Source organism: Melozone crissalis, unplaced genomic scaffold (genome assembly GCF_028551555.1).
Source record: "Melozone crissalis strain CALT ecotype California unplaced genomic scaffold, PUWL_Pcris_2 ptg000013l_1, whole genome shotgun sequence".
In the NCBI taxonomy this organism is placed as follows: domain Eukaryota; kingdom Metazoa; phylum Chordata; class Aves; order Passeriformes; family Passerellidae; genus Melozone; species Melozone crissalis.
In genome coordinates, this window is record NW_026535791.1 from 50,877,485 (window position 1) to 51,012,227 (window position 134,743).

The window sequence follows — 134,743 nt, forward strand, 5'->3', positions numbered from 1 at the left end:
TGTGGGAAGCTGTGAAGTTGCCTGAGGCACAGCAAAACTAAACCACGAATAATTACATAAAAAATTACATAATCCAGGGATTCCCTTCTCCTTCATCCCAGTTACAGGAAAGGTTTAGAAAAGCTGGTGATGTATTTTCATCCATTTCTCTTTGAGAGAAACACTTTGCAGAGCTGTAAACTTGTGTCAGGACCATTTCAGCATGGGCTAATTGGTTACTCTGCTTATTTGCTTTTTTCTTTCTGGTGCTGATCCCCACGGATGACACAACAAACTTGTCTCCAGTGCTTCAATGGATTCTTATCTCTGAAACAGGAGTTAGTGGGTGTTTCCTGCAGACTTCTGGAGAGCTGCCTGAGTCCAGCTGTCCTTGTTGAACTGCACAGCTTCCCACCCCACGCCCACTCCAGCCTGTCCAGGTCCCTCTGCAGGGCAGCCTGGATGGTGCCACCACTCCAGCTCGGTGACACTGACAGCCTTGTCAGGGACAAGGGCTCTGCAGCCCTTCCTGCAGGGCAGTGGTGTCACACAGGACAGGTCACAGGACAGACCTGCGCTCAGGACCAGCTCCCAGGAAGAAGGTGTATGACCCAGTGATCCTCTGAGCCCAGCCATCCAAAGAGCTGCTTGCCCATTTAGATCCCCACCCATTCAGACTACAAATTCCAAATTTAGATGCACAAATATTATGGGAGACAACATTTAAAAGCCTTGCTAAAGTTTACACGAACTGCACCCACATCATTAAAGCTGAAGTAAATGAGATCCAGTGCTCTGCCTGCATTCACAGCTGTGGTCATTGTATCACAGCAGGCAAACAGGCTGGGCAGGTATGGTTTGCCTGTGTAAAGCTGTGTGAGGGCTCTCATTCTTCATGTGCCTAGAAATGGACTCCCTGATTTTCCCAGAGACTGAAACAAGGTTGATTTGCCAATCATTCCCTAAATTTTGCTTCTGATTCTTTTGAAGACAATCATATACAACAACCTTTCCCACATGCTGCTACATACAGAAAGTCATCACACCTGGCATAATTTATGTAAAGTCTCTTCACATCTCTCCTGTGGGTATCTTTTTGGTCATCGCAGTTTACCTAAAATTATTTGGGGGGAGTGGAAGGGTGGAATGAGAAATGCTCACGTCCCATTGAAGGGAAATTCTCCTTCAGACAGCTGAGAATCCAATCCTATAACAATCCTTTCTGCTCCTACTGCAGAAACCCAGCTCTGTTCCCTAAAGCAAGTTTAGCAGTGCTGGACAAGGAGAAGTGGCTCTGCTGTTACTGTCACCTCGTGCTGCAAGCAGGTACAGAAGTCACCAATCCAGTGTGCACCCACTACCACAGACTGACCACCAGAAGCAATGGACAGGTAAGGAGAAAGATAAGCTCTCAAAAGTTCATTCAAAATATTGCAGAAAATGAAACACATCCACTCATCTTGTCTACTACACCCTTCTGAAACACACACCCACACACAAACAGAGTGAAAAAGAGAGTGTGTGTGTCCTTGTCTACCTACCAGGAGGATGTGTCCTAAGTGGTTTCTGCTAAAATAGAGATCCTAGAAACAAAAAAATTTTGTTGACCAGGGTTTTCAAGGTGCTAATGCAACAGCCTCCAGCAGCTGCTTGCTACAGAGTAGAGATGCCTTTCCTGTATTTTCTATGGGAGAAATCTCTGCTTCCCAAAACGACACAGGTGAAGGTCCAGCATAGAAAGGAGCCACCTGCACTGATAGCATATCTAAGTCTGTGGCTCTAGTTCATACTTCAAGCAATAAATTGATCTAAAAGGCCCAATGTTTGAAAGGATGGGGCAATGAACCCTCCTAAAGTCAGATGAAACTGTTAAAAGAATATTTACATCAGTTCTACAAATAAAGATACACCTGTTCTTTCTGAGTTTTGGTATAAACCTACATGTCCTCCAGAAGTTCCTTTGTTTTCATCTTTCATCACTAATAGCACTAGATAACAGACCTCTTCACTTAATATTTCCAGGAATACAAATGTCTGACATTTGCCTCAGTCACCTATGGAAAATATGAACAGTTTATTCATGGAAGTTAATATTTGTGGTTTTCTGAGAACCTTGCTTAGCCATGGCTTGACAATGAGTTGTCAAATATAATTTTGTCTGTTTCTGCTCTGTCAGACACAATAAGACAACTCTTGGCCTCTGATTGAACAATGAAGGTTCTTTGTCTTCCCTTGAAACCTCCATGGACGTGAGTGCTACCTTCTGGTCAGTGGTGCCTTCCATAAAATAACACTGTGGATGGCAGACACCCTGGAAATCCACTTTCAACAGTTCTTCTGTATTCTCTTGTACAGCATGACACAATTTTGGCTTTGCAAAATGTCACCACTGCCCTGACACATAACAGCCTCCAGTCCTTTCATCAAAGCTAGTAGGAGTGTCACATAATTTGTGTTTATCTTTTTTTGGAAATTTGATGCTCTATTTCCCTTGAGTCCATTTAGATAGAATTCCTTTAAATCTATTACAGCCCAGGGAGGATTACTTTTGAAAATGAAGTCCCACTGTTTACCTCAGTATTGTAGCCTTACTTCCCCTCTTTGTAAGTATGTCCCTTTTGTAAAAGTTCCTTTGTGCTGAATCTAAGGGCTCGGCATAAAGGAGCTCTCACCACACCTTCTACATTCCCAGAAAAAAAAATAATGTGGATAACAAAGAGAGCAGTATCAGTAATTTTACTTTAAAAATACTACTTTTGTCTTCTTGAAGCTGTCTCCAATCCAAGCAGAATAGGGTCAGCAGACAAGAAACTGAGACAAAACATAAAACACATAAAATCCTCATAAAGCATGGAAATGAAAAATCAGGGCATCCCAAAAATCATACTACTCTTTTGCAGTGACACTATGCCAAAATGCTATGATCATGATCAAAGTTTTAAAGTACCTCTGACCATATATTAGACTTGATTAAAGTTTAAGCCATGTTACATTTACTTCCTTCCACTTCCAATGTCCTCCAGAGACACCTCCAAATGAAAGCATTCAAACTCAGGGGACTTTCCTGAAAGAATTGCCCTTAATCTTTTAGTTGTTGAATAAAATCACTGTGTGGAACATGAATCTAACAATTCATCTTTTACTGATAGGGCTCTGGCTAAATTGTCTGTTCCCAAAGTCACAAGACTGAAGAAGCTATTATGAGAACAGAGCATTTTATTTCAGATGCAACCACACAAATCTCAAGGAGAGAGGAGGCTGGCAGAAAGAAAAGTCCCCTGATATATATCTTTTAATTAACATTGCAAAACATTCCTTTCTGTATGCAGGTGAATAATTTACACACAATTCACTTGTATTTCTAATCCTTATCACTAAATACGTTTTTTTCTTCCAAGTTTGATTTATTTTGAAAAAAAAATCGAACTAGCAAAGTGTATTGTATGATGAGAGGATTCAGGATGTATACCACTGAGGGTATTTAAATTGCATTAATTCTTCCACAAAGCGAGAGCATAAAGGTGATTCTATCTCTCTTACCCGAGTTTTGCATTGTTCACTTAATGGATCCAAGTTTATTTTAAGGTTTTTGAGGTTTTTTGGTTTTGGGGTTTTTCCCATAAGGCTGAGCTATGAGCCTGGGATGTATTAACCTTTTGGGGCCCCATTTGTCAGCAAGGCAAATGCAAGAGACAACTCCATATTCTTTGCAGCAGGATCCTTTCCCCAGAGCAAGAAGCACAAGCAGAAGTTCGGGTCCAGTTCAGCCAGCATCAGTGCTGGACAACTGATGTGCCAGCACCATGCAGTCACCCACTGCCTGCATCCTCTGCAGGTCCCACAGAGTGTGCTCCAGCCCTCACTCTCACCTGGTGGCCACAGCTGACTTACCAAAGTAAACTACAGAAAATAAAACTAACAATTTAAAGCACCCTAAAAGTTAATGCTACTGTCCATAGGGCTACATGGAAGAATTGTTTTGAAACATTTTTTGAGTGAGACAGACTCAGTGCACAGGCACATGGCGCTTACATCGCACTCACATATTACACAAAATTACTGTACTGCAAGAAATTCTGCAGTACAGTAATTCTGCAGTAATTATGCAGGAATTTCAGACACATCTTTTGCTCCCTACGTCACTAGTTTCCTAGAATTTTGATGGAGGTTAGATTCTCACCCCAACAACTGGAAAGAATTTTGACTGCTGCGAAGTGTCCATCCACCTGGGTGGGATTAATTTTACACTCTTTGTTACTGCACTATCTGTAGTAGCCATCTACTGTGACTGCATGTATAGTATGCAAGGTCTTTAAAAAGGTTGCCCTGAACTGCCAAGGTATTGGAGAGGACAGCAGAGCTTCTCGAGGGTGTGTAAGGGGGTGACCCTGGCTGGGTGCCAGGTGCCCACCAAGCCACGCTATCACACCCCCTTCTCAGCTGAACAGGGGAGAGAAAACAAGATGGAAAACAACTCATAGGTTGAGACAAGGCAGTTTACTAAAACCAAATAAAAGGCTGTGTGCACACAGGCAAATGCTAAAACTCCAAAGATTTTACTTCCCATCAGCAAGTGATGTCCAGCCACTCTCCGGGAAGCAGGGCTGCAGGACACATTGCAGTTCCTCTGGAAGGCAAACATTGTAAATAACAAATGTTCCCCACTTCCTCCTCCTTTTCCCAGCTTTTATATCCAAGCAGACATCACATGGTATGGAATATCCCTTTGGTTAATTCAGTTCAGCTGTCCTAGCTGTGTTCCCTCCCAAGACCTTGCCCACTCCCAGCCTGCTGATGTGAGGGCAGAATGTTGGAGAGACAGAGCTGAGGCTGTGCCAGCTCTGCTCAGAGGAGCCAAAACTCTGCAGTGTTACAGCTCCTCTCCAGCTCCCAATGCAATGGGGAAAACAACTCCACCTTAGCCAGACCAAACACAATCTCCACCCCTTATTCCATACCATTTGTGTCATACCCAGATCTCACAAAATTTAATCTTCTAACTATTGCACTGTATTTACTTCTCATTACTGAAATCTCTTTTTACCAGCTCTTAGATCTTAAACTACACCCTTAAATCATCTTCATACCAAATGTACAGATCCATACATTTTCATTAACTATTATCCCCAGTCCTTTCACAGATAGATATCATTTTCCCATTCCATGGGCTTCCTCCACCCCTCCAGATGTTCAGAAACAGTCCATGACTTGGATTCCATTCCATCAGGATGGGTGCTCAGGACAGGAGGAGCAGCACACTTGACCAGCCTGGCTTGGGTTGTCATCACTCTTGCCTTGCTCCCCACAAAATTCACTCTTCACCAGTCCATGTCATTCCTTCTTCTTTACTTCCTGCAACATAAAACTCACACCACAGATTATTTCCCCCCCAAGGTCAAATCTCCTTGAGGCACACACCAGTCTCCCCATCCTTCCACATTACCCATCAAGTGCACCCAGGTCTTCGGGCAAAGACAATCCCACAAATGGGTTTGCCTTTTCCCATGGGAGGAGAAATCCCCAGTGACTCCCCCAGCTGCTTCCCCATGTGTAGCACAGGGACCTTGTGTCCTCCCCCAGCTTGGGCAGGCCCAGGGCGGTTAGCAGATCCCCAGTGTTAACCAGCCAAGTGGCTTCTGCTCAATTTGCATCCCAAAGCTTCCATGCCCCATTGCCCAACAACTCTCAACATAGTCCTCAGCAGTGCCTTATACTCCCAATCTTTCCAGAGGCTTGTGGGTGATAAGGGATGTGATACACCCATGGAAGACCACAGGGCTGTGTTTCCACCCCCTGGGGCCATCAATTCCAGGTTTATTGGACACTCTCCACACTGGATAACATGTCTGATGTCTGATTCAGCAGTACTCGGGGTGCTGTGACTTCATTTAGGCCACAATAGCCTATGCTAACCTCCATTCTTCATCAGACTTTTGCAATTGCCATATGGGACAGATACAAGGTGAGCGGGCCTTGCTGGTAACTCCTTGGCTCTCCAGCTGAGGAATCAGCTCATGGATGGGAGCCAGGGAATCCCGGTTGGTGCCACACTGCTGCTGATGTACTGTCTTGGTAGCAATTGCCATCTGCTGTTCTTCACCTTGCAGCTCTCCTGCAAGGAAGGGATGTTCTAAGAGGACAGGCAGGGTGCATGACTACTTGATCTTCTCTGTATTCACAGCAGCTACACCAAAAAGCCACTGGTACCCCTTTATGTCCTTGAAGTATCCTCTCCTGAGACACTCACTTCCAAGGATACAAGTGGGCCAGTCACAATGGGGCACTTTTCCCACTGGTCCCCTGTTAAGCTCCCTTCAGCCTCCAAACCAGACAATTTTTGGCATCCCCTTGTCAATCCAGAGATCGAGATGGGTTGTGAGCCCCCGTACCCTGATAGCACCAGCGTACACTATGCAGCAGCATCTACCAAAGCCTTGTGTACTTCTCTGGGTCTGATGTGCCAGGCTATCAAATCCAGTACATCCAGTCATCCCTCTCCTCCTCCTGGCAGAAGGGAGGGACCCTCTATTCTTTTTCCTGGTTGGAGCATTCACTGTCTGACCCTTACAGTGCCAGACCAGAAATCCCCTTGCCAGGATCAAGAGAGGTAATATCAGTTCTTCTGTGTCTGGGAGGTTGCTGGTTGCTGTCTTTTGTCTGCAGAGACTACTCTGACAGCTCTGTGGGATGGCCCCTTCTCTCTTCTCTCACAGCTCTCCTCTTTCTCAGCTTTCTTCTCTCTCAGTTCACGGACACGGGCTTCCAGCTTAAAGGTGGGTTCACCATCCCACTTCCTCATGTCTTCCCCCTGATCGCACAGAAGGAACCACAGTGCACCACGTGTCATGCGTCTGGGCATCTCTTTCCTTCTGATCAGGGCAGGAGAAGACTGATTTCTTGGACTACCCTTGACAGCTGAGGTGCTGGCCTGGGTACAAAGAGTTTCCTCTAAGTTTTGGAGCCAACAAGATGCTCTCTCTACTGTTGGTGTCTCCATTTCTGGGTAATACATTGCTGCCAAACTGGTAGAATATGATGCAGGGGCACTTTGAATTATCTTCCTCCACATGGCCATTGTGCAAGGGACATCCTTTGGATCTTTAGAGATGTTATCATTTTTTAGATCACTGTAAATGACTTCCAGCACTGCTAATTCTCTCAGGTACTGGATACCTTCATGTGCAGTGGTCCACCTTCCTGGGGAGTTCACAAGATCTTCCTTAAAGGGATATTTTGCCTTCACACTTGAGACAAGTCGTCTCCAGAGACTGCAAATTGCTGTCTCTTTTCCAATTCCTCTTCCAATTCCCCGATCTCTAGCAAGGGATCCCAGCTGCTGGGCTTCCCTGCCTTCCAGCAGGTGACCATCAGCCCCACAGTCCCAGCATCGCAGCAGCCAGGCAGAAATCTGCTCACCTGGCTGGCGGCTGTACTCCTTCTGCAGGTCTTCAAGTTCTGATGATGTCAAAGACTGGGTAATTTCTGTTTCCTGTTTGAATTCTTTCACTCCTTTCTTTGATTTATTTGTTGTAGGACTGATTTCTTGATCAAACCCTTCCTTTCCTGATGATTCTTCTTTTTCTTTTTCTTCTTTTTCTTTTCCTTCTTTTTCTTTTTCTTCTTTTTCTTCTTCTTCCTTTTCTTCTTCTTCTTTTTCTTCCTTTTCTTCTTTTTCTTCTTTTTCTTCCTTTTCTTCTTTTTCTTCTTTTTCTTCTTTTTCGTCTTTTTCTGCTTTTTCTTCCTTTTCTTTTTCTTTCTTTTCTTTTTCTTCCCCCTCTTTTTCTTCTTCCTCTTCTTTTTCTTCTTCTTCTTCCTCCCTTTCTAATTGACAACAAGGACTTGTTGCTCTCCTTGTCCACCTTTCCATTTCCATTACAGGGACAGTTTCAGTAGTGGTTGTGGTCTGGGTTCCTGTCTCAACCATCACGTCCTCACACACAGTTTGTGTCCCTGCCTCAGCCACAGTCCTGTGAGAGTGCAGCACTGTGGCTCTGTAGGCACAGGCCAGGCCCCAGCACAGGGCAAGGAGCTGCTGGCTTTCGTTGGGCTGGGCAAGGCACCCCTCTATCAGCTGCTGGGTCAGTTTGTCAGGCTTGGTTACCTGCTCATGGGTGAACTCCCAGGCAATGGGAGGTGATAACCGCCCTAGGAACCTGCCCAAATCCTTCCACACACCCTGCCACCCAGGGACTGACTTCCTCAGGGAGCATTTCGATGTCTCCTCACTCAAAATTTGTTTTCTCATACAGCACCATGACATCAGATTCCACAAACCCCATGATATGCTTACAGTACCAATTAAACAGATCGTGTAAGGATGAGCAAGGACTGCAGGAGCCTGCATAATAAAAGAATCCACATAAATTCTGGGTAGGAAGAGAGAGATGTATTCCCTCATTGTCTCCACAAGATAGCTCCCCCAGCACAGCAAGGCCATCAATGCCAGGGAAAAGCACAGAGCCATTGTTTGTATTAACATGTTCCCAAACTCAGCAAAATAAAGAGATAAGCAGTGCAGCTGGCAAACTGCACAGGAGCTTGCTACTGGACAATTAACACCACTACAGCAGGCAATATATATAAATAGGTGTCACTGTCCCACCCCACATCAGGCACCAAGTCAGGCTGGATGCCAGGTGACCACCAAGCCACTCTGTCCCACACCTGCTCTCAGCTGGACAGGCGAGAGAAGGATAAGATGGAAAACAACTCGTAGGTTGAGGTAAGGCAGGTCAGCAAAGCAAAAGCGAAAGGCTGCGTATGCACAAGCAAAGGAAAAAACCAAAGATTTTATTGTCTACTTCCCATCAGCAAGTGATGTCCGGCCACTTCCTGGGAAGCAGGGCTGCAGGAAACGGAGCAGTTCCTCTGAAGGCAAATGTTGCAAAAAACAAATGTTCCCCACTTCCTCCTCCTTTTCCCAGCTTTTATATCCGAGCAGACGTCATATGGTATGGAATATCCCTTTGGTCAGCTTGGGTCAGCTGGCCTAGCTGTGTCCCCTCCCAGGACCTTGCCCACTCCCAGCCTGCTGGTGTGGGGGTGAATGTTGGAGAGACGGAGCTGAGGCTGTGCCAGCTCTGCTCAGAGCAGCCAAAGCCCTGGAGTGCTATCAGCTCCTCTGCAGCTCCCAGTGCAAAGCACAGGGAGTGCACCGGGCTGAGCTCCATCTCACCCAGGCCCAACGTGGGGTCCTACGCCACAAAGGTAACCCACAATTCTCAAGTAAGAGCTGGAAGTTTACATACAGGTACCTCTTTTTAAAAGTTTGGTATCACCCACCTTTCTTCTCCTTCCACCACTGGCAAGCTGTTTATAAAGTGAACCAAAGGAATAAATTAACCTGGGAATCCTGGCTGCAGCTGGCAAAGGGGAATGCCACCAGCCCCTCCTCAAAACTGCCCTGGCCACTAATGCAGCTTTTCTGCTGTGAGACAGGACACAGATTCCTTTGATTTTTTTAACTACCATCAAAAATAAATGCTTACTGGGAAAAGTAATCTTGGAAATGTAAGCTTAAACTTGGGAGAAAACCTTAATACTGTTTACAGCACTTTCTATACATACTGCATTTTCTCTGCTGCTCTTCCTCACGGTATCATTCCTCCTGCTTGTTATATTGGGACTTCAGTAACAGCTGGGAAGGTAGGAAACTGCATGGATCATTATTAGCTTGATTATTTCTTTTCATACACTACTTTGACTCACAATACTTTTCATACTCAGAAATTACCTACCAGCTCTTTTGAGCAATTCCTGCACAAGGGTGAGGGGAGGTTCATGTACATATAGCAAATAGGCCATGAGAATGACGATAAATCTAAAACAACAGAATTCACTACAAAGATACATGGTTTTGAAGCATTTCCCTTACAGAATTTTTATTATATTCTTTGCAACTGTTTACAGTGCTTTTATCTCTTTCATTGTTATTACAATTTAAAAGATCAACTAAAAATACCCTATGAAAATTAAAACAGTGGAGCAGTCCAATTCGATTGTTTTTACTGGACTGTATTTATTCTGAAACAATAATTACAAGAATAATCTCCAAGAAATTAGGATACAGGTTATCAGCAACTGTGCTTAATTAGTAAGAAACCTATTTAAGCCTAATGATATACATGGTGAAGGTTGTTGCTGCTCAATGGAGACAGTGGTTCTGCTTGACTGGGATGCTTTCAGATGGTGCAATTGTTGAAACTGATGCTCTGCTCTGCTGGTTCAGGCTTGCAGTGGTTCTCTCGCTCTCTCCCCAGCTGGCTGGGAACATTCTGCAATTGGAGCTGACATAGCACCCAAAGGGCTCCCTCACTGATGCCTTTGACTGCCCAGCTCGTGCCTCCAGCAGCCCTTCTGCACTGCCAGCTGGCCCACTGCACAACAAATCTGCTGCCGAGGACAGGGACGACTCCGGGGCAAGGTCTGCTGTCAGCTGCCTGGAGTGTTGAACCGCCACTTTTCAGTGGTTGGAAGGACTTTACCATCAGTTCAAGGGCTCAGCAGCACAATACAGACATGCCTGCTACCCCTACCACACAGAAGAGCAGCAATTACAGCTGCCTGAATGATTTCAATGGGAAGTTTGTTTGTAACTCGTGCTGCTATGACTTCCCCCTCAGCAAACACACAACGATTTTTATACTTTGCATTGATGCTGCAACACCTGAGAGCTGTTTACTAACCCGTGAGAAATGGAGATGAAACCTCAGCTCAGCTCCTAGAGGAGCCTCCCTCTCACTCAAACCTTTTGTTGGCAGCCTCGTGGGAAAGGGTCACTAAGAGAGTCATATGTTTTCTCAAACCAGGCAGATGATCTCCCCGAATCACTCTGCTGGACAAATAAGAAAGTTTGCAAAATAGCTGATCTGTCACGCAGAGATTACAAAACTTGGCTCAAAAGATAGAAGTTTCTTGTGGCCATGTGAATAACTAAGACAGCGTTTTAGACAAAGTACCAAAGCCAGGACAGAGTTTGCAGAGTCAGCAGCGCTTGGCAGTGTGTCAGTATAACACAAGATGGCTCCACTTCCATCAACAAAGAGCTTAGTGCCACTGCAGAGCCCCTTGCATCCAACTAATCGTGCCCATCGACTGAAACCAGACCTTCCAGGCTGTCCCGTGCCAGTGCACTCAGCCCTCAGGGCCAAGGAGCAGAACAGTGCTGCAGCCTGCAACAGGGTGAGCTGGAAGGTAACACAAGCCTGGGAAAAATGTGGAAAGGGACGTAACTCCAAGCTGCTTTACAGATCAGCAGCTGTTTTCAGCAAAAGACTGAAAAATGGGAGACCACAGCCAGCCTTCAGTAGCTGGAAATATTTAAGGGCCGTATAAATATGTCTCTACTGATCCATCTACAGCTCAACATTCTTACCATCCTCTTTTGCATTTTTGTTGTTTGCTTCTGGCTTTTCACATTCAAAATATCCCTCAGAATCAATGCAGACATTTTGTGGAAAAGGCTTGGTTTGAAACCTTGTCTGCACTAGTTCCTATATAAAGTTTCACTGGGGTTTTGCTAGTACAGTCCTGCTGCTAAGTATTGATGTTCTCAGGATAGGCTGGTGGGAGAACACCAGAACAGCAGAGGCAGAAAAGACCAGAAGCATCAGCATCAGCCACAACAACAGCAGGTGGAGGCACAGAGGAGTGGGAAAGACCAGTAAGTGTGCAGGGAGAATGGAAAACCAGAAGGCTTTAGAGAAAAGATGAAAGGAGAAGGAAATGTAAGAGAGTAGAAAAATTACACACCAACCCTAAACCAGCTCGGGAGCAGCAGACTGATTTGGAGCAGGCACTTGCCCTGGGCACAGGTGCCTCAGTGTAACCTGACAGTCTGAAGGGGCTGGAAACATGACTGCTGGAACGTAGTGTACCTATTTAGAAGTAAAACAGGACTACTGGTCACTGTGAGTTATGTTTTTCCAGCAGCAAGGTGATGCAGTGTATTTTGGGGCCCCTCAGTACATTTTTAGAAAACACTGAACCCCTTCAGCTGTCTTGTGTTTGGCTAGATCAAAACCTTACTCCCTACAGAAGGATCTTCTGGAATACAAGGCTCATTTCAGTGGTATGGTTTCACTGTTCAGGAAACAAAACACCACCATTATACACAGAATGTTCTAAAAAAAAAAAACCACCAATCCCAGGCTCCCATCTTTTTATGTGAGTCTTTCACCTGATCCACTGGATTTCACAACTTTCACTTCCACGGCCTTCGTACAGCTGCTGGTCCTGCTCCCTTCTCACTGGATGAAGGCCTGCAGTGTGATGGAGATCTGCTCACTGTAATGTCGGCCCCTAAGGCCATGAAGGTGAAGGAAACAGCCTGACCAAGCTTCAGTGTCCATCCAAGGGACAGAGCACTGGGTACCTGGCACAGCACCTGGTCACAGCAAGTACATTTTGGTATGGGGTGACCATGAAGAACAAAAAGGCCTGCCCTGGAACAGCTGCAGGAATACTTGGGAAATGCTGAAACACAAAAGATCCCAATAACAAACATGGAATAATTTATATCCACAATGAAAAAAGCATTAAAAAAACTGAACAAGACCAGCTCTGTACTATTGATTTTCAGATAAATGTCTGGGTCTGGGAGTGACTGCAAGCACAAAATGAGAAGATTTGGATGGAAAGCTGAATGCTGTTTTGGCTCTCCTACGACCTTGCTGGCCATACGTTCTATGAAGATCCTTTATCAGAACTGTAATTTGGTTACCACTACAACAGGTTCAGGCTTCCAGCAGCAGCTTGCTGCAGCTGCTGAGGTCAAAGATGAATTTCTGGGTTTTTTGAGCTACATGAATGATCATTAAACAAGACTGCTAAAGAAGCAAACTGTCAAAGTCATTTCATTTATTTCTTAATATCACATCTGTACAATTTTCATACATACAGCAGGAAATGCACATTGGTTACACAATGGCATTTGGCTGCATTTCCAAGTATAATACAGTAAGTGCAACTCCACTTAAAATGTACATTTATACAACTTAAACAAATTAAGGATTGCTACACCACTATCTGTGACAGTATAAAGCTTCATTTATGTTATGTCTCATTACTAAACCACTTCCTGGTTAAATACAAAACATATTCAATCATTTAAAAATGGCCTTTGTGGTACCTGGCCAGCATATAAAATATTTGTTGTTTAAAATTTAACCATTAACTTTTTGTTTTAAAAAATAATCCTCTAAGCCTATTTAAACATTTGCTATTGAACTGTTATACTGACACTTTGTAGCAGGAACCAAATTTTACCCTCCTTTTGTTTGTTCTTGCTTATCACCAAAAGAAGTTACTTTTGCAATGTATTGCAGCTTTATTCAGATACAGCCAGGTGGTTAAACTATTTATCAATTTTACTCAAAAGGTAAATAACATTTTTCATTAAGGAAAACAAAATTACATTTCAAGAAATATTTGTCAAAATTTTAATGGGTAGAGTGCTACCAGCACTAAAAAAAAAAAAAAAAGAAAATAAAAAGAAAAAAAAAGAAGAAAAGAAATAAAGAAAATTATTAATTTATCTTTTAAGAAACACCCGAATATTCTTATAATTTTACTTTTGGAATACATTGGTCCACAGACCACATTCTTGTTACAGCTTACCAAATGAAACCCAAAATTTCTTATTGCCGTCCCTGTAACAGGAATGGTTCAGTTTTAAACCTCCTTTAAAAATATACATTTTACAATCCTTTCACCTCAACAAAGGTGACACTGACAATAAATACACTGGTTTGGTGGGTTTTTTCCTTCACTATGAAAAGTCCACAAACTACCTGTTGTATGCCCTTTCTTTTTTAGATTTCTCCAACGCCTTGTCCATAGTTTTCTCATTTTCTCCTCTACATTTGGGGCAGTACCATTTGCCCTTTGGTTTATGGTTGAGTCCCACACAAGAAAAGTGAAACCATTCAATGGGGCACTCATCATTATCACATCCTATCATTTCTCCATAGGAGACCTGGTTGCACAAGCAGTATGTTGGCTCATTAGGGTCAATAGGAAGGTCAGGAGGAGAAGCTTCCCGCTCTGCTTTAGCCTTGGATCGTTTCTTCTTCTTGGATGTTTTTGCTTTCTTCTCCTTTGGTGTTCCTGAGGTGATGTCATCGTGATCATGATTATTTGAGGCATTCTCTCGATTCTCATTATTCCGCTGCCTCCTCGATCTCTTGTTGTTGGGCTTTTCAGCCTGTGCGATTGTCTCATTCTTCGACTTATCCTGGCTGGCTTTCCCGCTGTTTCCAGTGGTGTCATTAGTCTCTTGGCAAGTCTCAAACAGCTCCACGTGGCTGTCCACTTGCCTTGTTCTGTTCTCAACCAGCTCCACCATCTGACTGACGATTTGGATCTTCTCGTCCCCCAGTTCCTGACTCCGAATCAAGGCTCTCTGTATGCAGTGCAACATTCTTCTCTTCTGCACAGCATCAGTCTCCCGCTTAAATTTCTCATAGTAATCATCCAGGTCCTTCAGAATCTCTGCAAAGAAGAAATAAAAACTATAAATATTTTTGACAGGGAAAATGGCAAAACAAAACCTCCTGTTTTTCCTTCCACACAGCAACAACTTCTTGTAACACGCAGCTCTGATCAAAGACAGGTGCCCTGAAGCTTGTACCTGACAGCAGCTCATGACTCCACTGGACTGCTTTTGTTCTAGGTGGTCACACAGGAATGGAATGCAAAGGCTGATTTAGGAGGAAAAAAGTGACTAAATATATATTTTTATGTATGCTGATAATGCTTCCCTTTAAACTTTTCAGTAATTAAAAAGAACTAACTAAACCAATACACATACTGTCAAAAGGTCCAAGGTTAACTGCAAAATTAGAGGGGAAATCATTGGACATTTTCTGTATAACAACATTAACATTTTCAGTGAATGACAGAGTGGGAGAAAGAGAGTGGGACAGAAAGAAAGCACAAACCACCCTAGAAGCACGCTGCTGGGTTACTTGACAGGAGATGCAGAAGCACCAAATACAAGGCCTAGACCCAAAGCTATTTCATCCAATACTGTCAAGCTATTTCTGCTGAAAATATGAGGCTGTGTAAATCCCTGGATTGCAAAACTAGGATTACAATGTCCAGGAGGTTTAGATTATTTCCCACCTACACTTTCTGTAAAATACATGTTGCTATTCTTTAAAACACAAAAATATTATCTTCATTAAATACTTACTGCAGAGCAGGAAGTTAAAAGATAACATTAAAGATGATAGGCAACAACGGGGAGCTGGAGCTTCTGCTTTAAAATATGTTACATCCTGAATTGCACCTCAAGGATTGTTCTAACAGTTTATAAAAAACAACAATGCACAAAGTATCTAAAGTTTCAAGAATGGCCATGGAAACCTCTTTTTAAGATGTTTTTGAGTTTCATTATGATACCCAAATAAACTACAGCGTACACGACACTCAGCACTCCATATTAAGTCCTCAAAAACACATTGAATGTTTTTCCTGCATCTCCTTTCTTCTCTGAATTTTCCCTTTCTCACAGGTTAGAACAGTCTGTCTTAGAGAAGCAAAATATATTAAATATATATATATATATAAAATCTGACCTCAATTCATCTAACAGAAACTAGGATCTCTCATATATGCCAATGGCATTACCAAAACTTTTTTTAACTTACATTTTTTTATTATTTATTTATTCATAGGAACATGTGACACATATGCAAACCAAGAGTTATCCTGTGCTTTAGGTTTTGGCTTTCCTCGGCAGAGTTTTTAAACATACACAATTTCCAGTGAAGACATGGAAATATTACACAAGCTTTATTCAGATTTTAGAGCTGCAGCTTGTGCTTCACACATCGGTTAAGCACGACCTGTCAGCTGGTTCTGCAATATAACCTATCTGACAAATCAGCATTCCGATTTGTTATTAACCATTTTAAGCAACTGGTGGGTTTTTTAACCTACAAAAAAAAAGCCCAAAACAAAACAACAATAAAAAAATACCAAAAATGGTACACCCAAGATGCCACCAAAAGATCCTTCAAACATACAGCGGATTCTACGTTCAAGAAGGCTGAAAAAGCAGAGTTAATGTTTTTCAGTGGCTGAAATACAGAGGTTTTATGCTTTAAGTTTTGGCACTTGACCGATGTCATCAGTTTAACCCATCTCAATCTGGTGGGTGGGCATCTCCTACGAAGAACGGTCTGTCTGAACAGCACAAAACCATTACCGACGGAAGTTCGGAGTCGGGAAAACTTCGGTTCCAGCACTGCCCGCTGCCATTCCCGCCCGGCTGCGGGCTGGGATCCCGGCCCAGGCGTGTTTGGCATGTGCGACACGGAGCGGGAGCTGCGCAAAGCCGGGGGCGCTCGGCCCGGGCGCCGGGAGCGCAGCGCCGCTCGCTCGGTGCTGAGGGAGCCACCGGGGCCGCGCTGCGGCTCGGGCTGGCTGCAGCTGCCGCCGCGGGAGCCTCGGCTCACGGCGATCCCAGGAACCCTCGCTGCCGCACCGTGCTGCAGCAGCGGGAGCGGAGAGCTGCGCTCTGAGGCACTGGCGAACGCGCGCTCCCGGCATCACAGACACCACTCAAGCGGAGGGAAGCCATGCCGCCGGAGCTTCACTCCCAGCGTAGCTCCGCGGCCTCACGGGGGCTCAGACGCCGCGGAACGACGGCGAGCGGGACACGGGCGAGAGCCCGGCCTCCTCCCGCCCCTCTGCGGCGCCCGGGGCCGCCCCGGAGGTGACGGAGCCGCCATTGTTCTCGGGCAGGAAACCGGGACGTCCCCGCGGAACCCACGGCGGTCCCGGGGGCGCGGGGGGGGGCGGGGCGGGGCGGCTCCGCCCCCGCCGTCCCGAGCGGGGCCGAACGGACTCTCCCGGGGCAACAAACGAGTGATTGACAGAGAGCAGCGGCCAATCACGGCGGGCGCGAGCGAGCTGGCGCCCGCCCCCTCCGGCCAGTCACGAGCGAGGTGCGGCTGGAGCAGAAGCGCCCCCCCCCCCCGACACGTCAGTCACTCTCCGGACGGCCAAGGTTGCCCCGCCCCCTGCTGTGAACCCGGCCAATCAGAGCGCGCCGGCCGAGGCCGGCCGAGATATTCAAATCAGCCCCACGGAAAAGTTGCTTCTCGAAACGTCACGACGAGGCAGGGCCGGGAGACGGGTCGGCCCGGCCCCGGAGCCAATCCGCGCGGGGAGGCGGGGCACGGCCGGCCCGTGGGGACGCCCCCGCCCTATCAGCACCCCCGACGGGCGTGGCCAACCGCGATATGCTAACGAGGTCTGTCTATAAAAACAGCGCGGACGCCCCTTCCTAGCACAGCGCGGAGGTGCCCGCTGGACGCGGTTTCATGGGGTGCAATGCCCGCCTTGTCCTTTTCTTCCCTTCCCACCCCCGAAAGCCCCCACGGGCTCCTGAAGAAGTTTCCCCCGGACCCTTCCCCCGGGAGCTGACGGGCTCCCATGGTGAGCTGCCCTAGGAGCGGCTGAGGCAACGGCAGGCAGGGCTCGCTGCCCGCCGCCCCTAAGGCCACATGCACGGGGGCGCGGGCAGGGAGAGGGGGTCCCCCCTCCCGGCACCCCGGCTGTCACCGCTACCTGCGGTACAGAATAAAGCGCCCTCCCCCCTCCCCCTGCTTCCGAGCGGACGCCAGCTACCAAGTGACAAAGCTGCCCCGAGTCCCGCAAACCGGCCTCCCCTTCCTTCCCTCCGCCCGTGGGGACGGGGACGGCGTGCCCCGAGCGCGGGGAGGGAGGGGGGCGCTTCAGCCCGGCCGTAAACGCGACCGTGTGTGCCGTCCCCCCCCACTCACACCGCACACGCCGGTCCTGCCCCCTCGGCCCCCCCGCCCAACGGAGCGGGGCTGTTTCACCGGGTGAAACGAAACCCACCGAGAAGGGAGCGAAGAAAGCACACCCTGCCCCCCACTCTCGCCTAACCCCCCTCTCCTCTCCTCCCTCCCTCCCTCCTTCCCTCCCTCCTTCACTAGCTGCCTCTCTCCCCTACTACAGCCATAATGAATACTGTACATTCCTAAATGTTGTGCTGTAATCTCTTCCCCCTCTATCCACCCAGCACTTTCTTCCGTACCCCCAAACCCTTCCACCTCAGCCCCACGGCCAGGGACGGCCCCCCTTTGTGCACCGCACACCCCACTTCCCTGCCCCCGCCTTCTTGGCCAGCAATTTACACAGAAAAGCAGAGTCCTTGCTTAATAAGAAAAGCCGGAGACCTTTTGTTCCGCCCCATGACAAGAGCTAACGCTGCAGATCAGTCCCCCTCTCTCCTCGGATCTTTCCTCCCGGCTTTCTTCCTCCTTTTACCTCTCAAAAATAAAGCTACCATCCCTGTGGGGTGCAGAGGGGCAAACGGAGCCGAGGCTCAGCTCTAAAGAAAAGAAAGGGAAAGACACCCTTCCCCCCTGAGCCCCAAACCACACACACGGACACACAGATATATAGAAAACACTTACCTTGATATTTGGCGTCAATTTCCCTCATCAAGGAGACATTTCTCTGCAGATCGAAGGGCATAGACTCGATGGAGTCCAGATAATCCTCCACATAGTTCACTAGGTGAAGCTGGTCTCCGTTTGCAGGACTCAACATTTTCATCCGGCAAAGAAACAAAAATCCTTCCCCACACCTCTCCGTATGAGAGCAAGTGCTGCTCCCTTCAAAGACGGTAACCCCGATGAAGGTCTCACTCCCTGCCCACCTCTCTCGGTAGCTCCCCCCAAAAAAACCGAGGGAAGCTACATCTGACTCCTCTTGTGTGAAAAAGAGGGAGAGAGAGAGACACACACACACCCTCCGCTAGTCCCCTACAGCCAGCAGCAGCTGATTGAATGGCTGTCGTTGTGGGTAATTCACGAAGGAGGTGGTAAGAACAATCAGAGGGATTTGTGTGTGTGTGTGCGTGTGTGTGTGTGTGTGTGGGGAGGGGAGGGGGAGAGGAGGAGGAGGAGAAAGGAGGGGGGCTTAAACCAGCTCCTCCGAAACAATCTGGAAACAAAATGTGCTCTGCAAAGTGTCTGTCAGAGGTAGCGGCAGCCCCTCTGCCTGCGCCAGCGCCGCTCTGCTCTGCTTCTCCTCCGCTCCCCCCTTCCCCGCTCTCCTCCTCACCGCCGCCGCCGCCGCCGCTCCCCGGCGATATCAACGCAGCCTCCTCGCTCCCATACGCCGCGCTAGATCCAACGTGGAAAACCCAAATACCAGTTTCAAACACTTGGGAAACATTCGGCCCCGCCAGCCAGGGCGCATGCGCTCTCTCCCAGCGCTGTGTACACACACACACACACACACTCTCTCTCTCTCTCTCACACACTCACCGCACACACTCAATCCCTTCCCCCGCCCGGAACCTCCGCATATCCATCGGCCCGCCTCCCTTACTCACGTTTGGGGAGGGAGGGAAGGCGGCGGGGATGCGGGCCGAGCCAGGGGGCGGGCGGCGCAGGGCCGGCGTGGGCGTGGGGTGAAGGAAGCCCCGGGGAAGGCGGAGGCTCCGGTGAAGTTGTGCGGAGGCTGCGAGGCGAGCGGCCCGCGGGGAGGCTGGGGGGGATCGCGGGAGCAAGTGAATGCTTTTGCGCTAGGGTACCGGGACTTTGGAGGAGTCTCGCCTCCTTCCAGCTCGCCCCGGGATGGAGCGGCTCCGAAGCCCTTCCTAGGAGAGGGGACCACTGAGAACCACGCGACTCCACCCCGCGCTGCGGGCAGGGCTGTGCCCGGCGCGCCGCCGGACGCCGAGGGGAACCGGGGAGCGTTCCGTCCCTCCCTCCTCAGCGGGCACCCGCATCCATCACCCCGCGGCGCCTGACAGCCGCCCCAGCCAATCAGCGCGCCCCTCGCGTCCCGCCCCGCGGCCCCCTCGGCCAATCCCCGCTGTGACACCGCTGCCCGGGATACCGCGCGCCGCGGCAGAGGGGGCGGTAACGCCCGAGGGGAGGGGGCGGGCCTGCGCACGCGCAATTCCTCTGGCGACGGGGAGAAAATGGAGCCGTTAGGGACGCAGCGCGACTACGTTTCCCAGCGGTCCCCCGGGCGGTTGCGCATGCGCGAGGCAGGGCTGGGTGGAAGGTGGGAGGGGAGGAAGAGGGGAGGAAAAGGGAAGGAGGGCGGTGTCCGAGCCAGCCAGCGAGCCAGCGAGCTCGCTGCGGCTGCCTTGTCCCGTGCAGTGGCGAGGGAAGCGTCACCGGGGGACGCCGCCGGGGCTGCGTTATACAAGATACCGGCGGCGGAACGCTCCCGCCCCGCATGGTTGCTGGTGGAGAGGGCTTACTGCCGGCAGAAGGGGAGGAGGAGAAGGGGAGCTCGAGTACAGCCCTGTGCTCCCCGCCAGTGTCCCGGCGGTCCAGCGGAGGAGCCCCGCTGTCGGTCAGCGTTGCCTTTGCGTCCTGGAGTCGCTGCCATGTCCCGGAGGCTTCAGGCACCCGGCTCTGCCGGGATCGGGGAACGAGGAGCGGGGAAGGCGGGGCTGGAAAGATCTACCCCAGCTCTGCTGAAGCAAAACAACGTGCGCTTTCTGCCTCTTGTTGTTTTAGCAGACGTCACCGGCAATCCCCTAATTTAGGGGAGACTGAGTCATCGCTTGTGAGCGCCCGGACTCGCTGGTGCAGTCGCTGCTCGGTGAGGCCCCGGCGCTGTGCTCGCTGCGGGAGCGGCGGCCTGGCGGGGCACCTCAGCCCAGTCCGAGCCCTGTTAAGTGGCTCTGCTGCTGCCCGCAGCTTGGTGTGTGAACCCAGAGCTGGGGGCTCGCAGGGAAGAACAGGCACCTGTTTAGCAATACCTCCAGTATTCTCCCTCCCACCCCCCAGTGGGAGGCATGCACCCAAATGCTTTCTGAGGAGTGGAGTCGGTACCACAGACCAAACTTTGTGAACTGATACCGACCCGCTGTTTCGGGCAGATGTCAGAGGGCACTTCCTTGTTTTCTGAAGATCCCTGTAAGTTCTCCCGTTATTTTCTCCCTCTCAATTTCTGTTTCCAGGAGTTGCTGTAAAAAAATGAGTTGCTGAAGTAAATAGAAGCCATATACACACAAGGTCTCAGGTTTTTAACTTAGAAGCACCATGGCATGCAGGCATTGCTCCAAGCCAGTGTTTCTGGACCTGTGTGCTTTGGTTTACGTGGCATAGAGAGCGAGTTGTCTAATGGCTGCACTAGCCTGGGAATAGGTTTTCTATTCCAATTCTAGATTGTTGGCATCTATCTGGTAGTTAAAGCCTTCTTGCCTTGAAGAAGGTGAGCCACTGTCAGCGATTAAAGGTAGTTAACAGTCCCCTGGGTAGTGTAAGAATCCAAGCCAATAATTATGACTCAGTAGAGGCAAGACATCTGAAAAGAATACAGATGAGTCCTAAAAAGAGTCATTCTTGCAAAAAAGGTAATCATCATTCTAGACGCACACAAGTAATTACACGTATGAATAAAAATTATTTTGTAAAAGTACCTGTTAATTTACTAAACAGGAACTTTTGTCCCTCCTCTTAATAGACAAAAAAATTAGGAAGGGAAACGCTGAGGTGTAATGGTAGCCTGCTAAGTTGCAGCAATACTATCTTTCAACAAAAGTATTGATAATTTGGATGTGCTGAGTTGAAAGAGCTTGGTGTCATCAGGCTCTTAAAAGTGCTGTCTACTAGATCCTCCTCTGTTAGTTTCTTGTATGTTACTAGAAGACTGACAGAGAAAAACCATCATGGGACTTTGCACAAGTCCTTGGGACAGGAAGGGACTGAGCTCCCCTGAGAATGCATTTGGTATCCCCTTTGAAGGTCCTCTTTTACAGCTCTTAAATATGATGCTCAGTGCTTTGTATAGTGCTGTAACCAAATATATACCTATACCCAGAAATCTCAATTCTCTGCACCCCCCTCTAAGCCCAGCAGCAGGTCAGCCATTTAGGAAGCTGGGTGAGGGGGAGGGAAGGATAAAATCAGGTGTATGAGTACATCTCTAGAGTGGGAAGTGTTAGAAGGTATGGAGCTGATGCCCACTGCCCATTGCTGCTTTTCCTTCTTCTCCTCTGTTTTTTTCTTACTTTGGCCTCTTGCCTCTGAACTACATTAGGTGAGAGATGGGAGATTTTGAGTAGAGTTTCAGACGTTCTTTTCATATTAGGGGCCCATTTCTTACCATGGAGAAGGATTTGCAAGTAGAAGTGAATGTCATGTATCAAAGAAGGAAGAGACTCCTGGGCTTAATTTTCTTCCTATTTCTTATATTTGTCTAGAGGATAAAAGTATGTATCTCTCCTCCTTTGGCTCCCAAGCCCCTTTGCTCTGTTTATAAGAAATCTTTCCTATTTAGAACCCAATCTGAGGTCTACAGAAGTTTCTTGAAGCTGTTGCCTTACTACAGATCTAAACTCACAGCAATTAGAATCAAGGGAACTTACTACCAGATCAACAACTTGCACAACTACTGTGTCATACACATACCATGTGTGTATATACAAAATATACTTCATATAATAAAAATTTTTTATAGTTGTTTAGTTGTTCCAGCCATGGTTATCCCAGCTAATCAGCACAAAGTTCAGAATACTTGATATGATAAACATAAAATCCCAAACCTCCAAATGTTCCACAAATGCACACACTGCAAAGCTGGTACAAGGAATTCTGGCTGCCTTCTTTCTCCTTCTCTGCCTTAGCTGAATACTGCTGTATGAAATACTGTGTAATCATTACAGCTGTGTCTCTGTTTATTAGAAAAGATAGTGTCTTCTGATCATTTGTCATTATACTTTATAGTACAGATGAATCAGATGGGTTTATTCCTGCTAATGAATTGCTGTTTCCGCACCATTTAATAGCTTAATCCCTCTTCTATAGTTACATATGCTTGGAGGATTTTTTCCTTGCTTGTTTGTCTGTTTATTCTTTATGAAGCTAAATTCATGCTTACGTGGATGATGGTAGTAGAATTTTACAAGCCTGTTAATTTTGCTTGTTGTTGTGAGTTTTGAAACAAAAGTACAAGCAATTAACATGCAAGATGAGCAGAGCTGAGGTTTGCAAGTACGAAGACCAGCAGAGTCACGGCTCACCCTCTCATGCAATCCACGTTGGCTGTGCCCTGGATAGTATATACTGTTTACAGATATTTAGGCCGGAAATATCTGTTCATGCCACCAAGTAATGTTGGATGAATACATTCTAAAATCTGAAAAACAAATCTAGTTGTTTGTCCTTCTGCTGCTTCCCAGTAAAGGCTCAAGAACTTAATGAACTTTCCAAATGCCCACCTAACATTGGCCTGCTGTTCTAAACTTCTCCCTTTTTAATCAGATATTTCACATCTCCTCCTCTGCTTGCCCCAAGGCAGTTGCACTCACTGCCTCTTCTCACACCTGTTTGCTGGCTACTGCCTCCCTTTTCTTGCACCTGCTGCACTTCTAAAGCATAGTGAGCTTAAACAGCATTACACTGACATTAAAGGTCAGCAAAAAATTTGACTGGAACAAGTAAATGTGCATTGCAGTAGAAGGCCAAAGCAAATACATCTGAGTTGTCTCAGATGTCAATGGAATGAACACAGATCAGGGGCAACATATTCCATGGGATTCACATTCCTTTAGTGAATTCAAGAGAGATATACCTCAGCAGTTGGAAACCACTGACAAAGAACCAATCTAAACCCTCACTGAATTCTTACCAACCCTCAGACTTGTGGTCAGCCGTGGTGCAGGACCCAAACACTTGCAATGAAAAACAGGCAATGTATGTCAGAGCAGTTGGTGGGTAGGTTTTCTGAGCAGCAGTAGGTTGTGCTAAGAGCTAATAGACTTCTGGTAAGAGCAAGAAAGTTTAATTGGTTATATATGTCCACCAGCAATGAATTTTCTTTTGCAGTGTTACTCCCTGTCCCCAGAACTACTCTTTTCAAATAAATTCTCAAGATGATTTCTCTTTTATAAAGCATACTCTTTACCTTGTGAATATTTGGTGGAATGGCCACTCAACATTTACAATATTTCTGAGCCAAGCATTTGTAGTAAGATTGAGGCAATTTTTAGTGTCCTTTAAAAAATCAAATAAGATTTTGAAACAAACCAATAAGCACCTAGATTTTCTAAAAATAAAAAGACTATAAAAGTTAAGTTAAAATGTGTCTGTAATTACAGATTACTGCAGAGCACCAGCAGAAGTTCAGTCCACTGCAGTGGATTTAGCTCGTCTTTGCTTTTGGTTTGTAATCTGTCCTTATAACCTTTGCCCCTGTATTTCCTCAGATTTGGCCTCCTTGCCAGCTTTCTGAACTAGAACTTGATGAGAAGGGCCACAGACACTGGAAACATGCTCTTGCTAACACAGCAAATGCAACCTTTTTCCTCTGTCAACAATTCTAAGATGATGTGGCTGAATTTTAGAAGATAAAATACAGCACCTTTAGCAATAGGGGGGAAACTGTAAAAAATTACAAAGCATGTGTCTCCTAATAATACATGGAAATGGATAATTGTTTATTCAACTTTATTCATGTATGATACAAAACATGCTCTGGGATCTTACCTCTGAGGGAAAATCTTATAGGTATTACTAGGACTGGAGGCTGGAAAATACAGAAGCCAGGTGAGCCAAAATCCCCAAAGATCCTCCCTGCTCACCACAGAAATGTTGCCAGCACTGCTGGTGGACAGCACACAGAGCTGTGCTTCTAACAGACTTCCTTCTTGATCAAGGATGGAGGGGGAACATTGCCTTCTTACATACTCAGATGAAGGAACAGAAAACACAGAGATCCCTTCTAAGGTGTTCAGGAGTCACCCCTTTACCTTTGAGTTTCAGCTTTTAATTTAAAGGAAGTTTTAGCCTTGATGACTCTTAAGAAAAACATGAGAACATGAGCCGACAACATTAAATACATGTGTGTCCCCTTGAAACAAGAGTTTACCTGAAGCTCAGGCAGACCTGCTGCAGTGGGAGTGTGACTAAGAGCTGCACTGCTCTGCAGATCACATTTCCTCCTGGCTATTCTGCAAGTGCTGAAGTAACAGGAGTACAGCAGGCCCAGGCCTGGCACTGATCATGTGTACCTTGGCTCCAACTGCCTGCAAACTCCAAAGGCATCTTCTATCCAGGTGGAAGCAATGGTCTCCTGATGGCATAAAACCTTTTGCTGCTGTTCTGCATTTCTGGTAGATGGCTTTTGTGTCCTTGCACATGTCCCAGAGCAGGAGTAAGGGTACAGGTACAGGTAGCATGAAGTGGAGGTATGCTTACAGCCACAGACCAATTGATTCTGAGAATGCTGGTATTTTTAACAGGAATAATTTATGTTTTTTTATCCACCAGGATTAGTTTTGCTTTCATTTGAAGTTAGGTTCTTTTTGTACTTAGGTGTTTGAAGAACACTTTCCACCATTCCCCTGGGTGTATTCTTTTGCATTAAATCTCAAGCAGGAATGATGTTAGCTGTTTATTTCAGGCATTTAATAACTGTGGCTTTTCCCACCATCAGAAAACAACATTTTACAGCAGGACATAGAGGTTTTGGGACTAAATGCTAAAAGCCACTCTGGCTAGCACAGACACTAAGCCTTCTGAAACCAATGGGAAAGAAAAGGCTCTTGCATTCTTCTGATCTGTTGGCAGTTTCATCCATGATAGCTAAACCTGGAATTAAGCCTAAAAAACATCCATTGTTACTTAGTATTGATTTGAACTCTGTCAAAGTGCTTAGAACCATACAGAACAAAGAAGACAACAGAGTTAATGACAAGTCTTAACTAGATGTGTGTTGAACAGCAAGACATCAAAACCACCTCATTATGGAAGCTGAAATAATTGGCTTGTGAAGCTTCCTGAGAAACATACAAAGCAAACATTTACAAAGGTTATTGGATGGTATCCTGAATTTCATCCTAGGTAGTCTTAAATTAACAAGCTCATAAAATAGGTATCTTATTTGATCAAAATGTTAAGATTGTTAAATGACAAATTCTGTGGAAAGTACCTATTAAAAGAAAAAGGAAACATTTGCCACTGGTAGGGCTTTATAGCTGATATGCTCTAAAATTGAGTAAACTGTAGACAAACATCAAGTATTATGTAAAAGCAGTAATTTCAAATTATCTTATTACTTATGAGAAAAACCTATTCAAGTCATCCTTGGCAGACAGAAGAGGAAACAATACAAACACTTTTGTGAGGCAGCTCACCACAGGCACACCTGCAGCATCCAGCTCAGAAAAGCTGTGAGTGTTCAGTAGTGCCTTCCTCCCAAAGACCAGCAAGGTGCCTTAGCAGCACCGAGGGACCCGAAAAGGCTCTCCCTGAACAGCCTGTGTAGAGGATTGTGTGGAAGACAGTCAGGAGCAGGACAGACAAGGTGAGTTCACTCACTCTTCTTGTACAAGAGCAAGGGTGGCCATAACTGGAGCTCACAGGCCTTGAGTTCAACACCTGCCAAGAGGGTGCTTCCTAAAGATGGCACTAGACCTGCAGTACTCCTTGGCAAAGCCTGGGATTGATGTGGGTTCACAGAGAATGGGCAAATTAATGATACAGCAATCTGTGAGGATGGGTACAAAAACCTGGGCAGGGGGTGAGGCAAAAAACAAATCACAAGACACTCAGTTGAGGATGCCATCTGGTTGGAAGCTGGAAAAATATCTGGAAAAATATTCACAGACTCGTAGAAAGGCTAAGGTTGGAAGACGCCTTAAAGATAATCCAGTTTCAACCCGTCTGAGCAGAGACACCTGTCACTTAGATCAGGTTGCTCAGAGCCCCATCCAACCTGGCCTTGAACACTTACAGGGATCAGGCATCCACAGCTTCTCTGAGCAAACTGTTCCAAAACCTCCCTACCCTATGAGTAAAGAATTTCTTCCTAACATGTACCTAAAGTTCTCCTGTCTGAGTTCAAAACTGTTCCCCCCTTGTCCTATCACTATCTGTACAAGTAAAGAGTCGCTCTCCCCTTTTTTTGTAGGTCCTCTCTCGGTACTGGAAGGTGCTGTAAGGTCTCCCTGGAGCCTTCTCCAGGCTGAACAACCCCAACTCTCTCAGCTTGTCTTCACAGGATACCTGTTCCATCCCTCTGATCATCTTTATGGTTATAAGCTTGTGGAATTCTCACTTGTTCCCTTGGTACCTGCTCATAGTCACTTTTGGAAACAAGGTACTCATTAAAAAATACTTTTGGTACCCTTATGTCTGTTCCATTACACTGTTATTCATTCTGGTTGAGTAGCCGTGGTTCAAGGTACTGCAGTCAGTTAAGCTCCATTTCCTCGATATGCTCTGAAAGCAAGAAAAAAAATCCCCAGTGAGGAAGCAGACCTTGACAGTCAGCCTGGCTACCTTTAGGGTACCTCACCAAGTACTCGGCAGCACTTGCTGTCATTTTTGAAAACGTCTAGGTCAGGTAACACTTTATACAAGTATGTGGGAGTCAGGGGGTGCATTAAGTGTTTTCGAGACTCTGATTTGGGAGTTTGGGAATGTCACACCATGTTTTATTTCCAGGAACTAACAGGCTGCCAGCCGTTCTCTGACCTGAAAGGCAATGCAAAAAGAGATTAATTCCCTAAAGTGACCGAATTGACTCCACACAGTGGAGACCATTATGGTGAATTAGTCACACATTTCTTACAAACATCTCCCTTAAAAACCTCGCTAGGAAGAAGCCGCGCTGGGGTTGTACCGAAGCACAAGGCTGGGTACGCGCCGTGCCAGCGGGACCCAGCCGGCCCAAGCCCCGCAGCGCCGGCTCCCCATGGCAGCGCTCCGCACACCGCGCCGGGAGCGGGGCCGGAGCGGGGCGGGAGGCGGTGGCGCCCGGCCCGGCCCGGCCCCGCCCGCAGGCCCCGCCCCTTCCTGCGCCCCGGCGGCCCTGGCCCCGCTCCGCCGCGGGTCCCGCACGGCTGTGGCGGCGGGTTGTGCCCTCCCCGCCCGCGGTCGGGCAGCCTGCGGGCCATGCTGCGCGGGGCGGCGGCGGCGGCCCGGCGGTGCGGGCTCGGCCCCGGTGCCGGTGCCGGCCGGGGGCAGGCGGGAGCGCGGCGGTGCTCGGGCGCTGCGCGGCGGCGGCCGTGGGCGCCTCCGGCGGGGCGCGACAGCGGGATCGTGGCGTACAACAGCCGGAGCAGGAGCAAGGAGCCGCTCGTGCTGGCCACGGAAGGAGTGGCGACCTGGTAGCGCCTTGCGGCGCGGCGGGCGGGGGGTGGCGGGAGTGACAGGAGCGGTTTGTGTCCGGAAACAGCTCCTGTGTCCCCTTCTGGGCTCCAGGGCTCGAAAGACATGGAGCTACTGGATAAAGGTCTAGAGAAGGGTCACAAAGGTGATTAAGGGACCGGAGCGTCTCTCTTGCGAGGAGAGACTGCAGGAGCTGGGCCTGTTTAGTCTAGGGGAGAGAAGACTGAGAGGGGAAACTCAGCAATACATACAAATACCTCGAAGATGGGTGTCAAGAGGATGGTGCCAGGCTCCTTTTGGCATTGCCTAGTGGCAGGACGAGGAGTTGTGGCCATAAACTAAAACACAAGAAGTTTCACCTCAACATGGGAAAGAACTGATTTGTGTTGAGGTTGGCAGAGCCCTGGGACAGGCTGCCCAGGGGGCTCATGGAGACTCCCTCTCTGGAGACATTCAAAACCCACCTGGACACATTCCTGTGTCACCTGCTGTAGGTGACCCTGCCTTGACAGGGGTTTGGACTGGGTGATCTTCCTGCCCTAACAATTCTGTGATTGCCTCCTCTCCTGCAGGTACAGCTGCGGGCCGACGGTGTATGACCACGCACACCTCGGGCACGCCTGGTGAGTCACGGATGGCAGCATGGAGACATCCAGGCACATACACAGCGCTGGACATCCCCTGCCAGGGGTGCCAGGGATACAGTGCTGGGCATCCCCAGCTGCGGTGTGTGTCCTGGTGACAGAGCTGTGACTGGTGACACGAGGCCCAGCCCTTCGCCCCCTGTGCTGTGCAAAGGGCAAAAGTCTGTTTGTTATGTATTTTTCCTCTGGGGCTGGGGTAGTCCATAAAGGGGCTGTTGGTTCTGCTGCCTGGCTGAGACAGAGACAGTGTGTGTCTGTGTCTTGGGAAGAAGCATTAGGAATGTGTGCAGTTTGTTTGGGTAGGGTGAGTTGTAACAAATTGTATCAGCATAGTGTGACCCCTCATGTGGAGTTCATGATCTGGAGCAGAGTCTCTCAGCTGTGTGAAAAGATAGTTTCACCTCAGGTTAGTTCAGGCACTGTGTTGGCACCAAGGAAAAGCCATGCAGGGCTGGCTAATAGAAAGGTGCTTTCAAGGTTCATAGATGAACACATCGCATCTCAAATCTCAGAAAGTCCAGGTAGCTTAAAGGTTTTTCTCTGTAGTTCATTAGGATTGTTAGAACAATAAGCTAGCTTTGTTATAAGTAACTTTGAAAAAGTACTTTAAATACACCAGAAGAGGTTGCTGGCACTTGTTTCAAAACAACACACCTGATGAGTAGACATGCAGGGTGTCTGCTGTTCCTGTGAAACTGAGGAGAGTTGCAGCAGCAGCTCAACCTGCTCTTAAGGTTCTTAAAGAGCAGGTTGTGTTGTGCTCTTTGGAAGAGCAGGGGTTTATCAGATAATTGTCATCTGTATGAAGATCAGATATTGTGCATTTCAGTAACTGAATAGTTCCCGTTCAATGTAAGGGATTTCACAGCTTCTCATCCTGTCTCAGCTTCATTCAGAAACTTGTGTTGAATCTTGCTCATGTTGAACTGAGCCATCACAGTAATTGCCCAATTGCTGCTTTGTTCTGTAAAAAGGAGGACTTAAAATACCAGTTATATGAAAGTACTGTTGTCAGTGCTAATGTTAATGCTGCTGTACTGTGGTGTATATGTTGTGGTGTCTTTCCTCCTTGCTTTTGTCAAGTCTCAGCAGAAAATTGACCTAGCTTTTTACTTGTGACCTAAACATCAAGAACATGATATCTTGGACTTATTGTTTGTACTTAGTATTTTCAGGAAAGTCATAGTAATTGGTGTATTTAAATTGACAGCTCTTTGTGATACGGGCTCCTTTACAGTTTACCTTGAAATAATCACGATTTAAAATCATCACTTGAAAGTAACTGTGTAAAAAAGATGGTTATACGTTTCTTGTCTTTATCCCTCAGTTGAGGTTCTCTAGTGTGGTAGGGCCTGTCTTCCCTGACATGGTGTAATAGGGAAGAGAATTACAGGGATGCTTCTGTCCTAAGGGGTATAATTGATCTAGACCACAATGTTTTATAGAGGTGGAGAATTTAACCCGTTGGTCCTGCAGCTCTCTGTGGCTTTTAAATGTCTGTTTTTTTCAGTGGTCTCTTGCCCTCAGACTTTCTTGATTAAAAGAGGGAGTAGAAAGGCCTTGCTTACACTTGCTGGTTTTTTACCCATCTTTTCTTACTCATGTGTAAATAAGCAGTTTCAGGCTTTCCCACTGTGGAGGTTTGCCATACATCTTCCTCACCCCCTCTGACCTCTTCACGTGCTAATTTAAGAAAGAATGGTTAGTGCAGAATATTGCCTTTGGTGTATCATGCAGATACACCAGGTATAATTCCCTGTTTTAGCACCTCTTTAAGCACTTCACGTGTTGTTCCTGTTGCCTGACAAGGTGTCTGCACTGAAGACCTTTTGCTCTCTTTTCTCATCGGTTGAACCCTCCAGCGTGGGAGGAGTTGGCTGTTCCTTTCCAGTATCTCTGCTCTTTCACATGTCAGTGTTGACATCCTGTTGCTCAGCTGATTTGTTAGGATGGTGGAGCACTCTTGGTTCTATTTGTTTATTTATTTTTATTTTTTTTATTTAAAATGGTATCTTTTTTCCCCAGTAGCTAGGTCCAGCCATAGAACAGCTGGAATGTGGGCTGCTGTTGGGGGCCAGGAGAGGCCCTGGGAAATAGCATAAAGTCAAATGGAGTGGTGGCTATTGCTACTCTGCTGCTCTTGTTAAATACCTTCATATTGTTGTACTCCTGCCACATGTTCTTTTCTTACTAGAATTCCCTTTTTCCCCCTCTGTCTTACATTTGACTTGTGTAAAACACAACAAATGGAGCAGGTAATAAAGCAGAAATGGATCATGGAAATGAGTTTGAGATCCTTGAAGAGAATTTGGAAATAATGGCATTATTTTTCTCCTGTCCTGTTTCCATTCCACAAGGAGTTCTTTTTCTCTAAATAATTTAACATTCTCTAGTATGTTGTGCTTCCAGTCCTAAAAACAGATGCTGTGTCTGCCTCCATATGACATCCAACACCCATTCTATATAGAGAAAAAAGTAAGACAGGCAAATAATAATATTTTTTTTCCCCCGGTTCTGGGTCTGACCTTGATTGTACTGGTTTGACCCGCAGCCTGGTTGGCATCCAGGTTCCTGGCTGAATGCTTTGAAGTAAGAGTAAAACCAGCCATGAGAAATTTCTCTTGCACGTGCTCTGCCACCCCCTGATCTTGACTGTCTGTTTTGGCTGGGTTTTTTTATCAGTGCTGGAGTGGTAAAGACCCCGTGGTATCAGGAATTCTGCTCTTGTTCTTGCAGAGTTTCTTCCATTAATTCAGTTGGAAGATGAGAGGACAGGGAACAGTGTGAAATTTGTGCCTGCTCTGGGAACAGTGACTGCAGGGCTGTTAAATCTAATATCAAGCTTTTGATGCTGGCGTTGTTCCTCTGAACAGGATCCAAAGGCCAATTTAATATTCTTATGGAATCGTGTCACCACATTAGATGAGCCTTACTCCCAGTGAGCTGCTATTCATTAAAAACTATCTCCCTGGCAGCAAGGCTTTCAAAAAGTCTTTTATTCAGCATGGGCACGGCACAAACAACAACTAAAAGTATTTTTCTTCATTGAGATATTCTGCATCCATAAATCAGTACCTTAGTGCTACCTGGCACCTGCAGGGAAGGGTGCAAATCCATTTCTGGAGTTGCTTACATGTCTTTGTTCTGGCAGCCATGGGAGTTGCAGTTTGTGTGATGCTGTGAATGAAATGGGAACCTGTAGGTCTGTGAACCTCCTTGCTGGCTTTGGAGAAAACAGCCCAGAAATACTGAGGATTCTCATCATCTTGCAGGGCACACACAGAGATTTTAGTCACCTTCTAGTATCCCACCTAGTAATTTAGTTTCACTCAGTCAAAGTGTGTTTTGAGAATTACAGATGGGGAGTCTGTGAGCAGGAGCTGCAGCAGCCCTCTGCAGCTTGTATATTCACCAATCTGTCAGCATTAAATACTCTGCTTTGTGGTAAAAGCCCTGAATAATTTTCAGAATAACTTTTATTCTCAAATGTAAATAAAACAGAATAAGCTATGGAGCATCTACTCTTTGCTATCAGAAAAGATCTATGGTGGTGTGTGAATGAAATACTTTATTGGTGGCTGGTATCTGTTGTTACTCAACCCTAAGAAAAGTTAATTTGAATCCTGCTTTATTTCTCCCTGTTCTGCTGCATGACTTTTGAAAACCTCTTAGGATATACTAAGCCTAAGGGATGTATTTCGAGAACATCTGATCAATGTGTCTCATTTTGTCCTATTGGCTTTGAAAGAGTCTCCCAGCTCCTGTAGCTTGTGATACCCTTTGAATAAAGAGATGCAACAAAAGAGAACACTCAGAAAATCTGATGTAATGTGTCACTAATGCCAGAAGAGGGTAGGCCAGTTCAAGAGAAATTTGCTTGACTTTTGTGCAGGTAGCAACTGGTTTTGGAAAAACACCTTACGTACTGAAGATCTTTTCATTGCAAGTGTTGGGATTAATTAGATTGTCCCTCTGACTGTTGGTTATTTTTGTTTTAGTTTATTCTTACTACTGCATGTTCAAAAGCTCGTGTTTCTTTCTCTTCCAGCTCCTATGTTAGATTTGATATAATTCGAAGGATAATGACAAGGTTTTTTGGAATTGAAGTTATCATGGTGATGGGGATCACAGACATAGATGACAAGATAATAAAAAGAGCCAATGAGGTAGGTGTTTGCTGCAATCTTTGACTAACCTTTTGGTATTTTCTAAGCTGCTTATGTAGGAAAATTAACCTGGGTTTGGGGTTCTTTAGTTATGTTTGTTTTAATTAGTAGGTAATTAACGTTGAGATTTCTGGTTCCCTAGTGTGGCTGTAATGAGTCTGGCAGTGAGGAGGGCTGAGTGTCGAGAGCTGTGGGGGTAAATGGGTACAGAGCTGAGTGATGGGGGAGGCAGAGAGGGAGCTGCCTTACAGCACCCACAGCTGGGATTCTCCTGCCCTCTCCCCCTGCCTGAGAGGCTGGAAGGGAGCAAAAGCCCAGCATGAATCCTCAGTAAAGTGAAATTATCCCAAAATTTATCAGCCAGAAGGGTTCTGGGTGAGTTCTGGGAGGTGTTTGTGTGCCGTGATCATGCGAGGCAGCGCTGTACGCAAGCACTGCCGCGTGGGGCCGAGGGCAGTTCCGGGCAGGTGCCGAGCACCCTCTAGCTGCAATGTCAGCACCTTGGAAAGCTTCACCCGGCCTGCCTGCATTTGTCACCCGCCGGAAAGTTAACATTGTGTGTACGGGTACGTCTTGGTAAGACTGGGGCTGTGAGTGGTTCTCAGCTGAATTTTAATATGACCTTTTTTACCAGATTAGCTTGGTGAATGATTATTTCAATTCTTTAAATGATTTTAAAAACACTTTTTGAATCCTGAAGCGCTAAGAGTGTATTCTGTGTTTTTATTCTGCATTTTGAGTCCTTTTGTTTAATTTGATTTTAGAATCTGTAACTCATGTCTTTGAGATCATAAGTGAATGTGTGGGATTGAATTGCAGTTGCAAGCTTTAAGATAGTTTCTTGGAGCCAGAGAATTTGACAGCTGTTCCTTTTACTTATCTTTAAGTAAACAGTTACTTTTGCAGTTAAATATAGGCCCTTGCATTCAAATGAATACCAGCACACCACTCATATAGAAATATGTCTGTTCCCTTAGTCCATTTACTTGCAGTTTTCTAAGGCAGTAAACAATTCTAAAATAAAAAACCCCACTCCAAAATTCAGCCATATTAAATCCATGTTTGCATTTTAAATTTTTTCCTTATTGTCAGAACACCTTAGCGATTTTGTGTTTGAGGAGGGGGAAATGGCATGTTCATGAAAGATGTGTTGCTTTACTACATTCTTTGGTTCTATGAAGTCACCTTTTCTTGGCTTTTTTTTGGTGACCTTTTGAAGTGTTTCCTCAACCTTTTTTTTGGATGGCCAAGGCCTTTACCTCAGTAGCCTTCTTTTGTTGTTGGAACCTGAAGCATTACAGTGGTAAATCAACATGTCTGAGCTTGTTTGTCATCCCCTGGTGGGGTTCATCTGGGGGAAGCCTCAAAGTTGGGTACTAGTTCATGATGAATATGCTGCATGCCATCAGGGGTCCTTTGAGAGAGACACGAGTCTCCTTGTGTGTTGAACATCCATCTGGATGGGAGGAAATGCTCCATCTTCTTTCTTTATCAAAGAAGCAGCTGAGCTGTCTAGAGAGATGAATCTAGTCGCTGGTCTGTAGGCAGAAGCATGTCTTTGCTTTGTGGTGCTGAGCATTGTCCTCATTTCCTTGCTATTTCATTGCTGCATGAACATTGTCTTCACCAGAACCCCTGCTTTGTACAAACAGTGGTACCCACCTGCTCTCTCAAAATCTGAACCCATAGAGGTGCTCCAGTAATGAATTGGAAGTGATGATGTGGGATTTGTGTTGTTAATGATTCAGTTACCTGCAAGATGGAGAGACTGAGAGTATGTTGTCTCTCCCCAGTAGTTTGTTCTCAGAGAAGATGTGAAAGCATGCACTTGAAACACTTTGATACCGTGCTGTTGCTTACTAGGGCAGGTTTTGCTATCATGTATCTTTCAATCCCTGGTCTCTTCTGAGTATTTGAGAACAAGTACCTTACCATGTGCAAGTCCCTTTCCTTTTGGGTTGCATATTCTCATCTCCTCTGCAAGAGGAACCTGTTCATGTCCCATGAATGAGAAATGTAGAAAAGGTGCTTGAGAAATGCTGGACTTGGCAAAGCGTGGAACTGGCTTTCAATATTGAGATCTATGAGTACCCATGATCTGCTGAAACAGATTATTTTTCTTAATCACTGGAAATTAATCCCTTGTCTCATCCTGCAAGTCTCTGATCTGTCTTTCTGACACGTAGGTGGTATTGGTGTTTCCTGTCAGTAAGTTGAATGGTTTTAATGTCCTGTGTGTGGTAGTATATTTTATCACTGGAAATGAAAGACCCTCTCAAGAGGAAAATAATAAGAGAGGGAAGGAGTTTATTATTTTAGTCTTTGGTTGCTTTCTCTTAAAAGAGATATATTAATATTTTTTAAATTAAGCATAAATTAAACACTACTTCTAAGTTATTTATAATTTATATCTCCTCCCTGTCAGTGTTAGATTAATAAGCCTTTCTGACTCTTTACCTTAGGGGCTCTCTAAGTCTTCCAATTAGCTATTAGCTGTCTGAGAAAAGATTGCCATATTTTATATCATTACTCTGACTTATGATTTGCCAATCTGTTTCTCTTTTTTTTCAGATGAATATATCGCCAGTAGCTCTTGCTCGTATTTATGAAGAAGACTTTAAACAAGATATGGCTGCCTTAAAGGTACAAACACTCAAGATTGTAAATCTAAGAGCATTTCTAAGCAATTATTTTGGTAAAGAATCTGGTTTTGAGAGTTTGATCTGAAAAAATAAATGAGTTGCTTGGAAACTGAGTGCTGATTTACTTTTTCATTCTTCTAGAATGATATTGCACGCCTTCTGAGTAGGGAGATGTGGGGAGAAGTAATCCTGAGCTTTAGCATGAACAAATGAAACTCTGGAACAGTTTTTTTCCATATTCAGTAGATCCTTTATTCACAGATACTACTATAATGCAGAAACAGCCTGATTGAAAGCACAAGAAACACAAAATCTTATTTCATTGATTTCAAATGACCTTGCTTCTTGTCTCCCTGTCAGAAGCAGAGAGGGAGCCACTGGGAAAATCAGGGTTTATTTTTGCCACCCTTCTGTGTGTATTATCTTAAATACTACTTATGATTTTTTTATGATGCTTGCAACTTTTTTTAAAGATACAGTTGAGAAGAATGTTCTTTTTTGTTTGTTTCCTAGAATGAAGGAACTCATTGGCAGTGTGTTAATGCAATGTTACTCTTTCTTTAAGGTCCTTCCTCCTACAGTATATATGAGGGTGACTGACCATATTCCTCAAATAATCTCCTTTATAAAAACAATAATTTCCAGTGGACAAGCTTATGCAACCTCACAAGGTAAGACTTTGAGCAAGGTAACTCCTTGTTCAGCACATGGATAGGAAGTTACTGCTCTTAGTAATCCTGTTTTGGAATCAGATGAGATACCTTGTGCCAGGCTTTCCTTCTGTTGCTTAACAGGGTGTGAGTGAGTTGTTTGTGATGACATGAGTGGGCAGAACAACTATTACTCAATTTCTAAGTTAAATGTAGCTCATTATTTATTATAATTGTTTACTGTAATAAACTGCTGTCTAAACTCCTTGGGGAAATCCTGGCCTGGTTTCTATAAGAAAGCTGGGGGAACCTCTAAAGAGGAGCTGTGTATCTCCTATGTGCTGTCAAAGATGTGTCTGCAAAGCAAAATGTGTGGATTTCTTTTTTTAGCAGAGCTGGTGGCTGTAGAAGAATTCAAGTGCATTGTAACTGGACTAGGTGTAGGTTGAGCTGCAGTAGGGGAGGGGATTGCTGATTGTGCATGAGCAAGGAAGAACCTGGGAGATCCCCAGAATTCAGAGTTATGCTATGGGCAGAATGAGCATGTGCACAGAGGTTACTGAAAAACTGGATAACATGGGAACATCTGCTACTACTTTTGCCATATTTCTGAATTTCTAAATCACAGTTTCAAATGGGAGTGGAAGAGCACTTTTTTTTTGCTTTCAGGGAAATGTTATCAAGTTCTTATCAGTGTGCTGCATCTTTGCTATGCAACTAAACATTTCTTTTGTATTAGGTAATGTTTATTTTGATGTTAAGTCCTGGGGAAAAAGATATGGAGTGTTAACTGCTATTAACCCTGATACCCAAGATGAAGCAGGTAAGTTTGTGGCATGAGCTTATTTGTGTTAATGCATTGTTTGAATGCATTTTGCATCTATGTGCAGACTTTCATTTAACAGTCTGAAACAGTTTTCAAACCCATTGTGTATAGCTGAGTTTCCAGTTAATTAGGATTACAGTGCTTTCATAGTTATTTTTGAGGCACTCACTGTTGCCAGTGCAGGAGGAAAGTTGGGTTTTCTTCTTCCTTTTGTCCTTGCCTCTATACCTTTGTTCTGGTACCTTATTACAATTAGGATTCTTAAGCAATTTTAATTAAATACTTGGCAGTGGTACATAGAAACTTCACAGTGGGGTAGTGTTCTTGCTGTTGCAGTAGCCAGCAGTGAGGTACTCCAGGGAAAGCACAAGGAAACCTCACCTGCCACGTTCTGGTTGGGGCGCTTGCCCTGCTCTGAAGTTAACTGGATGAATTGCTTCCTTCATGACTTGTCACTGGGCTAAGCAGCCTCTGTGTGAGGATGAGCAATCTTTCATAGGCTGTGCTAGAGCAGGCCTGTAGCCTGGGCTGTGGAGATTTTGCTGCAGTTCCTGCTTTGCAGGGTTGCTGAACCTCTGTTCAGCAGAGTAGTAGGGTCTGATCAGGTCTCTGTGTCAGAGAATTTGATTCAGGTCTCCTGCATACTTTTGTAAAGGTCAGTATTGCATCATTAAAAAAATCTGTTTGCAATTACTGAAAATGCCCTGGGGGCTGATGCTCAGGTGCAGCCAGAACTTCTCACAGCTCTGCTCTGGAGCTGTTTCAGTGTTACAGCTTACAGAGGGAATGCATCTTGTCAACAGTTATTTAGAGGTGATTACTGAGTGCAGAGAGCAGCAGCCTCCTGGGCTGCATGAAGATTGGGAGGATCATTGCCAGCAGCTCAGTGGAGGTGATCCTTCTCTGCTCAGCCCTGGTGAGACTGCCTGGAGTGCAGGGCTGGTGCTGGGCTCCCCAGAACAGCAGTGGGGAAAGGCCAGCAAAGGGCCACAATAATGGTGGAGAGCATCTTTCACCTCCAAATACTGGAGCATCTTTCATATGAGGCAAAACAGACAGAGCTGGACCACTGAGCCTGGAGAGGAGAAGGCTCAGGGGAATCCTACCCATGTGTACTCATACTGATGGAGTAGAGCAGAGCCAGGCTTTTCTCTGTGGTGCTTGGTGATGGGACAAGAGGCACTGATCACAACTTGAAGTACAGGAATTTCATTTAAAGCCAAGAAAAATCCTTTTTACCCTGAGGATGGTTAACACAGACCATGTTGCTCAGAGAGACTGTGGAGTCTCCATCCTCAGTCAGAGCTGAACTGGACACCATCCTGGGCAGCCTGCTGCAGCTGCTCCTGCTCTGAGCAGGGGGTTGGATTGGGCTGTCCCCAGATGTGCCTTCCAGCCTCAGCTGTGACTGATTATGTGTTTTACCCTGCTTCCTCTCCAGTCACAACTAAGTGCATTCTTATTTCTAAAGATTTTGACACTTGTTTTGCTTACAACTGAGAAGTTGAAGAGTGCTCTTTCATAGCAGTATACTCAAAAAGGGGCAGAAGAGGGTTGGAGTCAGGAGATCCTGGTCACTCAGAACTTGGCAATCTAGTGAAAGAGCCCAGGTGAAGATTTAGTGGATAAAGCTAGGTTTATATTTCTGTATCTTTAGTTTCTTAGGAATTTTGAGTTGTATGATTCTAAAAGTGAGGTCATGTATTTGTCAGAAATAAAGTCCAGAGTCCACAGCCCTATTCTGTGGCTCCTGCCAGGGGTTGCTGGTATTTGACTGGAGGTTAGGAGTCAGCAGAGTTGAACAGTCCTGCAGTATTGTAGCAAAAAGGACTGCATCCTTGGCAATGTAGTGAAGGAAGGAGCAAATGTAGCTGTGAGGAAACCTTTGTGGAGAACCCATTGGTGAAAACAGTAGTGAAAAATTGCTACTGTCCAAGAACAGTTTTGATTCTTACCTCTGCGCACTTTGTTTTATAAAATCTAAACCACAAAGTAATTGTGTCCCAGAGAAAAAATGGTGGGGGCTTTTGTTTGTTTGTTTGTGTGGTTTGGTTTAGTTTTATTACCTTTTCTGCTGTAGTGCAGTCAGTTTGTCCTGGGGAAACTGGTGGATGTGTAACTAAATGAATGAAAAATAAGGCAAACCAGGGAAGGATAAAAGGACTGAGAGGATAGCATATATTAAGGAATCTTGAATCCATCTTTGTAGCTTGTCAAAATAAATTTCAATATTCCAATATTTCAATTTTCTCCTGTGTGAGGGGGAAGAGAGGGAAGTTGTAGTGAAAAGAAGTTGATTGAAAGGGATTAAAATCAGAGTAGTTCACTAAATACACATTTCCTCTTGCTTTCTTTGGTCATTTTTTTTCTTTGAGACACATCCCATTAACAAATCACTTGTTCTTGCCAGCTGATTCTGACAAACGACATGGTAAAGATTTTGCCCTGTGGAAGGCTGCCAAGCCTCAGGAGCTATCCTGGAATTCTCCCTGGGGAAAAGGACGACCTGGATGGCACATTGAATGCTCCACAATATCAAGGTCAGATTTCTTGGATTTTGATAAATCTAATGCTATTTTTCTTTTTCAGTCACAGTACAATGGTAGCAGCAGTACTGAAATTGTTTTCTGATCAGTAGGTAGCACTGGTTTTAATGTGACCATTTTATGCAACTTGGGGTGTCACATATGGCCCAGATAAACTCTGCTTCACCTTACTGTCACAGCTGTCTCTGTTTTGGCACCTTCTCTAGAGTCAGACTTGGTGCTTAAAATATGGCACACAGGACCACACAGTCCATTAGTAGTCTTTTAACTTGAGCTGGGTAACCAAAGGAGTGGTGCAAGTTATGGTACCTCTTCCATTGCTTCCCTTCCACTTCTAGCAGTCTCCATCAGTCCTAGTTCAGGAGGTAGGTGTCAGGAGGACTGGGTGTGGGATTGCAGCTTGATCTATGACATCTTGCTGGCCTTATCTTAACAGCAGCTATGGATGTTCGTGCTCATCATCTAAGTGTTATTCAGCATTCTTGCTGAGTAGTGTTTTGCTTGCAGTTGGTTTGATGTAATTTGCTCTTAATTTAAAGTTTCATTTTCACCACAGGAGAAAAAGGTCTCCTCTCCTGGAAGATTGATAGTGTACTTAGTTTTGCATTAGTCTCAGATCTTTTTTTGGAAGCTAATAAGAAATAGTTTAGATCTGACCTTGTTCAGCTGAAATTTTCAGCTAAAGCTGAAAGAAGGTGGAACCAGCTGCTTTAGGTTTTTCTTTCATATGCTTTTCTGGTGCACCTCGGATTGTTAGTCTTTTCCACCTGCTTGTGAAAAGTGTTTATAAGGGTGATTTTCTGTCTGTAAATAGTTTCAGCATAGTGAGGCAGCTCTTAAAGCAATCAAAGTGCACAAAATCATGCTGTGTTTGATGTACAACCTCTAACAGAAGTGCACAGATAAGAAGTGCCAGTTACAACATGGCTTGTCTGCTAATGCAGTGCTGTTTATAGTCTGCATTTCTTTCTCTAAAAATCTATTTTACTGAGGCTGGGTGAGGCTCTTACCATATAAATAAAAGACCCACAGAGAGCATGATTGTAGTAATCTTGGACTGTGAAAAATGGAGAGCTTACTTTGGTAAGTGACCTAAAAACAATTTGTTGTGCCATTCAGCTGCTGAAGGCTCATTTTTAAGCAATACTTACTTAGCTGTCTGTTTTGCCAAGTGTCTCAAAGCACTTTAACTATGTTAGGTGAATTAATTTTGATAATGAGGAGTCTCTGGTCTCTAGAGCAGCCTTGGAGGAGGGAATTCCCTGCTTTGACCCCCTCAGGTCTGTCATTCTCTACCCATTTTCCCTTGTGGTGAGGTGGGTGGCTCCTCCTGTCCCTGTGCATTTGGCAGATCCATCTGTCACCTCTCTCCAGCTCTTAATGGTTTTGTTGGAGGATGCAGCAAGTGCTCCTCTGTAGGTGGCACAAGGGGAGGTGAGGGTCAGTCCTGGGAAGATTTGTGCTTTAGCTGGTTTTGAAGCAGGCAGGAGCGGAGAAGGATGAACTTGGGAAATGGTGGCAGCTGCTCTTTCTTCTTTCTCTCTTCTCCTTGTCTTTCCCTCCTGTGCCCCAACAGCTTCTGCAAAGCCATCATGTGGCACAGTGTTCGCAGAGTGTTTTGTCTCAAAAAGGGACCAAAGTATTAATGTTTAGCCAGCTACCAGGAGCACCTTGTAAAGGTGACATATGTGAGGCCTGTGTGTTTGTCTGGAGGCCTTGCATCTTTCCTGGTTTCTGAGCAGTTAAGGTTGACTCCCATCCCTATGAGGCTGTAAGTGTAAACTTTGTTTGACAGGCAAAATAAAGTTGCTAACCTGCCCAGCTTGACCTGACTGCACATACTGTTGTTTGAATTCTTACAGAAAAGATACGAGATAAGGAAGAGTAATACCAAATTTATAGAGGTAAGTTGCTAGGCTTGCACATAAAGGCACCTGTCTGGTAACGAAACTGTAGCAGAACAAGGAAGGGAGACATCCTGCTTGCAGTCCTTAAGATAGAAAAGTAATTGCTTTTACTAAGGAGAAGTAATTGTGAACAGATATGGGTCCTGTCCAGACAAGTTCTGCTGCAGTTTTGGTATCCAAGGTATATGTAAAATCTTGTTTTAAAACTGCAGTTACTAAGTTGTACACTTAAATATATGTTGTTTCATCTTATTTTTTTACAAAAAGCTTTTGTGGTGTTCTACTTACTGATCAGGAAAATATTGTTACAGTGCAGTGTTTGGAAAGCAGCTGGACATCCATACCGGTGGAATAGATCTTGCATTTCCTCATCATGAAAATGAAATTGCACAGTGTGAGGTGTATCATCAGTGTGAGCAGTGGGGGAATTACTTTCTGCATTCTGGTAAGTAAAATATTGATCACATGAGAGGCCTGTGCAAATACAACAGTTTGGGGTTTTTAAGTTTGGCATTTCATGCTGTGAGAACACGTTACACTGCCTGGCATTATGTAGAACTGCTGCTTGCTCCCTCTGCATTAAAGTGCTTCATTCAGTGAGGTTTGTGCTGTACAGAGCTTTGAACTATATCACTGATGGCTGTAGTGCTGTTCCCATTGATGGAAACCTTGGCATTTATTCTTCCTGTTGCAGTCGTGGTGGTCCTGGATGGACAGCTGAAGTCAACAGAAAGTCAGATTCAGGTCTGCAGCCTCTCTTTTGCTGATTAGTATTTTGGGCAGGATGTCTCTATGAACTCTTGAAGCTGCTTCTCTGAATAGAAGAGCTGCAGAGTTAAGCCTGTGGTGCACTCTGGGAATTACATGAGCTTTCATTTTTATATATTTGTACTGTATGGGATGAATATTGAATTCTAGTTTCAGTTCCCAGTGTAGAGCCTGTTGTAAATCAATAGCAATAGTCCAGAGGCTGGTATATCCTCCAGGGTGTGCTTTGTTCCCAAGGTGCTGTGGAATCCTCTGCGTTTCCATTGAGATGCACTGCTACTGCCAAGGGGAGCCTTCTGTTGACAAACCAGTGAATCTGGCTTTTCAAACTTGGAACTGAATCTGTAGGGGAAATTTTTTTTGATACCATCTAAATAAAGAAGAGTCAATTAAGAAAAAAAAAGGAGAACTTAATTCCAAGGGCAATTTTTACACTGAAGTTCTCTAGGAGCTGACAGATTGCATTAATTAAGTCAGAAAGAGTTGCTGGAGGATGATGGTGTGAATTATTTAGGGCAAATGAATCAGCTTCAGAAACAATTTATTCTGCTAACAGACTTCAGAATTTTAGCAGCTCAGAATTGGAGGAGCAGTCCCCATTAGAGGAAGAAAATCCCTGCACTGAGGATAAATCTTATAAGGACTTTATTTTTAGACTACTTGTACTCTGGGAAGAGCGCCAAACCAAAGTTATGAAAATCCTTGTATTTTGTGTACTTGAATGAAATCATTCTAAGTACTGAAACTCTTGGAAGAGAATATTAATTCAAATTCAGATGTTACTGGTACATTTTTAGGAAAACACAGTCCAACTATTTTAAACTTGTTTGCCTGAAGTTAATTAAGTCAGTATTTGGGCACCTTTGCAAAAGGGAGAAAGTAATCTTAGCCAGGCTCTTCCCTTTCTCCCAGGAGAATTTTGGCTGTGGGTTTTGAGTCCCAAGAGCTGCAGGTGTCCAGCTGTGTCTCACAGCCTGAATGTGCTTATTGAGAGTCCCAGGTTTAATGATGCTGTGGTGAAAGTGGCCTCACCTGCTGGCAGACAGGACAGACAGTGAAAGCAAGGATTTTTATCGTGGGTAGGTGCTGTAGCTGGTTCTGCATCCATGGATTTTTTGATTCATTCCTACTCTCCATAGACTATGTTGTACAAAATTAAATTTTGAGGTGATCAGGATAGGACTTCACATGGTGAGTTCCTGTTGCTTTGAATCATTATCAGAAATAGCTGGGGAGTGAAACAATGAGCTTTTCAGGTCCGGTTATCAGGCCTGAGCTTGTTGTTTTCATATCCAGATGAGTGTAATGGGGATTTTATCTACTTGTGGAAGCAAGAGGGTTTCAGGCAAGGCTGCAAAGCAGCTCTTTGCAGTGAGTAGCACAAAATGCAGACAGCTGCATGGGTTGCTGAGCAAGAAATGCCACTTCTGTCACCACTCATAAAAGTAGGAGTGTGATCATACGTTGTCCTTGCACTCTGAGGCATTGGTAGCACTGGGCTGCCAAATGTGAAAGAATGCAGTGCTGGTGGGGTATTACAGAGCAAGAGAAACTTATGCTTAAAAATCTGCCTCAAAGTATGATTAAATGCTAGATGCTGCAGGTCACTGATGTGCCTAAAATCTCATTTAGTTGTGGGTGGTTGGTAACTTACAGAATTACTCTTTCATTAGGAGAAGCCTATTTAAGGCTTTTAACAACATTTCTGAAATTATGCTGAGTAGTTTTTCAGTGGCAGCATGTTTGCCATCTCTGGTGCTATGAATAAGTGGTGTTTTCCATCAGTGATGCTGCCATGGCTCACATGGGTGAGACTTGGAAGCAGGCAGCCTCAGGCTATGCCTCTCCTGTCTTTGACAGAGCTTTCAGTCCTAAAGCCAAGCTCTACATACTCTTTTAAATGCAGTGTTACTACCTTTTTCCTGTGCTTCAGCCCTGCAAAGCAGTGATCTGTGTGACTGTTCAATGTTCTAGCAGTGCTCAGAGGTCACACTTCAAAATAAACTAATTCAAGTTAGATATTGTAGCTGCATCCCTCCCTCACCCTGCTTCTTCTCAGTCTCACAAGTCTGGAGAAGTTGAGAATCCGTAGAAAATTCATTTTGCATTTAAGATATTTTGAACCAGTGCTATAAAACTTTGGGGTAAAAAAATAATGTTAACAGCCATCAGCAAGTAATAAGTACAGAAGATTGAGTTTTAAGGATTTTTTTAATGCTAGATCACTGGAAAATATTTCTTAAAATACTTCTGAAAAGTCAAGAGTAACACATAAAGTACTTGTGAAGACTGAAACTATTTCTTTGCTTGTTTTTATCAGTTTATTGTCAATTCTGAGCAGGGGGACTCGTGGTGGTGGTGGGTGGTAATTTTTTTTTTGATGTTTTAAATGACTGTGTTTTAAAATTCACCCAGTGGAAGTTTTGAGAATGGAAACATGTGCAGGACTGTAGGCAAAGCTTTTGAAAAATGTTCCCCATTACATTGAAATGTTTGGCATGTATCCATCATAGCATATGCTGCCTCCAACATTCACAGTGTCTCAGTGCAGTCTTTCTCATTTGCTCCCTATTCAGAAGCACACTTGTTTATTCTGATTAATCCCTTTTTCTTTTACTATAGGGCACTTGCATGTTAAAGGAACTCAAGAAAAAATGTCAAAGTCATTAAAAAACTACATAACAATTAAGGTAATTTCTTTGTTTGAATTGAAGCAATTTTGTAGGTTTGTAATATGTAAATATTAATCACAACCCTCTTTTGAGAAAGCTTTGGAGTGTGTGCTTGTGCTGCAGGGTTTCTCTAGTACTGATGTATCTGTTTTTGTGGATCTGGAGGTAGGATACCTGCTCAGATTCATGGTTTGCTTATAACAATGGATCTTGCTGAGCTCAGAGTGTTTGTAGGAGCAGAGTTTGTGCCCAGTACCAAAATCCTGCACTGTACATTTGTGGTCTCAGGGGTCTTTTGCAGCCTGAATGATTCTGTTCTCTAGTGATGGGTTCTCATCATCTGTCTTTAATAATGCTTTGAAAAAGCATGGACTTGGAAAAGAATGGATGTTTTTCCTAGTCCTTCTCTAGGTGAAATGGGACATAGTGTCAGTGTTTTGTCAGGAAGCTGCTGGGTATCCTGAACCACACTGTTGCAGCAGTCTCTCCCATTACCCTTTATTTTTATATGGTGACCTTGCTGAGGCACAGAAGCCTTTTGATAGCCACGAGCCGCATGACTGTGTGATATTCCAGTGTGTCCCCAGGTCTTTGGTGTGGCCCAGAGCAGGGTTTCTCTGCCAGCTGTGTGTGCTCCAGCTGTGCTGGGGTGGCTCCCACCATGGCTGATGCCTACTGCTGCAATGGGGTGATTTCCTTCCTTTAGACAAAGCTTGGGAAACTGCTTTGGCATATGTGTTCCCCTTTGCCCTCTTGGAAAAATTAATTTAAATCCCTTTAGAATGATGTTCAATATGAGCTGCTTTATTCCTAAGTCTTCTGATGCTGTCAGGGTACAGTTAAGCCCTGTTTCCTTGGAGCTCACAATTTTCACAGAAATCTCATGTCTCAGCAGATGTTGTGGACAGGGTCGAGAAATGACCACAACTGCAGTGCTTGGAGTTAAAAGCAGCATATAAAAATGTTCCTCTCCATGTCCCCCATGATGGCACAGCTTGTGTTGAGGAAACAAATTATTTCTGGCCTGTCTCTCTTTCCTTGAAGGTCTCTGCTTTTCATGCCTGCCCTTACACATGGGTAACAAGTATTAATCTTTCCTGAGAAGTGATTTTCAATCCAGTAGAACAATTTTTTCCTGTACAGCTGCCTTGCACCTTGAAAGTTAAGCCCTGCATGGAAGGTTTTATGCCCATGCCTAAAGAGGGGAGGTCTGTCCAGGATCTTCCCTCAGCCCAGCCAGTTGCCACCTGCATCCCAGGCTGTCACCTGGGCACAGCAGCCCAGCATCCTCTGCATCCAGCTGCCCTGTTTCCCTCCCCTTGTACTCTACTCCAGTTTTTTTTCCTTTTTTTTACAGCTAATTTAAAAAAATAAATTAATTTAAAATTAATTAATTAAAAAAATTTAATTCTGACCCCAAAAATCAAGGAGTTTGTGATAACACAGGGCCAAGCAAGCTGTTTTCAAAGAGCTGTGATTCTTCATCTTTTCTCTGTTTTAAAGGAAATGCAGAGTTGTTTTTTCTAGTTTGGATGGTCGTTTACCAAATATGAATTTATTTCTGTACTGTACTCATATTGTTGTACTTCTGTATAATAGTGTAAAGCTGCTGGGCATATGGGGTACACTCATTTATAACCAGTTTATTTTAAAAAGCCCACAACAAACAAACACCCACCAAAACAATCAGTACCACTGTTTCTTGATTGTGATTGCCTCAATTATTTCTGTTTTCACTTGAGAGACAGCACATTGCTGATGCTTTTCCGCTGTTCAGGCTGGTTTAGTCTTGTACCAGAAGACTATTTCAAAATGTGAGGTTTAAGCAAATAACACTTTCCATATTTTCTCACTTGTACTTTCTTCTTATTATTTTTGATTTTTGTGGCACTTCAGTGATCCTCACCAGTTTGCAAATAAAAAAAATTGCAAATTAAAAAAAAAAGAGCAGAAGTACAATAGTTACAGTCAATCTACCACAGTGTCCAGCCTTGCTGAGAGCAGGGTTGGAAGTGATTGAATGTTTTATTAGTGTACCTTCCAAACATTTAAGTAGCTCATTATGCTATTAATATACATTAATTGTACTAGTAGTAGCACTAGTAGTAATACTAGTAGTTTACTGTTTACTGGAGTAGATTATTTGTAAAGCTAGATTAATATTAGAGTGGAGTTTATTAGGCTTCATAATTAACACAGATAACTCTTTTTATAGTGCTGGGATTTATCTTTGTTCACTCCCTGAGTTTCTCCATATTCTAGTCCTGCAAAAAAGCACACCTATTTTCTTTTTCAATAAATTTTTTTTTTTTTGTAAAGTTTGCAAAACTTGGGAGCTTTCCTCTCTGTGAGATTGTATCCCAATCTTAGTCTGATAATTTCATTTTGGGTTTTCTTTGCAAAGGTGTTTTTACAGTGTATGTTTGATTGTACTTGCAAAGTAATTTTCACTATCTTATATTGGACATTGTGTGTGTATTTATATCTTGTCTATATGTATGCACATCTATCTTATATGGAATTGAATTTTATTTAGTTTAGGTTTTAAAGCAGTGTTAGAGTCTAAAGATTTTATGCGTGTCTTAAATTGCAAAGATGCATTGTCATGCTAGTTTGAAAAGCAAGAGGGTGAAAGAAATTTCCTGAAGAAATTGATATGCTAAAGCTGTCTTTTTGTGCATGGAGTTTAGGATTTCCTGAAGAAATGTTCATCAGACCAATTCAGAATGTTTTGTTTGCGTGGCAGATACAGCTCAGGTAAGGAGCAGCCCCTTCCCTGCTGAGGTGTGCTTGGCTTTCCCCACTCCTTTCCCAGCTTTCCCCACACCTTTCCCAGCTTTCCCCACTCCTTTCCCAGCTTTCCCCACACCTTTCCCACCTTTCCCAGCTTTCCCCACTCCTTTCCCACTGGTCCCTCTGGAGCGAGCTCCCTGTGTGGGTCCCTGCACTTCCCTGAATGCAGTGGGTGGAAAGGGTTTGGTGGTGCTCTGTGGGGCTGCTCTTTGGCTCACATTTAGAAAATGGTCTTTACTGAGCACAGTACATAACCATTCATTTAAATACCTTCTTGAGCCACAGTTAGCTGTGACTCGTAGTTAATTGCACTTTTAATTAATGAATGGCCTCTGTCTGTGATTTGCATCTGTTGTAGTTACTTGCATTGCAGTCACAATCAACTGTTTTTGGAGATGTATCTAGATGGAGCTGTGGCTTATATTCCTGTAGAGAGTGTGATGAGGGCTGGCTAATAATTTTTTATCTCCCTGCTGTGTTACCATTTTTGTCCTGTGGAGTTCCTGAGTGTTCAGGCAGTTCTGTGGTGCAGTGCAGCTCACTTAGACCAGCACATGATAACCTTATCACATGATAATGAACACCTTAGCCTGGCAGATCATCTCTCTGCTGGTGGGGAGATTTTGTCAGCTTCCCTGTGTACTCCATAGTGTTTCCAGCAGGTAGATGCTACTTTGAGCTGGAAGCGGTTTTCATATGTCTGTGTTCCTACCAGTTTATTGGGCCCTGCCAAAAGCAGATGGTAGCTCCTTAACCACTGCTGGATCACCTGGCTTGTTGGCTGTCCTGGCATGGCAAGGGATGGTGGGGCATGGGGCAGCAGCTGCTGTGGTGTTCCAGTGGGCCTCTGTCTGCCTTGGATAAAGCACCTGTAGCAGTGTGACCATGAGAGCTGGCGTGGCCAAGGCTCTGGGGCACTGCTGGTGCCTGTCAGTGTGCAGTGTGCTGCCAGTCTTTATAGTCATGCAGTCATTAGGCTGAGAAGTCTTCTGCTTGTTCATACTGCTAACTGCCTTGCAGGAGCCACCCATGTGACATTCCTGGTGGATCCTCCCTCTCCTAGGACAGCTGAAGGAATCAGGAATTGAGTAATTGCAGTATTTCAAAGCATGGGATAGCAAAGAGAGAGGTGATTATTAACTTCTCTGCCACTGTCACAGGAAGAGAGGGGTGCATCTAATTGTAGGTCTGTGACAGTGGTCACCAGGGTTTTCAGGTGAAAGGAGAGATGAGAATGTTTACTCCATGTTCAGAAGGCTTTATTATTTTATGATATTTATATTACATTATAACTATACTAAAAAGAAATAGAAGGAAAGATTTCCTCAGAAGCTGGCTAAGCTAAGAATAGAAAAGAATGAATAACAAAGGTCTGTGTCTCGGACAGAGAGTCTAAACTATCTGGTCTGTGGTTGGTCATTAATTGTAAACATGCAAGATGGCCCAATCACAGACAAACCTAATGTATTCCACAGCAGCAGATAACTATTGTTTACATCTTGTTTCTGAAGCTACAGCTTCTCAGAAAGGAGAAAAATCCCAAGAAAAGATTTTTCACAAAAGATGTCTGTGACACAGGTGTGCTGCAGAGCAGCATCCTGTTGAGGCATGCAGTGGATTGGTGGCATCCTTGGCTGTTTAGGGGTGATGCTGTAGGGCAGTGGCACATTTGGCTGATTGCTTCTTTTAGGAGATGAAATACCTTGTGTACACTTAGGTGTCTCCCTGGTTGGGGGCACTTGGGAATTGTGAACAAATGTGTGTTTAAAACAAGGGAAAGACTACACCTGCTACCACTATCATATATATGTGAGCAAGAGCTAAATGTCTGGTAGTTTCTAACCTTGCCTAAGAAAGCCTGCAGGCACCTCTCCATTGCAGGGCAAGGAATGGCACTGGAGCCCTGCAATGGAGAGGTGCCTGCAGGCTTTCTTCACTCCCTGTCAGCTGGCTGCATTTGAACCTGTGCTTTTTGCATTACTTCTAGGATAAACACCCCCCTGAGGTAGAAAAAGAGTGCTACCTGTGTGGATGTGGGTGGCTTTGATGAAAGGATATGCTGGTGTCATATCAGAGTATAAGCCAGCTGGCAGGTAAGGCTTGCTCAGAAGTCTGCACTTCCCACCTCCACCTTACAAGGCCATTATTACCCTCCCATGAAGAGCCAGAGTTGGTCTCTGCTGAGCCAGGTATTCACTGTGCTGCCTGTCAGCTTGTGTCCCTGCTGTCAGTATTGGTCTAAACATCAGTTTACTGTACTTCTTCTCATCTTGCTGTCTGCCCATATTTTTATTAGCAGTGAGATCCCAAGCACCTTCTTGTTTCTTGAAAGGTTTTTATAGCCTAGACCCATGGGTAATGGCTCCTGCCACTCCTACCTGCCAAAGAAAGCCTTTTGTAAAATCCAGGTTTGGGGATCAGGTGGTACCACAAACCATTGATTCATTGGATTGAAACTGTGAAAAAGATCTTTGTAGGCATGTGGATGAGGGCAGTGCTGACAGCTGGGAATGGCTCATGCTTGAAACTGTGTTTTCTTTGGCTTGGAATGGGCCTTTTTTGTTGTCTGGGCCACCCCCCTGTCTCTGTGTGTTCTAAGAGACACAAATAGAGACAAATGTGACTCCAGACTGGCCCAGCCTTGGAGGGGCAGCGGTTGAAAGGGATGTGTGCAAGGATGTGCATGTGTTTCATGAGAGGGGAGTCCCTTCCTATGATGATCATTGTCAGAGGGAGGACAAAGCTGCATGCCCTGCCTGTGGGGAAGAGGAGAAAAGTTAGAGAGAGGAGACTTTTATCATCCTTCCATAATGTATTTTTGTATGAGCTTCATCTGCCTCTGGTGGTGGGGCAGAGCTGCTCAGGGTGCAGCTGAGCTCTGGGGGCAGGGGGGATTATCTGGGCTGTCAGTGACAAAGGAGGGAAGGAGTGGGGAGCACAGTGAAGGTTCATAGGGCCAGGCTTGCCTGTGCTGCACTGTGGGTTTGCAGTGCCTGCAGGCAGTGGTTGAGGAGTATGCCCTGGACTGGGGATGAGGAATGGCTTGGACTAAAGTAGGTTTCATCAGGATAAACTTTTATCAAATATTCCTTGCAGAATTCTTGTAACCAGGTTAATCAATTGAGTAATCCTAGTGTATATAAGTGATCACTCTCAGTGTCTCACTGTGTTATAGAGGTATGTACATTGGTCTTTTTGGAAACTGAGTAAAGCTTGATTTAATGAAGCAGTAATGCAGATTTTTAATTATACACAAATGAAAAATCTGACAAATACAGGTCCAGACTTACACCTTTGTTACACTGGGGTAAATCCTGTATAAAGTCTGTTTAAACAACAAGGCTTCCTTGGGATTTAGGCTAATGGAAATGAGATTGGAAGTCACATCTGGCTGCTTTTTCCCTCTTACATCTGTCCTCTTGGTAGAACTGCCTGCTCTAAAGAGTCTGTCTGGCAGCACTGGGTAATTCCACAAAGCAGTTGGATGCACCACAGGCAGGGCCAGAGGTGAGATTTCTGTGGAAGCTGTGGGTGATGCTCAGTGCTGATGATACCAGGAATATGCTGGCAGCTGTAGTTTGGATATACCTTATTGCTGAGCTCAGGAGTACAACAGTGAAGCACTACTGCTCTGCCTATGGATGGCTCTGGTGTGACCCTGGGGGAAGGAGTACATTCAGACTTAGACACAACTTCCACTGAGCTCAGGTGAGCTCTCTTATGTGGGGTCCAAAAGCTTTTCTACAGAAGATTGCACATTCCTGTACAAATAAAAAAAAAAAGCCTCTCACTGGTAGCAATTCCCAGTAAAAGTGACAGTGAGCTAATCTGGCTCCTGCACTTCACAGGGTGCAGGCAAGGCCAGGGGAGCCTGCTGGACTCCTGCCAGCAGCAGTGGACTCTGGAAGCTTTCAAGGTGGAATTGCCTGCCAGAGGTGGGGTCTCCCTGAACGCAGTGGGGGTGTCTGTGTGCAGGGATGCCTTGTTGGTGGCAGGGCTGATGTTGCTGTGGCTGGGGGAAGAGAAGCTCTGCAGGGTTCCTGTTTGGCACATCTCATTGTAAACTGGAGCTCAGCTGTGGATGCAAGGAATTGAGGTTTTATCTTTCTTTCCAGGGGCCATAAGAGGCTTTGATATGTGTGAGTGTGATGAATCCCACCCTAGACCTGCCCTTATGAATTTAAGCAATTTGTATTTTCTCTAAAAATAACTTTCTCAAAGTGGAGTGGTCAGCTTAGCTTTGATGTTGTGAGGGAGTTGTTCAGGAGCTAGACCACAAATTTTAGGTTCATTTAGATTTTAGATGTTGGTGAAGCAGCCCTTTAAACAGAGTCAGTGGTCAGGGTTAGGCTTCTGTGGATATCTCCAAATACAGATTGTGTCTACCTAAATTAGACTAGGCACAAAATTAGAGGTACATGTTGCCATCACTAGAACACTTAGAAGTATATTAAATCTTAATGATTTGGATTGATAACTTGGCAGAGAAATTCAATAATGGAAAAAAATTAAAGTTAAATAGTGATTGCTTCAGTAAACTTCCAGATTCAACTTTTTGAATCAGTTTCATAAGTGTTCCAGTAGGTTATACTTTGTCATATGTAGTGATTGTCTTTTATATTGATTTAGTCCTCCTGGTGTTCATGAAGAATGGAGCTTTTAATTAAATGTGCAATTAATTGTGAGAAGTTTGCTATACAAATAATAACAAACTTCTCCTTTGTCTCCAAATACTGTTCCTACGTATGACAGACAACATTGTTTCCATCATAATGCCTTGATTTCTTTTTTCTTAGCAGTAGAATTTAGTGAGGAGAGCATGGAAGATGCAAAGAACCTTCTTCAGGCAATCTCCTCATTTATTAGAGATGCAAATGCTTATATAAAAGGACAGCTGGTGTGTGACCCTGTTAGAGAAGACATATTGTGGGAAAGGTAAGTGCAGTTCCTGTATTAAAAGATTGTGATTATGTGAGCAGTAGTTGGCTGACAAACTCCTGTTCAAGAAGCAGGACAAGAAGGACTAAGCAGCAGTCCTCCCTCCCAGCCCAAAAACCAAGGGCAGCTTTTTAAAAAATTCTCTTCCTAGCCAGCTGTTTTTGCTCTTAGTCTGCTATCCTCAGTTCACTGTGTTTATCTGTGTTACTTTTCTGGTGTGCCTGTCCTAACACAGCCTCTTTGCCCCTTGTGGGCAATGCAGGAGGCAGAGCTGTGGCAATTGTGAGGGTCCCCGGTTTGTAAGCAGAGCTGGGCTGTGGTGACTGGAGAAGAAAGAGGATCACTGGAGAGTGACACACCTTGGGCACCTGGATTTGTAATCAGGCTGGCTGGCACTCTGCTGTGCAGCAGAGGAGAGAAGGGGCTACTGAGAGGCTGGCCAGGGGCAGGGATGTCACTGGGAAGGAAGCAATTACAATTGTTGTGACCCTGACAATGGTGAGGAGAATCCTTTGGAGTCCATTATGAAAACCAGATTATCTTCAGGACTGAGGTGTGCTGTGTGCAAAGCTGAGAGCAGAGCACAGAGTCAGGGTAGGAGGGACACTGAGTGCCCTGAAGCAAGATTAGTGCAGGCAGCTCTGGGCTGCAGAGTCAGAGGGGAGACAGCCTGGGCTGTGGAGGTGAGAGGCAGCTTCTTGTGGCTCAGGTACCTCACTGCTGGGGAAGCTTCTGGCTGCACTGACTGAGGGTTGCAAGGGGCACTGGAGCACATTACAGGAAAGTGGAGTTGCATTAACTAGCTGTGGTATTTGGCAAAAGCAAGTCCTTCAGCAGGGGGCTGCAGGAGATCTGTTGGTGCAAGATAAAGCTGAGAGGTGTGAGGAAGTCGAAATGGATAATCAGTAGGGGATGTGTGGGAGGGCACAACTTGTGTATTCCTAGGTGTAAAAACAACCAAAATGAAACAAAGCTCTTAATTAGTGAAGTGTTAGATACTCAGTGGAGAGGGGGAAGCTTGCAGGGAAAAGTGTTGGAAAGGATGAATTAGAACAGCAGCCATCCAGTATCTGAGGGGAGGTAGGCATTCCAGGCAAACAAATACAGAAACAGGGAAAATGAGGCTCAGGAGAGCCCCAGAGATGCTAGAACAGCTTGAGGTTCCCCTGCTCCTTGCACTGTTTTGGGAAATGGCATCCTTGGGGCAGCACTGTCAAGCTCTGGTTCACCTGGCTGTGTGTGGGAGCACTCTGCCAGCAGCTGTTTGTGGCTCCCCATTTATCCCTGCTGCTCTCTCATCTCCCTCTCCAGTGGCTGCAGCTGCTGCTGCTGGTTCTGTGCTGATCTCTGCTGGTTGCCCACTGGCTTTTGGCACTCTTACACAAATGGTCCCACTGGACCCTTCCATCTGGGCCATGGAGAGTGCAATCCCTTGGGACTGGGCTTGGGCTCTCCTGGGAGATGAGGAGGCAGTGCTTGGTTCTGAGTTGGATCCTGCCAGCAGGATTCTTGGCCAGCCCCAGGACAGCTTCCTTGCCAGGCCCTGAGAGCTGCCTGTGATGTGCCTTTGGAAGAGAAGCATGCTGCTAGCAGGATTAATGGACTGCTGGAAAAAAAAACCAGAACTCAGTAAAATCTTTGAAATGCCTATTATCAGTGTAATTTTCCATCTGTTTTTAAATGATTTAAGGCAAACTTTGCTCTGTTGTTGTTGGCCCCTCTGATTAGCCATGTACATTTATTGAATGGCTGTAACACTTAGGATTTTGACATGCATCAAATTTTTCCCTTCACAGCAGAAAGATGTATTCTCCCTGATGAGTGCAGCACTGCCCATCACAGGACAGCTGAGAAGGAGATGGCAGTGTCCTTTCAGTGACTCCCTCTGGCTGAATGGCTGATGAATTCAGCATACTGCTGGCATCTTGTTTGTCTTATCTTAAATGTTACCTTTTCTTCTTGAAGGCTAGCCAACACAAAAGTAACCGTGAAGGCTGCGTTTGCAGATGACTTTGACACCTCCAGGGCTGTTGCAGCAATTATGGACCTCATTCACCATGGCAACAGACAGCTTAAGGCTGTTACTAAGGTAACCCATTAGGATACAGAGATCAGAAAATGACAGCTGTCCACTGTCCTACTGCTTAATGCAGACAGATTAGTTTATTGTTCACATAAGAAACCAGCAGAAACAAAGCTCCATAAATTTTTGACCTTAATGGAGCCTATTTTTCCTGACCCTATCACAGGAATTGTGCATGGCTATTGTTTTGTGTTCTGTTGTGTCCAGAGGATGTTTCTTTCCTGCTACCCTGTATTATTTATACCTAAGGCTTTTGGAAGTCCTGAGGCTGTTGTGACATGCTGCTAATTTTAGTGCTGGTTCTGTGTTCTTACCCTGCTTCTTTGCTTAATACCCATGCACAGAAATTAAGCTAAACTGGGAAGGGTGTGGGGTGGTTGCTGCAGGGGCTTTGGCCAGCAGCCTCAGGTGCACTGGACAGTCTTGGTGGTGAGTTCAGTGCTGGGGACTGAGTGGCTTCTGCTGTGTTCTGTAACTGGCCTCAGCATGAGCCTGTCTTCACATGGCTTTTGCCAAATTAGGACCCTGTTAAGATCTCTCGTGTTGACACAAATAAAGAATCTGCTAAGGACAAGACTTGAGCAGTAAACACTGTCTGAAGCACTTCTGGGTTCTCAATTTACCACAGCTCCCTTTGTCACTGAAGGTGAGCACCTCAGCCTTGTTGCTGTGCTCCTTGAGTACTGGTGTCATCATGTTCACCATGTTTGTGCAGTAAAAGAAGTGTCATGTACATGGTAATAACTGGTTTTAAGAGAGAATTAGCCTGTCTTGTCCTATTTTGGCATTGGCTTTCAATTTTCTCCTTAGCCTTATCTTTACAAGTAAGCAAATCTGTACAGATTAGCCTTAGCCTTATCTTTACAAATGATCTTTACAATCTGAGTGAATCCCTGACCTGGAACACTTTGCAGCAGGGATCTGTAATGGCATTGCCACTCCTAGATACAACTACCCCCATTTTGTCAGTCACTGCTTGCTCCCCCTGAATTCCTCCTGTCAGTTGTTTTGTTGAGAATGGGATGGGAAATTTGTGGGGCAGCTGACTCAGATTTCTGGTTGAGGTGGTGGAGTTTTTCTGGGTACATCCCAGCTGTCTGGAGTGTTCCCTCTTTATTACAAGTGTAGAAAAGTTCCTTAAGAACTGTGAGTAAATCCACATAAGTACTTATTCCTCTCTTTAACCTTCCTGCTAAGCATTTCTCACCTTAGATGGCACACTCCTGTTCCTTTCTCCCAGTGGCTGCTCCAGCTCCTCCCAGTTCAGACCTTCCTATACATTTTAGACTATAGTTTATCTCAGGCCCCAGTGAAGATGTCAGATAAAATCCAGTACCAGCTGCTGATTTGCTAGTGCATGTCATCACTTATTTTTTAGGCAAGGGTTAGTCCCTTAAATTGCTCCTCAGTCTGTCATTTAATCCTTATTTTATTGCTGCTGCTGATTGCTGGTGCTGCCAGGGCGTGACAAAATGCCATACACTTTCTCAAAGCAGTCTCACAATGGATCAAATCAATAAGATACTCAAAAAATTTGGTTTTAATCTTTTATATTATAGGTGTCCATGAATGTGGGATTTTGTTCTTTTTATTTTGTTTCCATACACACAGCCCTTTCATGGCCAGAGTGCTATTTTTAGTTCTAATTTACTGCACACATGTAATGTGTGGCTGCTTCTCACATCTCTTCTTGCTGCTCAGGCTGGTGATCAGCTCTTCCCTTCCCTTGTGTACTTAAATCCCTTCCCTTTGTGCTGTGAGGTGCTTTTGTATCTCTGTAACATTGCTTGTCTGGGCAGGTGTTCCTGATGGAGGTAGATCTTTATAATTAATAGCAGTTTTCCCTTGTGGACTGGGCTGCAGAGAGATGCTGGGCTCTGTAATATGTATTGACTGGACAATCTCTTTTGAGTGTTTTCTTAACAGGATGCTGGATCTCCTAGAAGCTCTGTTGTGTATGGAAGCATTATTTCCTATATTGAAGGCTTTTTCAGTGCCCTTGGGATGTCCTTTGAGGAAAGACAGGTAATGAAATTTCTCTTCTATGTGTTTGAGGATATGGTCGCAGCCCCTGTGTTTCATAGAGTGCTTTCTGAAAGCATCAGATGTAACAAAGTTATTTATGGTTTTAGTAAACCTTTCTGCACTGCTTGCACTTTCTCCTGTGATGTTTTAGGAGAATGTTTGAGCAGGTGGAACAAAATGTGGGCTTTTTAGTTCTTGGAGGTGCTCCCATGTGACTTCTGCACCAGTTTTGCTGTGGAAATGAAAGACTGAGGAATGAAACAAGAAGAAGTTAGCTTTGGAGGCAGTTAAATCATCCTGTTATGTGTCTGGCTTTCCCCAGCTTTTCCTGTTCTTCCTGATGGTTGCATCCAGGCTGGCTTTGATAGCTGTGTGAATATTTGCAGTTGTGAGGGGTCCTACTCCTCTGCAGAAAGCCAGGGGAAGGGGCTGCTCTGCCTTGAGCCATGGGATATGGGGAGGGAGGGACAATGAGTTTACATAACTAGTTCTTGGAAAGGTAGGAATGGGGAGAGAAAAATAAGAAGAGAACAGCTCAAAGAAAGTACTGAACAGAAAAGAGAGTCATCAATATGGAGGTGATATCCCAATGTATGGAAGCATTTAAAATGACACAAGGTGTTGGAGAATATCAGGGTGTCCTTTGCTCCTCTCCTGTTCAAATATGCAGCTGAATGCAAAGTAGTGGAAAACTTTCTATAGAGAAAGTGTTCTGCAAAACAGAACAGTTATTTTGGGGAGGGGGACAAGAGAGTAAGAAAATGTAACATTATTCATCCTTTGAAAATCAGGCAGTGTAGTGGTAAATGTTTTTATTTAGTTTGCCTCCATGGATTTTCTCACAAAATTTCTTTCAAAACAGTGTCTGGATGTGATTTGGCTGTGTGTTACTCCTCACAGCCTGTAGTTTGCATGTTAATTTTTAGTGGCATACTAAACACGGTTTTTTGTTAGCTGGATGGCAAAGTCATTCCTCCAGATTCTGGGCTGTCTGTATGCAGACATCTGCTGCACCTATATTTTTGCTGAAACAAGTATCTGAATGCTTTTCTTTGTTTTAGGCTGTGCTAGTCCCTTTCTCTGTGTGGCAGAGGATCAGCAGAAGATGCTGGTCTGAGATAAGCAGGAAGAAAGGAGCAAGTCATCAGACTCCTCTCTGTTCCTCTGCTCTTCCAGCTTCCACTAAACAAATGTGTCAAAATCTTCATCAGAAAGGTCCATGGGCTACCACAATTTAGTAAATAAAATGGTGTAGGGATTGTTCCCTGACTCTGAGACCAGCCAGAACAGCTCAGCATCCAGCCTTTCTTGCCCTTTGGCCCTGTAGCCCCAGGCATGCAGCTTGCCAGGAGCAGTCCCTGACCACAGTGGGTGCTGCCATGTGTGGGAGAGGGCTGCCTGGCCTGGACACTGCTCTGCTGACAGTGCAGAGAATACAGGCAGCAGTGTTTGGACCCCCTCATTTGGATGTTTGCATGTAGCCTGTGGGTCTGTCTTGCTCCTGGGCTGGGATTCATCTCAGCTAATCAGCCTAATGTAGCTGCCTGTGCTTCTGAAGTCATCAGATGCTAAGGATGGCTCATCTCAGTCTAGTGGCTGTGTTACAGTAAGAGAGCCTGTCTCTCTCTCTGCATTGGCAAGAGATCTTATCCACAGGGAGGTAAGATGAATCCAGGTGGAAAGGTGATGAGTGAAAACCATTGTGCCTGTTTTAGAGCTGGGAAGCTTTTGCTCTCCCAAAGAGTGCAGTGTTGAGCGTATTGCAGGTGCAGCTGGGACCAGTCTGTGGAGTAAAAGGACCAGAAATTTGAGATCAGCCCTGAGAAGCTGTGGCAGATTTGTTCATCTCCTAAAGCTGCTTCTCCTTTTGAAGGCTCTCATTCCAGTGGGTGCCTGGTTTGAACTCTTTCAGTGGTGTTTGTAGAGGCATGTTTCTTGCTCCCATCATCATGGCTTTCCCTTCTGTATTTAAGTGTTTATCCTGCCACAGGTTACTGTGGAGTGTTTCTGACACTTAGATTTATTACCTTTTTCAATCTCATAAACTTCTTCTTTAGTATGGCTACATGTTTTGAACACTTGAGGAATTCACTGTATTTCACACTCTTATCTTCAATAGCTGCCCCCTCACTTCTCCTCCTGCTCCTCTTTTTTGCCTGTGACCTCTGAAGCTCTGCTCCCTTTCATTTCCATCCTGCTGTTTGGTGACTAAACCCAGACCCTTCTGGCTTTAATTACCCAGCTGCCCTTCTGCTGCCTGGTGATGTTGCTGCAGGAGCTTTGCCCCTGGCCTTGGTGTGCTTTGTGCTCCCACTCTCGTGTCCTAGGGATAAAACACCGTGGTGAAGTTCTCTTGTTTGTTGGAGGTTTGTCCTTTTCCTCCCCTTGGGAGTTTGCCTCTAATGAGAAACAGGGATGGTGTCTCTGCCAGCAGTGAGACCAGGAGCCTGGCTGTGCCAGTGCTGAGGAGTGGCCTTCCTCTTCAGCTGCCTCCCAAGCTCCCATCCTGGCAGCTGTTGGAGCAGGACTGAGTCTGTTCCTTTCCTGAGGCATTGACCAGCGGGGCTCCTGCTGAGCCAGAGGAGGCCAGGGATGCTTGGGAGTGGCTGAGGGGAGGAAGGGGCTCAGCTGCAGCCAGGAGATATCCACACCCTGTGTGCAGTAGCTGCTGCTTCTCTCAGGTTTGTTTGAGTGGCTGAAACTGTGGGTGAGGTGGATCAGATGAAAGTTCTGGGGATTTGGGAAGGGTTTCTGTAGATGAAAGGAGAAAGGATAGGATGGACTGGAGACTTAAAGGCAAAACACATACTTTTCCTGGTTTGTGTTTCCTGAAGGAGGTCTGGAGCTCAAAGACAGAGTAAAGGGCTGATGTATTTTCCGTCTTTGGACTTTTACAGCCAAGGAGTTGTCTGAGCTGGTGGCTAGGCTTCCCTTGCTGTGTTGGATTCCTATTGCCAGGCCTTTCTTACATTAACTTGTCAGATCCCTTTTCAAGTTATGTACATTTCTGGCATATCCAGGGTTTCCTGTGGAGATGAGTTCCCCACTTGGGTTGTGCAGTGTGTTGTGTTCATGTGAGAGCACTCTGCTCCAAGGTAAATGTTTTCTTGTGCAGAAACATGCTGAATTACTTGCAAGTGACTCCACTGTAACTTTCTGTCCAGCATTAGTGAGATGGTGACATTTTAATCCTACCAATATGTGGAAGATGCACGACCAAGAGAGGTGATACAGTCTCACATTGCTATGGAGATGGGGTTGATTTTTTTAATATCATACTCAGATGTTTGTAAAGCCCCCTGTTTGATTTCTAGGTGGCTGTGGGAGGAGACAAGTCTGCAGTGCTGTCCAATGTCATTGAGGAGCTGGTGAGGTTCCGCTCCAAGGTCCGGCATTACGCGCTGGCTCTGCCCGAAGCAGCGGAACCAGTGGAGGGTGCAGCAGGAGCCCAGGGAACCAAACAAGAGCAGAAGGAAAAGAGGAAGCACTTAATGCAGGAGAGAAAGCCCCTCTTGGAGGCTTGTGACAGTCTGCGTGGAGACCTTGCTGCCTTTGGAATCCACATTAAGGTAGAAGACAGTAACCCTCTTTGTTTCTCTTTGTGAGACTCACTTTTTAAGTTAACACATATTTTTGTCCTTCATTCCCCTTCAACGGCTTGTGGTGTGGTGCCCTGCTCCCTGTGTGACTGCAGTAGCAGGAGGGGGAAGTCAAGCCCTTTTTTGGCTATACTGCTGCCTTCTCTTCCGCTCCTCCTCAGCCTTGTGTTTCCATGCAAGCCATTCATAATCTCATAATATTCAGAAATCTCTAAGTTGCCCAAGTTCAGTCCAGAAGGAAGGGTGTGAGTAATGTGTGCAGTCTTAAAAAAGATTGCAAAGGAACTGGAAAGTAAACCGAGATGACTTGTGAAAATAATGCCTTTCTTCTATCTACCCCACATTCCCCACCAAAAATAAGTCTTCATGAGAAAGCCTTTTCCATCTCCAGCATTCCCAATTGTTCCTGAGCCACAGGAACTTTGCCTGATTTCTGTACTGCTCCTCTCTCTAAACTGCTTTCTACTTTTAGCCTACACCTAATGCCAGTGTTCTTCTCCATTATCTCAATGGCATCTCTGGCTTGGGAAAAGACCCTCTATGGCATTACTGCCTTCTCCTGGTTCCAAGGACCTGCATTACTTCCTTAAGTGCTGCTTCTTCCAGTTCTCTTGGTCATTGTCCTTCTTGCCTCTGTGAGGCAAGGGTCAGTGTTGCTCCTTGAGTGCAGAATAATCCTCCACATTCTCTCCCTCCCTCCAGTTTATACTGTTCATTTTTCCTTTCCTTGGGAACTGACGCTGGCAAGTCTGGTTCCATAGTTCTGCCAGTGGGAGGATGGAAAGCACAGTGCCATCAGGGAGTGACAGCACACATGGCTCCAGCTGCCAAGCATGAGGGCTGTCACTTGTCACCGCCCCTGTTGGAGCGCAGTGTGCTCAGTGCTCTCCTCTCTTGGATGGCAGCGAGCGTGCCGGCAAAATCCGGGGTGGGGGCCAGAGCTGCAGCTGGGGAAGGAAAGGGAGGCTGCAACATCTCCTTCCTTTAACTCGTTTGTAAATCCCCACCGCACTCACCTGCCAAGCAAGTTTGCAAATCCAAACAACCGTGCTGAGACAAAGTCTTGGAGAAGCAGCCTGCCTTTTCATCCATTGGGAAGATGCTGCAGCTCCACCTCCATCCTCTTGCAGATCTGTTTTGGTTTGTTTTTAAGGAGATTTACATTTGAAAACCCCACAAATGAGCCAGTATTCAAACCATTCCATTCATTTAAAAAAAAATTAATAACATGAAGCTCAGACTAGATTGCTCCAGAAGACAAAGCACAAATGCACTTAGGAGCACACACAGAGCAAACATCTGAAGCTGAACTCCTGCTGCTTTTTTGGCTGATATTGTGGAAGTATCTGAAGGTGTGTTGGAAAAGCAAGCTTTCACCTTGCTTTTCCAGATCCCAAAGAGTCCTGCAAGCTGAGTGAGGCAGCTCTGCAATTCCTCACACAGGCTCACTAAAGCATGTGTGCAAGGAGACATAGCCTACACAAAGCAGGGCTATCCCCACCCTCTCGCTCATCATGAGTCTGCCTGGCTGGGTCAGCTGATGCCAAAAATGCCGTGGTAAAACCGCACATAACAGGGGTCCTGCTTGCCTAGTAATGGCTTGAGGAAGTTATGTGAATTTCTGATTTCTGCCCAGCCCCTCATTCCCACAAAATGTTTGAGCCTCACACTGTGCATGCATTAATGCCAACACACTGCTCTCTGTCATGTGAGGCTCAAGCAAGCCAGCAACTTCTGAAGTCTGTGTGCAGGTGGAAAAGCAGCAGAAGAGATGAAGCAGACAAGCCACAGCTCCATCCAGTGCAGACTAGGAACCCCCCTGGTTGGAGGCACGGCAGAGAGGGGGGGCTTGAATAAAGCTAAATTTTCTTAAAATCAGTTTTGTAGAAAGGGTAGTTCCTCCTTCGGGTTCTAGCTTGTGATTTCCCTAGTCTGGTTTCTTCTGTCAGGTTGCTCATTGCAAAGGATGTTGGCTGAAGTTACATATCTTGCAACAGACTGATTAAAAAAATCCACGTTTCTTTTCTTGTCATTGTGGCATGCTTGGAAGCTATGGTACCAAGTGAAATGTATTTAGGCGTCAAAAAGTTTTCATTTTCATGTAAAAAAAAGATTCAACAATTCCAGCTGCTGTCATGAGACAGCACTCATGAGAATGGAATGTTGTTGTGTGTCAAAGCTCAGATTAACTTTTATTTTCAACCACTGCAATCAAACAGCTGGTTCTAAATAGAATGTTCAATTTAGCTGTAATATTGCCTTTCAGAAATATGACAGTATCACATTACAGAGACTAAAATCAACAGGCTTCTGTCCTGAGTTCAGATCAGACATGTTCAGCAATACATTCGTATGTATTGAGTGTTTTTTCAGGAACATGAGCCATTGAGACTTGAAAATAGGATTGCACGAGTTGAGTGTAGCTCCTCATGTGAGAGGCTGCACTCCACTGCAGCATTCCACGCTGAAGAGGTGACATTTCTACTCTGTATTTCTTCCCTCCAAACTAGGAAAAATTGTCTAGTTTTGTTCTGAGCATTTTTAGTAGCAGTGGCATTCCTGTGAGATTGTATTGCCACCTCTTTTGCTCAATTGAATGAACAGCTTTGCTGAGTGAATCTTGGTTAAAAAACCTGTAATCCAGTGGGCTGGACTGACCTGCTTACTTTCTCTTACAGGACAGAGCTGCTGTTTCAACCTGGGAAATTGTGGAAGGAGGGCAGACAGAGAAGCAGACAGAGAAGAAAAGCTGATCTTCATCCTTGGACTTGTTTTTTATCTCAGCTACTTCAGCAACTGTTGTAAATACTAATTCTTTCAAAATAAAATCTGTTGAACAGAATGGCTAAAAAGGATAGCATGTAATTTGAGCAAAACTGTTGGCACTAGTACTTGGTAAATAAATACAGGCCTTGCAGCACAGGTGATGGAAGCATCCACAATGCAAGGCAGCACAGGAGCAGCTGAGCTGATTTAACACCATGAGGCATGGGTCTGTTCTGCTGCAGGAACTGCCCCAGCCCAAAGGCTCTGCCATCTGCCCTCACCCCGTGCTGCTGACCTGACACAGAGTTTAAACATTGTGAAGGCAGAGGCCAGAACTTAGGCCTGTCTTTAGGATGAAAACACTAAAGTTTTATGCCTTTGGTTGGACAGTTCTGTTCCTCTCAGATGCAGGAAGGGGGGATACTTTTAACCTCAAAGTATTTTCTTACTGCAGTGGTGCTGCTTTGATCCTGTAAAACCTTTACCTGTAATGTGATGGTATCCAGTTACCAGTAAGGCTTGGTACTTTTGTTTGCTTTTGCACAGAATACAAGGAGCCTTCTCTAGCGCTGAGAGTGTAGCACTCTCAGGATCTCTCCTGAATTGGGAAGATAAAATTAGGATGTATATATATTAGTATAAAGTATATTTATTTTTTACCTGTTCAGTTACCTTTTTGCTGGCCATGGCTGCTGTGGCTGTGGGCAGAGCCTCTCTTACACCTGAGGTGAGCTGTGTTCTAGGGCCTGTGTTGATTCAGGGCTGGTACTTACCTGGTACCTGCACTTTCTTTAAATCAATTTGCAAAAACATAAGAACCAAAATCATGGGTTCATCTACAAGGCACTTGTGTGTTTTCAAAGTGTCTGTTTAAAAGGACAAAGGCTTTCTTTTATACTGTTGAGAATGAAATGTGTAGCTCTTTTTCTGCTCCCTTTCTCCATTATCTATACTTCCAGAGAAGAGTGGGGTGTCTCTTCATTCAGCCCTGGGGCACAGGTGCTTATTTGACACAGCTGGTATTGTACATTTGCTCGTGGCAGTTTTGTTCCAGCAAAACAGAGTGAATGGTGAGCAGCAGCTCAGCTGTTGTGGGAAATGGGATCAGCACACACCAAACAAAGTCCAGTCAATTTGCTATTATTTTTATTTCCTACCAAAAGAAACTGCTACATTTCCAGAATGTTTAAAAATTGTAACAATTCGTATACATTAGTGAATAACAGAGTTACAACTTCTGTGTAGCTTTAAAACCAACAGGGCAAGTTGAAATCTGTATTGAGCTCTGTTAATTGATTGACTTTGCCTACTCATAATTTAGATTATAATACCACTGATGTTCTAATTACAAGAAAAAAAATCACTTATTTTATAGGCAGTAGCTGTTTTAAAAATCAGTTTTAACTTTCTGATTTCATTTAAAAGTAGTCAGGTTTCTCAAATACATTTAAGGGGAGGATTAATAGCTTAAGTTTCCCCAAAGATGCAGACAGTTTACAAAACTGCTTAAATTAAACACTAAAACCTCATTTCTTAAGAGTAGTCTGTGAACCCTCATAGAGCAACACAAGCAAACACTTAAAAACCTATTTTAAAAATAGGTAACTGGTTTAAAAAGAAAAAGAAAAATGTATCAGGGTGAGGTAGTAGTCACAGTGCATCCATAAATACCAACTCTAAGGACTGAAGGGAAATACTTGGAGTAGCCTTTCTGATTCTGGGTGCTTTCTGCAGGCAGCTATTGCAAGGAATGAGAACAGTGTGACTGGTCTGAGACACCACATTGCAGCTGAGAGCATTGCAGGGGTGGCTGTGCTGAGCAGGAACATCCCCTGCAGGAACCGGATGCATTATGTGCTTGTTCCAGAGCTTTAATGAGCAGCAACTCTTGGAGCTGGAGTGGAGGGTCAAGGGCAGCAGCCATTTAAATTTACTTTGCATGAACTTGCCTCCCTCTCCAATCAGGTTCAATCTCTACAAGCTTTGACTAAATCTCCAAAACTTTAAGGAATGGTCCTGTGCAAAATCCCACAGAAGTTCTGCTTAACACCTAATGCTTGCCTGCTCTGCCAGTGTGCCAGATCAGTGTGGCCCTGACAGTGTCTGTCTGTCCTGCAAAGATCAAGTAAAAGCCTCTATGCTTTTTGCTCTAAGAACTTCTGCTTTTTGCAGTGCTAAGGACTGCACCTGAAGCTCAAACACTGATCACCCTATTTCTGCTCCTGCCTTTGACTTGCAGCACATGCCTGCACTGTGCTGTGAAGGTACAGGGACAAACCCTGAGCTCCTTTTGTTCCTCAAGGTGTATTCCTGCTGGCTCATTGCTGTCCACCTACAGATCTGTGTGCTGGGCTGCTCTGAGCTCTACCCCAGCAGGCAGCTGCAGTTTTAGAAGCACTTCACTGTTCCATGATCACTGAGAGCTGAACCAGTTCTGCTGGGTGCCACTGAGTTTCGTGCCCCACCTTGTACCTCTCCAAATGACAATTTCACAGGTTCATTTGTACTGAGTCAAGACCAGATAAAGAAACAGAAATTTATTTCTTTTCCAGGTAAGCGTAATTATTGTTTAAAGAATTTTACTGCCGTGATACCTATAGCATATCTTTATTCTGCCAAGGGAGAACCTTTAAAAAGAAAATAACAGGACATTGCAGGAAGGGATGCCTTGTCTAAATGAATGCTGCCTCTAGGACCAGGAATGGGAAAAGGCAACTAATTACATTCAAAATCTACAGCAACTCTCATGCATTCCCTTTCCAAAGAGGCTTACTTTTTGCTTCTTACTCTACTAGCATGGCAAAAAATGAAGTGCAATAGCTAATTCTAGACAGAGGGTCTAAGAATGACAAGTGACAACCTTGGTGAAATCCAAGAAATTCAGTTGAGCTGGTGGAAGAATTTTATCTAAGTATCAAGTGCATTTTTTTTTGCTGTTCACACTTTAGTTATTGCTCAATAACTATCAAAAAGAACAGAGGAATACTTTCAGTTTAGTTTTATTATATTATAACAGATCTGCAACTACAGCTTATTTCAGCCAAAACATTTTTGTATTCCAAACTCTTAAAAAATATCTACATTAATCATATTTTTTCTATTCTTAAAAATAAAAAAATCTACCTAACATACCAATGCTGCTACAGCACTTGAAAGGGTGCATTATGTAAATTCTACGGTACATATAATTACTCTTGCAGTCATTGTTCTTTTCTTCTCTGCTGCTTTGGCTTCAGGTTTCAAAAAGTTTGTTAAAAGCTGTTCCAACTTCTGAAACCATGTCAGAGGCTGTCATTGAACGTCCAAATTTCTGAAAGGCTTGCTGGTTAGACTGCCTTGTAAGAGAGCAAGCTCCAAATGCAGCCACTAGAAAGGGATTTTGACTGAAAAGAAAGAAACCAAAAAACAACATTATAAAGAGAATCCCAACACTTCTGTGCAATCTGTGAGGTGGTGGACATCATCTTTATACCCATAAATGTTAGCATTGCCAGGAAGGCCTCTTAAGCAAACATGTTCTCACTCTTGCACTGCAGAGCATCTTTGTCTGAATATTTTTAATCAAATACTTCCCTACCCATGGCACAGCATGTGACTGATTGAGAAACACCACCATGGACAACAGGCTTAAAAAGTGGGGAAGGTGTTCCATGTCTAGTTTCACTGATGTGAAGCTTCATGCTGTCCTTCAGAGGAAGACTGAAGGCTCACCAGACAGCTTTTCAACCCCTTTGCTCTCCATTCTCTTGATAACTCCATTTAGTTTCTGTCTTGCAGGGGTGGGGGAAGGTCATGGGGATGCACACAAGAGATGATTGTAGACTGCTCCAGGGCCTCCACTGGATCAGCTTGAAAGGGATACAGTGGCAAGTGAAGACCACAACACAAGCTAAAGGCATTACTGCTGTAATGCCTCCTACACACTTATGAACTGCCCAAGAGTGTACCCAGACCCAGATCTGCAATGCTGAACCTCCCCCAGAGAAGCCAGCACACTCCAGAGCCACCTCCACCTTTCACCTTCACCAAGAGCATCTTTTCACAGGCTGGGCCATGCGAGTCACTTCTGCTGCCTTACAACAGAAAACAACTGCAGAACAGTTCAGCAGCCAGTGCTGTGCTTCAGGTCTCTTTGTGATCAGAAACCTCACAAAGCCCAGCCTCAGCTGAGCATTGCAGCCTGGAACACACTGAAGACCTCCTGACTCCTCTGCCAAGTGAGAATTTTGTGAAGGATTCCAATGTAAAACACACACAAAGCAGGACATGACTTTACAATTAGGGGGTACATAAGCAAAATTTCCATGTACTCATCAAGGTGCAGGAGCATTTAAGGCACCTTGAGAGTTAATCCTGGAAGCCCAAAGAAGAAACAAGAGCTGTGTACAGGCCCCTGGGCTCAAGGCAGCTAAAACACCAAACACATCAGCATTCTCAAGTGAGGAATCCTGCCTACTGTGCCACTAGCACCCCTGAAAGCCAGCACAGTCTCAGTGCTTGAAAACCTCTCTGCACAGACCCATTCTGAATGCCAGAGCCAGGCACAAGCTGGAACTGGCTGGACTGCCTGCAGTGCAGTCTCCAAGAGGATGCCCTGACTCACTGAACCCAAAAAGCTCCTCCTTTCCTGCAACACATGAGGTAGGCAGGATTGGTACAGCAGGTGTCTGTGAAGGGTCACCTTAACACCACTGCAGGACACACAATGCACTGCTGATGCCAATTACACTTTTCCTTCATCTATAAAATAAAGGAGTTTCTGAGCAAGCTGTTTAGAAAAGCCACAGGAGCTCAAGTCAGGAGAGCCTGGAAAACACATGCTGTGTTTGCTAATCTCTCCAACAATTTAATACTGCTGTGCTGTACCCCATGCAAAAATGAAGTCACTCTTTTAATGACTTAAAACAGAATTCCTCCTTTAGTGGCAGCTGCAAATTCAGATACCCAGAATGACAAAGGAAACCAAGATTGTGTATGTTAGACTTCAGAATTTTGAAGCCTAAGGCACCTTGTGCAGGGCCCTTGTGGTAACACAAACACAGCCTGGATACCTCCCAGGGATATCTGATACTGTGCACATGCAGCATCCCAAAGACTACAGTCTGCACTCCTCAAGCTTCCATAGCACCTGAATTAGTGAGAAGAGGGACTGTAACTCCCTGACTGCTAACATTCCTTTCAGCTTTATTTGAAGCTGATGCTTGCACAGAAAGACTCCATGACTGTCTGAACCAGCTACTTCACAGGAACTGACATTGTTTAACTAAAAAGCCAAAAGCCATCTGCATGGCTGTTTTATGTACAACCAGAGTGGACTGCCATTTGGCCTTAAAAGATTTACTCTCTCTGAAACTGTATTTTATTTGCAAGTTTCAACATACCTGCCCCCCTGAATTACATAGCCACAATGCAGGAGGATTCACTAAAATAAAACAAACAAAGCCAAACATGTCTTTTGAATTACAGAGATGTTATTGCCAATGACTACCACTTATTTATCCTTTCTACTTTCTGCCTACATTCAAATGTTTTGAAAACACAAACCTCATACATAAATGTCCTTATGAACAGATCCAGAGACTCTTCTTCTGCCCCAGACTTGGGAGATGTTAGATTACTGAAGGGCTTGTCTTAGTAAAATTATTACTGTTATGTAGACTGTTCTAGAACATCCTTATACTTTTTAAAAGTACATGGATACTTTCTCACCAAAATCTCCAATTTCATTTGGAAATTCATATAATAGCAGGTCTACAACAGTTGCTATAGGTGAACACAGACTCACAACAATTAAGTTATTAATTAATATTCATACCCATTTGTTTTTTCAGCTCCAGCAACAAATGCCCAGTGTGCCAAGACTCCAAGAGAACCAGAAAGGAGGTCCCCCTGCCCACCACATCTCCGGCTGCTCCCTTCGTGGCTGCACACAAGAACTGTGAACACAAACCAAAACCAGTCAGGTGCTTTTATCCCTCTGCTTCCAGGACAGCTCTGCAGCTGCCAGGGTACCCTCTGAGGCACACAGCAGCTAACAGGTGGGACTTAACACCAACTTAACACAGGCAGCAGAAAACACTGAAATACACTCTTCTTAAAAAAAATGAACATTAACATTTTAAAAAATACTTTTCTCATTACCTTTTAATCCTTTGCACACAACATTGCACAATGTGCACAGTTTTTCCACTTCACTCAGCCTGCACAGGTGAGTTTAGTCATTCATGTAGCATCATGAGTCATCACTCCAAACTGACCAGGTCCTTCCACAAAGCCATTGCACAAACAGAACTCTTCAGGGTCTCTGACCTTCAGAGTTTGCCAGTGTAAACCAACATGTTTACAAAAAGCAAGTGCAAAACAGAACTAAAATCTCAAATGTTCTACTGTATTCATCACAAAAATATTTTATGAAACAGCCCTTTCCTTAAGCTTTGTAAAAAGAACATGCAAGACAGATTTATTTTTGTTCTGCCAATCAACAGTGTCCTCACCATCCGTGTATGTTTCTGTCAGCAGTGTCACTGTGGATAGGCTGTGTCAGGATATCAGATGTTACATTTCTATTTTAAATACACAAAGGACCTTGATCAAACTGATATCTTTGTGTAGCTTTAACTATGAGGAACACACAAATGGTTTCACTACATTTAACTCCTTTGTTCTCCATTCTCAACAAGCCCAAGCAGGAAGCCTGGAGGACATATAAAGCACATAAAAAGAAAACAGCATCAATTCTGCTGCACTTCTCCGAGCTCTCATGTGGGAATGTACCTACCCTTAGCTTTTTTCTTGCTTGGCTCTGAAAAATAAAACAAAAACCCAGGAGAAATTTATTTTCCTCTCCTAGGAGGATGGAAGAGCTGGCAGAATCATGACTGGCCAAGTGTGATCCTTAGCATCTCCAGTCAGCTACTGCAGGATTCAGGACTGTGCACACAACTCCTTGTGTGCTGCTGAGCATGCCAAATATCCCACAAAGGATAAAGCAAGAGCAGGCATTGCGTGGACAACAGCTCTTACCTCAAGCCTGGACTTGGATTCCCCAAAGAGTATAAACACAGCAGCCCAGGTGTTTTAGAGGGAGTACTGCCATTTTTTTAACATTTGAAAAAATTTTTCTTTTTGAAGCTAATGGAAAAAATGTGCACAGAACTGAAGGACTTGCAGATACATCTTTCTAACTAGCAAATGGAAAAAAACTACGTAGTGCCAATAAATCCCTTCCAGTTTGCTATGTGCAACAGCAAAGAATTGTACTTCAGTTCCATTTCCTAGTGGTCCTTCCAGCAGTAACTGTGGGGCTCACAGGGCCAGGCAGTTGTGCCTGTCTGCTGCCACTGAGAGGGCAAAGATCCATTAGTCACCAGGAGCACAGCACACGCCACTGCAGCCCTGCCAGCAGTTCATTTTCCCAATCACTCTTCTGCCCTTCCCCCTCCCCCTCTCAAATTAAGATTCTGGATGTGTTTCTCAGTGAGCAGTAGCTAATGTCAAATTTCACAAGTGTAATGCCCTTCTGAGTTAGCTATCTGAAGAAGGTATGCCCTTTTAGGTGGAGTGATTTATTCTTATTTTTATTTTAAATACAGTGCTTTGGAGAAATTACCTCTAATTCTACTACTTTGAAGATGCTATCTCACAGGATTTTCACTTTGAGGGCTTGAACTCCTGGCAGGAGGCAGGATGGAAATCCTCTGTTCAAAAGCTTTGGGGCCTTCTGACTGACAGCTGAGCTCAAGCCCCTGCTTATTAGCTGTATGTTACCATCTGCCACTATTCTGTAGCCCCACAACCTTCCAGTCATTTTTGAGCTGTACAGGAAAGCAAGATCTCAAACTAGGCCAATTATAATACTCTGCTAAAAAAAAAAAAAAAAAAGAAGTGGTCTTTTGTTTGTGGTTTTAAAAAGTAAGTCTCAAATATGTGCAGACTACCTCACAGGCAACAATAAAAGCAGACCTTTGTACTCTGCACACAGATGCTGGAAAACAAATCCTTGGAATACCTTCAAAGAAGCAGAACTAGAGGAAATTCACTTGAATGAGGAGGGAGATATAACACAATTCTTGTGCAGAGGCTCGGCTGATCAAAGAAAACCTCAATATAAAAGGATGATGAACATGATGACAGGCAATGGGAAAAGGATTTAAAAACACTTCTGAATTATAGCCATTATTAAGAGCTTTTAAAATCCAAGAAGGAGTCCCACAGTGGCATCAAGACAAACTGCCACACTGCCAAATCAACATGGGATACTTCTCTCACCCTTCTCCTAGAACTGCAAAACAGAACTGCTGTCTTCACTCTGCCAGTGCAACATCCATCCCCCAGTGCATGTCTGAGCCTGCTGTGAGGACAGCTCCAGCAGCTCTTCCAGGACCATGGGGATGATGCCTTTAGGTAGCACTGAGCAGTCACAACCAGTGACAGTGTTACAAGACCTTGGGTAGCTGGACATGGCTGAAAGTCAGGTGTGGTGCCAAGAAGGTGGGCAGCTCTGTCCCCTGGAAATGTGCACAACACTCTGTTTATGTGGGGATGAAGCTGGGTGTGATGTGTTGTACATCATGTACATCAGCAAACACAGAAAACATGGTTCTTGGAAGAGCTGGGGAGACCCAGATGACTGCATGTGGGACAACAAGGAAACCACAAAGAAATCACCACAGTGTGTCAATTCTGAAAGGGCAGCAGCCAGGGCCACTTAAGGTCAATTAGTTTGACACCAGTCTGGATCAAAACAATGGAGAGGTTCAGTTATACCTCCACTGACAGAAACCACAATTAATGCTGGTCAAGCTGGCTGTTACAGCAGTGTGTCCAGTTCTGTCTTCTAACAGGTCTGAGCAACCAAATCTGATGTCATGATTTCTCAGGTTAATGAATCAAAGAAAACCCACTTCAGTATAAGTAGCAGACAGTTTTTTAATGAAAACTGATTTGTACCAAGTAACTCTCAGGGGAAAAAAAAATCACCCAACTTCCTAGCACTTATCTATGCAGCACACATATACCATCAGGAGAAAAGGCTAGATGAAATAAAAATGTCATCACTGAAGAAATGCCTGCAAGGAGATCTGCTAGAGTCAGAACAGCCACAGTCCTATTCAACAGTTTCAACACAGTCTCAGCAAGTAAACATCACATAAATACTGCCAGACCTTTAGGCAGCAAATACAACACATCCCTCACATATAATCACACGCATTTCTTATGTACCCAAATCCATGGAAATGATTTGTACTGAAATTAGTGCAACAGAAACAAAAAACTGAAGGCTGTCATACTGACAGAATATTGTAAAGCAAAATTCAGGAGTTTTAGGCTTCAAACAATTCAAAACTCTGGCCCAGACTTTCTGGGTAACCACGGCCAAGTCATTTAATAGGTCTGTGTTTAAGATATCTTCAAGAAGTGCTGAAAAGGGAGTGATGGTAAGATACACATTAATGTTTGTGAAAGCATTCACACCATGGTGTCACACCTAGCTGTATCATTGCCAAGTTTTAAGCTGAAAGAACTCCCAGCCCAAATTTTCTGCTGCCAAAAGCCCAGAATTACCTATTTATGGGTATTGTATGCTTAATTAAAAAAACAAAACACAACAGTCTGTTCTATAATTGAAAATAGATGTCCCAAATAGCAGCTCCATTTACAATGCCAGCTCCTAAATACATCACAGTTAGAAAACCAAAATTTTTCTAACTACCAAAGATAGTGTGTGTCTGCTTGTTCCTTATTCATCACCATGTTCACCCAGTAGTGAAATAAATAAATGAATCTCTGGGTGGTTTTACTTTTGCATTTAGAGCATGGCATGTGAAATATGGGATAGTTTAGGTGTTCTGATGATGGTCAAGAAGGCTGAAGAGCCTATGTGAAACATCCCATTTATTGAGATGGCAGACTACCGAAAGACTGGAGATTTAAATTTAACTCCTGAATCTCAGATGTCCTGAACAAATTCCTTGCACTTGTTTTCTTCTTACAGAGGAGGAGTATTACACTCACCCTAATGTGGTCAGGAACCCATGGAAGAAACATGACCATTCTAACTTCTGATACAACCCAACTGGATCAATCAGCTAACAGCCACCCCACACAACAAACACACTCCAGTTTAATTAAAAGGTTTAAGATTTCCATTTTCTATGCAAATAATGTAGCTACCAAGGACCATTTTGCCCAATCAATGCAAGATTTAGACCAACATCAGATTTTTAGTAAAATCTCTTACCAATATACATCTCTGACCTAGCATGTATCTATACTAGTAATACATTTATCTTTTTCCTTTTGCAAGTTAGTTCACAAAAGCAAATAGCTGGAGATCGTGGATTCCCAAGAACATGTCCCAGAGTGCATACAGACAGGGAAACCAAGTTTAATGACTCTGGCTAGAGAAACAACTCAACTGATGTGGAAAATGTAAGTTGGCTTTTATATAAAGGGTGCTTATACTTTTTTATTCCCTAATCACACTTTTAAAACTTAGGTAAGTCCTTGAGTGCAACAGAGCAGTCAATTTAAGTTGAGATGAGAATGACCCAAGTTTTCCATGAGTTCTGTTGGACAGGCAGAGGAGCCAGGTGAGCAGTGCCAGGAGAAGCTGGCTGGGCTGCACTGCCAGAGGCAGCACAGGGGCACCAGGACAGGAACCAGCACCTCCCCATTGTGCTCATTCTGCACAAGCAGCACTGCAGACCAAGGTGCTGCCTCTCAGTTACAAATCCCTCAGTTATAAATCTAGGTGAGATCTAGGTGCCTGGCTCAGCAGTTGTGAGGGAGCCAGGCAGTGACAAGCTTCATTTCCAGCTGTGTGGGGAGAGGAATGGCTGGAATTAGAAGCACCACTTGGGGACTTATGGCAAAAGTTGGCTTTTTAGCCCTTAGCCAGTGCTCAGTATTCTGCCTCACGTGCTTCCTTGCTTCTTTCGACCATAAAGCTGCACCTGAGCAACCAAAGTTAAACCAAATTTGGCTACTGGTTCCAGGTAGAAGTAGTCCCAGGTAGTAGCAGGATGGTTCCCATAAAGCCTGCCTTTTGGAAGGGAGGAGGGTCAAATACAGAAAAACTCACTGTAATGTTTAAAAGCCAAAATCCAAATACTCTAATTCAAGGACCTAACCAAATTTTAAACATGTTAGGAACTAAGGCTGGTATAACCACACTTTATTATTGACCAGTTCTCCAAAGAATAATAAAAAGATAACCTTAGAGAGCTGTGCCATAGTGAATAAAAGCTGACTTACCTTTTACCCATAGGCTGAGTACTCATTCCTACCCTGGTCAGTGATGGCACTGATATCACCTACCAAGAGCATGGTGAAGCTCATCTTTGTAGAGCAGGGAATCAACAACTGTAGACCAAGCTATAATGTGAAATTGCAAAAGGAAAGAGAAAAAGAGTATATAAAACTTAATTTAAAATCTGGGTGATTATGTTTACAGGCCAGTTGGCAGCTCACTATTGAAATGGAGACAAATTTTAGAAAAACCTCCTTTGTACTGGAGGGCTGCTACTGCTTTCACAGAGGCCAGTATGTGACTCTGAGGCCATCTAGTCTGATCTGTGAAAACAAACTTTAGAGGTCTCCAGACACTTCAAAGTTTGTGAACCTAGCAAAGTTTCAGGTATGTGGATGTACTAGTTCATTTGTCTAAATCTTACTTTGAATTTATTAAACTTCAGCTTCCAATCAGAATTTACTGAGCCTCTCTGTGTAGATTACGAAGCTTGTTGTTGAGAGTAATTCTTCAGCAATACCTGACACCAAATTACCTGGTAACCCTTCTGTCTTCAGGTGGCAGAAGTAAACTGTCTACAGCATTTCCTACAGACTCATGAATAAAACTACTCTGAAAACAACCATTACAATTACTCTAAGCTATAAAGCACTCACAAACCCAGTCTTTCCTACTGCAAAATGTGGCATCTTCAAAAAGCCTTCCTTCCTCAACAACTAAGCATAAAAAACTAAAGTTACACAGTTAAGTTTGCAATTCCTCAATTTCTGGTTTTCCTGGAAAGCACAGAGACTTACTTTTCTCTCTCTCTCTTTTTTTTTTTTTTTTTTCCCCTGGAAAGCACACATGCAGTATTTTCCCAAAGGAGAAAGTTTAAAAGTAATATATGCAAACTACAGTGTCAGTATGCAGAACACAGGAGGTCAAACAGGAAAAGCCTAACAGGCAGGGCTTAAGCACTACAAATAGATGGTGACATGACAAATAAAAGGCAAGAGGAGTACACAGATCTTTTCATAATGTTTGATTGTGCTCAGAGGACACTGGCCCGTTCCAATAACCTTGGATTTTTTGTAGTCTTAGCTGAAAAAAATGACATCAGATCAAAAGAAGAGACAGATGAAAAACAAGAGCAAAAAAACCTGAAGAATTCGAGGTCAGTGACAGGACAACATATTCCATGTTTGGCACAGAGCACACAGTAGAATCTCCTTTCTGAATGTAATTTTGCATTTGAGAAGCTTTTAAAAAAATGACCAGCAGATCAGACCCAAAGAACATTGTTGTTAAAAGGAAGGTGAAGTCTGTAGTTTCTGCAAAATTCTCAAGAACCTTCTTCAAAGTCATGCAAACTCTAAAAACAGTTCTTGTAACAGACATTACAACCTGCTTTCTTAGCTCAGCAATGCTGCCTGTAATGTCTGTAATCCAACAAAGCACCAGTGATAGCACCAAGGTAAGAACAAGAAAGCAGCCTACAGCTGGACATCAATCAACTGCTATAAAGGCACAGAACTGTTTTTATTTCAAAACCAAAAGTCATTTCACTAGTAGAAGAAAATACCACAACACAACAGAGACAAATAACAAGGTGGGGAAAAAATATAACCAATGAAAAACCCCAAATGCACACAAGACATACATGAACTTGTGCCACATATGAACATTCAAAATTGAAACTTGAAAGAGCTTCATTTGTTTCCTGTTTTTTTTAATCCTGCATGACAAGAGATATTTTACACCTGTCCTGTCTCTCCAGCAGGTGTGGGGATACACTTATCTCGAGAGTAACAGTTCAAAAGGAGAACAGACATATAGATAAACATACTAGATAATGTACTCCATCTAAAGTGCTCACCCAGTCTTCCCAATGTTCATTTAAAAAGCAACAATCCTGTATAAAAAGAATATTTTTGACATAAAAGCAGAGGAAGAAGACAACTACAATGCTCTAAAGCTCTCTAGCTGGCACAGACTGGAGTCAAGTCCAGCCGAGTTCATCCACCCCTAAGCCTGGCCTGACTGTCCATGGTTACAAATCAAGTCTGCTGCAGGTGCAAATATGACAAAAAATTCTTCCTGTGGGGAAAGCTGAGTTCTTTGTGAGGAAGTACATCTATCTTTCCCACACAGATGTAACCATATTGCTTCCAGGTCCCACTTGTTGCACAGTCTGCTACAGTATCTGCCCTAACAGGGTATGTGAAGGTGGCTCTGTACAAACCAGTTGTCACACTACATCTGCTTTTCTGTTATAAAAGACTTCCATGGCTCCCAGTAATGAAAAATTGACTGTATATACAAAACAGTTCTGAAGCAGCATAAACATTTATGAGAGATTAGCATTTCAAGTAATTAAAGGCAGAACTGCTGCTTGTTATGTATGTGAAATAAGACCATGCAGGCAAAATGTGACGAAGGCACTCATGAATTAATTTTATACTGATCACAGCACATGATCAGTTTAAAAAGCATCAGACAAGCAGCTAATTTTATTAAATATACTTTAAACTATATTGGTATGAGACTGTTGTAATGACAATCTAGAATTAACTTTTAATTTGTCAGGGCTGCTGTGAAGTCATATGAAGTACATGATGGACAGGCTCAAGGAACTGAGCCTTAAGACATCTTCATTTCTCACACACACTGACACATCCTGAACTAAGAGTATTATTTTGTATGAATTCAGCAATGACAGATGAACTTCTATAAACCATCTCAGCAAAGAACTATCAAACAGTCCACAAAGATTAAATAATTAATTTCTCAATACCCATGTAATGTAAAATATAACATCTATAAATGCAAAATAAAATCAGCAACTCTTTTCAGCAAATAAATTTAGTTGCACTCTTAAAATATTAATTTACACAAATTATCTAAAGGTGATCAGCAAAGACAGCAATCCCTCTAATCTTCAGGGCAATACTGCCAATTGCTATTCACTCTACTGGACTCTGACTGAAAGCAAACAGAACAGAACAATCACATTGCTGAAAGCAGAAGGCTTCACTTACCCTTCTCTCCATCTGAAATAAGATCTCTTTCTCCCTTTTGCACAACTGTCAAATTCCCCATGGCTTGGCTGAGTCTTAGCACACATCCATGATGATCACTACTGTCTACGGGGTCTCTAAGCTACAACACAAGAATTCCATACACAGTACATATTTTGCTACTAGAACAATATATTCTAACACATGCTAGTTACATATGCATGGGGGGAAAAAAGCAACATCAGTCTTTCTATACCCACTGCAATGTTAAAAAATGCATGAGAATGGGTCTTTAAAAAACAGCTCAGTTTAAGAATATGCATTGCTATGACAATCATCCCATGAAATAATAACCCAGCAAGTGTTTCTCTCACATACAAGAAACAGCACATAATATTTAAGCCAGTAATAAGTTACTTGTTTTCAAGGACAAAAAGACTAAATACATAAATACCCAAAAGGCAAGCAGCTCACCATGGCCTCATACAGTCTACTGAACTCCATGTAGTTTGGAGTAAGAATAGCTCGCTGGTAGCCTTGGATAAGAGAAGGCTGCTGGGAAATGAGCCACAGTCCATCCTGCAAAACACAGTAAGAACATTTACTGAACAGATTCTTAAATGCTAAACCACTGATGGAAATAAAGAAAATACTTACTGCATCAATAATGATAGGAATTCCTTTCATTTTCGATTTCTCTATAATACCCTGCAAAAAATGCAGATACTTTTAAGATGCTTGTTAATTTATATTTCATAAGATCCAAACCAAATTCATACCATAAATCTGACCATGAAAGTTGTTTTTACAAAGTGATAGAAAAAGATCTGTTATATTCTGCAAACTAATGTAAAACATTTTCATATCAGCGGGTAATTTTACAGTCACAATGTTTTCTCCCTGGTTTAAGTGTCCACAGAGCTGGTATGTGTATTGGGTACTCATGGCAAGGTTCTGGGAGGGGGAAGAGGGGCCACAGGGCTTCTCCAAGAAGTTGCTGGAAGTTTCCCTTATATCCAACAGAGCCAATGCCAGCCAGCTCCAGGACAGTCCTGCCACTGGCCAAGCCAAGCCCATCCTTGACAGTGATGGGATCATAGACTTAAAAACAGGATAAAGTTACTGTGCTGAATCAACTGCAGCCAGAGAAGAGAGGAGTGAGAATATGTGAAAGCTACAGCCCTGCAGACATGTGAAGGAGGAAGAGAAAGTATTCCAGGCTTTGGAGCAAATTCCCCTGCAGCCTGTGGTGCAGTTCATGGTGAGGCAGCTGTGCCCCTGCAGCCCATGGAAATCCACAGGGGAGCAGAGCAGGTGGATGCCCAGAGGAGGCTGTGACCCCATGGAAAGCATGCACTGAAACAGGCCCCTGGTAGGACCTGTGGCCCCACGGAGAGAGGAGCCCACAGTGGAGCAATCTGTTCCCAAAGGACTGCACCCCAGGGGAAGGACCCATGTTGGAGCAGTTTGTGAAGAACTGCAGTCCATGGGAAATCCACTGGAGAAGTTTGTGGAGGACTGTCTCTTGTCAGAGGAAGCCCATGGTGGAACAGGGGAACAATGTGGAGTCCTGCTCCTAAGGAGGAAAGAGCAGCAGAGACAATATGTGATGAACTGACCAGAGTATCCCTTTCCCAACCACTTGCACCATTAACAGCAGGGAAACGAACAATTTTGGAGTTAAAATAAGCTTGGAAAGAAGGGAGGGGCGGAGGGAAGGTATTTTATCACCTTCAGCTTTAAGGTGGTATTATTTCTCATTATCCTACTCTGATTTCACTTGTCATAAAACTCGATTTCCCCAAGTTGAGTCTGTTGCAATACTTCAATATAACAGTAACTGGTGAATCATCTCTCCTGTCCTTATCTTAAACCCACAAGGAGTCTTTTGTTGTACTTTCTCTCCCCTGTCCAGCTGAGCAGGGGAGTGGCAGAGAAGCTTTGATGGCACCCGGCATTCAGCCAGGGTGAACCCACCACAATAAGCAACCCAAACAAACAAGCAATCTCACCCACTCTGCCTGCTGCAGGAGGCATGTAATGCCAACACAAATCACACACAGTAAACATACATCTTAAATTAAAATAAAACCATAAAAATCCCAGGGAGTACTGCCTTGATAGAAATCTACCAATAACTATAATAACTAACTTCAGTTGCTTTGCTGCTGACAGCCCCACTGCAGTATTAGTTTATGTACAAACAAACATCTGAGACAAGCAGCATATACGATGTCATTTCACCTGTGGGTCTGGAGGTTTTATGCTTTGAAAGCAAAACCAAGGTAGCCCAGACAACAGATCATTTGTAAAAGTGTTCTTTTCAGCACTGAGCAGACTGTCTGCCCTTGTTCTCCCTCCTAACCCAGCAGCAGCAATGACTGATCCTGAGGCTTTTTAATGAACAGTGGCCAACAGTCAAGTTTTCTTCAGTGTTGGTTATTACCAACTCGTCTCTGAAGCTGGAGAGTTTATCTTTTTCCTGTATAAGATAATAGAGCATGGTATCCATCCAGAAGTTTAATTAATTTTGAATGTTATTAAGCTCTTCAGATTAGGCTATCATACAGCACTGAGCTTCACAGGTTAGCAAGACATGAGGTAAGGAATAAGGAAGCAATTTTAAATTAATATTCAGGGTACTGAACATCTCTCATTTCTTGTAAAGTGGTTAAAATAAACACCACCCACCTTAGTCTCTGTAAATTATTACATATGACATACACATATCCTCACAAACACTACTACCTGATTCTGATTTTTCCAATACCAAGGGAAAGTATTCCCCTTCCATTTTCTTTGTAGGGCACTGTCTGCAGTTTGGAAGCATGAGACTGCTCACTGCTCCAAGCCTGAGGACTTGTCCCCACACACAGCTGTGGCCACAGCAGAAGCTACTAGTGAACAGAAACCTTTCCAACACAGACCTGCACACCTTGGGCTGTGTGTCAGACTGCCAGCTGCCCACCTCCTTTGGGATCCCCAGGGAACACCACACAGTCCTCCCTTATACTCAGCTACTTGAACAATTTCGAACTAATGGCAAGTTTTACACAACTCACACGGTTCAGCTACTGCTAAATTAGTCAAATTTACTGGTAAGTATACTTAACAGCTGTGTGAGGATGGAGCGTCAAAACATACCTAGAATTAACTGTGACATTGTGAAAACCAGAGTGCCTTACTATCAAAGCTTTCAAGAAATGTATATGAGAGTAGTTTCTTAATTCATTCATGTTAATCTTCACAGATGTGCACAGCTCAGTTTTCCTTCACAGAAGCTGCACTGCTTTGCCCCTGCTGTGTTAAGTTCATTAACAATTATGTTTAACTTGGCTCACTTTGTAACAATAAAACAAGGCTGTGAATCTAGCAAACAGATTTTGTGTTTGCTGTTTGTATTTTCCTTGTATAAATGCATGTTATAGATCCAACAGCCCAATTATTTTTGAATGATACTAAGCTATTCTGATTAGATATCAGAGGGCACTGAAACCCAGACCTCAGCAAGATCATCCTTCCCCAATCTTTGAAGGTACAACTACCTTTTGCTGCAACCTGGTTTTCTAACTGGTTATAATTAGAATATTTTTGTACATTAGCAGCTTCACCAAACTCCTTCAGTACACTTAAAATGCTTACTGCTCCACTTCCCACTAATATGAATCACCAGTTTATTCCAGTATGTCAACCTCAATAAGCGAGTCTTTCATGACACTTGATGTTCTTAAACTAAAAAAAAAGATTTCCAACAGAGTCAGTAAGGAAGTCTGAAGGAAGACACAGATCTCAGGAGTCCTTATCCTTCCAAACTGTTCTCTTAAATGCATTACAAGCAATCTAGGGAAGGAATTTTGCCAAAATTCTGTTCCCAAAGAAGCTGAAGTTTGGCAGTAGCTGTTATTGCTTGGCCCTTTTTCATGTTTCCTCATAATTGTCATCTTGGATACAGCAATGTCTTGCTCTCTCCTAAATAAGCAATCCTGAAGATCCATAGTATACCAAGAGAATGTATGTATAAGACAAAAATAAAAAAATGGAAGTTACAGAGCATGACAGTGTATCTACAGCTAAATAGCATCTGGAAGGCCAGATCACTGGTACACTTCAGAGAAATAAGGCATTTTTTTCCTAGTCATGTTTTGAGTTCCTACCTCTCTAGCACATCCTCCACAATCCTGAAACATCTGACCTCCACTCTAAAGAGAAATTTCACCTTGCTAAGTAAAACCACTGGGCAAGCAACTTTTATTGTGTACCAAGTCTCTGAGGTGTCAGTTTTTAATCTAACATACTGAATGATCTTTGCTTGTTCTTCCTCTCCTTATAAAACAAACAATCAGGGGACACAAAGTTGTTTGTATTATTTAGAAAGCTCATTTTTATTTAAAAAATGCAAAAGAAAGGACGAAAGGAAAAAAGGACGAAAGGAAAAAAGGACGAAAGGATGAAAGCCCCTATCCCAATCATTTTCCTTTCCTCTTCTTTCCTTAAAGCCAGAGAGAAACTGCTTGGAGATAGACAAGGAGCCTCACAGAGGAAGTTTTGGGGAGGGAAGGGGTGATTTCAAAACCGTAATAAACCAGTAGAGATCAGGGAACCCCCCCTAAGACAGCCACACGTTTGAAGGACATCACATTCACAGGAGAACCTCTGTTTCCTACTGATTGTGGACAGGACCACTGGAGAGCTGCTCACCCATGCAACTCAGACACCTCATTTAGGGTGGGAGCAATAGCCAACAGACATACCTGTGTCTCCTCAGCTACCACAGGGGGTGCAGAGACACCTTACTGTTTTATTTTTAGACACCAACAATTAGGTGAGATGAAGCCCACTTTTAAGCACTCTATTTCTGCAAATACCATATTTAACAAAAAACAAACAAACAAACAAACAAAACCCCTTAAATATTGGCATTAAGAGGAGTTTATGGCAATAACGGCAACATCCTCTATGCAGAGTATTGGCGAAAAATCAATTTTCAGCTGTATTTGTACCTGAGTATTTGGCATGGACTTTTTTTGGTTAAAACCTGTAGATATAGAAGAACCTTCACTGTTAATTAATACAGCTCAGGCTAACTCTGCTTTCACACCAAAATCTCTTTAACAGTTCCCGATAGAATTCTATGAATGAGCAGAAAACATCTGTTCAGTTTTATCCAATGTAACAATTATTTCTATGGGAAAGGATTTAGAAGAAAACATTGACAATTAAAGATATTAAGAAATATCACCAAGACAAAAGCTGAAACCAAAACGCCATTGACAAGTGAACAGCAACACATACAGGTATCAATGATAAGCTCAAGACATCATCCCTTCTCTTCAAACAGCATTTTGAATATTAAGGATTTGAAGATTCTAGCTCCAGTGAACAAACTTTCTGTGCACAGAATGTATTATACTACACAGTGGTGGTTCAGCTTGGAGCAAGGCAGGAGAACTTCCTTCAGTTGATGCCTAAGCCCTCAAGGACATCCAAAACTGAAGCACTGGACTCACAAGGCAATCTTGGCATGAGTCAGAAAGCAGAGGGCACAATGATGAGAAGAAGAGGATGCTGCACTGTTGTCACCCAACCTTATGACCTACAGCCACACTGTGTAATTAAGATTTCAAAGAATGAAATTTGGATTCTTCCTCTGCAATTCACAGTCACGGCCAAAACTCAGTCTCTTACCTTTCATACTGACACTCTTAAAATGGGGTTTGGGCAATCTCTTGCAAGAGATATTCTCCTTTGTATCAGCTGGCTAAATACTTGGCAGTGCTCTGAAACAGTGATTCAACATTTGTGTGAGAAAAGGAAAAGAGGTGTCAACCCCCTCTTACTAACATCAGTGATGATTAACTGTATTGCAAGACTGCAGTACTCATGCTAGAACAAATCTGTAGCAGGACTTTCCTCTCCTAATAACAAGACCAAATCTGAAGCTTCTCTCCTCATTAAGCCAAAGAGGAAATTACCTGGGATTCACACATCCCACGAAGATGCTCTATGGGACAAACACTCTCACAGTTATTATCATTTGTTAGCAGCACCAAATCCTTGACATTTTGAATTGCCCAAAATAGGATTTCAGTCATTGCAGGTTTTGGTGGTGGTGGTTGAGAGGAAGAAAGCCGGAGAGGGTAAAATTAACCTGAATCTACTCCTACTCTACTCTTGAAATACACTATTTCCTGAAAAAAACCTTTTCTTTGACTCATTATTCAGGACTTCTACACAAGCAGCCTACTCAGTAAGAACTGAAAAAGAACTTGTGTCACAGTAGAAACCATTGGTCTATCTGAGGAAAGGTAATTCTTTAGTGTAATTTCAAAAAATTTATAAAGTAAGGATGAAAAATTAATGTGTTTTCATTATTTTTTATTATCATGGAAGCTATTCCCCTAAATGCAATGCATTCATTGTAGTAGAAATCTGTTTCCTGTCCCAACTTTCAATGGGAATTTTAAAACAGATTCCCAAACCCAAATTCCAAACTTTAAAAGAAACCTAAAAGACAAAGCTGAAACACAAAATAAGCAAAACCACCAAAACAAAACCAAAACACACCAACCAGCACACTTTCCCCAAAACAACCTGAAACACAAAACCCCCAAACACATGGATACCTGTATAAAACACACACAAATGCAGAATTATTCAGGCAGGAAAGGACTGCAGGAGGGAGAAGCCTGAAGGAACAAATGGACAAGATACTGCTGAAAGAGGGCACAGTAATGCAGAAAAGCAAGATGTGATTTAACTATTTGGTAGCCTGCAGCTGTGCTGTGAAACACAAAATTCACCTGCACTGTAGTAACATGGACATCCAGCACTCCTGCACTCTTCCCCAAGTACTATGGAAAAGGGAATGGGGCTGAGACGAGCCACTGGCTGTAAGGAACAGCCACGTGGGGAGCATGTGAGGGAGGAATAAATGGCTATGGAGCTCCTGAGTTCAGGCAAAGGATTCCCTATGAGCCACCCTGAGGCCCCAGGGGCAGAGCACAGTGCTGCTCTCTCAGCCAGCGCCCACAGGCTCTTGGAAAGAAACTCTGCACTCTGGGCTGCTGCGCCCAAATCCACGAGCCAGCAGGAACACCCATCCTATTTATGCTGCCCACATGCAACAGCATAAAAGCTGCTTCTCCACAGACCCACAGAAAAGACAATTATGTAGGTTTGCCATACCTAAGTCAGATATACTTTTCAGCTTTTTTTAATTAGATACGGATTAGCAGAAGAATGCCTGCAGTGACTTTTAATATATTAATATTTTTATCACTACTTATGTTCTTCCTCATGAGCTAGTTCAGCTACAGAAAACTTTGGCATTTGGTGTTTACAAAGGGAAGAATCAGGAAATTAGAGCCAGTCATTTAATTATAAGATTGAATTTTAATGAAATGAACAGAAAAGCAGACTAGCAGAATATATAAAGCAACATCTATCCCAAAACAGTAATTAATTTTCACACTGCCATCTCTCTACCCAGCAAAGGAAAGATTGCTTTACTTGACATCAGCAAAAACACTGCATTTCCTCAGCCCCTTCAAGAGTCATGTCTTGACCCACTCTTGGGAAAAGTCTTACTCATGTTCTCAAAAAGAAATTCAAGCCTTAACATGCCATAATAATGGACAGTATTGACCAAAATGACATCCAAACACTTCAGGAAGCAGTGCCTTCAGCACACTGAAAGTCCACTCCAGTGCAACCTGCAAATGCTGAGTATGTAATGACAACTCTGGTTTGGTAAAGACATGCAAATGTGCATAACCTGGCACTGGGAGTGGCAGTCCCTCTCACAAAGAACCCTCTCCTGAAAGCCAGGCTCAGAAACTGCTGTTGAAACACCACCTAAAATTGCTTATATTTTCTGCAAGGATGCTGCTCTCATCCAGCAATCCTGAATCCATTATTTTGTCTGAAACAGGGAGATAAAAGAAAAAAGAGTCAAAATTTTGCTGTAAATGCTGCAGCTCTAAGCATTTCCACACATCCTCCTCCCCAAGGTGACCGGGAGGAACAAATAAGTTCCACCCCAACACGCTGCAAATCGATTCCTACAAATAGGCACTGAAAGCCCTGGGAAGCATTTCTGCCTTGCTGGCTTCAAGTCTGGATAAATGCAGAGTTAGCAGGGACTCAGCTGCAATAGAGGTCAGGATGCAGCTCGCTGGTGGAGATGCCTGGAAAATGGCCTTGGCAAGCAGGAATTTGTAATCTTGCACAGCTAGAAGTAGGCAAATAGCCCAGGCACAGGCTGTGCTCGAGGCTACAGCCCTAGCTGGCAGGGGGGAGAAGCTTCCCTTAATATATTGTATTTGATACAAGAAGTTAGAAAAACATTAAGAATGGAGCTCTACTGTTTGAGATTCTTCCCATTAGAGCCATATTTTCACAAATTTCAAAACTGGTTTTAGGCTTTTACTGACTCACTGATTAAAATGTGCAGTTGTCTCTTAAATGTGCTTTTATTAATTCCTACAAACTGATCCAAGGACTCGTCTCCCTTTCAAAACTCAGCAAAGACAATGACAATCTCTCTTTAGGGATAAGATATATATGTATATATATATATATATATATATATACACATATACATATATACATATATAGCCTTATCACCTTTAATTAGCCTAATTGCCTGAGTTTTACTTTATGTATTTCTGTATGCATACCTGTCACTAATTCCTTAATCCTCCACTAAGCCCTCAAACCTCATGCAAGGAATGACCACCACTTGTGAATGAAAAGTCACCTAATAGAGATGAACATCCCATCTCTGGAACAAATAGGTTCTTCCTCTCGTGGTTTATGTTCCATTCAATGAAAGTTGGTCTTTTGTCTTTAACGGTAGTACCACACGCTAGGCCCTGTTTTCCAAAACAGATTTTCAGGTGCACAGCAAAATGTTTCACTTAAGCCAGGCAGAGTGTGATAAGGACTCTAAATTAGAGTACCCCTCTACACCATCAGGCTCATTAAGTGTTTTGGGAGATGTTAGAAGCTGTTACAAATAACAAAGCTGAAAACACTGTAGATGGCAGCTAATCAAAACTGTTCTATTTCACATTAAAAAAAAAGATGAAAATTATTCATTTGTAGATTCCTTCTTTGAATTCAAATTAGATCACTTGCCTTGAGCATGGAAGAAAACTGCAACTAACGGTTTCTTAATATCAGCTTCAATCACATGCTAAATTTCAGAAGAAGTGACATAAACCAAAGTAATGCCTGAACACAATAATAAAAAGCAAAAGCCTCTGAAATACTGTCCTAGTTATGAAAAAATCCAGAGCAGTCCTTTGTGCCTGTGCTCCCCCAAAACCACGGTCAACCAGAGACCATTTGAGAAGCTACATTTATACGTATATTTCGGTCCTAAATACACGAACATCCACTTTTAAGTATTAATCCTTTTTATTGCAATCCAAAGTATAAATATCTACATCAGAATAAATAAAAGCAGTAATTTTTCTCATGCTCTCCTTCACTTAGTGTTTGCACTGACAATGAAAACTGTACAAAGTTTCCATTTTATAGCTGATTATGTTAACTAGATTTGGCATAAGATATTCACGGTCAGCTGTTGGCACTTTGTCTTAAATAAACATAAAATGAACTTGTCATGCTTAAAATGAACTTAATGAACTGAATTTATCACTGCCAATTTCTTTTTAGGGTTTCTAGCTGAATGAGCTCAGAAAGAGTTGAAAAGACATCCAATACCAGTGTTTTGCTTAGAAATGCTTTTGAGTATCAAAATCAAATTAAATAACAATATAAGCCTACATGCAGAAAGTAAATAAATATCCCACTTCACTGTGAATGACTTTCATCAAGATCCATAACACATATTAGAAATAAATTCTGTTTGCAAGCTGCATAAACCTGTATTTAAGGTACTGTTTGCATATATTCAAACACTATTTTTCTAATCAAGACATCTCTGAGGAAGCCACAGAATACTAATAGTTCTTAGCACAAGCAGCAGTAGTTTCTTGGCATAACCAAGAGGGCATGTCTGCCTTGAGCTGGTGTTCCCAAGCTTCACCCACAGCAGTAACACCATCACAAAGACCTGCATCCTAACCCAGCACCTGCCCCACCTTAGGTGACAACATCCACAAATTCTGAGTATCATCAGAACTGCCTTTTGACAGCAATGAAGCTTGGCTAGCTGAAGATCAGTTTTTCACTGGATTCTTTTTGTGATCTGTGCATCAATGCTGGGCCTTGGGTGAAGGCTGACAGCACACACATCCCACTGGGTTTTGCCCTTGCAGTACCCCAAACACAAGGTTCCAGCTACCTCACCTGCCCCTAGCTGAGGGCTGAGAAGAGAAAGAGGCATATCCTTGCTGCTACTTCAGTTCCTGGTGAACTGCTGAATCCCCACAGCAAGAACTACAAAGGGTATAAAAACAGGGAGGAAGCAAATGCATGACACAGGCTAAGGAATGAAGTTTCTGGAAAATAATTCTGCTAATTTGAGTTGCCATGAGCAGTGATTCCAAACAATAATACATTCTCTTGGTTCATATTTGTACATGGTGGTAGAAAATTAATCACTGTGTGGGATAGTGTGAATTTTTTTCCACAGGCAATACTACTAATCTGTCACCTGCAACATTCACCTGGGACACTTCCCAGGTGTCCTTACACCTGTGGTACAAACAGAAATGAGAGGGCTACTTAGATAACAAAAGGAAAATCCTTTTCAAGGCCCACAGTGTCAGATTCAACTCTAATTGACCTATATGATAACATCAGGTGGCCCTGTATTCTGCAGTGCTCTTGATCTTGCAGAAAAGCAGTGCAGATAGTGTAGTGAGGCACCTGGTCCCATTCTCACAATTTATTAGGGCTGTGAAGTGTTGCCTAAATCTTGAATGCACGAGGCTTGAAAGGGGGAAAATAATCCAACCAACCAAATACAGAAAGGCTGATCCCTCAGTCAAGGTGGAACTGAGAGTCCACCCATCCGAAAATTTCAAATGGGTTCTCTCTGGGCACACCTGATGGAGATGATCTGTGACAAGAGCCCAAACCTCTCTCACCACGTACGTTACTACAGCCAAGACATTTTAGCACTCTAAGATGATGTCACAAGGGGTGGAAAATGAGATTCTGAAATTTATATCCCAAGAGACAGCAGAGATCTTTAAGGGCAAATGACTGGTTGAAGGAAGCACTGCAGGGCAAGGGGGCTGAGGAAAGAAAAACAGCAACAGCAATAGGCACAAATGGCAGCTAGGCAGGGCCTCAGCCAAAAGAAAAGCCAGGCTGGTAGTCCTGACATGTTCTGGAAGCTAAAACAAAGACTGAGAACTGAGCAAGAGGAACAAGCATATGGTTTGAGAACCCAGTCAATTTCATCATGTAATGTGAATTACACAGAGCTGTTCTTGCCATTAATCATTACCTCTCTCCTACAGCAGGAAAGCAAGCATGCTCTGCTGAAAACTGCATTCTGACTTCAAGCAAGACACAGGAAGGCTGGAAGACCAGGGTCTAGGACTTGGTGCTGCCACTTCAAGGAGAGAGGCAAGGAACTCAGTTACAAGCAAGGAAGATTCCAACACGGAAGAGTTCAGTTAAGGAGAGGGCTCTTCATAATGGCTCTTTATTCATCCTACAGGATGAATGCTTGTCTATTGATCCCTATAGCAACTGCTATTCCAGCAGCAATCCTATATCAGTCCCTTTGGCCCCAAAGCCAGAAGGAACAGGGGAAAGGAGACAACAAGAGATGGAAACTGATGAAGGGCATAGCTCAGCCTGTAACTGCCTAACTGCTAGGTGGCAGCAGAATGCAGAACATCCTGGAGCATCAGGCAGCTCTCCGGCTCTCCCACAAGGCTGTGCAAGGAACATTATTTTTAACTAAGTCCTCTCGGAAGCTGCTCTCATCTGCACCCTGCAGCAGAGGAACCTGGTTCTCTCACACACCCAAGGAACAGCTCTTGATGGTACAGGCAGAAATTTCCCTACTTCCAAGCTTCTCCTAGAAGGAAAATCAGATCAGAGTAAAGCCAGAAGTGCAAAACATACATGCAACAGCTGAATGAAGTAAATTGTGATTGGTAGATATGATAGGGACATAACACTGATGCTGTGGGAAAAAAAGGAGAATATCCAACAGCTTTGGAAATATGCTGCTTCTAAGCAGAGGACAGTCATTGGGATCTTGGCCTTGCTTACACATAGCAGCTAAATGGGTTCTCTTTCTCAACAGGCTAAACCACCAGCAGCAGCACTCCAGCTGAGCTGAACTCAGGGACATAACATACTGGTATCTCTGGCCAGAATCAGTCACGGACACTGAAAGGAATAAACAGACGGCCTGATGTTCCCAACAAGAAAGCTGACATCATGGCCAACTTCCACACTGGATGTGATAACAGCATTTCAAAAGCTTGAAGTAATATGGGGAGCAGAAACGCTTCAATCTGCATACTCCAGAGCTGAGAAGTGGAGCAGAAATGTGTTTTTTCTCTTGAAGAGAAGCTGCTTATTTCCTTTGGAATTGGAAGGTCTAACCAGCCTGAGACTAGAATTGCCACATCTGCAAGGGATCCAGGTGTACAGCTATCAGGACACAACAAATGCTTTCTTTAGGGGAATTTTCTGAAGCTGCAGCTCCTGGTCTCACAAACCCATGGCTAGAAAGCTCTGACAGCATCAGCTCCAAGCAACTGAGTAACAGCATGTGAGAGTTCTGGCACAGACCCACACAAGTGGCTTATAAAAGGAGGATCTAACTTGAAGAGCAGCTTCTTGTAACAGGACTTGTAAATGGAATGACAGCCAAACCCACAAAATTGCAGGAAGACAGTAAATATGTATTCAGAGACTATCATAGTGCTCAAGGAGAAAAAATCAAAGGAAACTGATCACAAGGTGGGTTTCTTTAAATCAGACTGTTGAAAGGAGCTCAAATGCCACAGTGAGCAGTGCGGGCGCTAAGAATGAGGGAGGCAGGTGACACACTAAAGATGCTGAGGAAGCAAAGCATTCTTTGATCTGGAGATGATGCACCATCTGGTCAACAAGCACTCAAGCTATTCCACAACAAAACACCGTCTCTTGGCCATATACCAGAAATTGAAGGTTACAGCACTAGTAATTAATTTCTTAATTTCTCAATGCTCAGAAGAGAGAAGCAGCCCAAACACATGACTGTTTGGAGAAGCACATTAATTGGAAATGTGCTGGCACAATACTGACAAGAACTGACATAAAAACAGCTTTAGAGAGATGCCAGAACACGATGCCTCAGCACCTTAATGGGACAGGAGGAGGCAGAGGGGAAGCTCTACCTCACCATCACAGGCATTCTGATACAAAACCCTGACCAGAAAGCAGACACTCACCTACCTCCCAGCCTGGTGTTCATACGTGCCACAGTTAGCTTAAGGGGAAACCAGAAAACTTTATAGCAAGCCAGCCTCCTATAAAAGTTTAAAATAGTAACGCTATCATCTCTTGGGTGTTTTTTTTTTTCTTGACACTTAAAATCCACTGTTGAAGCAGGAGGGAGACTCAGCTTTCCCTGGGCACAGAGAAGCAGCACTGTCCCTCAGACAGCAGCCAGGGTTCACTTGCCCCCAGTGGCACGTTAAAAATCTCAGCACTGGGTAACTAATGAACACTTACACAACTACAGTGCAGACAAAGAACCTGAGCTTTAATGTGACTTGAAATTACTAAGGCCAGATCCACAGCTCATATGAATGTGCCCTGAGATTTTAGCACGAAGCAACTTCCAAATGCCTTGTCTTCACTGACTGGGTTTGTTTCTTTAACTCTAAGCTGGCTTTCACAGGACAGCCAGACTGAAGTAAAAGTATGCTTGTAATTCACTAGGAAAGCAATATTATTTTTAGCAATGAGGAAAAAAATGCAATCAAGAAATCTTCCAGATACTTCTGTAGTACAGACAAGCATGTAAACCCTGGATGGAATTCTGATATAAAAGATGTTTATCTTAGATATTCTGAATGAATTCTTATTTTCTTTTGTTTAAAGTTGTTTTCCTTTAAGAAAAAAACCCCATCAAACTTATTTTTTTTTAGCCAAGAAAAAAAAAAAATAATTGCTTTGGATATTTTTTCTGTTAACAAATTCTGAAAATTATGTTTTCAAAAAATAATAAAACCTGTTTAAATTTTTCACTTGCAATACAATTTCATTTCTTCATCAGCTGTAATAAATTTATTTTATTTTCTAATCATTATTAATTTTGACTTCTGTACCATAATATATACATTTTCCTTCCAAAAAAAGTTAACGAAGCAAGAAACTCCAATAGCAACTTTCTCTAACAAAGTCCTAGCAAAACTACCATTCATAGGTAGTTTGTTCAAGGTATTCTAAACACTTGGATAGCGTGGTCTCCAGTCTCTTGCCTGCTCTGTTTTGTGATTTCACTGTGTAACTGTCAACATTTATTTAAATTATATTAATTCCACTTGTTAGTGCCACTGATTAATTCAGTAATTCAAGTCAGAAAAAAAAATTAAATTGTACAAAATTAGATTGACATTAGACTGAAAGACACACTTCCAACACACAAAGATGTGTTGCCAATAATACACAACATCATTGGGAAGATGGTCTAAGTATGTATTATCTAAAGTAAAAGACTATCTAATCTCCCATTTCAGCTCTCCACTAAGGCTTGACAGAAAATAGGATTATCTCTTTATCCACAGTAGAAATCTGCAACATTTTACAGAGTATTATTTCTTATTGCAAGAGGACACAGTCCCTGTTCTTTGGTGCATCTGATATGAGCTGTCAAAAATTATGAACTCAAATCCATATTTATGCACTTACAGTACTGGTGCTTTGCACCTAAGAAAACACAGAGCCTTTTATCTAGATATGCCAACACCTATTTCTTAATTAGTGACTTTGACAAGCTATACAAAAGCAAACCAGAACAACCATACCGTTGCCTAAAATTCAGACTGAAGGTTACAGTTTAACAATGAAGACCATGGATAGAAACTGTAATTGCCAGTCAACAATATTTTATTAAATTTGATATTTAGCAACCAGAAAAGGAATATTTGTGTAATGATGCAAAATATAGGAATGGTTAATGCAAATCAACATGAAGACACAGGATAAAACATCAATATGCACATTACCTTAGCATTCTCAAGCAGAACTTCATCTCTGCCTAAGCCAGGTCCTATGACAACCGAGTGCAGCCGTGGTAACCACTTTTCCACCTCATGGACAGCATTGGGACTATCACTACAAGGAAGAGCGGAAAAAAAAATTAAGTTTAAAAAGGCTTCATTTTAGTATGAAGTATTTCCTATCTCGAGTGTCAGGCAATTTTATCCTCCAAACTACCAGGAATCTGTGACCCAGAAAATACAGAATGGTTTTCCAAATAGCTAAAATTAAAAATTTCTCTCAATTCATTCTTTAGGGGATACCACATAAAAATGAGGAAGTAACTGCAAGTATCCACTACAGCTCTTACAAAATAAAAAAAATAAAATCTAAGCAGGAAACCAATTTTTAGAGTCTCACAATTCCCTATTTAATGGTTCTTTGCAGAGGTTATACCTTGGAGAGAGATCCACCATCTCCCAGGTATATATTGCAGCTTGCTGGAAATGATGCAATTGTTTATCACCCCAAATGGCAGAATGATAAATGTACTCATATGCTTTTTTGTCAGTTGCTTCATAAGAATTTGTTCCAACTGAATTACAGCCAAATTGTCCCCTTTCCCCAAAAGGCAACAGGAGAAACAAGCTATTCAGTATGGGCATTATCTGCTTGTAATGCTTAAAATTTCTATGGCATTCTGGTTTTTGTCTGCATTGGAAAAATGATGAGAAAATTCACTGCCAAATATAGCTGCCACAATACAGCATTCAGCCACTGACCAGAACCGTTTATTTTGTTCTGATCAGTTTTGTTGTGTAAATAGGTCAGAATATTTTGAAAGCACTGCCCAGCATTTGCAGTTAATCCTTACTGACAGTATGGAGGGAAAATTTAGCCTCCCTCCCCCCCATCTCTGACATTAGTGACAACAATAAATGAACATCCTAACTGAAGCATGGGGGAATAAAGCTCCCTGTGGGCTGAGCAAGGGGGTACTGCCTCACAGTATTGCTCAGATTATTGTAAGCTTGCAATACTCCAACAAAGCTGTATTATTACAGATGAAAGCCACTGCATGTTTTTCATAACCAACAGCTGTCCTGATGGGACACAGCACTCAGGAACAAGTGTTTAGGTTGTGTCTGGCAGAATCAGCAAATTCCACAATGATTTCTGCAAGTGCCAGGCAGCAGCCCAAAGCTTTTGCAGCTGCAGGGAGCGAGGCATCCCGTCAAGGGCGCAGGGATGCGGAGCCTGGCCGCAGCCCAGAGACCCCTCTGCCGACAGGAGCTGCCTCAGGGAGCCCAGAGGCGCCTGTGCTGACACCACAACACAGCTCCGTCAAAGTCAAAACAGGGCTGCTGGGTGCGAGTGAGGGCCCTGCAAGGGCAAGGGGCACAGTGGACAGCAGGACATCGCTGTCCCTGGAGCAGTCCCTGTTCCCGCAGGCTGAACTTCTTCCATTTCAGCACTGCAGCTCCCTCCTCCTCCTCCTCCTTTACCTCGCATGGAAACCAGCTTGAGAACTGTTAAACAGCTCACTTTTATTTTTGTTTATCTCTGGACCATCACATATCAGTTTATGATGTAGATAGAAGATGAAAATAAAAATTATTGAAGAAATAGCTAAAGCACTATTTAAAAAAAAAGACAGATCTTTAATATGTGGTAGGTTGAACATGTGAAAAACAGCCTGCAAACCAAACTCTAATAAAACAACATAATTTCTGAATGCAGACCACTTTTCTTTGTTCACATACTGAACTTCTTTTATCTTTGAAGAGCAATACATATCTCAATATACATACACCATGTAGTTGTAGGAACACTGCAACTTCTAGGTATGCAAGGATGTCTGGACTCAATATACCTTTGGATAGTAGAAGCCAAATACATTAAAAAAAAGCTTCATTAAACATAAGCTAAGAATAGAGCCACAGGTAGTGTTACAAATGCTCTGCTCTTCTACAAATATCTTAAGCAAATAATCTAACCATAAAAAAGTTTGTCAATTTATTTATATTCAGGACTGAAATAAGATAGTTTTGTCTAACAGTCAATTGATAATACGCACTTTTCAAAACAAAGCCATCTCTTGGGAAATAAACAGTCCAACATTAAGCCACTCCTGCACACTTTGCCTCTGGTAATAATAAAACCTACTGTGGAGCTTGTCATCTTCCAAGCATCTTACAAACATTATGTTCAACTCCTTTGCAATGTCACATCAAGAAGCAATCCAAGATGTGAAGGGTCAAGAGATTAAAAATGGTGATAATGACTACTACATTGCAAAATGAGCTATAAAATCATGCTGTAAATAACTGGTGGATTTTGAATTTTCATCAAGAAAGCAGAAAAATACTGTCTCACAACAGCACCATGCCAGCTTCATTTCAGGACACTGGATGTTCACAACAGCTGTGCTACACAGCTACGGACACTGTAGCAATATCCTGCTCCTGCAGCTGCTCTGGAAGTGGAAGGGCTGTTGTGTTATCTACAGATTATGTCCACACATGTACATCAAACCAGCAGCATTTTAAAGCTGATAGGGTGCAAATGACCAACAAGCAGCTTTCTTCAGGCAGGTGTAAACCTTGAATGTTCCCGACCATGGGATTTAGCACAAAGGCAGAAATTCCTCTAGCTCTTACCAGCTACAGTTTACACACGATGTTTGAACACACCCAGAAAAGCTCTCTGACTCTAAGATCAGATGGCCTCTGCACTCTCAGCTTCAAAACAAAGCTCAACCTGCCTGTCAGGCACAGTTCCTGCACCATGATAATTCCTCATCAGTGGAAAAAGTGGCTGGGAGAGGCTAGCTGGCACGGGCCAAAATCCTTGGTAAGGATCATCTGGATAATTAGCCTGTACAGATAATTGTGCCTGGGTACTGAGGAATAAATATTTCTTGGCAGTATTTAGTTTATCATCACAGAAAAAGTCAATGCATGTTCTTGTTTCCCTGTGGATCAATACCAGACACAAATGTCTTTGGGAAAAGCTACTTTGGAGGCACCAGGACAGAATGCCATGTCAGGTCCTCAGCTGCTCTCGGTGCACTACACTCACACAGAGAACAGAGTGAACCTCCTTTGTCACATCATGCCAATTTCTCTGCCTGGCTACCAAACTGATCTCAAATATCTCCTTTTACTTAATCACCTCCACTGCCCAAGACATTGAAACAACAACTGAAATTAGCGTTGTACTTTAAAAAACCCAAACATCTCTCTAGAAAGATAAGAGGTATGGAGAAGACTTCCCCTTTATCAAAAGAGATGTGATCTTCAAGCTTTGACAGAAATTAATCAAGTGAGCAGGAATCACTATTGCCTTTAGAGGTGCAGAGCCATATGATATCCAAATTGATTTTTTTCCAAAGGAGGTATCACAAATGCAGGACCCCCAATCTAAAGCACAAAGCTACTAATAATATAAAGAGAAGCAAGAAAATCTCTTAAGGCCAGGAGAAAACAATATTTCAATTTCTGAGAAGAGAGTAAAAATCTTTAAGACAAACTTTGATTAAATAAAAATCTGGGATTTTCCAAAATAAAGCAAGTTTTTTTGAAGGTGATAGGGTAAGACTTTGGGAACTAGTCTGGCTTTCCCCTAATATAAAAATACAAACTCTGCACCATGAACATACAAAATAGGAATAACTGGGAAGCTGAATCCTAGCAGTAATACCTGTAAACATGGAGAGTGAACTGCAGTACCATTGTGCAGATGTGTGCAAAAAAAGATTCTAGTGACAAAGCACATCAGGGAATATATAGGGAAGGGACAGATCTCCAACAGCTACTTCCAGCCAATCACTAGGTGTTATGTGACATGTTATCGGATGCCATTCTGATGAAAATCTAGATTATTACAACTCTCTGTTGTTCAATCAAGCCCCAAACACTTCCTCAAAACCTTAGCTTGTCTGCAAAGCAGCCAATAAACCTCTGCCTGCACACATTAAAGAACTATCACAGGGTAAACACATAAATGACAACTGCAAGACAACAGAATAGCTAATAAGAAAAACTGAAGGCGCTTCTGTAATTTGTGTCATATCTGTGAAGCTGCACAGGTAAGGAAGAGTCTAAAGCTAATGACAGCAATCACAGAATCAACTTCACAAATTGTCCATTGGTCAGATCAAGCAGACAGAGGGGGTTACATGGAGGCACACGAAGGAAAAGGACACCAGAGATGGGGTCTGATCAGCTTTCCTTGGCTGTAAAGGAGAGGCTGAGATGACTGATGATCTCTTGGGAAGGCAGACACAGCACCTTTATCCTCTGCTGTCCCTGAAGCTGCTGGGTAGACAAGAGCAAGGTATGGTGCTCAGTATCTTGCATGTTTATCTTTTTCCTCTTTTCTCTGCTTACAAAATATATTGAGGAAAGTACTTTCCCTGGCAAAATAGACAAGGATTCTTCAAATTAAACATCACTGAGTCTCTAAAATGGTGAGGACAAATTTTCTTTATAAATTATTAGTAGCCTTAGGTAACTTTTGCCACATTAACCTCATGAAGTTCAAGGAGTGCAAGGTGCTGCACTTGGATTGGGTCAATTCTAGATACGAGTACAGACTGGGAGAAGCCATTAGGGGCAGCCTTGAGGGGAAGAGCTAATAAAGAAAGAAGAACTAAGTTAAGCTTTTATAAGCTTAACTTATCTTCAGAACTCTTCTATATTTCACTATGGCACAATGAAAATTGTCCTAAAACACAGTTCTGTAGATCTTCATCTACAGAAAAAAAAAAAAAAAACAAAAAAACAAACAAGAAATCCCCACCAAACACCAAAGATGGTGGGTACTGCCCTAAAATCACCCACAGTTCCTAAGCACCTTCTAGGGCTGTTTGTAACAGATATCTGACAGGTGCCATCTGCTTGGAAGTCTGCTCTAGGTTGGTCACTGCCCAGAGTGGGGGGACACTTGACAGCAAGGACCTGAAACACCACTCCCATCCCCAACTCTCTGAAAAAATAAAATTTTGTTCTATGCTACATTTTATTCAAAGACTGGCTTTTACCAAATGATCAAAAGCCACCAAGCAACAGCTTTAAATAATCACAGAAAGCTCTAAACACAGCAGCTTTCCCCATTCAGGATGAATGACAGTTTCTGTCACTGCTTTCTGGAGGAGGGAAAGGAACAAGAGATAAGGTGCAGCCTTGTCAAATTTTACATGGAAACAAGAAAATGTGAAGCAAAGTCAGCAAGGGTATAACCAGGAGCTACAGAAATAGTAGATAAGCATGAATGACAGCACAAACAGGAGGCAGCAGGACTGCAGCTCTTCACCTGGGTTTTGGGCAGAGCTGGTACCTCCTCAGCAATCAGAGATGTGGTTTGGACACCAGAAAATGCCAATCAGTGGGACCTCCTGCTAGAGGAGAACACGGGGCAAAAGCAAGACTGCTGTCACCCGATTGACTATATGGCTCCTCACTGGAAAGGACATTATTCAAATCCTGCTTGTTATCTGTACACACTTGGTATGACTGGGGCAACTCCAAATGCATTAAGATGTATCACTGCACAAGCCTGTTTATGCAAACTCAGACAAAGCCACGCTAAGGGGGCAGTTTCATAGCAAACCTACAGATTTATCTTCAAAGATGGGAAAATTTCTGATCTGAGGATGAAAGAGTTTCAGTTTTGCTTGTCCAAACACTGCAGGTAATTACAGTTAATGTGAATCAAATGTTAGACCTGCTAACACATGGAACGTTCATGTCATACAACATATCAAAAGAGCCAAAGATGGGACACAATGTGTAGCTCTAGAACTGAAGTAATTCTCTCAGAAAATTAATTATGGTTACCAATTGTGGTAATTAATGTTACCAATTATGGTAAACCTTGGGTGAGGTTGTCATTGGGAAAATAAGATAGGGAGTGAAATTATCCGGGAAAGGATGGGTCAAAGGAATGAAAAGCAAACTCAAACAATGCAAAAAATGTTCAGCATAAAATTAAACAAATTCTCTATTCTAAGAGTGGCTGTATTTGCCAACGTTTAAATCATCTCTCTCGTACAAATCTCCAGAAGCCCAAGGACTTCAGGGAGCCTCTTTCAGTCCCATGACCAGAACTGGAAATAATAGCTTCTTCTAGAGAAGCTCTTGTGTTTCTCACCAAGCACCTCAGTCAGGTAGAGCCAATTGCAGAGACAACACACTGGCATGAAGCTGTCTGGATGCAATTAGAGAACAAAAGAAGATACATGTATTAAATTAAGATTAGCATATTAAAATGCCCCCCCAAAATGTTTAGAAGACAAAAGGATCATTTTCACCTAACAGACTGTTTAAATATCTAAATTGTGTACAATCTGTAAACACTGGATAGACAATACATATTTTCCAGCTACAATTTGATTAAATAAGAGGGAAAAAAATAAAAGAGAAATAAAGACCTTAATGAGAGAGGGATTGAATTCTATTCAAATCAAGTCTTCTTTTCCAGACATTGAGTAAGTTAATTTAGACACCAGAAGGGAACCTGGTAAGCTTTTATTAGCAGCAGCAAGAACAGTAACCCATTATCCAGGAGAAGCAGGGGTATCACAAGTTCATAGGAAGGAACTGCTCTTAATGTGCAGATACCAGAGTCTTGCTCCCTATTCTACCTTCAAGGCAGTAAAAGCATGAATGACCTACTGAGGTGAACATTTAGAAAAAAAAATGCCACATTGAGCACATTGTTGTTTTGGGATTTTTTTCATAATGCCAATGACTGTAAGTGTTTTCCATAGCTGCTGCTTGGACACCAGACTCTCACTCGAGTATCAGATGTTCTGCTACATTAGGAATTGGGTGGTCACACACTAGAGGCATTGGAGCTAACCCAAATGCACTACACAAATGGGATCACCTCTCTTGAGCAGAGCTGAGCCTCTTGCATCCTGTGAGAGAGCCCCAAAGGAGAAGAAGCTGTTGCCTGACTCTGTTTTCTGAGATTTCTCACCCAGACATGACTACAGCGCTGAACATCAACCTTATCTAGCCTTGTAAAGATACCACAGCTACCAACACAATCATTTTATGACCTGCATTTAGATATATACAAATACATAAAGCAGTTGTAGTCTGCTTTGATCTCAACCACATTACCATGTGTATTATGACAATCCTCTCCAAAAGCATAATGATAATCAAATGCCTTGACCTCCTATTTTCAGAGCTCATGGAAGTGGTCTTGAACCATTATGCTTCCTGCAAACTGAACTGATAAATACAATCTGGCTCATTTTTTTCAAATGGACAGCAGTCAACCAAATTTGTGACTTTAAAAGCCATAGAATGAAGATGACAGTGTAATCTCCCTCTGAAAGGAACACATTTTTAAATGTCCCTAGAAAAATAATGCCCCTTTATTTTTAATTGTTAAAACCAGTAAATAAAGTGACAAGCTTTTATCACATTGGTAGCCCTTGCATTCAGCCCTTAAGGCACAGATAATAGTTGAATTCCCAGAAGGTTAGAGTACTTCCAGTCAGCTGTGAACACATGAGAAGACAGGACAGGTCTCAACCTAAATATCTGCTTTTCTTATTGTCATACAGGGACAAAAAAAAGGGGGGAATCCTAAAACCTTCAAAAACAAACCCCAGGGACGCCTGCCTTCACTCAAACTCAAGAAAGACTGAACACCAAAGAAATTTGATCCCAGTTTCAAACCACAGCAGTATGGCAAGTATTCAGGAAGATAAATTTGGCCAGATCAAACTGGAGTACATCTCCTTCTGACATATCAGAAAGCAGCAAGGACAGCAGCACTCCCTGCAGCAATGCTAAAAATCTTTGGCTACTTCTCACACTTTGAGGAGGTGACAAAACCTCTGCTGGAATCACAGGGGATCTCTGCAACTACAGGAAGGAAAGGCACTATAGCACAGGGTGAATACACCTCCCTGCTTTTATTCACTCTGCAACACACAGCAAAGAAGGAGCAGTTTTTTGCCAAGGAGGCTGGACACAGGAAACAAGTCCATAAGCAAGTTTTGGCCACAGCATTCCATGACAGAACAAGAAAGAGTTTAAATATATAAATTCTCTAAGTCTGCACATACAAATTGACCTTTATCTCCCCCTAAGTACTTAAGAAAAAAACCTGGACTTTCTCATGTGATTCCTAGCCAGGCTGATGTCTAAATGAGGCTTTGGAAGAATGATCACAAAGTTTATATCTTCCCTCATCTTTGCTGCAGGTGACCCAGCAGCCAAGTCACTTGTGAGACATCATTTTGATTGTTGGAGGCGTCCGATTATTCCCTGACTTTCCCTGGTGACAATAACTCTGCACTTCTTCCAGCAGCTGATCCAAAAGTGAGGTCAGTGCCAGCATTACACCAAAGTAGTGTTTAATAGCTATCTTTAATAGCTATCCTACAGCTAGAAGGTATGAGCATCCTTCTACACTGCATCAATGCTTTTGCATCTCCTCTTATTTTGGTCTCCTGTAATTTCTTCTTAACATAAGAAATTACAGGAGACCAAAAATATTAAGATTATTGCTGGGCTTTCTATAAGAGATTTGGCACTGGTTCAGAGTGCTCAAGTAACTTATCAGGGCCTCAACTAGCCATGATTCACTTTCATGATTTTTTCAAATGCTCAAAACATAGAAAAATTCAATAAAACTAGGTAAAATATGTTCCAGAAACCCTGATCTTCACTGAGTTTCTTCATTAAAGATAGCTGCCCTCAACAAACAGTCCAGCCTCAGAAGTATTTTTTTCCCAATTATTCTTATTTCAAACTCAAATGAATAATCTTTTCCAAAATGCAACCCAAAACCTGAACTCTGCAATCAACTGTAAGACTTGAAGTAATTCTGACAATCTTTCCTAGTCCACACAAACCCAGAGATATAACCAGCTAAGAGGAAGGTTTTAGCTCTAAATCCATGCCTTGTTCAAGGGTGGCTTTTTTGGTGGATAATGTAGAATTACGTCACTTCTTTGGCACCACAAGAAATCAATGACCTCATTCTACTTCTCTGATAAAACCCTGGAGATCAAGGAGTATATTGATTGTTGACTTTACAAACTGTCTGATGACCAGCTTACAAGGGGGCTACTCAGTATTATCTGGCTCTTTTCTGGCCTACAGAGAAGAAAATCCCTGTACAATTATGAAAAGTCCCGGCAAAAGGGGAAAATAGCACAATAAGTTATTCTCTCTTCTTTCAACATACAGCCACCTGGGTTCCTACAGCTCATTCAGCTCTGTGATCACTTGCCTACCAGGACAAGACAAGGTAACCCAACACAGGTATCCAAGAAGTCTATTCAGCCTGATCTGAGCCAGGCCACCACCATGGCAAATATAAAAAAGCTGCTGAAAACTCTTCTCTAGAAATGCATGAAGGAAGTGTGCACACATCTACAGCAAAAATCCACACAGAGAACACCTGCAATAAAGCTTAATAAAATGCCAAAGCTAGGTTTTATCTTGCCTGTATTTGTGAAGCATTTACAGTAGGAGCACATTAGCTGACAGAACAGGAAAGTGCAGCACAAACCTGAGGTAGCAGTGACAAGACCAAGGAGAGCAGATGTCACAAAGACTGGGTATATTCCATTATTCAAAGACCCCAGCTTCTGCAATACGCATTTTTTGCTTCTCCACAGGAAAGCAAGAAGTTGGACATCAATATGAATGTTAGTTGGACATCAATATTGAACTGGTTAGCTGGTCAGTTTTTGAATAACCACATCCTTATGGAAGGGGCCATAATGCATTTGACAGAATCCCTGAATAAAAAGGAAAAGTTACCATTGATAATACTGACTATTCACAGCCCCTAGACATCCTGCTTTCCTTATTCTGCTCAGGTAGTGAGGACACAGAGCCAGGTGCTGAAGTTTCATTTTTCCAGATCCCAGGCATGCAGTCCCAGCTCTCACATTCACTTACAGGGAATGAAGTCAAGAAACAAAAACCACAGAAAGCGGCACTATGGGTGTCCCCAAAACGGAATGTCACACCAAAAGGATTCCTGGGATGGACTGCATCTGAGATCATGTGGAATTGCCTTGGCAATGCTGCAAGATGGATGTTCATTTTCATAACCCTCCTTCTGCAATCCTGCTCAATCATTCTCACATACCATTCTCTGCATCCTTCAAGTGACAGACAGCTGCCAAAGACCTGAAACGCCCCAGTCCAACTTCTAATTCTCCCATGCCTTCACCAGTCATGCTGGCAAAGATCCACAACAGCAGCTCTAATGAGCCCAAAGAGCCCAAGCACCCAGAGAGGGCAAGAAAAGAGCATTTTCTTCCCTTGAGGTGATCCCCTGTGAGGTGAAGGCAGTAGAGAAAGCAGGGGCAGCTAAGACGATAAAATGTCAGACTCCCAGCAGTACAAAATGGCAGCTGAACCCTGGCAAAGTGCCAAGCTGCTCAAAGAGGGAGTTGAGCACACGGGGCCATAATTATGATTAGCATAATAACAGAGTGGCACAACAGCTACCTAGTTACTCTGAAGGGTCATGGAGAAATCATAACAAAGCAGAGTTTTGAGGAGAGCCACAAAAGCAAACAATGGCATAGCTGCTGGTGGGTTTTACCCGGAGGTTCCCCCATGCGTGAAGCGCGGCCGGCAGGAAGCACAAAGGCTGTTTAAGGGATCAGGCTCCGAGGCAGGAGCAGCCGGCCGTGCCTGCGGAACGCAAACGTACAAAGGATCAGATGAACACTGGGACACTGAACACAAAGCACCTTGCAAGAAAAACAGGCTGTTAGTGTAAATTTCAATAAAACCTGGGCTCAGTAGAGTCAATCAAGATTTCTTCCTTTCTAACCAGAAAAGACTCTTTTCTCTTTCCCTCTGTCCCGGTTTGAGAATGAAGCAGAACAGATAAAAATACAAGAAAATTTAATAAATAAAATCTGAATGCTCAGATATTTGTGGTTTTTTTTTTCATTTTGAATGTCACGTAAACAATATTTACAGATCCACTGCATCATGCAATTATCCCAGCTGTCTGTGTGAAATTAATCGGAGTTTTAATAAAAGTATTAAATACTGAGTCACAGACTTAATAGATATATGGATATGAAAATCTGTAGATTAACTATACTGTGTATGTCTGAAGGAACTCATAGACAGAGCAGAAGTTTAAAATCAGAATTTCTCTTGTAGAAGGTAGAAAGATCAGAGTTTTCAATGAAATCTGAATTGCACCGAAGACACTGAGAATCTGTGTATAAAAAAATCCCACTCTTACTTAGCAGGCCTGATCTGGTTCTTCATGAACAGAAAGTTTACTGTTAACCCTATTTTCAGCTCCCTTTTCCTCTGTACTGCTTCTGTTTCTCCTATTTAACATTTTCCATTATGAGACATCAAGAAGCATTGCATACACAAACCAAGCTTTTCCCAAGGCAAGGTCAACTCATCACCATACAAGATGACCATCTGCTGTACCTCAAGTGAAACACATCCAGACACCCCAAGTTAAATGCTAATATTGCCATTAGGCTTCTCCATTGCATTTGCTATCATATGATATCAGACAGAACATGAACTGAAGAGATGCTTTTTAGACTGAAGAGATAAGCAGTTATACTGGTAAAACCCCTACCCATCTCTCCTTGCTTTCAAACATCATTTTTATTTTGTCTGAAATCCATAAAGTTATGGGTTTCTTCTACCTTTGGGGAGTGGGGGGAAAAAGCAGCCAAAAAACACAACCCTGTTTAGCTGCCTTCCTTCTAAGCACTTCTGTCTCCAGCAACAGGAATGAATCCCACTTTCAGAATGCAATAAACTTACAACTTCCAACGCAGACATCCCCATAAGGAAGACCACATTCTTGCTCTCAGACACCAAAATACACCTACTGTCATAAATCCTTCCTGACAGCAATATCTGACAAACATGTTTTTAAATCATGCTTTCCCTACCCTCATCACAGCTTTGCTATGTACACCAACAGACTGTGACATGCACTGGTGAGAACTAAGCTCACAGGCATACACCTAAGGCACACATCTTAATTCCAATTTGCAGCGCTCATTGCAAACAGTCAAAACACCTAATTGAAACAAATTTATCCTATGAAAGTTCATCAATCAGTAACATATTTCAGAACAGAAATTCAGAGAAGCACACACACATCGACACTGATTTTCTCAATTAGAGGACAGTCACTTATTAAAATTTCCTCTTCTTGTTAATTAAACCCTTATTTTATATAATTTTGGAACATCTATTAATTCCCAAGAACAGGTGTGTATTTCAAGCAACATACTCATGAAGAAAAAGGAGAATTAGCATCTCTCTTGCCTTGTAATTTTACCTAGGCGTCTATATACACAGTAGTGAGAGGAAAACAGACACTCTACTATTAAATACTATTAATACTGAAGAAGCAAGAGAACACACTCCATTTGCCTTTCAAATGCAGATTGCAAAATGCTGACTTGTAGCAATTTTTAGCTCTGGATCTTGCTGCTGCTCACTGCTAATTGCATTACAACCACAGAACAAGTCAGGGAGAAGCAGAAAGAAAGATCTCTGCTTTTTAAAACTTGTACTTTGACAGTCATATAAAAAGAAATTCACAGTTGACTGTCCCATATTAAATATTCAACTGGTCATAACGAAAGGACAAAGCCTGGAGTTTCTGTGATCTCCAGCTCATCCATCCAGTAACTCAGCAAAATAAATAACACAAATGAATCAATTATCAGACTGAAATATTAAAACTAGTAAGCCTGACTAGCTGATTAAACAAACTGTAAGTCACTTACAGAACTGGATGAACAATCAGCTCTGGACTATATGATTTGATTACCGTTGCTGCATCTTTGGTACAAAACACATGGGATAAATCTGCACCCTAAAAAAGAAAATTTGCAAACAGTATTGTCAAATTTATACTTAGTAATAACTTAATCATTCCAAAGATTACTCAACTAATAATTCAACTGAATACTTTCCTCTCGGTAGTTTAAACAAGTTTTATTATGTTTCTTCTATTTTGGCATAGACAAGTATGAAATGTTCTGTTCTTTTTATACGTAACTTCCAATATAATTTTTTTTTGTTTCTTGCTAACAGGATGACTGAAAACACAAATCTCAAATTTTTATTCACTTGAGAAATGTTTCTCATCTGTAGATGACCAAAGACTACAATGTCTCATGTACAAAAGCCACAGATGAACATGAGTAAAACCACTTAAGAGAGCCATAATACTATTGTAACACTTGAAAATATAGCTATGGTGACCCATGAATACATTTCTAGTCCTACCATTTTTACTCAATAGGCAAAATTCATACATGAAAAAGGCTGGCACAATTTTGGCAACACACCCTATGTTAAATAAACATTAAAGCTAAAGAGTTGAGTCTCAAGCTTCTGCTACCAACTCAAAAAATCAGAGCACACATAAAATTATGTAAGGAGTGACCAGACCAGTGATCTTGTATTGGTCATGCATACTGAAACTTCGCAGTATCAAGGAAGTGTCTTCTCTGTTTTACCACTATACATTGAACATTTCAAGCTACTCTGACTGGTTATGTGCAGGTGTAATGGTCTGAAATCAAGTGACCTCAGTAAGGAACCTCTTGGTACTGCCACTGGACTTGTCCACATAGTAGACAAAATAGTGGACAGAAAGCTGAGTGGCCTTGTGATTTTATAATAACATGGTTAAATAACATCATTTCAGTTTCAAATCTTTGAGGGTTTGCATCCTGAGAGAAGAAGTGGTTAGAAATATCTGGGATGGTTACCTACATATTGAGAGAAATCTTCAAAAAGAAAAACAGACACAATGAGCTGAAAGTACTGACACACTATATATAGCATTCTGAAAATCAGATGTATTATGTAAGCATGACTTGTTTACATTTAAACAATCACCCTGTATTTATGTAGTCTGTTTAGCCATTTGATATGTCAATACAACAAGGAAGTTCATGCTTCTAGGAAAAAAAAATCTTAGAAAATACTTCTGCTGAAGATTAGAATGCAAATAAAATGTGCTATTAGAAATTACATGGAATTCCACCCACAATCTTTAAACCTACCACATATAAAAATTTTACTAGTCAAAAGTTTTAAATTTTGAAAGAAAGTTGTTTCATTCAATACAGTTATCAGGTCCAGAAAAAATTTCCAAAGAACTCACTATAGCACAAAAACATAACTCTAAACAATAATCTAAGGTTATTTCATTGTTCACTTTTGGAGAAAATATTTCATCAAGTCTTGAAATTTCCTATCCAAGTCCCTGAAATTGTCAAATTTTGAAAATATTTCTAACTTCACCTTATACAGAGAAAGGAAACATGGTGAATGAAACACATGTAAATGAAACACAGTGTAAATGACACATTTACAATGTATTTCTACAAATTCTGAACTAAGGATTTTCTTTGCTTAAGAGAAGACCTTCTAGAGCTCAAAGTTCATGTGCACTACAGAATGAAAGCTATTTTTAAAAAGACACCTAGGCAACAGAAATTATGAAAAGTTCATTTTGGACTTGTATAGAAGAACACGTACCACTTTGAGGGCTGTAATTGCAGCAAAATATGGTGCTCCAGTGTATCTAAAATGAAACAAAACTTGTGTTAAGAACCACAGTAATGAGATCAGATAATGATCTTTCATAGAAATATTTACACAGATCATGCCATAAACCAGCAAAATTTTCTCAAGTAACAGAGGTAAAACTTCAGAGACGTACAAAACAAGAGCCAAAAACTGTTTGCAAGCTAAATATGGGATCTGTGACCTGGATCAATCCCATCTGGCTTTAGATGCTTAACTAAAGTGCCTGAAGTGTGATTCCAGTTGCTCTAAATTCTCTTTTTATAAAGACTGAGGAGAGAGATATGAATACAATCACCCTCCAAAAGTGCTTACTTCAACAAAGAGGTTGAATGAACCTATGACCATTAGCTTCTAACTCCTGGCTATTTGACCCAGCTACAAGGCAGCACCTTTTTGCTCTTTATGGAATGTTTATTAACAGCAGATGTCCAACAGTAGATCTCTCTTACAGGAGAAAGATGTCATCTCTCTTTCAAAAGGGGAAAATGAAAAGAAGGAAGGTGTAGTGGCTCATTCAAAGTATTGTGACCAATATTGGTTCTAGGTCAGTACAGCATTTAACTGATTTATGTAATACATCTTTTCTCCCCTGAAATGGGATATTTCCATTACTCCAGTACATAAAGCAAGACATTGACAGAATCTACTAAACACCAATATTTATCAAAACAAAAAGCCCACAAGAAAACATAGCATAAGAAAATAAAGAGACACAGTTCCCAAGAAGGCAAAAAAATCAGATGTGCCACTGTCTTACTCTATTTATTCTAAAACCTCACCATGCAATGGGAAAAGACTAACAGCTTTTGGTGGTCAAAAAAGATAAGAGAAGGTAGACACAAACAGCATTTTAAGTTCCCATAACATTCAGTATAAAAACTTTGCAACACATCTGCAAGGTACCATGTCCTTTCCTAAGTATGCATGGTCATGATGATGGAGTCCTAGAGCTCTCTGGAAAACTGTGGTTTAAGTGTAAGGTGAGCTTGAATGGCTTCTCCAAGCAGTTATGAAATCCTGAAGCTTTATCAGAAGCAAAAATCAAATTTCTATTTAACTTACTCTCGACATCCTCCAACAATGCCTATACGACCATCTTGACCTTTATGCTTTTTCCCTGTGAGAGGAGGGATAACATTGCGCACCAGCTGGAAAATATTCTCCATATCCTTCAGAGTGTGTGTTCTGTGCAGTGAAAAAGACCTCTCTATAACTGAAAAGAAGAAAATAAGTGTTACTTCAAAGAATGTTCTTCCTTAAACTACTGCCAAGCATTTCTTTTAAGCACTCATATACACTAATAAAATCACACAAATATACACAAAGTGACATACTTCTAAAATCCAAATGCTTTGTCACTTAAAGGCCTTTAGAACAGTGAGTAACTAGGGAAGGTGATGATTATAAAAATGCATTCAGGGTCTGATGAAGAGAATATTCTCACTGACTGTTCACAGTCCTAATTTAGGGCTCAGGTACAGAAAGAAGCAACAACCCAGAATAGTTACATGAACATTTTGTAACTAGAAATACCTTCTTAGTTCAGCCTGAAATCAGTTCCATAATTAAGCTCAACTGAAATAGGAACACTTAGTAAGGACTAAACACATCCACAGAGCAAGCACAAAGCAACTGAAACCAATTTTTAAATGTACACCCTACCTTATATTTCGCATCCCCTTAAAGACTTCCACCTCTTAGCAGAATCACTGCTTTGTTATTTTGGTAGGTGGTTACAAAGCATAGTGAAAGTCTTTCTGCAAAACTATAATCCAACACACTAGATGCAAACATCACAAATATCACACAAAGATCATTTTTAGCTATAATACATCTCCAGATCTCTGATGCAAAGCTACATGTCAAGCCACATACTAAAACAACTGCACACTCAGTAGGCTACGTATCAAATTACTCTTTCCAAAGGCTACAAAAATTTAGAAGAAAAAGTTACTTCAACAATTACAACTAGAAAGAATCAAAACATTTACCTAACATGGGGAAAATGTGAAGATCACTACTTCTATCAACAATATGTTAACTATAAACTGCAGCAAATACACTAAAAGAGCAAGTTCTTAAAAGCTCCTCATTACCTGTAAAACTTTGCTCAGAAGAGTGGCTTATTTGAATGCTAATATCAGTGTCCTAGATCATAGCCATGCTTACATTCTTTTTTACAGATCTTCTAAAAAGCTTTCAAGAACTGCTACACATGTATAACATAATTATGTAGAAAATAATTCCCATGATATTCCTTATTTTCAGCTGTACAAAACTCAATAACCCAAACCCTCAACTCCAAAATATAGAGGGGAGGAAAAAAGAAGGGAAAAAAAAAAAAGAAAATTTCTGTTCCAGAAGTACTGGGCATAATAAGGGGAAAAAATGTAATAAACAAGAAAATTCCAAGTCTTTGTGCTATCAGCAAAATACATCTTTTTCTCTGAATTTCACAGAATCTAAACCAAACATGCTAATCTTCAGTAATAGTATGCTTTAGTCTTCAATAATGATAAATACTCTTGGCTGATCTTTTGCTCTTAAATACAGGGGGGTAAAAAAAGAAAGGAATGAAAATAAAAGAAAAAACCCACAACCTGTTTTGGATTACGGCCAAAATAGCATTGCAGTGACCCAGAGGAGAACAAAATCCTCATCTCCTCTGAAAACAGGAAAGATTATTTTCTTTAAATCACACTTCACACACTTGCTGGTTTTCAACCACACCAAAATATTATGCAGCTTGGGACCCTTAAACTGCAGTGTTGCTAAGAAGGCCTTGTGTTTATTTGCTGCTGGTTCTTGTTCATGTGTGAATATAAAATCACTACATAATAAACGGAGAGAAAGCAGAGAATTATGCAAAAAGCCATTCTTAATATAGCCCTACTCTACCTACAGAATCACTATGGCATATTCAGCTCTCAACAAATTAAATCTTAATTCCTTAAAAGATGTGTTGCCTGAAGCACTGTGCTCACATTTTAGCATAAACACTTTTTTACACCCTTGCCAATTAGAAGATTAGAATCTAGAATTGCTCTCGCTACAGTAAAATAAATAAAATGAATTTTTGCATTGTGCAACATGCCTGTACACCTATATGATGAAATCCAACAAGAAAAATTGAACCTCAGTTTCAGGTTGCTACACATAATTAAGCTTTTCGGGAAAAAACTTTCAGAAGTAATGGTAAGGCCTTGTTGGTACCTTCACCCCAGTCTAGAACTTTAAATAATTTCCTATGGGATTTTCTAAAGCACACCAGTTCTCCTTAATTTTAAAAGTGAGAACATTTGAAACACTGTATCCATTCATATCCCATAAATTATCTGCAAAAGTCTGCTGCCACCAGGAAATCCTACACACCAGCTATCCACTCAAGGAACACAACCAGATTTGCCAGCCTAAACCCTCAACAGGCCTAGCCACCCAGCCTGCCTGCACTTTACAGGGAAACAGTAACTAACACACAACTGAAAGGACCTCTCAGGACATGCCCCTTAGGATCTGGCATGCCAGATGATTATTCATCACTGATGCTGGCTGCTTCCTTTTTTTTCCCCCTCTTTCCAAACTACACTTTTTTCCTTCCAAGCAGTGTGAAAATCAGAATGAGAACAGAATAAGAGTTTTTGCATTTCCACATGGCAGGCTACAGTCACTAAGCTCCAGTCTGACTCTACTTCCAGCACTGATGGAATATCCCTGATTTCCTCCTGCCCATGCAGCCTACCTCCAGGTACAAAGAGACCATGATAAAGATAAATGCCACAGGCACACAGATCCCAAGAAGTTTGATAATGATTGCTACCATCAGCTTCTGGCCCACACATGAGGTACAGAAGGAAGTTTGTGCCAATTCTTGAGATACTGCTTTGCCTTTTACTTTCGAGTAAATTCAGATGCCCATAGAATTTATAGAGCTGGTGTAGAAAAAAAAAACATAAGCAAGTATTTTCATCTTCTATTACACCTACGACAAGAATACAATATTTAATTTATAGGATTCAGAATTTTGTTGTAAAGAAATTTATTTTAAAGCTAGATCTTAACATCTGACTTACTTCAGCGTAGGAAAAACTCCTCTCTTTTCCCAGCCCTGAAAAAACACATGCACAGCCTTAACTTCATATACTGGGTTATGCTTGGTAACTTCAAGCAGAACAGCAGCAATATTTCTGCTACAGAGTAACTCATGTTTCCAGATTGCTTCCAGCAACTCTCCTACCTGCCTTTTACATATACAACTCCATCTCACTTCACTGTACAGAGACATGAATGTACCCAAGGTTTACAGGGTTCCAAAGGTATAATTTTGCTCATGAAAATTTGTTGTAACTAATGTACCTGTATTAAGTAATCAGTACAATGGTACGAATAATGATTTAATTGCATTTGACATCAGACAAACACCTTCACCACAGTATTAAATAATTCCAATTAGCTTTTATTTTTCAAAAGCTGCTTACTACCAGTGCTTTCACACAGAAGTTTTAAAAAGTACCCCAGCTTTTATTTATGCTGTAGAAGGAAGTACCTATCGGTGGAGAAAGTGTTGCTGTCATAGCATTATAATTAAAGTTATCCGCATATGAACGATGGTTCGCTCTCCGAGGTGGACTTGCTGGTATAGACTGTGACCTCTGTGATACCGAAGAAGAAATTCCAGCCAACATCTGTCCCAACATCTGTAACATCTGGAGTTCTCGAGCATGCTCCGCTTCCCGACGCTTGTCCTCAATTTTGAGCCTCTGCTCTTCGAATCTGTAAAACTTCTCGTCTGTATCCATGCTCTGCTGCAGGAACTTTTCCATCATTTTATCCAATGTCAAATTGGTATGGCGTTTTTTTGATCTTTTGGGCTGATTGAGAGGTGGGGTAATAGTTGGAGCACTGACTTCTTTAAAGCCTAAAGCAAGGAAAGAATCTATTATTTTTCTGATGGAAAACAATTTTGTATGAGGAAAGCAGCAAAAAATCTCCCTACAACAGGTGACCTAACCTCTCACAAAGCATTAGGTTACACTTTCTCAATGCAAGCTGTATTTATGTGACATAAATAGTACTTCTTTCAGAGTACCAAAGCAAATCCACAAACTTCTACCAAGTTGCAAGGGTAACACAAAAATCACAGAGCCATTTTTTAATTGTTGTAGTACTAAACTTCAACAATGGGAGTCTTTTTCATCTTCTAAAAAGGTTTAAGTGAAGGTTATTAAATAGTATATCCTCATTTGTCTACTGCAGATAATTATATTAATCTAAATTGAGTTTCAGTCTGTTGGCATTCTAGATTTGCATTTCAAAAGAACATTAGTGTAAACAACTCTTTGATGGGGTTTAAATGTAAAAAGAAGGTTGCTTAAACGTCAACCAATTGGCTGATTCTTAAGTCATGTCAACTTCTGAAGACAGGTTCATGTTTGTATTAAAAACCCTGCATTAATCTAGATTGAAAACAAACAAGCAACATTTCCCCCGCTGCTACACAATACAAATGTGGAGGGTAAAGAACGCTCAGGGAAAGGACAGGCTTTATCAAAGTGCTGCTTCTGCCCGCAAGCCAGTAAAGTTAGAAACAGTGTTTCTGAAACAACCCGTGCAATTTATTATGTAAAAGCTCTCCCGTAGCTTTCTGGCCCAGCTGCAACAATAAGGAGATTTTTCAGGTATTATCGTCATCATCGTTTTAATACCGATTAGCAAAACTGCGCTCAGTCTGTAGGGAACGGGAAAACACGCCAGCGGGAAGGATGCTTATTTTCTTGTACAATGCTACCTGACACTTTGTCTCGATAATCTCTGCGCTAGTTTTCCATGGGTTTCCCATTGACAAATGCCGATGAAAACTCACTGGGGTCCCTGTCTGCAGCATCTCCCCCTCCCTGGCATGCAGCACTGGCAGCACCCGCAGCAGCCCGCTCCCCGGTTCACGGGGACGCGCAAGGTGCAAGAGCGGGGGAAGCACGGGCGGGTTTCGAAGCGCCAAGGACGGGGCAGGAGCAGCAGGATAAGGAAAAAGCCACTTAGAAGCGCCGGCAGTGGGGCTGCGAGAGCCCGCGGGCTGAGGGGAGGACACAGCCCGCAGCGTACTCACCGTCCCCCGGCGGCACGGGGATGGCGAAGGATGGGCACTCCACCTTGATGGGGTGGTCGGCGTAGGAAGAGCACTCGCCGGAATCCTCGGTGAAGTTGTCCCGGGGGGACTCCGGCCCGGCGTCCTCGTCCAGCTCGGCGTCCAGCGAGCGGCTGTTGTGCGGCGTGCCCGGCGTGGGCGGCGCGGCCAGCGGCCCCGCGGGCGGGTGGGCGCCGTCGGGCGGCGGGGCCAGCGGCTCGGGGGCGCCCTCGGGCCCCCCCCGGCAGCTGAGGATCCGGTCCATCTCGTCGTAGTACTTGCATATCTTGCGGGCGTGCCCGTTCTTCTTCAGCCCGTCCCGGGCCTGGTAGTACTGCCGCTTGAGGCCCTTGATGCGGATGCGGCACTGCTCGGGGGTGCGCTCGAAGCCCAGCTCGGCCAGGCGGCATGCCACGTCCCGGTACACATGGCTGTTCCGAAAGTTGCCGTCCAGCGCCGACTGCACGTCCGCCTCGCCCCAGATCTCCAGCAGCGCCCGCGTCTCCAGATCCGACCACAGGAAGCCCCGCGTGTTCGTAATCATCCTTGGCCGGCCGGGGTCACTGCAATGGCCGCGCACCGGGGAGAGGGAAGGAGGGAGGGAGGGAGAGAGGGAGGGACGGAGGGGGCGGAGGAGGGCGGCGGGGAGGAGGGAGGGGGTTTAATGCCCGCACGCGGCTCTCCCAGGGGGCGCCTACGCCAGCCCCGGCAGCCGCGGTGCGGCGGGAAGCGGCGGAGAACCGGGCCCCGGGACCCGCATCCCGGGCCGCCGCCGCTCGCAACCCGCAAACAAAACTTTCCAGGCGCCGCTTTGAGCTGCGGGCACCTGCAACAAGAGGGGTAGTGAGGTGGCAAAAAAAAAAGAAAAAGGAAAAAAACCTCTTCCCCTTGACTCGCCCCCTCCGAAAACGATGATGACAAATAAAAAATAAACAAGCAGGCACCCGGCGCGGAGCCGCGGTGCTCTCCTCCCCCCTCTCAGGCAGTCATTCGTGCGCTGCCGCTCCCCCGCCCTGGGCTCCGCTGGGAGCGACAGGACGACGGCGCTGCCTGGACTTAGAGGCTCTGCTCATCACAGTGCGCCTGCCTCCCTCCCTCCCCGCCGCAGTGGAGCGCGATCCCTACACACACACACACACACCCCCCACACACACAGGGCGCTGCAGCTCCGCTCGGCGCCTACCTCACCCCCGCGCACCGCCGTGCCGGGCCGCGCCGCGCCAGCGCGGGCAGCGACATCGCTGCGCCCCGGCCGCCGTGTCACCGAGCCGGGCCGGGCGGGCTCCCCCCGCACCCCGCAGCGGCGCACAGACTGCCCCTGCAGGCCGCCACCACAGCCGCTCCGCAGCCGGCGCCGCCCGCAGGCCCGCGGGGAGCCGGCAGCCGCTGCCCTCGGCAGACCCTACGCCGGTGCCGGGGGTCGGGTCTGCGAGCGCTTCCCCCGCCCCCGGCCGTCCCTCCGCGGAGCAGGTGAGCGGCCCGGCCGGCCCCCGCGGCAGGCGGGGGTGGGCTGCATCCTGCTGGGCCCCGCTGCCGCCCCTTCGCTTTGGCTCTGCTCTCCGGCAGGAGCGTCACGCGAGGCCGCCACCGCCTCCCTCCCGCCTCGGCCCAGCCCCCGGCGGGGCTGCCCGGCCCGGCGACCTTTCCCCCGTGGGGAGCACGCACCGGCCCGACCGCCCGGGGCTCCGGCAGCGCCCGGCGCCCACCCGGCCCCGCCTCCCGCCCGGGCCGGCGCTCGGAGGTTTGTACCTTCGCCACTCCGCAGCCAGAGGGCCGCGGCCAGTGCGGCCAGGGCGATAGCAGCGCCCCGTCCCCACATCCTGGCGGGGACGAGGCAGGGCCACTCCGCTCTTACCTCGGCCCAGCGCGGGGCTCCGCACAGCCGCTGCCCAGCGCGCACAGCTCATCGGCGCGGCTTCCGCCTCCGCTCCGCCGGGGCCGGGCCGGGCTCCGCGGGCGGGCGGGCGCGCCCTCCTGGCACCGCTCCGCGCCTCCCCGCGGCGCTGTGTGTTACAGCCCGGCTCGGCTCGGCTCGGCCCGGGAGGGAAGAGCTCGGTGAGCCTGGCCTGGCCAAAGCCCGGCGCTTTGGGCTGCTGTCTTCCCGGCCCCTTAATTGGCAGCTCTTATAAACTCCCAGGAATTTACCATTTATTGTTTCACGCTCTTCCCATCCCTCACGTCGCTAGGTGTTTCTGAGAAAACTCCTCATTTGCAAGTGTGTCTGTTTCCAAGGTGGTATTTCTTGCTCAGATACATCATTTTCCCCTATACACAGCAGTTGCGCTATACTCCGCTGGTGAGGCCACACCCCAAGTACTGTGTCCAGTTCTGAGCTCCTCAGTCCACAAAGGACACTTGAGGTGCTGGAGCAAGTCCAGAGAAAGGAAACAAAGCTGGTCTAGAACACTAGTCGTGTGAGGAGCAGGTGAGGAAGCTGGCTTTGTTTAACCCGGAGAAGAGGAGGCTCAAGAGACCTTATCACTTTACAACTGTCTGAAAGGAGGCTGTAGTCACATGGGAGTCAGCCTCTTCTCCCATGCAACCAGTGACAGGACAAGAGGACACAGCAGTCTTACAGCGGGCTAGGGGAGCTGTAGGTTGTACATCGGGAGGTTGTACATCAGGAGGAATTTCAACACAGAAAGAATGGTTGGACCTTGGAATAGGCTGCCCAGGGTGGTAGTGGAATCATCATCCCTGGAGGTGGTTAAGGAAAGACCAGATATGACACTTAGTGCTGTATTCTAGTTGACATGTGTGATTCTGTGATTTTTATAGCAGCATTCCATTATTATTTTCTTTAAAACACAACAGAGCTGGTGAATCTACCATCTGATGTTCACCTCAGCTCCTACGGCACCTGCTTAATCTACACAATGAATCAAAATGCAGTGTCACCCAGGAGAAATTTAAGATTATATACATGAGAAATCTGAAACATTTTTTAAAAGCTCTGAACAGCTGTAATCTCTGCTCTGGACTCCTGGGTATTTCAAGAAAGAGTGTTGTTACTAACTCATAAAAGCTTGTAGCCTAACTGGCAGTAAAATGTCAGTGTTTCAATTAATATTTTGAAGGGGTGAAGACAGACAAAATTTTCCTTTACTGTTCTGGGTTATATATAAGCTGTGGTCAAACAGACCTGATGGTGTTACCTGGTGTTACCTGGACCAAAGCCAAGCACAAGATATTTATGTTTTTCAGCTACAGAAGCATTGTTTGAAGCACCCATGCTGTGTGCAAAGTAGGAGACAGACAACCTGAACTTTTAGTGACCCGGGTTGATCAGTAACCCGTGTTCCGGAGCAGGACCTTGGATACCTGATGACTTCACTGTCAAGTATTAACTTGTTTGTTGAAAAGTTGATCTTCTATAGGTCCTGGTATCTGGTATGATTTTAAAGCCAACACCAAGTCAGTGAAATTTTCCCTTCATTCAGTCAGCACAAGTAATGCTTTTTACCCTCTGATTATCTGAGTGGCAGTCCAAAAGATAGATTAAACAGACAATCACATCTAGTTTGCACATGAATTTTAACCCAGAAAAAAAAAATTTGAACACCGCATTTCATACACTCATGCTTTGATTCCAGCTGGAAGGATAATGAATGTGTAGATTCCCGTAACTCCAGCACTGATTTAATGTCTGGAAAAGAGGGGGGAAAGAATAATGTGAATGTTTTTTTCATCCCATCAGGGGTCCCTACCAAAGGCATATCTTGTGCCCAACAAAGGACAGGAAGAAAGATACAGGTGTAATGTTTTTTGCTGAATTCTCTGGTTTCCTTTGTAGCAGAGGTGGAAGGGAATTCTTCTGATGCTGCAGGCCCCTCAGAAGTTGTTTGTGGAGGACCCAGTTCTCAATTTGTGTGTGGAAGAAAACCTAAGGGTGTCTGTGGGCTTTCCCTATGCCACAGTTCTTCAGCTTGTTATGCACACCTTTGTTGTGCACAACAACTTTGCATAACCACAGGAGTGTAAAACCTTTGGGCAAAACATGGTGCCACTCCTCTGACATTCTCCTGCCCTGTATCTAACTCAAGGTACCTTCTTCTGGTATAGTACTGGCTGCCATCTCCATACCTTGTACAGGGTAAATCCATAGCTTCTGGTGCCACCTCTGAGTGCAGCAACAGCAATGCTACTTAACCAGCAGATGAGGCAGGGAAAAAGGGCCTTTAACAGAATTACAGAAGGTAGGAGGTGTATGAGGCAAAAGTTCACACTCCCACCAAAAAGGAAGAGAAAAAGCAGCTGCAAGAGGCACTTCGTTTTTCAGGTATATACTGTGCTTGTCTATTTTTTTTTTTTAAATTGAGCTTTCTTTTCTGACAGTCCTGCTATTTTCTCTGCTTGTCCCTCTTACATGAAAGGAGGAATGACCCTGCAGAGTTCCATTTCCTTCTTTGTCAAAATCATTCTGCCTTCATTGCCTGTTGCTGGCCCCTACCACATCCTCAGTGTCTTTTCCCTCCTTCCCCAGCTCTTGATCTCAACCTTGAGTTCCAGCATTTTAACCCTTCCCTAGCTGCACTGTCAAGGCAGCACATCCTCCTCATTAGTGGATTAACTCTGTACCTCCCCAGCTACACAAAAGAAGAAGCATCAGTAGCCAGCCTGAGAATGTCCTAGCACTGTCAAGGTAGACAAGAACTTGGAGGATTGACTTTGTACTGCATGGCAGCAGCCACTGACAGCTGGTGCTTGCTGGGAACAATCGATATGGGGAGGGATGGACTGTCAGCTAGATGTCCCTAGGTGGAGATCCCAAAATAGTGACCATTCAGGACCATCTTTTCTTCTGCAGGTTCCTGATGAATCTTTGTTGGCTCTTTGCTTCTGATGACTTGGCACCCACTCAGCACTTCAATCCTTTCCACCCATTTGGTAACTGTTGTGCAGCCCTGCCTACCAAAGCCATTCCATGGTGAATGTGGACAGCAGGTGTCAACAGCAGAGTTTGCAACATCCTTTGATTGCATTCTCTCCACTCAAATAATTGACAGCCTGTACTGGAATCACCATTTAATATCATAAATATTACAAACACATCCCTGCCAACATATGCATATTAATAATGGCAATAAGAGGTTCAAGCATACATGTGGAGAAAGGGAATGGAAGAACTCAGAAGTAATAAGTAGCTCTAGTTGAAACTGCCCTTAAAATACCACCAAGAATTTCTTTGTTGTTGAAATGTGAATCTGGAAACACCTTTCATTGTGAAAAAGATAAAGGAAGCCTTAATTTCATTCGAATGATTACCTAGCTAAATTGCAGCTGTTAGAATTGATAGTGTAATAGAGAATAGAAAAGGCAAAAACGGTATAGATGTTCTGATAAAAGAGAGAAAATCCTGCAGGTATTATTAGTAGCGCTATTTATTGTTTTTATATTGAGTGGAATGAACATGTTTTACACTGCTAATGTGTTTAGCTTGGTACAGGACAAAATGTGGCTATATGGTGTAAATTTTAGTTTACTAGTTTGATGTCTCTCTAGGCCACAAAGAAACTAGGAACACCTGAAGCTATAGTAATTATTCCTGTCACTTCACTTTGTGTATTTTTATATTCAAGAGAAAGGACAGCAGCAAGCAATTGACAACAAGCTGTTACAAGAAACTATCAACGTGGCTTTAGTTTCCCTATAAAGTTTACTAAACAGGAATGTTGTATGGGCTGAAGAAGGAAAATAATGTTTCTTTCCATAATGTATATGGAAAGAAACACACCTACACCTGATTAAATACTGTGTTAAAAGTTTGCCCCTACAGCTTCTGTGATTCTTCATATTCTTACCAGGGTACCTCAGATATTATCACTTCTAGACATACTCAGTCTAATAATGTTTGTGACGCCCTGTGCTTCACTAGGTAATTTTTGTTTTACCCAAAGTGAACACTCTTTCTGCTGAGTGTTAATGGTGAGAAAAGCAAACATGAGAGAAACAATAAAGAGGCTGTTTCTGGTTTGTACTCTCCTTGGAGCAGGCAATAAGAATGATCTATGTGGTGCAGTAGAACTGAAGGTTTTTTGGACTCGCCCAAATCCTTCAAACAAGTTCCTGAAATCTAGTGCAAACAATTATGTAAAATCTCTTAAGCAACAACCACAATGTTAAAACAAATGGCCTCTTTTCCAATGGGGAATAATGAGAAAGTTGATACTGGGCAGTTATACAGTTTTTTTAAAAACTGCTTTATCTTGTTCTTTGGTGCCAGAAGGTGAAATTTGCCAAATCCATTAATTTACACAATTTAGAAGACTGCTATTATTATGAAATATACCATTTATATAATTTTTTACTGTTCAGTAATGTCATTTACACATTATTTTAGTTGTGTTGTAGCTGAGCCTGAAGGCTTTGCCTGACCATTGTCTTACCCATTGTACATATACAAATGTCAACCCCTTGCTCAAAACAGTTTTGTGTGCATTTAAGGGAGACATGAATACTCAGAATGATGGACAGATTTGTAAAAAATAAATTGGCTTTACCTTAAGTGATACAGCTCAGTTCAGTCTTGGAAAATCATAGTGGATATTGAACCTGACTGCTGGAGGAAGGCTACATGCTGTATTCACAAAGGGATTTGAACACTGAAAGGTTCCTCTTTCAGGTACCTCGCTTCCCTGGGGTTTTTTTCCCCTGTAAAGTGTTGCTAGTTATCTCATAGATCCAGCCTATGAACTTTAGCAGTTGTGTCCCCAGGTTTCTCTGAAGACTGTGTAGTTGCTTTCCCTGCAGCCCCTAAGCCTTGCATTTGTAGTCAGGCTCAGACTGCTGTAATGCCACGGGTGATGTCTGCCTCCAGTTGCTTCTGGAGTTGTGCATAATCTTTTTGCCCACAGGAAAAAGCTGCAGTTTTCTTTCTTCCCTGTGAGAGCTGTTCCTATCCCATATTCCTGAGCTCTCATATATAGAAAATATATTCTAGTCCTTAATATGCCTGCACTTCAATTTACAGGTGTTAGAATTAGACACACGTACCCTGGTTTTGGTTACAGCTTCTACTTCAAAGTCAGCATGTATGCATGCACATTATCACTTCCTGTGATTGTCACAGCTGTGTAGGTGTATGGGCAGCAACAATTAATTTTCTCCATGCCAAGGCCAGCTCTGCAAGTTCTGTTGGGATAATTAATCCCATTGTGGGAGGAGAAGGTCGTGTAAAAATAAAAGCTAAAATAGGGTAAGAGGGTGGATATAACTATGTCGTTACAAATATGACACATCCAAATGATGATTTTCCTTGTTGTATGGGAATAGCCATCCCAGTATAAAGCACCTTTATACAAATACAGCTATGGACTTGACATGTCAGAAGTTGAGACAGCAGGGAAATTGCATTGCTTTAGTTCTATCACAATAATTAAAATAAGACTTATTTTATTTGGGACAAGCTCCAAATAACATATGGCAATAAAAATTTACTTCATTTGGCAAATGGTTTTCCACAAAGAAGCCCATCCTTTCATGTGAAGTAAACTTTTCAATCCCCCCTCCACTTCCATTTTCTATCCTTCATTGCTCTTAACACCCTTCCAGAAGGGCATACCATGTCAGTGAATCCAGTTCTCCTACTAGCACGTCTTCATGAAGAGTAGTTAATGAAGGAGCAGTAAAGATCAGAAGGGTGTGGAAAGGAGAGCCTTGATGGGTGGCTTTCCAGGACTAGGTCTGCCAAATGTCTTGTGTCAGGAAAGAAGATGTGTGGCCAGGGAGGAAGGGAGGCAGGTAGCCCTTCTGCCCTGAGCTCCTGCTGTCACCTCCAGGTTCACACTAAGAGTTCAGGCAGCCCATGCCAGGGTCACCACTCTGTACCAACCCACCTCTCCTGCTCTCTCCCACTGTCTTCCATCAAACCCAAGTCTTGCTGACAGATTAAATTAAGACTAAACTCTACAGTCAGGGTAAAGTCTTACTGCCCTGAAGACATCCTACTGGTGGTCCCTAGCTCCAGGCCTTTCCCTCCATGCCTGTCTGCTCTCAGCCCCTTCCCTTGCCAGCCCTACTGTGGCTCAGCACTCGGTGTCAGCTGGCCCCAGCCTTCCCATGCCAGGCACTGAGGCTGTCCACAGTGACCTTCTGCTCCCATTCTCCCTGGGCAAGAAGAAGCAGCTCCTGCTGCTGGCAGTCAGGCAGACATAGCCTGCACTTCCTCAAAATCCACCCAGGCAGGATCCTGATGGATGGAAGGAGGTGTCTGTGGCAAAACTTGGACACCTTAGCAAGGAATAACCATGCCAAGCCCTGGTACTGTGGTGGGGGAGGCTGTGACAGAATGATAACTGGAGTGTCTTTGGTGGCCAGACCTCAGCAGGGCATGCAGAGCTCCAGTGAGGGTGCAATGTGATTGTGCATCACCTTCAGCCTGCAGTGTTGGCTGATCTCCCATCACACTAACCCACCCCTTCAGCACCATGCAGAGAGAGGGGGTACTCCCTCTTCAGCCACCTCCACTCTGTAAATTATTCCAGGACATTGCTCTTACCTTGTCCATTCTTTAGTGATACACTCCCTCAGGCTAGTGCCCCTAACATTGCATCCCTGCTCTCCCCATTATTTTCCCTTGAATACCTCCTTGTCCCACTGGAGAGCCCATTTGGATCCCTGCTCTGTGTTTTCTTTTGTGAAGTGGATGCCAGCACTCTGCTGAACGTGAGGGAAAGGCACCACAGCTGGACACTGAGCTCCCACACTTTGACCAGAGTGCTGAGCATTCCCAAACAATACTGCACATGTCACAGGTGAGCAGTTTCTGCAACTGGTAACAACAGAGCACCAAATCTGTAACATGCCTTCATCCAGTTGTCAGCTGGTGAGTTATGTGCTGTAAAAAAGCTTTTTAAGACACTGCCTTCTGAGTGGCCATGAAGGCTTTCTCCCATTATATGGAAACCAGATTATTGCTGCACTTATTTGATCCACTCATAGGGAGCAATAAAATACACAATTTGCTCAGTAAAAACTCCACCTGGTCTCTGAGATATATTGGCATGGCAAGCATCCACCTTCCATTGCTGTCACTTGCAGTCCCCATCCAGCCGCTTATCAGTTCATCTGTCACCAGAAGCAGAAATATGCCCCTTGCATAGACAAAAAGTCACCTCCCTGAGGCTTCTAGTAACTTTTCCTGCCTCTATTCTGACAACTGGAGTGGCACACTTTAAGGCTGTAACAGCCTAAAAATGATTCATCAGACTGCCCCTTCTGCTCAGGCATTCAGAACTGTCTCTGTACAAGGAAACTGTGTAATGGGGAGGAAAAGCATTGGGAATTGAAAATTAATCACTCTTGTTTTTTTCCTGTAAGAGCTCTTTTGTAATGCTTTAGAGCAGACAGGAGTTAGCTGGTTAGGAAAATCAGCAAACTGAATGCCTTCTTTTGAGATAAAATGTGATTCATTTGCAGCTGTGCAGACACAGTCTTAATCCAACCCATGTTTATCAGGTTCAAAAGTACTTTTGTCATATTCACCAGAGAAAAAGAAGTGCTGCAGGTTTGAGCTTAACTATCCTACTGATACCTGTAGGTCAAGGCTGAGACCTCAGGTCTTTCCTTTCATGGAGGGGGACTGACTTCCCTCCTTCTTGGTCTAAATTTATTGAACTTTCTGGCCTGTTACAGTTCATTGTGATTACTAAAGTGACGCAGTTACTTTTCAAAAGCGTCACATTATTTCAAGACAAAAATATTACTGAGTAGTATCAAGACTCGTTTGTCGGGTTTAACTGATGCTTGGGGTTATTAGTTTTTATGTTGTGTGTTTGTGAATTTTTCCTGCTCAGACATGCCCTGCCAATGTGCTCTTCTCCCTCCCAGCTTTTTGCCCTGTTGAGCTAAAATCCATTATCATGTTGCTTGAGGGCATTAGGCTTCCCAGTCTTGTTCAGTTGTAAGATTATTCTTAACTACTCTTTTAAGATCTCAGAAGGACACCTATTGATCCATTAACCTATGAACATTTAATGTGTGGGGGGTCTGGAGATAAAATTTTTGCTTTTTCTGGGCTTTCAATGTCTCATGTCTTTTTGTAAAAGAGACTCTTAAACCATTCACTGTGAGTAAAAAGGCTCAGAACTGGAGGTCAGAGTGACAGACAACAAAGTTGACCTAATTGTGGAGGTGTGTGAGGACTGTTTCAGAGTAGTGGGAAAAAATGGGAATAAAGGAGGTCAAAGAGTTCCAGAAGATGCGTCTGACTGAGTATTTTTGCCAGGTCCTGAGCTGTAGTGGGAAATATGGAGTGTAATTCAGCTCCAGATTGCAGACATCTAAATTTAGGTATTAAATGTAGGTGACTGCCTGTGAGCCACATATCTCAAGTTCCATTTCAAGCAATGGAGATCACGTCCTTAGAGTTACTGGGGCCTGGAGAGCTACTGAGCTCATCCTAAATTAGACACCTACTAGGCCAGTCTGTCAAAGACCCAGTCATGCTGCAGCTAAGATACTTCATAAACTTTGACAAGTCTATTTTGTACATCCCAAGATTCCCAGGGTTCCCCAAAGACAGAATAATCACACACATCTCTCTGGTAACTGTGTTGGCAGGGGGAAACTATGATTGTGTTTGCCCAGCCAGAAACACACCAGATGGTTGGAACAACTGAGTGTAATGCATCCTTTGGGGCAAACCTCCTTGAATTTCCCAAAACCTGCCTGAATACTTGCTCATTATACATGATAGACACAAGAAGTATGTAAACATGGCATCAAGTGCTCCTGGGCAGCCACAGAATCAGTTCACAGCCTCTCTGCCAGGCCTTCTTACTATCATGGCCATAGTCCCATCTGTGGGGCTATGGACAGGAGCTGTAGGACTCTTTGGTGAGAGTGGCTGGATATCTCTGCAGTAAGCATTATTAACTGCTAAGACATGGCAGGATGACCCTGGCACTGTATACACATGGATTACATATGGAACATATAGGAAAGGCTAAAACAAAATTTTATATGTCCAGCACTAATGTCTACAGCTCACTTGTTTGCAAGAGAAAGGGCATGTTCATCATGTATTTCTCCTTTAGCTTACCCTTTACTCATAAGGTTAAAAAAAATCCCAAACACACCCACAATGGCATGATCAGAGCTTATTTTTATCTCTTTGTTTGTAGAGTTCACTTACAAGGTTACAAATCTTTTTGGTATATTGCACAAGAATTACAAGGATTCAACTACTAATGAATTTTCATCATAGAACATGAGTACTGAACATTTCTGGGAATACACTATGTTCATACTGTTCAACATGAAATGTGTGAACACACAAATACTTAACCCAGTATATTAATGATAGATACTATCATTAATATAAGAGGATATATGGGTAATTGACTTGTACTTCATGAGAAGATCCTTGGTCCCTCACTGCTCATTGCACATTCCCTTCACAAGGCATTTGGGGTACACATCTGCCTTGAAAACATCACCAGCTTTGTCTGTGCCACTGTTTTTACACGGTCCTGCCCTTTCTTGCTGTTGTTAAGCTTCTGTTTGCAACTAAAGGCTGCTACTCCCATCTGCTGTGGGCAAAAATGTGCTTCTGAAAGACTCTCACTGTCCCTTGGCAGCATGCTACAGAAACATTTCTCCACAAAAACAGTAGCTGTCAGTGCTGGATTTTAGGGACTGAGGAATCATCTTGAATACTTGAATACAGTGTACTTTTATAAAAGTTATTATTAGGTTTCTGCAGAATTTTCTGGGCCTGGACTTCTGAGCCTCTTACACTTTCAAGCAAAGTGACTGATGTACAGCTGACTGTTCATGCAAACAGAGCAGCCTGACAAGCTGCAGTGCTGTGAATCTGCTTCCTTTTCTTACTTTTAAGAGATCTTGAAAGAGAAGTGTTTCATCTTTTGTAACCCATACTTATCACTGTACTACTCAACAAAATATTTCTTCTCTCCAATACCCTTTGTAATCATTATTGACAGCACAGTTCTTCTGATTGTTCATCAGATTTATAACATGAGACAGCACTTGAGTGGGCACAAACAAGCAGAGAAACAGGAAAAGAGAGATCTTTGAGAAGTTATTAATGGTCAGCATGGGGAGGACAGTACTTCCAGCACACCTGCAGCATAAGAGTTTCAAGGTTTTTGCTGGAAAGCTTTGAAAAGCACAGCACATTCACTCCATAAGTGCTTGTGGCATCCTTCACTCATAATGTGATGGCTGAAGGAGGAAATGCCAAAGGGATGCACTGAGAAATGTAACACATGGCCAGCTATTGGCTGGAATCAGCATCTTTATGGAGAGTGAGGGATAACAACACAGTGCAAGCATGCTAAAGTTCTTGAAAATGAAGACAAGGATGTGTTTGATGGGCAAGAAAAAAGAGCAGAGAATAAATGTGTGGAGTTCAAAGATAAACTGATGGAAAAGACCTGAAAGAAACAAACAGAAGGCAGGAGCTGTTACATGATGTGGTAAGGTTTAATTCAGCAAGTCCCTAAGCTGCTGGCTATAGAAGAAAGAAAGGAACCCTTTCTCTATTTCTAGGTTTTTGCTCATTTCTGGATCACCACAGGTAATTTCAAGGAGTGCAAGGTAAGGTAAATACAAAGGAAAAGTCTTGCAAGTTAGGAAGGGTTAGGAATTTGCGCTGTCAAATATTTTGGAAGCTTTGCACTGAAAAGCAATGGTCTCTACATTATTTTCTCTAAATATATTTCTCTAAATTTCTCTACATTTTCTCACCTAATGACCAGCAGTACAGTATGTGTTCGGACACCATGTTTTTGTTACCAGGACAAATAGGAGAATAAGAATGTATGTAGGATGTCGAACTCAGCACCAGAAACTTATCTGTATTAGTCACAAATGTCTTCATCTTAGTTAGCTTGCTAGAGAAAAACTGTGACATATGACAGTTGTATCCAAATAAAACATACCATATGACACTGGTATCCAAATAAACCCAATTCATGCACAGTCCACATCAGATTATTTGTGATTATTATGATACAGAAATCTCTTAAATGTGCTGAATTTTCCCTCCAACCCCTCAGCACCTTTTGTGCTACAACATGTTACTCCCAGAGCTTCTCTGCCATCAGAGCCAGTCACCATCTCTTAGCATTTTTTCCCTTAATATAAAATGAAAGAAGTTTTGAAGCAAAAATTTAAATGCTGAAATTCTCTTCACCTAACTCTTGCTATTTAAAATTTAGCTTAATAATCTAAAACTCAATCTACTGATTCAGTTCAAGGTGAATAAATTGAGAGTGGTTCATTTGATTTCTTAAAAATAAGTATCTGCTTACATTTGCAAAGATATTGTAAGCTCTTTAATGTGCAACTTCAATTGTTTTTCTCGACCTTGATATCAAAACCATGGTTCAGGACACTAGAGGGAAAACCCTATATTAATAGTCATTGATTGCCCACATGAGGGGAACTGGCAGAGGACATCACTGCCCACTCCTTTCTCAGGTATCTGGGCCTTCCTTGGGTGGAAAAGATGTCCAGGAAAGGAAAAGCAGCACAAACACCTGACTTTTCCGCCCAAGTCAGGGTGGAGTCAAAGTGGGTATCTACTGACATGTATTATACAAAATAATATATCTCTCTCTCTCTTCCCCTCTTTCTTAGTTATGTAAGAGTGGTGACATTTTTTGAGCTGTCAGACACAGTCTGAAAATCTGAAACTTCTTTACAAAACAGGTCACAAAAGCCAGGATAGGGAAGACATTAATAGGACTGCATTCAAAGATCTTTAGCAGCCATTTCTGTCTCTTTCCTCTATTTTTATACTAATATTTTGAAATTTTATGATGTTGTTTTCATATATTTCCTGCGTTTATTGCTGGAGAATATTAATATGTTATTATTGAGCTGTTTAGGTGTCCATGGCCACAATTCTCATGATTCCTCTCATTTTTAAAGTGTTCATTAATACTTTTGTTTGAGGAAAAACAAAAGAAGCATAGATATAATAATTTGTATACATAGCAAGCTTCAGAAAAGCTGTTTGTGTTTCTGAGCTTTCAGATTTGATTCTGTCTGTCCCTTTAATGTCAACTGAACACTTAATACTGATGGGAAGACAGCTGGCTGCTCAGACATGGGTGTACAACATCTGTTGGCTGCTGTATGAGCACGAGACTTGGAACAGCTTCCACTCACTGTGCACCTGACTTTTTTGAAAATGATCCAGTTTTTGTGTTTGTGAGCTGATTTGATGCCTTTATTCATCACAGAGCATCTCCTCATCCCTTCTTTATCCATCCTTGACTGTGTGCCACACCATCTGAAAATCAAAGATTGAATTGGAAGGATGACACTTGTTTTTCTAGCTTTTGCACAGTTCATCCAGTATTTTCTTTCTTTAAAACAAAAGTAAATGAGTTTTGGAGTGTCTGCTATTCTGTGTGAGTCTTTTTCTCCCTTGCCACAGGTGGCAGAAGTAAGAAAATGAAACCCCCAAATGCTCACAAGCTTAGAGCTATGAGCAAGGGGATGCTAAAGAATCCACAAAGGGATGGAGAGTCTCTGGTTCTGCAGCACCTGAACTGTGGTCTCATTTCTTTGATGAAGAAACAGGTAAAGCTTGTGTCTAGGAAGAGTGCCGGATAGATTGGTTGAATCAGCAGTGTTGGAATCCATTGCAATAAAAAAATTTAAAGAGCTTCTGAATGTAGCTGGGTAATCCTCCAGCAAGGAGAAATCTTTTTGAGGCTGTAACCTGCACTCAGGATGCTTCCCATGCTGCTGGCAGCCTCCAGCAGAGTATCACAAGGTGTGTTGCAAATACTGAATATGAACATGTGCAGATGGTGACTTTCTACCTCTGAAAATGCTTTCTTTCCAGCACACAACACATGCATGTCATTCCATGCCACTGTGAATGTGTGCATACAGTTTGCTAAAATCATCCTTTATGTTAAAGGAGTAAATGGGGAGATGGGAACTTTATTGACCATCAAGACAAAAGTAAGAGGTGATGCACGACATTGCTTTTTTCCACTTCTCCTAAGGCACTTTCTCAGGGTGCACAAACACACACACACCTGTGTAATCTCCATACACACCTGTGTAATCTCAAGTGAAAACTGATTTTCAGGGTGGGGTGGGGAGGCGTTGATACACTCAGTCTTAAGCACTTGCAGACCCAAAGCTGGGAAGGTAAGTTCTCCTGTGACATGCATTCCCAAGCAGCTGGGTGTAGATATTGTCAACAGCATGACACCCAAAATTCCTGTAACTGTGTTTGCTGCCACATCAATTCTGTGTGTTGGTCATTGTTGGTGGCTGCAGATGGTGCTTCATGAATGCCTCCACACATGTTCTGGGCTGAAGTTACCTCGCTTGAGCGAGGGTGAGGGGAGCTTACTGGGATACGTACTAGGTGTTATCCAGGGTCCAGCATAGCCAGGACTTCAGGTTTGGCCCAGAACCTGTAGGTATCATTGCTATAGAAATAATCCCTTTTGCCTACTTTGTCAAATATGAGAGGATTTAGGCTGTAAGCACTTCAGCAGGTGCCTGCTCCTTCCCTTTGAGAGGGGGAACAAGATTTCTTCCTTTAGCTGCTCTACTGCAGTCCATAGGTCAGGATAGCCAATCCACTTCATCTACTTTTGAGCTACAATAAACTCTGAACTGGAACATCTAAAGCATGTGCTTGATTATACTGGTGCTCTTCTGGGTGTGTATGGATGGATTTGAAATTTTTTTTGTGCCTGTTGTGACTTTGTCATGTCCCTTCTACACAAATGTGAGGAAATATGGGCACACCAATTTCCTTTTTTTAACACAGATAGGATCAGATGCGAGCTTATGACAGTGGTTGTGACAAGGCTAGAGTCTGCATGTGAAGATATCCAAATCCTCTTGCTTTAATTTAGGCATTTGAAGGTGATGTATTTAGCCTTAGATTACATTATAGGCTCTTTTCATAAGCAATGAACAGGGAAATGTACCATCAAAGCTGATATGTGTCATCCTAAAATGAATGTCTGTGAGAAGTTAGGCAAGTACAAGAGACAATTTCTCTGTTTCCTTCCATTACACTTGAAAAGAGCATGGAGTACTACCTCTGGCTGCTTTGGATCACTGTGGATTGGTGGCAATGTTTCAGTGTTAATGGAACCTGGCCATAGAATCCCTCTTCACAGATGACAGAAGTAGAACACAACTATGATGGCTCTCTCACAACTACTACTAAGAATAAGAGCCAGCAGACCTGGGATGACAGACATTTACAGTGACCATCTGGACTGGATGGCTCTCCTCCAGAAGGGATGAGGAGTGGAACAGCTGACTTGCTAATAAATATCTACAAGTGTTCATCTCACATTTATTATGCCACACTGAGATGAAACCCTAACCTGCCTCTAACTCTAACCCTAGGAGTACCAGTTGAGTTGTAGATATTTTATTTTTCCATTATCCTGAAGAACAGAAATACTGCTAGCACTGAACTCATGCTAGAGGAATTCCAAAGAAATACCAACCAGAAGTACCATTCCAAGAAGTACCAACCAGAATAGTAATCAACAAACTCATTGAGAATGACAAAATACTAAGGGGCTTACAATTTAAGAGCAGCTTTCATAAAGAGAAATTCTGACTAATTTTGTGTCTTTTTTTTTTTGGTAGAAAATTGATAAAGGGAGAAAGAAAAGGAGGCAGATAATTTACTGGCTGAACTTTCACACAACAAGCAGTAAAAGAAACTTGAAAACCACAGGGTTCCAGGAGCTGTTCTGTCATTAATCAAACTTGTAAGAGAAAGGACTCAAAGGGTAATAAAATCAGTTTGAAATTAGGTTAAATTTGAATTGTTCAAGTGACCACTACACATAAAATTTGCTTGTGTGCTATCATCAGAGTTAAAAACAGAATTAGTTGATTATTATAAGTTGTATAATTAATTAGGAAACTGTTGCAGATCTAAAAAATTATTCAGGGTCTAGCACTTACTTTCATCAAGCTCATTTTATTAATCTGTGCCACAAAACCTTCCTACAATATTACTTTATGCAAGAATCTCATGGAGTGAAGAAGGATTCCATTTCTTCATACAAATCCCTGGAATACATCCATTTGCTAGGTTTCAGGTTCTGCATTTTTTGGTGTCGGTGGGGTAGGATGGGAGTGCAGCTGGTTGCAGCTGCTCATGCTTTATACCCCTGTTCATCTTGGAGCCTGGCTGTGAGCCGTGAGCGTGCCATCACGGGTATGTTGTCTCGAACATTTGGCCAGAGGCGAGCAAAATAGAAACCCTAATGCCCCAACAGTTGTGCTGACCAGGTGTCCTCAGAGGTTGGCTGGGGACACAGACGCTTCTTTTTACACTTTCTAGGAAGCATCCGGATGCTATTGAGTGAGCTAGGAAAGAGAATCTGTTCTTCATTCCTTGGAAAGCTGAGGTACTGTGGAAGAAACGCTTTGGGTTTTCCAGAAAGCATTCCTGAAATGGTTTGGTGAAGAAGAAGCGTGTTTGGCCAGGGAAAGGGGCAATGCAGTTTTTGAGGAGTGGGGTGAGTGGAGGAGCTCCTGCCCTGTGGAAATTACCCAAGGTTGTTCTTTGATGCCTTCTGTGCTTTGTGGCACCACAAAGTTGTCACACAATGGGAGCCACAGGGTCCTGTCACTGGTAATGTTACCACAACCTGTGGAGCTTGTTTTATTTATCTGCCCTTTCCTTCCCAACTGCCTACTGGAATTGAGTGGAGAAGGTCTCGGAGGGCATCAGCTTCTCACAGAAGCAGGATGAGAAAAATAGGTGTAACTCAGTCTGACGCTTTCTTAATCTCATTTGAGTCCTGATGAAGACAGTCTTGACCTTACCTGTTCTTTTTGCACACTCCTGTCCTTCAGCCCTTGGAAACACAGATGATTTCTGGACAAGAATCTTTTGTGTAGCAGAGGGAGCAGTGGCTTAACCAAGTGATCTGCTCCAGAACCACAGTCAGCATTACTGACACATCCATTAAAGCCTGAAAAGTGTATGCAAATAAAATTTGTGAAATATCATATGGTCATTAGCCTGTATGCAGTTCCTCTTAGATTGTCAAATAAACTGTTGAAGATTAGAGCTTTGTTATTCTCTTTATTGTTGGCATAAACCAAGGGATGGAATAGTGAGGAAATATAAAAGTCGCTTCTAAACTTTTGGCCAGGATGTCATACTACCAACAAACTATTGAAGACTTTGCAATATCCCCCTTTTTTTTTTTAATACCTTCATGTGGGGTGAGGGTCTGTAGTGATGCAGAGTCCACAGGCAGGTGCAAAGGAAAGCTGCTTTATTGCAAAAAACAGGCCTTTTCAAGCAGTTAGCCCATTATCAGCTACATAGTTTTAAATCATAACAAACATAGTTCAATCAACCACCACACACCACAATGTGAACACACCATGGTTACATAACTTGTTTTTCTACCCCTAATTCAGCTGAGTATCCTTCCCACAGTCCTTTTCTGCTTAGCCAGGGTAGCAGGCCTGAGCCGTGATTTTACAAGGCCTTCTCTTGGTAAGGTTTTACTATATGCAACACCTTCAGATTAAAATGCCAATGGAATTAATCAAAATTAGGAGTGTTCAGCAGAGCAGGAAAGACTGCAGAGTGCTGCTGCTGCAAAAATTAATAGAGACATTCTGGAACCCTGGCTCCATTGCATGACTGAGACTGTAACCTCAGCTGTAAAAGTTCATTATATATGTAGCTTTGGGGGATTTAACAAACTGTTTCAAAGATTGGAGATTATAAGAAAAATGAAAAATAAATATGTTCATTACAGTATCATTACTTCATTTTGCCTTCCGAAACTGGCACGGACAGTTTGGCTGAACAGACATGGAACAATTTATTTTGATCAGTATGAAATACAATGCATTTTACCCTGCTCCTCTTACTCTTTCCATGGCTCAGGTTGCACAGAGTTTGATTAATGTGCATGCTTTACACAGGGTAATTTTTACTTTTATATCCCCTCTCATAGCTGTATAAAAAGGCAGTATCTACCCTGGATAAGAACTCCCTTGTGTTAGAGAAAACACACACATATGCATTTTTTTCTTTCCTTGAATTTTTGTTCTATGGTTTTGAAGGAAATAACTTTCAATAACTTTTGTTCTTTAGTGAATAAAGTATTGGGCTAGGAAGAGAGCAAACCTAGAAATGAGTAATCAGACAGAGTCTTCAATAGATTACCACCCTGACAGCTACAGGCTTGGTCCTATGGGATGCACTTTAATATAGGCTCTACAACTAGTAATTGAAGGCAACAAATATCTTTTTGGCCCTACCAAGACCATTTGATGTACTAATCTAATTTTAGGTATCCAAGTAAAACATGTTGCTCCCAATTTTCTGTATTTTTGTAACTGGAGTGTGTGCATTTAATTGGTAAATTAAATTGAAACCAATGGATTATTTTTATGGTAATATTTATACCACTGATAAAAGATAGCCTGCCTCCAAGTTGAAAAAATTCAATCATCATCCCTTTTCAATGTCGACAAAAGTAGATTTTTTTTCCCTCAAAAAATTAATGCAAAATTTAATTTCTTCAGTGTTGTTTTTGTTCTCATATAGATGTATGCCCACAGGCTTCAAAGTGCTCCATGTAAAAGTTATTTAACTTCAGAAGACTTGTCTAATAATCTCCATTGGTGTACAAGAGCTATTGCATTGGAACTATTTGGGTTGCATCAACATTTACAATACTGCAGGTGTTGTTAGACACTGACTCCTTGAAAGTACAGCAACTTTTCAGCTTTTTGCTTCACTGCTTTATTTCTAATGGATTGCAGCACTACCCTGTGCCTGACTAAGAATCTGCTTTCTATGTCATTTTCTGATTTTGACTGTGATCTGTATTTCAAGGCAGCAGAAGTAAAAGCAGCTTTTCTTTTCAACGATCCCACTGACATAAGGGCATCACTGATAAATTGAAAACAAAGCTGTTCACCTCTTGCAAAAGTGTTTCTGACTGGTTGTGTCAGTGCTGCTCCTGTGCCCGGCCGGAAGCCGCTCCACAGAGCTCTGTAGCAGCCATGGAGAGCTTTTTACTCACTGTGAGCAACCACTGAAATACAATTAATAAATCCGTGTACTAACATTAGGCTTATTTAAAAATGGAGGAGAAAACCCAAAATCACCTAAAACTCTCAGCATCACAGTTTGCATCTAAGGGAATCCTCAGCTTGTTTTTGACCCCCTGCTGCTGCTTCTTTACAGCAACCTTTGCAATTCAAGGCATCTACCCAGACTTGGGTTAAGACAGTAGGATATTTAGACCACAATTAAATTAGAAGGGTTTGTATATTTTCTCACCATATGAGTGGCTGTATTTTTTCATGCTACCAGAGTGCTTAATCCAGTCAGAGAGTAGTTTCTGAGATATATGAGGAAACAATGAATAGACATTGTGTTATTACAAATATACTGACATTGTTTAGAGATAGAAATCATTATTTCTATGAAGCAGGGGATAGAGAGGTGAAAAATGTTGTTTGACGGCTGACAAAGTAATTGGAAGCTGACTTGACAGCCTTCACTCCTGACAGCCTAATCCAGTACAGCTGCTTGTTCCCACAGGCTGTGCACTGAATGTAGGGGTGAATTCTCCTTCTCAAAGCCATAGAAACACCATCAGGTGTTTCCACTCCTGCAAGGTGAAGGCCTCTGTGATTCTTGTGGCCAAGGCAGTATCCATCCATCAGGACACTGCTCTGGAGCCCCCAGGGTTTTCATTCTGCTCTGGCCACTGTGCACAGCTCAGGCACCAGAAAAGGGCATTGGCACATCTTGGAGACAAACTCCCTCCACACAAAAGGGCTCTTTGTTGGCATTAGGTGTGCAGAGCTGGCCTCTGCAGCAGCCATGCTGCTCTACTGGGTTTTACCAGCGTTAGGGGAAAAGGACAGACTGGAGAAGGACTGACAGAAGTCCATATTCATTTTCCAGACAGTCCCAGGATGGGAATTGGTGGCAGCCTGCACACAGAGCCCCTGCACCAAGGCTGTCACCTGCTGTTGGTGAGAAACAGCAGAGTTTATACATGTGTGTAAGCACCCACAGCACACACAGCACAGGGGATAACACACAACCTGAAAATCATCCAGCAGGAAGCAGCAGGACACCTGACACGGGTTTTGTTCAAAACAGGCTTAAGCAAGGTATATGCATGCATAGGAGGGAGCAGAGAGATATGCCAAGCCAGCATGAGTGTAAGAGTGGAAGCAGGCAGTATAACAGCACTTTAAAGGAGGTTATTTGTTTTCATGTCTTTAAGGAATGCTGTCAGTCTCTATGCTCATCAGACACAGACAGCAAATAAGTTTTTCCAGAAAGTGAGTATGATCTTAACAGCATCTGACTGCACAGGTGAACATTTTCTGAATACAATGACATTGCCATTGCCTTTTTACATAAAGCATCATTGGGAAGAGTACCCCATGACAGAGTATTCACTGTAAGAGCAGTGATTATAGGAGGAAAGCCATTTATTTCAGCACTGTGAATATGGAGCTGGCTGTTTGAAAGC

At 43.2% G+C, this 134,743-nt stretch overlaps 3 protein-coding genes across 11 annotated transcripts; 1 reads left to right on the forward strand and 2 right to left on the reverse strand.

Annotated features, from left to right (window-relative positions):
* Window positions 1-12,831: 12,831 nt before the first annotated feature.
* On the reverse strand, window positions 12,832-19,361 carry ING1 (inhibitor of growth family member 1). 6 transcript variants are annotated; one of them, XM_054271581.1, is made up of 3 exons: window positions 16,008-16,610; window positions 14,609-14,678; window positions 12,832-14,469 (listed from the first exon to the last, which is right to left on the reverse strand). In XM_054271581.1, the coding sequence occupies exon 3, from the start codon at window positions 14,396-14,398 to the stop codon at window positions 13,766-13,768; it is 633 nt and encodes a 210-aa protein (XP_054127556.1). In that variant the 5' UTR covers window positions 14,399-14,469; window positions 14,609-14,678; window positions 16,008-16,610; the 3' UTR covers window positions 12,832-13,765. The 6 variants fall into 6 exon arrangements, with proteins under 6 accessions (XP_054127556.1, XP_054127557.1, XP_054127555.1 ...); XM_054271582.1 differs by lacking the exon at window positions 16,008-16,610 and adding an exon at window positions 15,961-15,978; XM_054271580.1 differs by lacking the exon at window positions 16,008-16,610 and adding an exon at window positions 15,630-15,963.
* Window positions 19,362-27,887: 8,526 nt separating this feature from the next.
* CARS2 (cysteinyl-tRNA synthetase 2, mitochondrial) lies at window positions 27,888-63,374 on the forward strand. Its single transcript, XM_054272034.1, has 15 exons — window positions 27,888-28,102; window positions 28,676-28,726; window positions 32,796-32,913; window positions 35,485-35,556; window positions 36,121-36,226; window positions 36,945-37,028; window positions 39,442-39,571; window positions 41,796-41,929; window positions 44,875-44,942; window positions 47,615-47,681; window positions 52,514-52,652; window positions 54,621-54,744; window positions 56,665-56,763; window positions 60,078-60,332; window positions 63,041-63,374. The coding sequence occupies exons 1-15, from the start codon at window positions 27,888-27,890 to the stop codon at window positions 63,113-63,115; spliced, it is 1,737 nt and encodes a 578-aa protein (XP_054128009.1). The 3' UTR covers window positions 63,116-63,374.
* Window positions 63,375-65,646: 2,272 nt separating this feature from the next.
* Window positions 65,647-115,170, reverse strand: NAXD (NAD(P)HX dehydratase). Of its 4 annotated transcripts, none has more exons than XM_054271444.1 (12): window positions 115,087-115,166; window positions 113,214-113,794; window positions 111,654-112,025; window positions 108,173-108,323; window positions 107,060-107,105; window positions 105,292-105,380; window positions 92,537-92,645; window positions 78,036-78,086; window positions 77,853-77,957; window positions 77,400-77,520; window positions 68,944-69,064; window positions 65,647-66,511 (listed from the first exon to the last, which is right to left on the reverse strand). In XM_054271444.1, exons 2-12 carry the CDS (start codon window positions 113,773-113,775, stop codon window positions 66,361-66,363), a joined length of 1,878 nt encoding a protein of 625 aa, XP_054127419.1. In that variant the 5' UTR covers window positions 113,776-113,794; window positions 115,087-115,166; the 3' UTR covers window positions 65,647-66,360. The 4 variants fall into 4 exon arrangements, with proteins under 4 accessions (XP_054127419.1, XP_054127418.1, XP_054127421.1 ...); XM_054271443.1 differs by lacking the exon at window positions 115,087-115,166 and adding an exon at window positions 114,981-115,048; XM_054271446.1 differs by lacking the exons at window positions 111,654-112,025; window positions 113,214-113,794 and having other exon boundaries at window positions 115,087-115,170.
* Window positions 115,171-134,743: the final 19,573 nt, after the last annotated feature.

What these genes read in the sequence shown, in the direction of transcription:
- ING1 (XM_054271577.1), bottom strand. Translation starts at nt 18,573, where the DNA reads ATGAAAATGTTGAGTCCTGCAAACGGAGACCAGCTTCACCTAGTGAAC. An exon ending in AATTGACGCCAAATATCAAG is followed by an intron (nt 14,470 to 18,431) that starts GTAAGTGTTTTC and finishes TCTTCTTTGCAG; the next exon opens with AGATTCTGAAGGACCTGGAT.
- CARS2 (XM_054272034.1), top strand. Translation starts at nt 27,888, where the DNA reads ATGCTGCGCGGGGCGGCGGCGGCGGCCCGGCGGTGCGGGCTCGGCCCC. An exon ending in GAATGCTCCACAATATCAAG is followed by an intron (nt 39,572 to 41,795) that starts GTCAGATTTCTT and finishes ATATTGTTACAG; the next exon opens with TGCAGTGTTTGGAAAGCAGC. An exon ending in TGTCCTTTGAGGAAAGACAG is followed by an intron (nt 56,764 to 60,077) that starts GTAATGAAATTT and finishes TTTGATTTCTAG; the next exon opens with GTGGCTGTGGGAGGAGACAA.
- NAXD (XM_054271444.1), bottom strand. Translation starts at nt 113,775, where the DNA reads ATGATTACGAACACGCGGGGCTTCCTGTGGTCGGATCTGGAGACGCGG. An exon ending in ATTGTTGGAGGATGTCGAGA is followed by an intron (nt 107,106 to 108,172) that starts GTAAGTTAAATA and finishes GTTTCATTTTAG; the next exon opens with ATACACTGGAGCACCATATT. An exon ending in TATTTCAGATGGAGAGAAGG is followed by an intron (nt 69,065 to 77,399) that starts GTAAGTGAAGCC and finishes TTGTGTTCACAG; the next exon opens with TTCTTGTGTGCAGCCACGAA.